The sequence below is a fragment of the Lampris incognitus genome, chromosome 4 (assembly GCF_029633865.1).
Source record: "Lampris incognitus isolate fLamInc1 chromosome 4, fLamInc1.hap2, whole genome shotgun sequence".
NCBI classification, from domain to species: Eukaryota; Metazoa; Chordata; class Actinopteri; order Lampriformes; family Lampridae; genus Lampris; species Lampris incognitus.
In genome coordinates this window covers 19719944-19864122 of record NC_079214.1, presented here as the reverse complement: position 1 = coordinate 19864122, position 144179 = coordinate 19719944, and the positions used below count along the sequence as shown (strand labels likewise).

Here is a 144179-nt window from a genome sequence, read left to right as displayed (position 1 = left end):
ATACCCATCTAACAGTGACTGGTTGATTTGGACTGCCCTTTAAAGGAACTCACACCAATTCCACTCACGTGGCATCTGTACACACACACACACACACACACACATACACAGACATACCTACATGCTGACAAACAGACACACATACACACACAAACTGTGTATATTCAGTGAGAATGTAGAAAGGATGCAAGTCTTTAGGCAGGCTTGTGTGCATGCACGTGGGTGTGTGTCCATGTGTTCTTTTATATGTGTGTGTCTTACCTCCTTTTCAGAAGTGAGTCACAATGCTAACGATTAAGTTTTCCAGTGGGAACCGTGTGAAGGGCAACAGCTATATTTGCCGAATCTTACTTCAATATATGAGATTAGTGCCATAAAGTATGTATGATGCAAAATATACCATGTTCTCCCCATATTAAGGAACGCAAATGATCAACTGATTATGTTAAAGCCTCATACTGTGTGTTTATGTAAATGTCCAGCAGTGCACAATGAGCTGGGCTAACACGGGGTAAAATAAATAAATTTAAACCAAATTCAAATCAGCTTATTTGAAAATGTGTTATATTGTCATTATGTCAACTACCATTGACGGCTATGAACTTTGAGAATAGCAGCGCCCTTTTGGTGGTTGGTATTGGTGATGGTAGTTATCAAATTAAAGTCAGTAGCTAAATAAAGGAGCTGGAAGTAAGCGGTGATGTATAATGAATGGAAAGGAAGCGACTGCTCGCCACACGGGCTGAGTGGCTGAGTTCAGAGGGGCCGAGCAGGCTGTAATGTTGTAATACACAGACGGCACCCTCAGTTTGTTAACGGGACAGCCTTCTGCTCATCTTTCTCCGTGCTGGCTAGTCATATGGGAGATGTCGCTACGTATTCTGAAAATATGTTTTTGTTTTGTGGCAACTTGTTCCTGTCGTTTTTTTAACGTGAAACCAATTTGTCCAAATCTCTCAACATGAAAGTTAAACTAGTTTAATGATTTGCTTCCACTTCCTATGAATATTTTAACACTCTTCCCCAAATATGTCCCTGTGTCCTCTCTTCCTCTCCCTCTTCCTCTCTCTCTTCTCCTCTCTCTCTCTCCTGTCCTCCCTCTCTTCCTCTCACTGTCTTCTCTCTCCCTCTTCTTCTCTCTCTCCTTCTCTGTTCCTCTCTCTTCTCCTCTCTCTCCCATCCTCTCCCTCTTCTTCTCTTTCCCTCTCTGTTCCTCTCTCTTCTCCTCTCTCCCATCCTCTCCCACTCTTCCTCTCTCTCTCTTCTCTCTCCCCCTCTGTTCCTCTCTCTTTCTCTCTCTGTTCCTCTCTCTCCCATCCTCCCCTCGCTCTCTTCTCTCTCTCTCTCTCTGCCTCCCTCTCTCTTTCTTCCTCTCTTTCTCTCTCTCTCTCTGACTGTCTCTTTCTCTCCTTCTCTCCCTCCTCAAATTGCTATCTCAGGGATGAGGTGACGAAGCTAAAGTTTGAAGCGAAGACATTCCATATATATGCAAATCAGAAGGAGGTGGGTATACATTATTGAAACTCTCCATTTTCTAGCCTTGGGAGCTCTGGAGTAAAAAAAAAAAAAGAATGTCGGCTTGTTTTATGCATGTGGAAACTGCTGCTGGAGAGATGGTGTAATCCATCCACCCTTGATAGAGAACCACGTGAGAAATGTGCGGATCAGATGTGTTTTAGCCCTTTCTTTTTGAAAGACAAAAGCTCTTTAGTACATAGTACTGAGTCCACAAACCTACTGACATTCTGATTCCTTAAGGGGAACATTTGCTGGTGCAAACAACTGCAAAATTTTTTTATATATATGCGTGTGTGTGTGTGTGTGTGTGTGTGTGTGTGTGTGTGTGTGTGTGTGTATATACATATACTATATATATATATATATATATATATATATATATATATATATATATATGAAGGTGCCAAAGTAGCTCATGCTTACTTCATTCGGATTGGACATCCAAAAGTAAAGAGAAATCATCAATCCCACAAGTTGCTTTTGCTGTTGAACAGAATATTCAGACGAGCTTGGTTAATTACGAATATGAAAGCTACTCTATGAGCCATGGCAGCACGGTAGCACAGTGGTTAGTGCGGTCACCTCACAGAAAGAAAGTCCTGGGTTCGAGCCCCAGGGTAGTCCAACCTTGGTGGGTTGTCCCAGGTCGTCCTCTGTGTGGAGTTTGCATGTCCTCTCTGTGTCTGTGTGGGTTTCCTCCGGGGGCTCCAGTTTCCTCCCACAGTCCAAAGACATGTAGGTCAGGTGAATTGGCCGTACTAAATTGTCCCTTGGAATGAATGTGTGTGTGTGTGTGTGGGCCCTGTGATGAGTCCAGGGTGTCTCCCTGCCTGCCGCCCAGTGACTGCTGGAATAGGCTCCAGCATCCCCGCGACCCTGAGAGCAGGGGAAGCGGTTAAGATAATGGATGGATGGATGGCTGTATGAGCCATTATAGACTCATCTGTTAAACTGGCATCACTTGTACTGGGAATATGTTGATGAAGGGGTGAAAAAGAGGGGGGGAAAAAGTCTTTTTAAAACTAAGATAAATGAATTTTACAAAAGAAGGTGCCACTCAATATGAAGGTGTTGTTGATATTCTGCACCCTAAATGTAACATATAAGTGCTATACCATGGTCCCGTTACAGGATAAGAAGATCATATTGACATACTTTGCACCTACACCCGAAGCCTGTAAGCATTTGTGGAAGTGTGGGGTTGAGAATCAGGCCTTCTACAAGTGAGTCGTCCAACTTCAAGCAGTGGTCTACATTTCAGTATTTTATGCATATGCAACACAGTGAGAAATTAAGGGCCCTGTTATTCTCTTTTACATGATATCTCTCTGTTCAACCATAGGTTGGAGAAGTCAAGTCAGGTTCGCACTGTGTCTAGTAGTAATCTCTTCTTCAAGGGTAGCCGCTTCAGATATAGGTACAGTATGTCTGTTGGGAGCTACTCACCAAATACATACATGAACATTCCTTGGCCATGTAAGCATGCATAAGGACTGCCCCCTCCCCATCCCCCTCCAAAAAAGTGTTGTTTTTTTTTTGTCACTGGGTTTTGGGTTCTGACGGGTCATGGAGACCCATCAGAAGAGCACTGATAAAAGTTAAAGGTACAATCCGAAATGGCATGTGCCACCACGGCTGTGGGGAGTACTGCAACAACACTAGTGCTCTACTGACAACAAGAAACATGACACTCCTCATCATTAGGTCAGTATTTTGTATTTGATTGAAAAATGGGAAATGGAGGGTGTCTGGGTAGCGTGGCGGTCTATTCCGTTGCCTACCAACACGGGGATCGCCGGTTCGAATCCCCGTGTTACCTCCGGCTTGGTCGGGCATCCCTACAGACACAACTGGCCGTGTCTGTGGGTGGGAAGCCGGATGTGGGTATGTGTCCTGGTCACTGCACTGGCGCCTCCTCTGGTTGGTCGGGGCACCTGTTCGGGGGAACTAGGGGGGAATAGCGTGATCCTTCCACCCGCTACGTCCCCTTGGCGAAACTCCTCACTGTCAGGTGAAAAGAAGCGGCTGGCGACTCCACATGTGTTGGAGGAGGCACGTGGTAGTCTGCAGCCCTCCTCGGATCGGCAGAGGGGGGTGGAGTAGCGACCTGGATGGCTCAGAAGAGTGGGGTAATTGGACGGGTACAATTTGGGAGAAAAAGGGGGGGGGAGGGACAACGGAGAGCTTCAGTAGGGATGAAGCGCTGCAGTGCTGGCCAGCTTTCTCATGATAAAGTGAAGGGCAGCAGCGGGGCGGCCGGCCGCTGTGCGCATCAGTTGCGGATTGTGCCTCTGACACACCCGAAAGAGTGCATTTGGGTCCTGAGCAGACATTACCGCTGTGACCGTGAAACCTGTGTAACAGTATTATGTATCGATAACCTTTTTGATGCTGTGTATAATTTTATTTGCTTGATCTGCTATCATCTTGCCCACACTATGACTTGAGATCCTTTTTTACAAAATTCCTCGTGCATTCTCCGTAGTTAGAGAATAAAAATGATCGCGCATGTTTTACCTTTCCTCACTGTTGATTTTGTTATGTTTGCTTTTTTTGTTTTGTTTTTTGTTGTTTTGTTTTGTTTTATTTCATTAAGTGGGCGAGTTGCAAAAGAAGTAATGGAACAAAGTGCCAAAATTAAACGAGACCCCCCTGAGATTCACAGGTTAGGCTTTTTGTAAAATCATGTTTGCAGTCAACTGCATTTTTTTTTGTTTTTTTTTTTGTTACGGTTTCAGTTGATACTGTTGTTAATCATTTATACATGCCTGTACGTGAGTGTATGTATTTGCTGTGATTTCATTTTTGCATATTTATATTTGTGTGTGTGCTTGTGATTTTGCGTTTGTGCATGGTCATATGAACACATATCTGTGTTAGTACACACGTGCGTATGGATGTGTATTGATGCGTGTGTTATGTGTGAGCAGGGCTGGCCTGGTGCCCAGTCGGAGCTGTCCATCCATCACCCACGGCCCTCGTTTAACCAGCGTGCCCAGGACCCGCCGGAGAGCAGTGCACATCTCCATCATGGAGGGTAAATCTAACACATGCAACTACACTCACACACACACACACACACACACATATTGGAACGTGCATGGATAAGTAGACACGTTAGCCCTTGGCCAACGGGTCGGACTGGTTAACGTTGTTGCCCGTGGTGCAGGAGATTCGGGTTCATGTCCCGGCTGTGGTGGTTCCCGGACTGCCCCCCCCCCCAATTCACTGCATTTGGACATGCTTCCCGAAGGAGGGGGGGTGGTAGTGTAACATGCAAGGATAAGTAGACACGTTAGCCCTTGGCTAATGGGTCGGACCCTTTAGTCGAGCGGTTAGCGATGTCGCCCACGGTGCGGGAGATACAGGTTCACGTCCCAGCTGTGATGGTTCCTGCGGTCGCCCCCCCCCCCCAATTCGCTACATTATATACACACATGGACAAACACACACGTTCATACAAGCATACAAACATGAGGAGTGGTGGGTGGTGGCCCAGTGAGTATGTGACCAGGAGGTTACTGCTCTAAATAGCAAGCGAACAACTCCTGTACTCATGTGTGCAATCCTCAGTCTTTTCTAGAACATAGTTGAATGGCCAAGTGATTAATAAGAGCCCGACGTTGCTCTTCTTCTGGGTCTTTCCATCATCCTCATTCATAGATGTGCAAATGGCCGCAAAAGCACATCTACAAGGACACACGCAGACATGGATTAACTCGTCTTCTACGTAGAAGTAACCTAAATACCTCCCCAGGCAAGTGGTGCCACCACACCTGTGTACACCAGTCAGACCGTCTCGATTCATAATCCATCTCTCTCGCTCTCTTTTATCACGTCACTTCTGTTTCTTTCTCTCCGTGTCTCCCTCACATGCGCTCACTCACACACACATGCATGGCGGCATTGCACACGGGCCTGAACGGCGTCCTCGAGTCTCATTATGACTGGAGAAATTCACCTTGTCAGTCTCTAAAAGGCATTATCTTTCCCTACAGCTCAATACATAATCTAATTTTAATTAGAGCTGTCTCCTCTTTCAATGCTATCTTTGGGAGTGAGAGTTCATTTTTAAATGACCGGCCAGGTTCATCTTTAGTGAATTGACATAGTGTAGAAAGAGATAAAAATGAATGAAGAATGCCTTATATACAGTATTCATTCGTCCCATAGAGAAAGAGGGTTTCTTAAACTGGCTCCCCGGTCATTGATTGCCAGGTTTTGGTATTGCACCCCACTGTTGCAATACTGACACAAACCCACTGTGAGTTGCTCTGCCTGTGCTGGTCTTTCCACTGGTAATACTATCCCAGGCTGAAAATAGACCCCGTTGTCTGGGCCGTAGCATGTATGTCATGACCTGCATTGGGGGGGGCTTTCAGCACAAGTGGACAACATTCCAGGACCTTATTCTTCCCTCTCTGTTACTCCGTCTCTCCTTTCATCGCTCTGTCAGCCAGCCTGTAGCTTAGCGGGTGCTGTGCAGCAAGCCACAATCTGGGACAGCGTAGCAGACCGGGGGCGGATAGAAGATAGGAGTTCGGTAGGGAAAATGAGCGAGCGGGTTTAAGACGAGACACAGGGGAAGCAGAAGGCGGTGAAGTCAGACCCGACGCACATCGTTGTGGTTGCCCTCCTCACGCCAATAGCATGGTTAAGTGTCTGATATGTATCAAAACCAAGGTGAACGTTCAACTGCGTATGATCAACCACTGCTACCGCGATGTGAAGGTGCGCGTGCTATCCCTGGGGCCAAGGCTTCTGGGCAAGGCTTTGGGGGTCTTGCCTCTCTTCCCTTCTCTCCCCGGGGCTTCATCTGGCTTGGGGTCAGGGTCGGGGGAAAGCTCCAGGGCCACTTCCAGGCTTGGCGTCCCATCCCAAGTCCACAGTGCTAAGTATGGCCACAGCCGACCAGCCAGCTCTGCAGGTAATGAACCAGGATTTTTTTTCTGTGCTTTCAGGTAGGCAGTATCAGCTGCAGTGGTCAGTAAATTTGAACGGAGCTGATCTGGAAGTCTTTAGGCTGAACAGGGTGGTCTGAGCGACGACGCTCATTAAGCATTAGTGGCTTAGCGTTGACGTTTGTATGGCTAACACCAGATAACTTAGCCATGGATTTCTCTTTCACGTGACTTTCTCATGCTATTTCTCAGGGCGGCACGGTGGCGCAGTGGTTAGAGCTGTCGCCTCACAGCAAGAAGGTCCTAGGTTCGAACCCCGGGGTTGTCCAACCTTGGGAGGTCATCCCAGGTCCTTTCTGTGTGGAGTTTGCATGTTCTCCCTGTGTCTGCATGGGTTTTCTCTGGGTGCTCCGGTTTCCCCCACCATCAAAAAGACATGTATGTTAGGGTTAATACTCCTGTCTGTGCCGGTCTGCATGGCAAGACGAACTGGAGTTGGTCCCCGGGCGCTGCACGGCAGCTGCCCGCTGCTCCTAGCTACACAGCTAGGATGGGTTAAATGCAGAGGAAGAATTTCCCCGCGCGGATCAGTAAAGTAATAAAATAAAAATAAAAGCTGCTACTCTGTGGGGAGTTTGTATTGATTATTATATTGATTATTAACAGTCTCAACTTAGTTTTGATGCCTCTCCATGGCCAACATAATCAAATGAGACCATCAGCGAGAAGATTATAGATATTGCTCTACAATGGTTTTGAATGCTTGACTCCGAGTTGGATTCCTCGCAAAATCTGACAAAATTGTATACAGCACACAGACGGGACACGTAGCCACAACTGGAAATACGTTACACCTGGTTTTCCAAAACACCACGTCATCGCTGACTCGACTCTTTGAAACAAAGACACGAGTCACCAGAAGGGTAATTTAGATCTTCACGACAATGAAGTTGTTCTGTGAAAGACTTAACACCTTTTCTCCACAGTGTCATGCAAAGTCAAAAAAAATCCAAAACTCTTTTAAATAGGGAAAAATTGGGGGGGGGGAATCCTACCCTTAGTTGACATGTAAAATTCATTGCAATGGTTGTCAAATTTGCCTTGGCTTTACTGTGCGACGGTCCAGCTTCCAGAGAACAGCTTTGAAAGCCATTAGTAAGATATGAGTGCTTAGTAATTGGTGGGTTCTTATGGGGAACACGTCTTATGTTGCACATTTACTTTGGAGAGGCTGGGGGGGTTGCAAGACGACACCAAAAGCCACTGGGAAGCATTTCTTTAGATGGGATCTGGATGTCAAGATGGAAGTCTAGAGTAAATATTATGACAGGCTAGTTATTGAAAACGTGACAGTGTTTCAAAAACTTCGTTTGCCTTCTGGCCACTTGAGGCTAACACATTTTGGCACAAACTTAACCAGAGCATCATGTTCAACTCTGACATAAGACAATATTAGCTTTAATAGCAGTCAAAGGGACAAAAACGAAATGAAATAAACGTAGCACTTAAGACGGTGGCTGACTCTTGGATCTTGCTGCTGCGTAGTATTTGTCTGGGATGCCAAATTTGTCAACTGCGTGCATGTATGTGTGTTGTAGTGTTTCAATATTTTCTTACAACATGCATGTAACATTTTCACCTGTCGGGCCAAGATGATGCAGCCTCTTGGGCCTTATTTCATCGCGGCTTTTGTTAGTATCCCTCAAAATAAGCATATTATCTGACCTGTGTAGATTTGTTTTTATCTAAAATGACAAGCTGTGGTAAAAAGAAATGTCTCCTCTGGAGTTTGACCTTAGGCCCAAGATTGTCCGGATTTCCCTGATTTCCATAATTGTAGAGCCACAATTAAAAACACAGCAAAACAGTAAAGGTGAAGCAGATTAGTAAGTAGTACTAGATCGTAAACCAGATAAAGTAGGTCTTTCTTTGTTCACAGGTCTGGAGTCCCTTCGAGACAGTGCCCACTCCACGCCTGTGCGCTCCGTCTCCCATGGAGACTCCTTCATGCCGCGCTCTCGCGGCCAGATGGTGGACGGCAGCGAGGCAGGCACATCAGCGATCATCTCTGACGAAGCCTACAGCCCCTCAGACAGCGTGCTGCCCACACCCGTGGCCGAACACGGCATGGAGATGGCAGTGGCGCGCCACCTCAATGGAGCTCCCCGCAGTATAGAGGAGGAGAAGGAGTTGGAGGCAGGGACAGCACCGGAAAGGCAGGCGGCAGAGTTCGGCCCTGGCAGAAAGGCATTACGGATGGGCAAAGGCCAGTCCTCTCCTCCTAGTGATGTGGAGGAGCTGAACAAGTTCATCCTGAGTGTGTTACGCCTGTTCCTGGTCACCATAGGACTGCTGTTTGTCTTGCTGCTGCTCCTCATCATACTGACTGAGTCGGATCTGGAAATAGCCTTCCTGAGGGACATCCGCAAAACACCCGAGTTTCAGCAGTTCCACTTTGAGTACTTCTGCCCTCTGCGGCGCTGGTTTGCCTGCAAGTTGCGCTGGATGGGGGGTCTACTCATCAGCAACTGAGTGTGAGGGAGAGATGAAGGTTGTAAGTGAGACAACGCTGGCCTCCTCGGAGGGAAAAAGGACACAAGTGATACAGTTAGATACAGCGGCTGATCATGGCGGCAGAGGGGAAAGAAGAATTCATTGTCAGCCCAATCTGAGCATTAACCCAACTTCTCCCAGGAACCACTTCCTGTCACAAGCCACGTACCCTGCTCCCTAAGAGCCTCGTTTTCCCGGTATTTTTGACCATCATTGCAAGAAAACTCAAATAACGCTTTAACATTTCCCTTTGGAAAGTCAGGTCATTCCAAGGTACTTTATTTTTTACACAGTCATGACAGGGTTTAATCAAAAGGGAAATGGCAGTGATTTAAGAGGGGAGGGGGAGAGGTCGTTCAACCAGAGACAGCAGTTGCCTTTATTTTTCTCAAGTTTATAAGTTTCAATATGAATTTAAGACTGGGACAGGATGGAGGACGCGGTGATGTGCATTGTTTGGCGGTGAACGACTGGTGAAGAAAAGCTTTGATGGAAGAAATAATACAGGTCTGCCCAGACTACACTATTCACTTCAAAGTAAATAGGGAATATTCTTAGAATTAAATATTTTATTATGGCTGCTGCGGTGAGACTAGTAACAGTACCTGGCGAGGCGAGGAAAGTGTAAGATGGAATAATAAATGAGACTTGCTGATTGTAGATGATACCTGAGTCTAATATTATGTAGGAGTAATTATTGTGGTTTGTCTCATTTATCCTCGGCGTGGCATTGAGATTTTAAATCAAGAACATCACAAAAAAGGGCGTGAAAGTCACAGTACAGTTTGCCATAGCTGAGAGATATAAACCTGGATGTTCCAGATGTGAAAAAGCAATGCATTCACCCGGCAACCCGTGTAATTTACCACAAACCTCAAGAATTACTTGCAACTGTTATTAGACCCATGTCTGACGTGAATTTTTTTTTTTGTGACAAGGCCCGAAAGATTATTTTTCTAATGACTGTGAAATGGTTTAAAGGCAGGCATTATACGTCCGTCTCCAATTTTCTCATACTCTTCTGTCAAGACGCTCATTAAAACTGTATGTTGTATAGCTGTAAAGTCCAACGACTAGAAATTAAGCCTTTGTAAAGATGTATGTGATGGAGGTGTTTAAATTTGCTGATTTCACAAAACAGCAGCCAAATAATATTAAATAACTACAATCAACATAAGGTGCAATTATCCGTTTTCAGTAATTACCTTTACAATATTACCAAGTTAGCAGTAGAGGTGAGTTAGTGATAGTAATAGAGGAGTGGCGTCCACACTCTTCCCTGTAAAAGGAGCTTAATTTGATGTGCAATAATGTTAATGTGAAAAAAGAAAAAAAAAGAGAAAAAAAAGCCAAGATAGTTTTTCGTACCGGGGAATTTTATGTTTTACCTCCGTAAGATTAAAAATATTAGTGATGTTTTTTTGCTTTAAAATTCATGACTAGTGTAAGTCCTTTAACACTGTTAAGCCCTGGTGTGTGCGCAATACATAATCTAGTTTACTTGTAAACGTCGATAACATTGAAATCCTGATGAACTTTTCGTACAAATTATCATCTCCTCGGTATGTTGAGATGTCCTCTTTAACAACTTTTAATGAAGTTAAAGCTTTATTTTTACCATTAGGCTCAGCGCCATGGATCAGATTAGCACGTGCTTACAAGAGATAGCCACGAGTAGAGATAAATTACATACACGTACTACCGCGACAAGTGGCGTTTTCTCGTTTCCTTGCATCACTATGTCTACCAAAGAAACGTCTTGTCTCTCGCATCAGAGATCTGCTTGGGTCAACAGATGGTATCTTCCATAGAGTGCAATCTCTCTCTAGCCTTACACTATGTAATTTCACTGGTCATTTACGAGTCTTTACAGCATGGGGGAAAGAAAAAAATAATACGAAATTGTCTTTAAATAAGGTCAGTGTGTGGCAGTTACGTCATTTGCCTCTACAAGCATGGTAGTTCAGGTGATGGGAGTGACGTGGAGGTGGGTACACTGACCTCAACATCCGCTTGTATGCTGATGGCCGTAAGGCTACTCAGTGGGCGTTTTACATTAGATGCAGATTAATGGATACACTCTGAATGCCAAAAGACATCTGCGGGTGGGTAGCGGGATGTGGGTATGTGTTCTGGTCGCTGCACTAGCGCCTCCTCTGGTCAGTCTGGGCACCTGTTCAGGGGGGAGGGGGAACAGGGGGGAATAGCGTGATCATCCCACGCGCTACGTCCGCCTGGTGAAACTCCTCACTGTCAGGTGAAGAGAAGTGGCTGGTGACTCAACATGTCGGAGGAGGCATGTGGTAGTCTGCAGCCCTCCCCAGATCGGCAGGTGGGCTGGAGCAGCGACTGGGACGACTCGGAAGAGTGGGATAATTTGCCAGACACAATTTGGGAGAAAAAGGCGGGGGGGGGGGGGGAGACAATGGTTGGACAGTTGAGATACAGTGATTGGTCAAATGCTTAGGAAGGTGTGAGCCAATTGGCCGCTTGTCCATGTGGCGCTAAGGAACGTTACATTCACACTCGCAGCTCTCACCCTGTGTAAATTACGTTTAATTACACATGTGAAGTTTTTATTCGGCAGTGGTTGGTTTTCAAAGTCGGTGTAGTAGCACAATAACGCACCCCAAAAAAATGGATTGGCAAAGAATATGGGCATTTTCTTTCAGAGCTGTATTTAAGTATGTATAATCTTCTTTTTTTTTGGTTGCTAAGCTCGGAAGGGACACAGTTAAGTTTGACCTAATGACTGTTTTAAGATTTAATCCCCTCATTTTATGGTTGCTTTTGGGAGTTAATAAACTAACTGATTTATTTGCTTTAATAGGTATTCAGAGGGTGCTAGGTGATTTCTCAGTTGATGTGTGAGATGATAAGTAACTGTGGTTGAAACTGTGGAAGTGGCCAGTCAAGGCAGAAAACTGACACTTTTCATACCTCTTAAGATTTATGTACCTTGATTTCTAATTTTCCATTATTGTGCATAAAAGGAACAATACAGCATAATTTGAGCAATAATTGTCACAATAGCCGATATTGAAATGAATATGAGCTACCCGAGAATGAAAAGTAATTTTGGATCTTTATTAATTGTGCTTAACTTGCGAAGTGTTTCGGTTGCTTCCAATTCTAGGAAGAGTAACAGATTCCTAAGGGGCACATGATCTTGTAGACACAGGTGTGATGGGAAGTTATGGGCTGCGTTGCGGACTACCCGCGTTCGTGTGGTAGTGTGACGAAGCTGATAAGATTTTGAAACCGTCTCGTGTCGCAACCCGTTAGTTAAAAATCCCGTCAGTTGTTGCCAACACAGCGATCAGACCTAGGAGTGCTTTCCCTCGTGTCTATATGAGCCAACACAGAAGAAACGCGCCCGTGGATGAGCTGAAACATCACAGCCCTGTTTTCACCGGACTCCGTGCGTTTGCAATGCTATGGCTTTGGGACAATTTGTATTTTTAAACAAATCTTAACAAATAAGTAGCATATTAAACTACCTGACAACCTGGATTTTACTTGCTCTGAAACTGCTGAATGCGAGTCCACCGTATGACGTACTGTATATTTTGAACCTCATTTCTTAAATCTGTTTCATAACCGATGTGATGGTTCAGTGAAAACAGAGGCCAGGGTTTCACTGACCGGAAACGCTTACTAACACTTCCCTTTGTAACAGACAGAGGAACATGGCAGTGTTCCCGCTGTGAGCTCCTTTACTGTGTCATGGCCATGGATGTCTCTGTAAGCATGTGTTCTGCATTTTTGTTACCTCTGTATAAGACTGCTTATTTCCAATCACAGGTTTAAGACTGGTGTAATAAATAAATTTATCAATAAATGATATATTCTTAAAATCCCGGTGTCTAAACTGGCTTTTGAGATTTAGGTTGAATTTAAACATGTTGGGCATCGGGTGACTTTTTTTTTCTTGAAACGGTGCCTTTCATTTACCCCTACTTAGATTTGTAATCAATTCAATCAGGAGCGATCAACCAAAAATAATTTGAAATCATATTAATTCACCCCGGATTGTCTCAGACTTGTAAACACACGTCACATTTCAATTACAATACTGCCATCTGACGTTGTCCCAGCGACATTACACTTCCCTTCCCCATTGACGATGATGAGCCTTTACCCCTGATTAACATTCACAATTAAGTGGTGAAAAATATTTTTATTCAACTTAAGATACAAAAAGAAAATTTAAAATAATACTTTAGTTCTTTATATAACTAATGAAAAATATCTAAACTTCTTATACTTTACTCTGTAACGTTAAACACAAAATTTCTTATATTTATACTTTACTCTGTAAACACAATTTTTTTTTAAAGTCACCTTTTATAATCCCAATAGTTGTATCTGAAATCTGTTTCGCTGTAGTTGTGGCTATCATCTCTACCGATCACCTCCAGATAGGGACCTAAGATACAAAACATTTAAAGCATTGTATAAAATCTCTTCGAAATTGAAGAGATGAGCAATCAGTCTCTACTGCATAGGACACTTGATTGCTCATCTCTTCAATTTCAAAGATATGAGCGAAAAGATAAGCGATTGCTCGAAACTGAACCTGCTGTCTCAAAAAATAAGCGATTGCCCGAAACTGAACCCGTTGTCTCAAAAGAAATAAGCGATTGCCCGAAACTGAACCCGTTGTCTCAAAGAAATAAGCGATTGCCCGAAACTGAACCCGTTGCCTCAAAGAAATAAGCGACTGCTCGAAACTGAACCTGTTGTCTAAAAGAAATAAGCAATGTCTCTACTGCATAGGAACTGTGTCTACAGTAGGGACTCCCCCAAAACAAAACTGTTCATTGCTGATTATTTTCTCTGAATTGTCAGCTGGATGCATTCTCCATGCATGGTTCAGACTTTCATTCAGCAAAGACATGTAGACGTCCTGAATTGTTTCCTCCAAGCAAGGCATTCCTTGTGGGGTGGAAGGCTGTGACAGACAGCACTGTACTAAGATGGTCCTGATTTCCAAAGGAATGCTGGAGCTGACCGCTCTCATGAAATACATCCACTCGCCGAGGCCTCGCCATGCTTCCCACCACGAAGCAATCCTCTCTTTTAGGATCCCACACAGCTGACAGTTTACTCAGCCAGCGGCCTGTGTGCATGTCATGTCTGAAAACAGAATATCAAAATATCAAATGAATGACAAATGGGAATACATCACTTCTGAAAACAGGGTGTTTTGCAAGAGTTCCTATATATCCTAACGGGGGGGGGGGAAATCACCCACTTCTAATAGTGACATTTCAATACTATTATTGCAAACGCCAATTCCAATGAAGTTGGGACGTTGTGTAAAACGTGAATAAAAACAGAATACAATGATTTGCAAATCCTTTTCGACGTATATTCAATTGAATACACTACAAAGACAAGATATTTAATGTTCAAACTGATAAACTTTATTGTTTTTTGCAAATATTCACTCATTTTGAATTTGATGCCTGCAACACGTTCCAAAAAAGCTGGGACAGGGGCAACGAAAGACTGGGAAAGTTGAGGAATACTCAAAAACCACCTGTTTGGAACATTCCACAGGTGAACAGGTTAATTGGAAACAGGTGACTGTCATGATTGGGTATAAAAGGAGCATCCCCAAAAGGCTCAGTCGTTCACAAGCAAGGATGGGGCGAGGTTCACCACTCTGTGAACAACTGCGTGAGCGAATAGTCCAACAGTTTAAGAACGTTTCTCGACGTACAATTGTAAGGAATTTAGGGATTTCATCTACAGTCCATAATATCATCAAAAGATTCAGAGACTCCGGAGAAATCTCTGCACATAAGCGCCAAGGCCGAAAACCAACACTGAATGCCTGTGACCTTCGATCCCTCAGGTGGCACTGCATTAAAAACCGACATCATTCTGTAAAGGATATTACCACGTGGGCTCAGGAAGAATTCGGAAAACCATCGTCAGTTAACACAGTTTGTCGCTACATCTACAAGTGCAAGTTAAAACTCTACCATGCAAAGCGAAAGCCATATATCAACAACACCCAGAAACGCCGCCGGCTTCTCTAGGCCCCGAGCTCATCTGAGTTTGCACTGATGCAAAGTGGAAAAGTGTGCTGTGGTCTGACGAGTCCACATTTCAAACTGTTTTTGGAAATCATGGACGTCGTGTCCTCTGGGCTAAAGAGGATAAGAACCATCCAGATTGCTATAAGCACAAAGTTCAAAAGCCAGCATCTGTGATGGTATGGGGTTGTGTTAGTGCCCATGGCATGGGTAACTTGCACATCTGTGATGGCACCATTAATGCTGAAAGGTATATACAGGTTTTGGAGCAACATATGCTGCCATCCAAGCGACGTCTTTTTCAGGGACGTCCCTGCTTATTTCAGCAAGACAAAGCCAAGCCACATTCTGCACGTGTTACAACAGCGTGGCTTCGTAGTAAAAGAGTGCGGGTACTAGACTGGCCTGCCTACAGTCCAGACCAGTCTCCCATTGAAAATGTGTGGCGCATTATGAAGCGCAAAATACGTCAACGGAGACCCCGGACTGTTGAGCAACTGAAGTCCTACATCAAACAAGAATGGGAAAGAATTCCACCTACAAAGCTTCAACAATTAGTGTCCTCAGTTTCCAAACGCTTATTGAGTGTTGTTAAAAGGAAAGGTGATGTAACACAGTGATGAACATGACCCTGTCCCAGCTTTTTTGGAACGTGTTGCAGGCATCAAATTCAAAATGAGTGAATATTGGCAAAAAAACAATAAAGTTTATCAGTTTGAACATTAAATATCTTGTCTTTATAGTGTATTCAATTGAATATAGGTCAAAAGGGATTTGCAAATCATTGTATTCTGCTTTTATTTACGTTTTACACAACGTCCCAACTTCATTGGAATTGGGGTTTGTATAAAAGAACATCAACTACTTTGGCTCTCTGTGAGACGACTTTAATCATTTAATGGCTTGACTGGGCTTTCCATTTCAGATTTTGCATGACCTAGTATTGTCACTGTGATATATCAGTTTATAGGTAAAACTGGTATAAAACCAAAAACAAATTCTGAGGGCTGAGAAACATTTTTTTTTTACATGACAACCTCTACTTGTGTTTTATGAAAATGAATTGCACATAACTGAACACTCATTGTACCATGCATAGCCAAGGACAGCTGCGCTTTCTGTGCGCCTCAGGTTACGAAAAAAGAATGAATGTTCGTGCTGTGGCGACCAGTTCAATGTACCTGATGGAGGTGAGCAATGGCACTTTGGTGGTCAGTGCAGAACTGTCATATATCCTAAAAAAATAAAAATAAAACACACACATGCATATTTAATTAGAGCTACAATAACCAAACATAGCCGAGTATGTTAAGTGATGGGTAATACATGGCGCTGCAATACTGCACCTGTCTTGTGGCGCTACCTTCTCCTCAGGAAGAGTTTAGAGTGCTGCATCAGTCTTACCTAATCGTGTTATCCATACAGCTGGTGAGAACTCTGTTTCCTGTGCTGGGGGAGAAGTAAGCGCTGGATATGCTCAAAGAGTGACCCAGCAACTGGGAGACTGCCTGGCTTTTGGTCTTCTTCAGACAGCGGCTATCGTAAATGCCCACTACCCTGTGGAGAGTTATTAGACATTGTTTGGCCGCTACTGAATCACTTGGGACACCTGAAAAGGCTTTAGCTGAACACTTGACACCATCTAGAGGTCAAGTTCATCACTAGTCTGGAAAAAATATAATTGGATCAAAGACGCTGTGAGTCATACCTGTTCTCTGCCACTGCAAAGTACTGCCTGTGTAGAGGGTGGACGTTGACACAGCGAATGGTTTTGGTGTCCATGGTGTGGAGGGACTCATAGGAGTTTCTGAATAGAAATAAAAAAATGTGCCACTCTTGTATGGACTTGGTGAAGCACTCATCACTAATGTCAGAAAACTACAAATAAACCTAAAAACAAATCCAGATACAGCAGACCTGTCAGTGGTATAAATTTTACATGCATGTTAATAACCTTTAATACCATTAATAACAACCCCGCAGTGAGAGGGGGTCTTTGCCCTTCCTTACTTTGCATTGAGAATCCACTCCAATGTTGCTTAATAACTCAAAAAGTTTGTAAACAGCTCTGCAGGGCATAACATTATAATTGATCAAAGGTAATGTTTGTAATTTTTAAAAATGTTCCCCCCTTCCAATTGTACTTTGCCAATTACCCCACTCTTCCAAACCATCCTGGTTGCTGCTCCACCCCTTCTGCTGATCCGGGGAGAGTTGCAGACTACCACATGCTTCCTCCAATACATGTGGCATCGCCAGCCGCTTCTTTTCACCTGACAGCGAGGAGTTTTGCCAGGGGGACGTAGCACATGGGAGGATCAAGCTATTCCCCCCAGTTCTCACTCCCCCCCCCAAACGGCCGCCCCGACTGACCAGAGGAGATGCTAGTGCAGCGACCAGGACACATATCCACATCCGGCTTCCCACCCAGACATGGCAAATTGTGTCTGTAGGGACGCCCGACCAAGCCGGAGGCAACACAGGGATTCGAACCAGCGATCCCCATGTTGGTAGGCAACGGGCAATAGACTGCCACGCCACCCAGATACCCGGTAACATTGTAATTTTGATAGTGGTAAGCAACATAATGCAGCAGGACACTAACACCAACTCTTCGACACCAGTGGATTTCAGTTCATTAACTGCACTGCTGCTGTCATTTACTTGTTTAAACTACTCCGCAAAGGTAGAGTCCGGACGATAATATGCGCTTTACTTTATAATAACAAAACACCAGTATTGATGATGATGAATTAATACAACAAGTAATGACAAAGGTTTATCGGGCTTCTGCTATTAGAGCCCCCACACTATGGAACTCTGCCTACTGAACTCAGAAACACTACATCTCCTGCTTCTTTCAGATCTCTTCTAAAATCCTCTCTCTTTATGAAAGCTTTTGGAAACGTTTGATTTGTTTTTATTTATACTGTTTTTATTACTATTTATTTGATCTTGTTCATTTTATGGTCTTGTCCCTAGGTGTGAATGTGTGTGTCGGCCCTGTGATGGACTGTCAGCCGGTCCGTCCAGGGTGTCTCCCCGCCTGCCGCCCAATGACTGCTGGGATAGGCTCCAGCTTCCCGCGAGCCTGAGTAGGATAAGCGGTTTGGATAATGGATGGATGGATATTATTATGCTCCGATACTGTAGCTACAGTGCATCCCAAAAAGTATTCACACCCCTTCACTTTCCCCACATTTTGTTATGTTACAGCTTTATTCCAAAATGGATTAAATTCCTTTTTTTTCTCATCAATCTACATACAATACCCCATAACGACAAAGCGAAAAAGGTTTTGTAGAAATTTTTGAAAATTCATTAAAAATTAAAAACTGAAATATTGCATGTACATAAGTATTCACACCCTTTACTCAGTACTTGGTTGAGGCACCCTTGGCAGTGATTACAGCCTCAAGTCTTCTTGGGTATGAAGCTACAAGCTTGGCACACCTATGTTTGGGGTATTTCTCCCATTCTTCTCTGCAGATCCTCTCGAGCTCTGTAAGGTTAGATGGTGAGCGTCGCTGCACAGCTATTTTCAGGTCTTTCCAGAGATGTTCAATGGGGTTCAAGTCTGGGCTATGGCTGGGCCACTTAAGGACATTCACAGACTTGTCCTGAAGCCACTCCTTCGTTGTCTAGGCTGTGTGCTTAGGGTCGTTGTTGTGTTGAAAGGTAAACCTTCGCCCCAGTCTGAGGTCCTGAGCGCTCTGGAGCAGGTTTTCATCAAGGATCTCTCTGTACTTTGCTCCATTCATCTTTCCCTTGATCCTGACTAGTCTCCCAGTTCCTACCGCTGAAAAACATCCCCACAGCATGATGCTGCCACCACCATGCTTCACTGTAGGGATGGTATTAGCAAGGTGATGAGAGGTGCCTGGTTTCCTCCAGACGTGACCTTTGGCATTCAGGCCAAAGAGTTCAATCTTGGTTTCATCAGACCAGAGAATCTTGTTTCTCATGGTCTGAGAGTCCTTTAGGTGCTTTCTGGCAAACTCCAAGCAGGCTGTCATGTGCCTTTTACTGAGCAGAGGCTTCCGTCTGGCCACTCTACCATAAAGGCCTGATTGGTGGAATCCTGCAGAGATGGTTGTCCTTCTGGAAGGTTCTCCCATCTCCACAGAGGAACGCTGGAGCTCTGTCAGAGTGACCATCGGGTTCTTGGTCACCTCCCTGACCAAGGTCCTTCTCCCCCGATTGCTCAGTTTGGCTGGGCGGCCAACTCTAGGAAGAGTCCTGGTGGATCCAAACTTCTTCCATTTACGAATGATGGAGACCACTGTGCTCTTCGGGACCTTCAAAGCTGTAGACATTTTTTTGTACACTTCCCCAGATCTGTGCCTCGATACAATCCTGTCTCGGAGGTCCACAGACAATTCCTTTGACTTCATGGCTTGGTTTCTGCTCTGACATGCACTGTCAACAGTGGGACCTTATATAGACAGGTGTGTGCCTTTCCAAATCATGTCCAATCAATTGAATTTACTACAGGTGGACTCCAATCAAGATGTAGAAACATCTCAAGGATGATCAGTGGAAACAGGATGAACCTGAGCTCAATTTTGAGTGTCATAGCAAAAGGTGTGAATACTTATGTACATGCAATATTTCAGTTTTTTATTTTTAATAAATTTGCAAACATTTCTACAAAACCTTTTCACTTTGTCATTATGGGGTATTGTGTGTAGATTGATGAGAAAAAAAAAGGAATTTAATCCATTTTGGAATAAGGCTGTAACATAACAAAATGTGGGGAAAGTGAAGGGGTGTGAATACTTTCCGGATGCACTGTACATGGAAATTTAACATCCTAATGAGGTCTTAATGGTATGCTTATCACAGACTTGCCAAATTCATGAGTTCTAGACACGCTCAAGCAATGCAGAGGAACCCATCTCTACCATCTTTCCGGGCCTGCACTAATTCATATGCATATAAGGTAGATTTAGCTCTCCTTCTGAATAACGATTGAAAATACAAAGTACGAAGAAAGACGGGAACAAAAAAGTAACACTATCTCACATTGAGAAAAGCTAGAACAAAAACACAACAAGAGTAAAAACAGTTTTTACAATTACAACAATGATAACTAATGAAAATGATAAAGTGCTAATAGCTTGGGAATAGAGTAGTAGTTTTGTTACCCTGGGGTCCGTCTGTCAACAATGGCAACCTGTCCGCACCAGTCTCCAATTACCAGTGTTGCACAGTCAGGTGTCAGGAAGTCAAAGCTTTTCAGGTCATTCTCAGAGACATAAACCTATCAGAAGGGAGAAGCATTAAGTCCAACAGGAAAAGATTTACCAGAGGCAATTTCACATCTTCGTATTCAATTCCATGTTATACCTTAGACATTGTGTATGAAATAAAAGGCTTAAAAAAGCTCAAAAACATGACACAGCAAATGTGTAATATACCGTTATGACAGCTTCTACGCTGTACTGCCAGCAAATATTTAAGGCTTTCCAAATGAAAAAGCACAGACATTAGGACAGAAAGCTTTTGTGCCACCAGGAATCAGGCTTTCCTTTTGCGAACTTACGTTTTGTTGCTGAGCAACTAAAAATAATCAGTCAATGACATTTCAAAGAAGTGATAAGGAAGTTTCTCCTGTCATCACAGTTTAAATATTGTCACTGGCCAATCTTTTTACTGCAAGGTTTACATTTGTTGCCAGATAACCTCAGCTGTAGCATTTGGTAATCCTGCGAGAAGGAAAAAGCTCATCTTACATCATCAAAGCAAGCCTTCTCTATATCCATGCATCGCAGAGATCCATCGTAGCTGAGGCTCAGCAGATGAGCAGGGTTAGTCCTGGAGAACGCCATGCAGCCCACTGGACGGGAGTGTGGCTCGAAGAGAAGCACACCATCATCACCCCAACCACCACCCTGAGGGAGCACAGCCACATCAATACCAACCTGCTTTGGATCTCTGATAACAGATTTTCTCTCTGGCCAACTTTAATCAATGGTGGCATGTTGCATCTAGGATTTTATGCTGGTTGAATTAAAATTTCCTTCCAGAAATCAATGCTGTCACCCTATCATTTTAACTTAATCTAATTAAAACTTCATTTGTGTTGCGTTTTTTTTTTACCCCCCCCCCCTCCCCTTTTTCTCCCCAATTGTATCCAGCCAATTACCCCAATCTTCCAAGCCGTCCCGGTTGCTGCTCCACCCCCTCTGCTGATCCGATACATGTGGAGTTGCCAGCCGCTTCTTTTCACCTGACATTCAAGAGTTTCGCCAGGGGGACATAGAGTGTGGGAGGATCACGCTATTCCCCCCAGTTCCCCCTCCTCCCCAAACAGGCACCCTGACCGACCAGAGGAGACGCTAGTGCAGCGACCAGGACACATACCCACATCCGGCTTCCCACCCGCAGACACGGCCAATTGTGACTGTAGGGCCGCCCAACCAAACTGGAGGTAAAACGGGGAGTCGAACCACCGATCACCGTGTTGGTAGGCAATGGAATTTTTTACCTGGTAGCTGGAGTTGTACCCATTTTTTTAACTTAAGGGCATAAGCATCCAAATTTGTTTGATTACTGAAGCTAAATAAAAAAACTCCTTATATCCAACATTGTTTTAAGCATGTATTTAACAGCATATAATGAGGCCAAAGCAACAAAACTCACAATGTTCCAGAGCCCCACGTGCCCCCACTTGTCTCCTGTAGCCATAAGCAGACTGCTGGTGCATGGATGGAAGGCAGCGGAAAAAATGCGATGCTTCACCACCTTTGCCACTCTACCCTCAGTTATCCTCATGTTCTTCAGGGCAGAGCGGTACCTGCACGTCAACAGTCAACATGTTATTCATAGTCCCTTATCCGGTTTTTTCACCTCACCTTTTCTCAATTGTAGCTCTGGAGTCCCCTCAAAATGCTACAGATTTTCCATAAAAGGACCCGTAGACCTTCGTACAGTAGACGACTCCTTATTGTTATGCAGTTTGTAAAGAGGCCTGGCACTGGATTGAATGAAAGTATGGAAAACTGGCACTTAGAAAAACTCACTCCTTAAGATTGAGTTCCACCTTTTCTTCTTTCACAGAGACCTGAAAAATGAATGAACCTTTCATATTTTGGTGAAGGATTCTAATTTTGGAATCAGACAGTGATAAGGAAATGCACATGAAGCTTAAGTTTTTATCAAACTGTAACCCTGAAAAATCACCAAAAAAAAAAAAACACAACAAAAAAAATACATCACATTTTTTTAAAAACATAATGGGATATTTATGACTCCTACCTCAGAACAGAGGTTAAGAAGCTCTGGGGGTAGCTTACTGCCCTCCTCCATGTTGGCTGGTTCCATTGGCAGAGGGCCTGAAGGCTTTTTACATGGCTGTGACTTAAAGGATGTGTAGGTGAATGAGTGAGAGAGAAGAGGGAGAAAAGACATGGCAAACTTATAAGCAGCAGCTGCATAGCATCTATAAAGTGATATCAGTATGTTCAGAATACTCTGGCATTTTCATCCAACAACCCTGAACGCAGCCTGTATCGTTTAGTAATGGGTTAAATAATGCAGAAATAGATCAAAGCTGCGCCTGTGTGTTGAACCTTTTTTTTTTTTTTTTTTACTTTGAGTCAGCAGTGGAAAAGTGGTATTGATGTAGTAAATATAAGTGAGTCTCTTACATAGTCATAGGTCAATACTCCTCGGGGTTCAGGTGGAAGGGAAGAGGTCTCAGGTATTTTATGTTGTAGACGGAGGGACCTACGAGAAGGCAGCACTTCACTCACTGCAGCCTTTGACCTGATGCAAAAAAATTGTGGCGTTACAATGTAACAGAAGACACTTGCCTTGATCAAAAATGTATGTGATCTACTGATCCAACATTTCCTGTGTATTCTTGTATTCCATACTCAAGAAAGTGCCATGGCAAAAAAAATTAAACATCTGAGGGACGGAACATAGCTGACTAAACAATAATATTGAGTTTCATTGGAGTGATGCATAAACAATATTTGCTCATATCATTTGAAATTTAGCATGGATAGCTTTCATCACTGAAATTTAATTCTTCTGTCCTAGGAGTATAGCTACTTGCTAGGTGATGGCCTTCTACATACCCTTATACATGTGTGTACAGTAAATGTAACTACTAATACTACTTTCAGCTGCTCCCGTTAGGGGTCACCACAGCGGATCATACGTTTCAATTTCTTCCTGTCTTCTGCATCTTCCTCTGCCACACCATCCACCTGCATGTCTTCCCTCACCACATCCATAAACCTCCTCTTTGGCCTTCCTCTTTTCCTCTTCCCTGGCAGCTCCATATTCTGCATCCTTCTCCCAATATACCCAGCATCTCTCCTCCACACATGTCCAAGCCATCTCAAACTTGCCTCTCTTGCTTTGTCTCCAAACCGTCCAACTTGAGCGGTCCCTCTAATATAATAATTCCTAATCCTGTCCTTCTTCGTCACTCCCAATGAAAATCTTAGCATCTTCAACTCTGCCACCTCCAGCTCCACCTCCTGTCTTTTCATCAGTGCCACTGTCTCCAAACCATATAACATAGCTGGTCTCACAACCATCTTGTAAACTTTCCCTTTAACTCTTGCTGGTACCCTTCTGTCACAAATCACTCCTGACACTCTTCTCCACCCACTCCACCCTGCCTGCACTCCCTTCTTCACCTCTCTTCTGTACACCCCATTACTTTGGACAGTTGACCCAAAGTATTTAAACTCATATGCCTTCGTCACCTCTACTCCTTGCATCCTCACTATTCCGCTGTCCTCCCACTCATTCACACATAGGTATTGTCTGTGAATGTTCTCATAGGCATTCTGTCTTGCTCCTACTGACTTTCATTCCTCTTCTCTCCAGTGCACAGCTCCACCTGTCCAGGCTCTCCTCAACCTGCACCCTACTCTCACTGCAGATCACAATGTCATCCGCAAACATCATCGTCCATGGAGACTCCTGCCTGATCTCATCTGTCAACCTGTCCATCACCATTGCAAACAAGAAAGAGCTCAGAGCCGATCCTTGATGTAATCTCACCTCCACTTTGAACCCATCTGTCATTCCAACCACACACCTCACCATTGTCACACTTCTGTCATACATATCCTGCACCACTCTTACATACTTCTCTGCAACTCCCGACTTCCTCATACGATACCACACCTCCTCCTCGGCACCCTGTCGTATGCTTTCTCTAAATCTACAAGGACACAATGTAACTCCTCATGGCCTTCTCTATACTTCTCAATCAACATTCTCAAAGCAAACATCGCATCTGTGGTGCTCTTTCGTGGCATTTCTTTCGTGTGCTTCCATGTGTACAGTAAATGTAAAAAAGCTGAATTCAAGTGCATGTAGAAGAAATATAAGGCAAGTTCTTCTTGGGAAATTTTAAGGAATATTTCAACTTTACATAAGTTATTAACCTGCTCTGATACACTTCATTGCTGTGGTAGAAATACCTCCATCACAAATGGCTTATGCCCCTTCAACTGATTTTATACAGTAATCACAGAAGCATCAAATTAAAGATATTTCCATTAGTTCCCAGTATAATATCACTTCAATTTACCTCGGAAGTCCCCTCTGAGATGGCTTTGACTGTTTCAGATCTTCAGCTGCCTTTAGACAGAAAAACAACATTAGCAGTGATTGTAACCATTTGTACAAAGTAAGTCTAACACCCGTTGGGTGTTGTCAAGCTTTATTTATATAGCACATTTCATACAGAGGGCAACACAACGTGCTTTACATAAAATGACAATACAATTGCAATTCAATTATAAAAGTGCAAATACAGAAAATAAATATGCATATCAACAGGTGTTAGTGCAGAATATACAAATGTCAAAATATACAAAACTAATACACACACACACACACACAAGTAATCCCTCTGAACTTTGTCTTTCATGGCCATATGAGTACCAGCTCAATAGGGTTCATTGTATCAGCCCTAATTTGGAGCTGTTTTTTTTAGGGGGGGGGGGGGGTCGCAGACATACCTGTTGATATCTGCATCTTTGTACCGAGAACTGAGGAAAACTAGCATATTTACCCTAACATTAACTCGCTTAAATCTAAACTCATCACTCACCCAATGCTGACAAGTAACCAAAAGTCTGATCTCCGACACTGACTTTTTGCAAGCAAAACCGTCCCAACCCTATCGGCCAACCTACCTGGAATATTTTCATAGAGGAGAGGAAAGCTTGGTTCTGCCTGATGTTTTCCAGGCGCTCAAGTTCATAAGCAGACAGCCCTCCAGAACCATCCTGCATTTAACAGAGCATCATTGAAGAGAACATCAGTGTCACATAAAAATTTCTGAAATTCTACTTGCAGGAGTTAAGAAACATGGGCCAACCTTTTAAGACAGCTATTGTTTTTTATGCATATTAGATGCATTCTATGGCCCAGTCATAAAATATTTGTACACTGAGGGTAATCAGTTAGCTACAGAAATAAATATTTGAAGTAAATAATTTTACTCAATGCAGACATACTATGAATGAAACAAAATAAGCTGAAATGCCTTGCTGGATTTATATCACAATTGTTCAGATGATCCCAGCCACTGGAGATGCACAAGTCTATGCATTCTTAGTGTCAGTCCCAAGCCTGGATAAATGGGGATGGCTGCATCAGGAAGGGCATTTGGCAAAACCTTTGCCAAATCAAATACGCAGATCATAAATCAGATTTCCACACCGGATCGGTCGAGGCCCGGGTTACCAGCAACCGCCACCGGTACTGTTGGCCAGCAGGGTGCCTGTGGAAACTATGCTACTGTTGGGCAAAGCAGAAGAAGAGGGAAAAGGCATGTCCAGAAGCAGTGGGAGGGAGAGAAGGAAGGGTAGGAGTGTGGGGATGAGAATTGGAATTTTGAATGTTGGCACTATGACTGGTAAAGGGAGAGCGCTTCCTCGTCACCTCTGTTCCCTTCACCAACATGCCCATTGAAGTAGGCCCAGTTACCACTCTCTCCTCTTGTGTCAAGGAGAGAAATGAGGAAGAACAGATGGTGGTGGATTTTCCAAAAAGGATGGAAATGGCTGTGGTGAATACATCTTTCAAGAAGAGGGAAGAACACAGAGTGACATATAAGAGTGGAGGAAAGTGCACACAGTCGGACTATATCTTATATAAGGCGCAATCTAAAAGGGATTGGAGACTGCAAGGTAGTGACAGGGGAGAATGTAGCTAGGCAGCATCAGATGTTGGTCTGTAGAATGACTTTGGAGACCAAGAAGAGGAAGAGTGAAGGCAGAGCCAAGGATCAAATGGTGGAAGCTGAAGAAGGAAGACTGTTGTGTGGCGTTCAGGGAGGAGTTAAAACAGGCACTCAGTGGTAGTGAAGAGTTGCCGGATGGCTGGGGAACCGCTGCAGAAATAGTGAGGGAGCCAGCTAGGAAGGTACTTGGTGTGTCATCAGGACAGAGGAAGGAAGTCAAGGAGACTTGGTGGTGGAATGAGGAAATACAGCCAAATATACAGAGGAAAAGGTTGGCAAAGAACAAGTGGGATAGTCAGAGAGATGAAGAAAGTAGACAGGAGTACAACGAGATGCAGCATAAAGCGAAGACGGAGGTGGCAAAGGCGTATGGTGAGTTGTATGAGAGGTTAAGACTAAGGAAGTAGAAAAGGACTTGTACCGATTGGACAGACAGATGGACCGAGCTGGGAAGGATGTGCAGTAGGTTAAGGCAATCAAGGATAGAGATTGAAATGTGCTGACAAATAAGGAGTGTGTGAAGAAGGTGGAAGGAGTACTTTGAGGGGATGATGAATGAAGAAAATGAGAGCGAGAGAAGGTTGGATGATGCGGGGATAGTGAATCAAGAAGTGCGGTGGATTAGCAAGGAGGAAGTGAGGGCAGCTATGAAGAAGATGAGTGGAAAGGCAGTTAGTCCTGATGACATACCTGTGGAGGCATGGAGAGGTTTAGGAGAGATGGCAGTGGAGTTTTTAACTAGATTGTTTAACACAATCTTGGAAAGTGAGAGGATGCCTGAGGAGTGGAGAAGAAGCATACTGGTACCAATTTTCAAGAATAAGGGCGATGTGCAGAATGGCAGCAAATACAAAGGTATAAAGTTGATCAGCCACATCATGAAGATATGGGAAAGAGTAATAGAAGCTAGGGTAAGAGAAGAGGTGACGATTAGCGAGCAGCAGTATGGTTTCATGCCACGAAAGAGCACTACAGATGTGATGTTTGCTTTGAGAATGTTGATTGAGAAGTATAGAGAAGAAGTTACACTGTGTATTTGTGGATTTATTTCATTTTAAGATATATTTTATTTGAACAATTAGTTCGTGCATGTACAGTGGTGCTTGAAAGTTTGTGAACCCTTTAGAATTCTATATTTCTGCATAAATATGACCTAAAACATCATCAGGTTGTCACACAAGTCCTAAAAGTAGATAAAGAGAACCCAATTAAACAAATAAGACAAAAATATTATCATTTATTCATTGAGGAAAATGATCCAATATTAGATATCTGTGAGTGGCAAAAGTATGTGAACCTTTGCTTTCAGTATCTGGTGTGACCCCCCCCCCCCCCCTTGTGCAGCAATAACTGCAAATAAACGTTTCTGGTAACTGTTGATCAGTCCTGCACCTGGTTGCTATGTTTTTATAGAGTCCCGCTGCCCAAAGGTTAGTGCCCAGAAACCCCCAGAACACAGCTAAACATGAAAAATAAAAAAATACAGCTAGGAAGGTACTTATGTCATCAGGACAGAGAAAGGAAGACAAGGAGACTTGGTGGTAGAATGAAGAAGTACAACAAAGTACACAGAGGAAGAGGTTGGAAAAGAAGAAGTGGGATAGTCTGAGAGATGAAGAAAGACAGGAGTACAAGGAGATGCAGCGTAAAGTGAAGAGAGAGGTGCCAAAGGAAAAGGGGAGAGCAGAACAGAGGTGATGACGAGAGTGCAGCCAGGGTGGAGCGGCGTGTCAGGGGTGATTTGCGACAGAATGGTACCAGCAAGAGCAAGAGAAAGCTTACAAGATGGTAGTGAGACCAGCTATGATGTACGGTTTGCAGACAGTGGCACTGACGAAAAAACAAGAGGCGGAGCTGGCGGTGGCAGAGTTGAAGATGCTAAGATTTTCATTGGGAGTGACGAATAAGGACAGGATTAGGAATGAGTACATTACAGGGACAGCTCAGGTTGGACAGTTTGGAGGAGAGATGCTGGGTATATTGGGAGAAGGATGCTGAATATGGAGCTGCCACAGAAGAGGAAAAGATGTCTGTGAATGTTCTCATTCATCCAGGTCATGGTTATCCAAAGGAGTTGAATCAAGTGCAACTGGACTTGGTATATATCCGTGAAGACGTTTCACCTCTCATCGAAGGGAAAGAGGAAGGCCAAAGAGGAGGTTTATGGATGTGGTGAGAGAGGACATGCAGGTGGCTAGTGTGACACAGGAAGATGCAGAGGACAGGAAGAAATGGAAATGGATGATCCACTGTGGCGACTCCTAACGGGAGCAGCCGAAAGTAGTAGTAGTAGTAGTAGTAGTAGTAGTAGTAGTCCTTTCCTGAATGAAGTGAGTGAGTTTGAAGAACCCATGGAAAACGGGTGTGCTGCATCATTTTGGGGCCAGGTGAGAGAAAAGTCTAGACAAAGAGCTCAGCTCTTTTGAGAACAAAGAAGGCAAGCTTGAGCATACATATTAAGCAGGAGTGTACATGGGTTTACAGGCGAGTTGGAACAGTGTCTTTAACTGCCCAGAAAGCCAGCAACAAGGTTTTGAACTTTACAGGGGCAGCAACCAGGAGCCAGTGTCACAATATCTAGGGGATATTCATGCACCCTGGCAGGTTACAGACCAAGAAAATAGCAGCCTTTTTTTTTTAAACAGCAGTTTGGGAGACCGGTCAGAAATGCATTTTAGCAGTTTAAGAGGTATGTGACTGGGGCCTGCCTGGACCAGCAACTGAGCAGCATGTTCTGATAAGTACAGTCAGATCATTCTTTACTTTGAAATTATTGTGACGAATTGGGCAAGGTTTTAAAACTTACTGATGCCAAGTCCGCGTCAACATAGTTCTGCTCTTGCTTGACGTTGCTTGAATTCTGGCTCTTCTCTTCATCACTTGTTTTCTCACGCACGTGTGTTGCCTGGGGGGGGGGGGTGAAAAACAGGTAACTAGACAATGTCTTTATGCATGCTCAATAATCCAGGTAATAAAAACAAAGTATACGATGTCGTTCGTTTCGGTCATTGTGCAACTGTATTGTTTATACAGAGTCAGTTTAGACTGAAGAGGTCACTTAGATGAGTGATGAAACGTTTCTCTCAGTAAACATTGTGTCCAGATGAACTGATTCAACTGTCTTTGAGTAACTACTAGACAATCTTCAAAACGACAAAGTTTAAGGGGAATATCCAAGGCGCCTCGTCAATAGCCTACCTTTCTCTTGGCAGCTGGTTCGGGACTTCTTCCTCCAGTTAAGTACTTGACGCGTTTTGGTGCCAGTATTCCCTCACTCCTTGGGCCAACTTTGGTCTTTTGGCTCGACTGACGAGCCGACCGTCGGGCCGCACGCTCCGTGTGGGGTTTCTCGGACACCGGCGGGGTCATCTCCTATGAGACATTAAGTCATGACGCAACTTAACATTACCCGTGTCAGGCTAAAGTAAAGACAGGATTCATTTGTGTACAGATACACGAGTTATTACATTTAGGGATTTAGTTACCCAGACATGTCCGGGCTTTTTGTTTGCTAACGGAACTTGCGACGCTTAGGTCTGCCATTTGCGTATTAGCTGATACTCGTCTTTCTGAAGTTAACTCGCTATGCTGATCAACACTGAATGGCACGTAAACCAATAGCAAAGCCCGGCAGACGGGCCACGCACATACCGAGAGAACCGCAGTTGCGTCCAGTGTTAACTGTCATTTCCGCTAGCTACCGAAAACGGTGTGACAGGCAAAAGCCTGCGCTTGGCTTGAAGTACCGCTACAAATGAAATGAAAACTTTGTGGAGTTAAAACGAAATTACAGCTAGACTGACCAATAATATTCAGCCAATTTTAGTACACGCTTGCGTGACAACCTCACCTCTGACAGTTGTATCTTCGGCGTGCCGTCACATGTAATCTCTTGTGCATCCACGGTTGTGTTTTCTGGCTCTTGGGAAGCAAGTTAGTCGGTGGTAACACGTTTAGGCAAACACTTTCCCTACCGCCGGGAATGCGGACCCCGGGGATGCCGCAGGAGAAAAATAAACCTTCCCGCCGCGAGGAAATGTTTTGTAACTTGCTCTTCCCAGTCCGTTGCGTAATAGAATTCTGAAAGCTGATTGGTTGACTGACACTGCGTCACATCTTCCAATCACGTGACACCCAAAGTCGCTTTTGTTTTTTTGTATTAATATTACAATTTGAGTTTTACAACTGCTTGCTGCAGCCCCAAATTTAAGACTTGGTGTAGCTCTTAATTGGCTGATGTTTTGATTTAACGGGTGTAAGATGTCTGGGGCCTTCCATATCAAAAAACACAAGAACCCACTCAGAGGTGGGCAACATGATCCAGGAAGGGCCGGTGTGGGTGAATAGAATCAGGTGTGTATAGAATCAGGAGTGTAACTGCTTGGTTAGAACAAAGACCTGCACCCACACCGGCCCTTCCTGGATCATGTTGCCCATCCCCGATAGATTAGATTAGATTAGATTATATAGATAGATAGATAGATAGATAGATAGATAGATAGATAGATAGATAGATAGATAGATTTTGGTATCCAATCATGATAATGCCTTGTCACAGCATTGGCAACACGCCATTCCTTAAGGGACTAGGGCAAATTCCCCTTGGGGATGAATAAAGTATTGTAACGTGCATGGATAAGTAGACACGTTGGTCCTTGACTAACGGATCGGACCCTTTAGTCGACTGGTTAACATTGTCGCTTGCGGTGCAGGAGATACGGGTTCGCGTCCCGGTTGTGGCGACGGTATCTCGGACTGCCCCCCGAATTCGCTACAGTATTCTAATCCATATGCAAGGTACTTAAGATAAATAGCTCCCACAGAACTGTTCAACAAAATGTTGTGAAACCGTGGTCATAATCATTGTGAAGCTGAAAAGGAACGTGTGCTTATCAAACTTTCCCTGAATGAAAAAAGAAAAACAGGGCAAAAAACTATTGCAGGAGCTGCTCCCTTGCATTCCACTGCCAAAATGCTTTTATTCAAGAAATGGATCTAGTAAAGCTTCCAAGCCAAACATAGAAGACTGGCTGTATCAAATAATACACAGAGCCAATGTATATTATGAAAATCAGACAGATTTTTATTAAAAAAAGACAAACTTTAAAATGTTTTTTTCATCATACTGCTGCAGACTATTATAAAACATTAAAATATTCAAACTGATGCACAAATTGTGATCCCAAATTAATTAAATGCTAATTGTGTTTCATAATTACATTTTATTTTACTTACTTTTTTCATTTTTGCATTCAAAACTTTAAAAGCATAAATTACAAAGTGAGGGTCAATGAAATACTATGTTGAAAAAGTTACTGAATCAAAAAGTCCAGTTTGATCAAACTTTCTAATCAAAAACAGTTTCCTACCGATTAAAACTAAAATTAGTCGGGGTCTGTGGCAATAGATCACAAGTCCTGTATGCTCATATCTTGGAGCAAAAAACTTTCAGACGTATGTTTATTAACATTTGATATACTACACGGCTCTAAATATTCTAATTTCTTCATGGTTAGATAAATCATTTAATGAAAAACAAAACAAAAACCTTCCAGAATTAGTCTCAGTAGGTATTGGGCTATGCCAATACTGAGAAGTATGAAGTATTATAAAAACACATACTCAACATTAAAACACTTAAATAAAAAAATTTAAAAAAACTGCTGAAAATACTGCCATTTCATTGTTGTGTCACACAGTTTTGTCTTCTATGAGGGCAAATCCAATCAAATAACTGTGATTGGTCAGTCTATTCCTCTGTAGTTTTCATGTTGTTACTCAAACCAAAGGCAGAGGGTAGGAGGAGCATGCAGCCAGTCCACACATGTTCTTTCCTCGCTCAATTAAAAAATATCTGGGAGAAGAAAATAGATCATGTTTAAACACACACACACACACACACACACACACACACCACATCATCATCATCATCGGCAGTCACTCGAAGCAAGTATGACTCTCCTCTCTACTGGGCTGTCTACTTGTGGGTCTTCAGATGGCTGTAGAGGCCGATACGTGATCCACATACTTTGGTGCAGTGTGGACAGGGGAAAGTGGTGGTGGTTTGTAGTGGTGGTTGAGGATTTTTCTCTTTCTCCTTGCAGTGCTGTTGCTTTTTTTTTTTTCATGATGCGCAGCTCCTTCCTGCATGGATTTCTTCCAGCAGAGCCTATCCAGTGCAATGTGTTCCTAGTTGCTCGATGTGATGTTGACTGTCTTCGGACTGGTCTTGATATTGTCCTTGAAACGTTTCTTTTGCCTGCCCGGAGCTCGCTGACCTTCCTTCAGCTGAGGGTACAGGACCTGTTTGGGGAGCTGTGTGTTGGACATGTGGATTACATGGCCTGTACATCAGAGTTGGTGCTGCATTATTGTTTTGGCGATGCTAGTCAAGTTGGCTTCTTCCAGAATGATGATGTTGGTGTGTCTGTCCTTTCAGCTGATCCTCAGGATCTTTTGTAAGGCTCTTTGGTAGTATTGTTCCAGGGCTCTCATGTGCCTGCTGTAGGTGGCCCATGACTCTGCTCCATACACCAGGGTGGGGAGAACAACATCTTTGTAGACCACGAGTTTTGTTTGGGCCTTTATGTGTCAGTCTTCAAAGACTCTTTTCCTGAGTCTGGCGTAAGCGCCACTGCTCAGAGTCTATGTCAGCTTTTGAGGAGAGAAGGCTGCCGAGGTAGGGGAAGTGATCAACATTTTCAAGAATGTTGTTACCCACTTTCATGGTGGGCTGGGTAGATGGCTGGTTGGGTGGAGGTTGATATAGGACCTGAGTCTTCTTGATGTTTAATGCTAGACCCAGGATATCTCTTCAGTTCTCTAGCAATGATCACGGTTCTCCTCTCCGGTCTGTTACTAGTTGCACTATCCATCAGTGTGCACACATTCCTGGCTCCAAAGTTCATGTTTCTGACCAGATTTGGTGATTCCTCTGGATGCGGTAATCCAGTCAGGAAGCTTGAGGCAGGCTATTTTTAGGGCACCTTTTCTAGCCCCTTCCCCAGGGGGGGTGAGCAGAGTGGATCCTAAAGAGGGTTGCTCAGTTATGGGTCCAGCTACCGAAGGGCTATTTCTACCTCGTTCCAAGAGCCCAGCGACTGAATCTAGCACCCACTGCCTGATGCGCTGGCTCATAACTAGGGGCTTCCAGATCTCACAATCCTGCCCCTTTCGCCACTTGCCAGTCACCATAGGACGTAATCCAGGATGTTAGGGAGGATTCCCTTTATGGAGGACACCTGTGCGTGACTTTGTTTAATTTGGGGAAACTGGTGCACAAACAGCCACCACACGGTCCTTGACAGATCTGGGTCAGGATCCAGTGACATGGAGTCCAAAATGACTGGCGGCCCATTTCTGCTGCAGCCTTCATTTACCTTCCCAGCCATTGTGACGCTTCCCTAAAGTCAGCCATCACCCTCCACCTGTTCTACCACTGAGGTCTTGGTTGGATTGCTGTTTGTCAGGGACCGCCCCATTGACCTTACTGCCATGGGTGATCCTACCAGGAGCATAGCTCCAGACAGCATTGCTCTCGTGATCTAAGGTCCATGCACGCTTCTACGCTTCTCCACCACGACAAGGTGACAATCCACAGAGAACACACACACACACACACAATGAAAAAAACCTTTTTTAAATATTTACCCATCCATTCCCCAGTCTGTGCCCCAAGAGTTTTTCACGATCCAGTATGGAATACCATTCCCTTCAACACCGTAGCCTACAGCAAGGACAGCATGGTTCACTGTTTCTGTAGTGTTCTTGCACTGGCCACTGAAGAGAGTTAAAAACATTGCAGATTTTTGTTCAATGTTGGGGATACATTTCTTTTTTTTCTTTCTTTCTTTGTTGTTTTTGTTTTTCAAATGCAACTGTTAAACAGCAGGTCTTCAAGAAATGGTGTTCAACACAGCTGTAAGACCAAACAAAATCCATGATAATATCTCAAAAAGTTCTGGCTGTTCAGGCCTCATGGTGAAGATAAACATGAGAGCAAGGTTAGAGAACTACCGATTAGGAGATTAAGACAATGATCCATCAGACCAGCGGAAGACAAATTAGCATTGATCTGAATAGTTCTTTATCAAGTTTAGAAATATTTCCCCTCACTACCCCGCACCACCTAACCCCCTTAGCAACTGATGTCCTAATACAAATTATAACTCAGTAAAAACATTTGCATGTTGCGCTTATATTTTTGTTCAGCATATTTTTATTCCTCAATTTTGCCCTATAATGCTGCACCAAGTTCCTTGCTAAATAACTTGTGCCTATATGCTAGTTCATTTGCATAATTTCCTGAATTTCTCCTTGCCAAATTTTCCAATTTGATGCAGAGATAACAACAACAAATCTCCCAAACTGCCATGAGGCCTAACTCAATCAGTGTCTCTGATTACATTTAATGGGTAGGCAACATTTAATCAGCAAAACTTAATTGATAAATGCCGCAGTCTCACCTAGTATAAACACCTCCTTTGTAGTGCACAAAATCATCTGTAACCTCATAGCCAAAGCTTACAGGGTTGAGCCTTGCCACAGCATCAACCATGCCCTTTTCATCATACTGTTGTTGAACAAAGAAACAGAAATCTCAATTAGTAAATTATTCATAAACTTCTGGGAAGAATATTGTTTTAGCTGAGGTACATTCACAATACCTAACACGTATAGTAATGTAACCAACTGCTCAAAACACTGAGATTATGTTCACATCCTTGGAAGAAAAACATTTTTTCAACTAACCTTAGCCCCAAGAAAAAGTAGAAATATTTTGTGTATATATATATATAGAGAGAGAGAGAGAGAGAGAGAGAGAGAGAGAGAGAGAGAGAGAGAGAGAGAGAGAGAGAGAGAGAGAGGTTTTTTTCCCAAAATCGTCAATGGTGTTATAAGTGCTCAACTAATAAGGAGCAGAATATCAACACAGATACAAGAAAAAAAAGTTTTAATGCGTTGCAGTAATGCATTAAAACTGCAATGCATTAAAACTTTTTTTCCTGTATCTGTGTTGATATACACTACCGTTCAAAAGTTTGGGATCACCCAAACAATTTTGTGTTTTCCATGAAAAGTCACACTTATTCACCACCATATGTTGTGAAATGAATAGAAAATAGAGTCAAGACATTGACAAGGTTAGAAATAATGATTTGTATTTGAAATAAGATTTTTTTTACATCAAACTTTGCTTTCGTCAAAGAATCCTCCATTTGCAGCAATTACAGCATTGCAGACCTTTGGCATTCTAGCTGTTAATTTGTTGAGGTAATCTGGAGAAATTGCACCCCACGCTTCCAGAAGCAGCTCCCACAAGTTGGATTGGTTGGATGGGCACTTCTTTGAGCAGATTGAGTTTCTGGAGCATCACATTTGTGGGGTCAATTAAACGCTCAAAATGGCCAGAAAAAGAGAACTTTCATCTGAAACTCGACAGTCTATTCTTGTTCTTAGAAATGAAGGCTATTCCATGCGAGAAATTGCTAAGAAATTGAAGATTTCCTACACCGGTGTGTACTACTCCCTTCAGAGGACAGCACAAACAGGCTCTAACCAGAGTAGAAAAAGAAGTGGGAGGCCGCGTTGCACAACTGAGCAAGAAGATAAGTACATTAGAGTCTCTAGTTTGAGAAACAGACGCCTCACAGGTCCCCAACTGGCATCTTCATTAAATAGTACCTGTTAGAGCCTGTTTGTGCTGTCCTCTGAAGGGAGTAGTACACACCGGTGTAGGAAATCTTCAATTTCTTAGCAATTTCTCGCATGGAATAGCCTTCATTTCTAAGAACAAGAATAGACTGTCGAGTTTCAGATGAAAGTTCTCTCTTTCTGGCCATTTTGAGCGTTTAATTGACCCCACAAATGTGATGCTCCAGAAACTCAATCTGCTCAAAGAAGTGCCCATCCAACCAATCCAACTTGTGGGAGCTGCTTCTGGAAGCGTGGGGTGCAATTTCTCCAGATTACCTCAACAAATTAACAGCTAGAATGCCAAAGGTCTGCAATGCTGTAATTGCTGCAAATGGAGGATTCTTTGACGAAAGCAAAGTTTGATGTAAAAAAAATCTTATTTCAAATACAAATCATTATTTCTAACCTTGTCAATGTCTTGACTCTATTTTCTATTCATTTCACAACATATGGTGGTGAATAAGTGTGACTTTTCATGGAAAACACAAAATTGTTTGGGTGATCCCAAACTTTTGAACGGTAGTGTACGTATATATATACACACACACACACACACACACACACACACACATTCTGAGCCCATCTAATGAAATCCATGGGTGCAAATAGTGCGATGAATGTCGTGGAATGCACAGACTGTTTGAGGAAGTCCAAACGTGATTAGCAAGATATTAGGATTTTTGTACAAAGCCAGAAGCTCAACTTGGAGGCCCTGTGAAGGAAAATGGAATCAATAAGCCCACTGCCGTATTTTGATTTGTTTTTGAGTTTTTCGTATTTTTTTTTTCATTCAATCTTTCTGCCTAAACCATAAAGGCGGAACTTAATTACTCAATTCAATTTAGAGTGATGACAAAAAAATAAAGAACCCCAAAAGTAGTTGTGTCCTGTGTGGTATCTATTTCCACGGGTTACACAATTTTGGTAATTTTGGTGTGTGTGTGTGTGTGTGTGTGTGTGAGATATGGTCCCCCATATTCATTTTAATGCCTAACACTGCAGAAGAAACAACAAAATATTTCTAGTTTTTCTTGGGGGCTGAGGTTAGGTGAAAATATTTATAAAACGTTTTTTCCTGTATCCGTGTTGATATTCCGCTCCTCATTAGGTGAGCATTTACAACACCATTGATGGTTTCAGAAAAAAACGCTATATATATATAAAATTTGTGTAATGTATATTATTACATATTTTTATCACGATTTGTTGTGTGACAAAGGATGATTATACACGTACACTTGTTATGTTGACAACATCTTTCACAAAAGCAGCTGCCAGCTCAGGCTTGAAATGGCAAGTGTCATCCTAAAACAGAGTGAGGAACAAAGGTTAATTTATCAGGAACCATATATATATATATATATGAACAAGATCATAGTCTCAAAAAAAAACCATACTTGGCCTTTGTAGGGGTAGTCATCCTCTGTCATCAGCCCATTGTTGTATTTGATGTACTCGAAAGCCTGGCTCGGTAGCCCACTGAAACGAAAGAGTTAACTTTAATTACTTTCACTGAGCAGTTATCAAAATTTGGATTTCTGCAATTCCTTGAAGACATAGACAGGAATGAAAACTGTACTATGAGTTTATTAATGTCACTTACCCCATGCATCCATGGTTGTTAAAGTCTTGGGCGCAGTCTATTAGTTGCTGCTCAGCCTGCAACAAAGAATTTTCAGTTGTACCATAAAGAAACAGCAACAACTTAATGTCTAATCATTAATAGATCAGTTACTGCTACCACAAGTAGCCCCGCAATCCACCAAGCAATCGTTTTTTTACTTATGTGAAAAAATTTTTGTCCATTGAATGATAGTCTACTGAGGTCCCTTTGCAGAGTACAGATCTCTGTGAACTGAAGCAGAGCCTGTAAGATCATCACTGTTGGTTTACTATTAAATAACAGATGGCGAGAGCTCACCAGAAGTAATAACTTCCCAGTGAAGATAGCAGTGACAGACTCTACACAGCCAGTGGTGGAGAAGGTCCAGCAGCTTCCACAGTGACCCTGCAGAACCGAAGGCAACACAACTGAAAACAAGTAGGCTACAGTGCCGTGACAAAGCAATTTTGAGGATATTTCTCTTTGGCATAATATAAGGGTTATTCGTACTCAAATGTATTAATATTCAAAAGTGGGTGTACGATAAAGATAGCTGGTCAAGTGAGCTCTTTCCTAATTACAAACAAATTTAGCATAATGTGCAAGCATGAAAATGATGTTCCCTCTATTCACCTGATAAAGGTATTTCAGAGCATTCCTGCCGAAAATCTGGTAAACCCATCAGACCTCTTAAGTGATGACATCAAATTAAGTCCTTCAGAGCACATCTGGATCAATATGGTTTTTCATCTAAAGAAAATTGAATGAGACTCTTGGATCCCATTTTCCAGTCGATTTACCCTTAAAATGTGTTGACTATGACAAATAGATGACACATGGTACAGCTGGCATATGCTATATCTAAGGAAAAAAGGAGCTACAGCTGTGGTGCATTGGTTTCTCCCTCTCGGACAGCCGGACCTGACCCAACCTATAATGCTGTTCACTAAGAAGGTCCATTTGTCTATCATACCCAGGTACATATGGTGTTCACTCTTCTTAATGCTTAATATCTTCATTTCTAAAAATAATTTAACGTCAGCATTTGATGCTATCATTGGCATGCAACACTGGTAAGAGGACACAAGTGGCAAGCATTTTTTTTTAGTAAAAAACTTAAATATACAGCTTTTTTTCCAATGAATGAGATCAGTCCTAGATACTTCTGCGCACGCATCCTCCCTGTATATCTAAAGGAGTTGAATCAAGTGCAACTGGACTTGGTATATATACCAAGTCCAGTTGCACTTGATTCAACTCCTTTGGATAACCATGACCTGGATGAATGAGAACATTCAGACATCCTCCCTGTAATATATCTGACAACACTGCACCCTGCTAGTTGAACTCTGTCATAGGCGTACAGTCCCAAATGCTTGCATGTCCAAGTACTTTTGTCCAGTCCAGAGACATCACAGATACATGAAAAAGCACATTCGTGTAACCAACCCCCCAAATCAGAGAGGAAGTCTGATCTCAACCAGCCACTCCCCGTCTTGTCTGAGCAAGACGAGAAAGGGGCAAAGTACAGCTGATACAGGGGTGGGGGGTGATGTTGCTTTTTAAATGATGCTACACTAGGTAAGGGTATCAAATTCTAACTTTTTTACTGCAACTTCTAATTCGAACAGAATTAATTTAAATAGTTTAGGAAATCCAGAATGGTGTCATAACCTAAAGCAAAATAGTATAACAATATCTCTGGACAGTTATGTCCAGTCAATTACATACAAAGACATAGAGGCAATGTTTTTACACCCCTATGCATTTTTCCATTGAGGTGAACTACAGGTGGATACAGAACCATCAAAATGGATTCAACACTGTTCGGCCTGTTGTCTTTGTACATTTAGTCATAGGTTACTACCTCTCTGATCATGCACCAGGGGTTTGGAGGCTCTATTAACATACCATACCTGGTTCTTCACAGGAGACACAAAGTTGCCCCTCTTTCTCCAGTCCACAGACTCTGGGTAAAGTCCATTTCTGCTCACATGATTACCTTTAGTAGCTGAGCAGTTCTATGAAATATCAAAACAGTATAATTAGAGGTGAATTAATCCCCATGAAAAATAAATGAAATTATATTTTGTTAGAATTTTCTTCTCTCTCTCCGGGCCCCAAGTTCATAGACATGTCACATTTCAGTTATTCTGCAATCAGAATTCACTCAGCTTCTATGAAATTTTACAATTACATTTATAATCAATTCAAAAGACTACATAGGCTATATACTGGATCAACCAGCGTATATAACAGAAAGTAGTAACATCCTACAACTCCTTATTTGTCTCAAGGTCTAAAGGACAACCCCATATTTGAAAGTGAAAACAACAGTGAAAGTTAAAAGTTATCACCCAAAATGTTCAATATTTTCAATGGTCAATCACGTTGCTGAGATACTTTCTGGTTCAACTTGCAGCAACGACCAGTCTATACTTACCATAGGTAGTAGTACTTATCAAACAAGACTTGGTCAAAACCTAGTATGTGGCTGGACTGTGTATGGTCAATGTTAGAAACTGTGCCAGATTTGTTACAGGGATAGTCAGTGGTAGTGTCTATAATATGAATTCCTGGATATTAAATGTTCATCTACAATTTTCTGTAGTGGTCCCAGTAATATTTGTTGTTAAAGTGTGCTGAAGTAGCATATCACATAAGGTGGTTAAGCTGCATTCGAGTAAAAAAAGGTTGTGTGCCTCTCTTGAGAATTTTTTTAAGGAATCAAAAAATTCAAGTTTATCAATACTGATTGGTTAGTTTTTATATCCCGTGGCTGCAGCATGCAAAATGGGGTGAGGCTTAGCTTGGTGCTTGAAAGTTTGTGAACCCTTTAGAATTTCCTATATTTCTGCATAAATATGACCTAAAACATCATCAGATTTTCACACAAGTCCTAAAAAAAGACAAAGAGAACCCAATTAAACAAATGACCAAGCATAATATTTTTGTCTCATTTGTTTATTGAGGAAAATGATCCAATATTACATATCTGTGAGTGACAAAAGTATGTGAACCTTTAGGATTAGCAGTTAATTTGAAGGTGAAATTAGAGTCAGGTGTTTTCAATCAATGGGATGAAATCAGGTGTGAGTGGGCGCCCTGTTTTATTTAAAGAACAGGGATTGATCAAAGTCTGATCTTCACAACACATGTTTGTGGAAGTGTATCATGGCAAGAACAAAGGAGGTTTCTGAGGACCTCAGAAAAAGTATTGCTGCTGCTCATCAGGCTGGAAAAGGTTACAAAACCATCTCTAGAGAGTTTGGACTCCACCAATCCACAGTCAGACAGATTGTGTACAAATGGAGGAAATTCAAGACCATTTTTACCCTCCCCAGGAGTGGTCAACCATCAAAGATCACTCCAAGAGCAAGGCGTGTTATAGTCGGCCAGGTCACAAAGGAACCCAGGGTAACTTCTAAGCAACTAAAGGTCTCTCTCAAATTGGCTAATGTTCATGAGTCCACCATCAGGAGAACACTGAACAACAATGGTGTGCATGGCAGTTTGCTAAAAATCACGTGGACAAGCCAGAAGGCTATTGGAAAAATAGAAGTTTTTGGTTTAGATGAGAGGTGTTATGTTTGGAGAAAGGAAAACACTGCATTCCAGCATAAGAACCTTATCCCATCTGTGAAACATGGTGGTAGTAGTATCATGGTTTGGGCCTGTTTTACTGCATCTGGGCCAGGATGGCTTGCCATCATTGATGGAACAATTAATTCTGAATTATACCAGCGAATTCTTAAGGAAAATGTCAGGACATCTGTCTGTGAACTGAATCTCAAGAAAATGTGGGTCATGCAGCAAGGGGGGGGGGTCACACCAGATACTGAAAGCAAAGGTTCACATACTTTTGCCACTCACAGATATGTAATATTGGATCATTTTCCTCAATGAATAAATAACCAAGTTTTATATTTTTGTCTCATTAGTTTAATTGTGTTCTCATTATCTTCTTTTAGGACTTGTGTGAAATCCTGATGATGTTTTCAGATTTATGCAGAAATAAAAAATTCTAAAGGGTTCACACACTTTCAAGCATCACTGTACGCAACCCTGAATGCAAGTACGTGCCCTAACAAGGCTCTTTTATTCAGATATTACACAGATGCGTTGGGGCCCTGTCGAAGTCATAAACTTTTAATCCCGAAGGGGCCTTCAAAGCCACTAATTTGGTAGGGTGGAGCACTGAGCGGAGTATTTAGAAATGGTTATCAAGGAGGAATGCTTGATTATTGTACATTCTCAATTGCCACCGCAAGATGAAAAAGAGAGGATGAGCAGTACATCCTTAAAATACACTGAGAATGCAAGATGGGGAATATGATCCTCTCATTTGGCCTATGAGTCACTTGGATGAAGAGAGGCATTTCCAGTACTTTTGGATGTCATCATCCAAATCAACAATCACCTTCATTGCATTGTCCCTCTCACTGCCCATCAGAGGAGCCACAACAGTCCAGTGGATGCTGCCAGCTTTGCCTGTTCCCGGAAACGGTTACTTCGATTGCGGGGCTTATGGAGTAGTATTTGTATTTAGTGCTTCTATGGGAAACGTAGAATTTCCCCATACATTTACGTCACATTACTAAATTTGGAGGCACACATTTGCTACGCAAGAACGTGAGAAACGTCCCTTTCGTTGATCTTTGGATCGTTGGGTGCATTGGTTTGCATAGCTATTATGTAAGGGGCCTAATTTAGTACTGTAAGTAACATTGGTCAACTAAATAGTTACACGTATTACACAGAGTAACATCTTGAGATTATCCAATTGATTTTTCTCTCCCCTAAAATTTTGGTGATGCCCTTGTCTAATCCAAGAAGCTGCCCCCGATGACTTTTACTCAATCATATGAAAACCTTGATTACAGTAACACCTTAGGTTACATAGGCTCATAAGTAACTGGTTGCTAGAGAAGTGAATAAATGCAATCATGATCACAATACAGTGAATTGTTATATGATATATGAGTAAATGAAAAGATATATTTAATCAAATCAATGATTTGTTTTGGTAACATTGACTAATACTAAGATAGTATGACAGCTGTTACCGTGGTCACTAAACATGCACACAATGCAAAATTATTATTATTCCATTGCATTTCAGTCAACCATCTGCTCAAATTAGAGCAGGGGCACTAAAATACTTATAGAAAAACTCAACTGTTACTTGATAACTGCTACATGATGGGTAAATATTGTTACATGACTAACTTATAACAGTTGATATTTAACTAAATGCAAAGCTTGCTTTCTCGCGGCTAAAATGTGCTTCTTTCTAAAGAAAGAACGGACCCTACTGCTCCTGCAGATTAGGTTCTTCTTTCAGCGCCTGTTACTCTTTCTCTGGTTTGGCCCCATGTAGCTCTTCAGAACGGAGGTCCTGAAGCGCAAATCACAATGACAAATAGGAAAACACAACAACAAATCAAAAAACACAACGACATAATGGAAATCACAACAGCAAATCCCAAAACACATTGGCAAATAGGAAAACACAACAACTCACAAAACAACGGTGAAAAGGAAAACACAATAGCAAATAAGAAAACACAACAACAACTCACAAAACAATGGCAAATAGGAATTAATGTCATTGTGGTTTCTGTTTTGCTGTTGTGATATCCAATTTGCCATTGTGTTTTCTGATTTGTCATTGTGTTTTCTTTTGGTAATTTGATTTGCTATGTGCCGTTGTGTTTTGTTATTTGCTGTTGTGGTTTCCTATTTGTGTTGTATTTTATGAGTTGTTGTGTTTTCCTATTTGCCATCTGTTGTGTTTTGCCGTTGTGTTTCCCTATTTGTTGTTGTGTTTTCCTATTTGCGCTGTGATCTGCACTTCAGGGCCACCGTAGTAAGGAGCCTAGTATAGCATAGAACAAATCAGGTTTCCGGTACACATTGGGCAATTACACCCCTCCTGGGCAGTGACCTGAATAGGGTCATTTGCTTGGTGAAAGGGAAAGAGACAAGCAGTCCGTTACTGATATTTTGACACTTATAAAAACAATTTAGTCTCTCTCATCTGCATTTTCTTTTAATGAAAGCTGTGGATTGACTATAATAACTTAGTTCACCAAGAGATCACTAATGTAATATTAGATGTTCCCAATATTGGACAGCAGTGTAGTATGTGTGAAGTAAACAGTACATTTCCCAATTTACACCAACGGGGCAGTTATGCTAAACAAATGGACATCTTAAAAACGAATGAGTGTTAAGACATACTGAGCTGAACATTTTGTGTTTTACTCACTGTAAATTAAGGTCCTGCAGCTATATTTGTACATTTAGCCCAAGAGCATTAAGTAAAAGCATAGCATGCAATGTAAAGTGTACTGTACCCAAGGTTCTATCAAAATGAAGGTGTACTATACCTGTGGCTGTCTCATAAGGTAGATATTCCTGAATTCCTCAAATGTCATGTCTGAGAAGTGGTTCAGCCCCTCTAGAAGAAATATGAAAACAAAAAGCCCTCATCAGAATAATCACTGGGGTTGTTTTAGGTAAATGTGCAATCCACCTTTCCGAAATTACATTAATATTACCAATGTGGGAGGTGGGCAGCATTTTGTGTATCAGAGATACACAAAATATATAGATGATATAGGCGATATGCATGATTGTATCAACAACGAGAGAAATAAAACTCACAAGGCATAACCTAGAGCCTACATGTGGTGAGCCTTGCACATGAGCAGCTGACTATATAACAAAGTCATTTCAATGTTAAGTACGTACGTGTGTAGGAGCGATTCCCAGCATTATGTTCATCAATCCTCCTTTTGTTCTCAACGAATATCTGCAGCCGTTGGTAGTACTCCGCCGGGCTGTAATCTCTGCTGTGCTGTAGACCAGAAAGTCAGGAGGGGGTGGGGGGGACAGCAACTTCAGATATTTAGAAAAGGGCACCACAGATATGATCAATACATTAATCCATAGCTGATACACACCTACCTCTGTCATCCATTCTTTAAACTGACGCTCCTCTGAAAGGACACAGAAAGCAGCTGGCGTCAGTCCATAGGTATGTAATGTATAACTATGTTTACATTTGTGTAGGCTACAATTCAGTCACCGAGATGTCGTTGTACCAGAAAAACAAAACAAAAACAAAAAACAAAACAACAACATATCGAATGACCGTTGTACGTTTCGCTGCCAAATTAGCCTACTTTGCTATTATCTTATTGTATTCACTCACACCGACCGCTGGCCTTGCACTGCCTGCGGACAACGGAGAAGACAGCACAAACACCAAGAAAGACCGGAATACTTTATAAGAAGTTTATCGTGATAGTCTCTGCTCTTTATCTTCGCCTTACCTTCGAGGGTAATTAAAGGGGCCAAGTTGACAACGCACAGCACGGTGGCAATAAAACACGAGACGGCAAAACGCTCCATACTGTAGCGTTGCGTTAAGTGCTCGTTCAGGCGCGGGTCGGGCGGTGGTCCTGTGAGGAGAAAGTCGTCCGGATGAAATTCATGTCGGAAATTTAAAAGAAAAAAATTAAAAATGAAACAAAAATTTAAAAGTTGTACAACGGCTGTTGTCAACGGCGAGTCATTTTCGGTACCTCCGGAGAGCCGCTAACAAATGGAGCGGAAGGACGCTGCTGGGTCGCGGGTATAAAGAGCTGACTGCGTCGTAGCTGTGAACGCAGAGGGTCGTACGAACGCGTTAGTTACATTTCTTCCGTCCACATTTTGTTCAGCGTGCCCACCTTCATCTTCATCATCATCATGTCATGTGGCGGTGCCTGCTGGGAAACCCGTTTATCCGACAACGCTCGGGCGCGCAGCGAGCTTAGTGTGCGTCATGTGATTCGCGGGTCTGTTCTGAATAACTTTTTTTTAAACGCCGAATTTAACGCCAAATTTTGCATCCCCAGAAGAATGTTGCCCATGTGTCCTTGACGACCCTTATATAAGATTGTCAAAACACGTTTTAACCACACGCTTGCTATACTACTTTGTCATAAAACAAATAGTAAACACACACAAAACCCAAAACAAAACTGTAAATATTGCTATTTTTCATTTCCTTGCGTGAAAGGGAATAATCAAAGTCCAGTGCCACAGATATTTCTTCTTTTGGCAATACAACATTTGGCAGTATCCCTCACCCTCCTTTATGTGCACAACACACGCAGAGCAATAGGTACTGTATGGCAGGCACTGCACGCATTTCATTGCCAGCAATACCTGCCCTGAAGTATAGTTGTGCATTTGACAAGTAAAACAACATGAACTTGAACTTATAAAATGAGCTTGTTTATACTGTAGCCAAACACTTGAACCTTCCCTGTGGGAGGACAACACCTACTTTGTCTCTCACAAAGTTTAAATGAACCAAATCATCGGCGACATTGCTGGTTAGTCTCAGACATTAACTTGGTACACTTGAAGACACTTTTCCCCCTGAGATAAAACAGATTTATTAACGAAGTAATCAGGAAATAATACAGCTTTCTGCAAAACTGGAAATATTTCTCAAGCTGTTGAAATAGAGTGAAAGATAATCCTCATACCATTGGGTATTACTCTCTGCAAACATTTGACGTCTCTGTTTATAGGATATTGATTCATGTGCATGGGTGAGAGTTAAATACTGTACACTTACTGTTGTAGATATAGATTTCATTTGAACACGTGAAAGTGGTACATGCCTGCCACTTAAGCCTTGGTTGTTTTTTCTATACAAAGCTTGTAAAAAATACATATAAATATTTCAAGAATAAGCACAATGTTACTATGGTAAAATCCGGCTAAAACATTGGAATAGACAAGATACAGAGAAGGTATAACAGAGGCGAACTATCATAAGCACAACACATTTCAAAATATATGCTTGTAACACACTACACATTGGGAAAGGCATCAGACTGCCTGTACACAGTATTGTAAACAGCAAACATTTCTGTTTCATTGGCAAAGTAGGTCACATAATGTTGTGATATCTATGCTAATCAATTTCATGATTAAGGCAAAAAATTATAATGCACTGGCCAACAAGGAAAAACCATGAACACAACGTTTTCTTTGTCTGAGTTTAAAGCTGGGAGTTGAACTTCCTGAAGTGGGTCAATATGGATTACATCTGCTACATACATTGCCCGGTGTTTATATACAAAGTCATGTTGCCCACCAGTGGAATAAGGAGACAGAAGCAACACATTAAACTCCATCATACTCCTGACTGAAAAGGTGGATGTCCTAACCATCAAAAATCAGCATGGACTGTGTGTCAGTGTTATTTCACACTCTTAGATTTGAGTGAAGTCTCGAGTGGCTACATAAAATACATCAGCGTGCATGGTACAAATCATAGCCGGCTCATTTTTCATCCAGTAAACATGCACTGTCCTTTTTCCTTTGCCCCTGAAGAGAATTGTTTCTGCTCTACTCATCAGGAAGTGTAACTCATGATCTGGTAACCATCTGATTAATATATGTGATACGTATTAAAATATGCCTCTCAGCTCCACTTTTGAAATCGATACTTGAGACAAAAAAAAGAAGAAGTCAGGAGGCAGAGATGGAGGTGGCAGAGTTGAAGATGCTAAGATTTCCATTGGGAGTGATGAAGAAGGACAGGATTAGGAACGAGTACATTAGAGGGACAGCTCGGGTTGGACGCTTTGGAGACAAAGCAAGAGAGGCAAGATTGAGATGGCTTAGACATGTGTGGAGGAGAGATGCTGGGGATATTGGGAGGATGCTGAATATGAAGCTGCCAGGGAAGAGGAGAAGAGGAAGGCCAAAGAGGAGGTTTATGGATGTGGTGAGAGAGGGCATGCAGGTGGCTGGAGTGACAGAGGAAGATGCAGAGGACAGGAAGAGATGGAAACGGATGATCCGCTATGGCGACCTCTAACGGGAGCAGCCGAAAGTAGTAGTAGTAGTAGTAGTAGATTTGAGAGACAAAAAGGAAGTGACAGTACTAATGCAGAATAGTTTTATCAATAGCAACTTGTTATAAAGACTAACTGCAGTCATCTATGGCGCCGTTACATATTAATAGAAAACCAGGACTTGGTCTTCATGCATGATGTGTCAAACTACCTTATGTACTTTTGTTAATGTCATCTCTTGTGAATGTAAATGAGTAACCACACTATACCTTCCCTTTAAACTGTGACTAAATATTTCATTTATATGTGCTGTACTCTGTTTATTCTGTTGTCGAAAGTAATTTCATCAATCAATTATCTTTAAGACAATAACCAATAAATAATCTGTAACTCTATAAATAAAACCTCTGTGGGCTTCTACTCAATCTCGAACAACTGTACACAACGAATCCATTGCGGGGCACATACTAGAAGGGCACAGCCTAATAATACATACTAATAGATAATACTAATAGAAATAGTACTTTATGTACATCATAGTTACTGTTCCCCCATGGGGCTGAGGGAGGGAGGGAGGGGGAGAGGGGAAGAGAGTGGTCCTCTTTGCGACGATGTTTTAGGTTCGATTCTCAGACGCTTCATAAAGGCTTCCCACTGAGTAAAATGTATACCTAAAATGAGGTATAAAGATCCAGAAAACTACAGTACTATACGTTTATTGACATTTTCACCATGAAAAAATATGTAAAAGAAAATTAATAATAAAAGATCAATATCAAGAAGATAAAATCCACTCTGTATTTACCAACCTATTTCAAGGAAACAGATAGTGCTGCATTCCCATGCTATTCATCCTGCCTCTAAAGTCCATGTAAAGGCCAGGGCATAGGTCCTCTTCAGAGCAAAGCGCCCTGAAAGCAAGTCCTCCCTCAGAAATAAAGTCCTTTTAGACCATTAGTCAATTATTCCTCTTGGGCGTAGTTCCATGTTGGTAATCCAACAGATCCTCCTCCAGGACTTCATTCCCACAGTCGAAGGAACTCTCTGATTCCTCTTTTGTAGTTTTCTTTATACTGCTCTATCTCACCCCCTCAACCTTTCACAAAGGTGAGGAACATCTCCCCATAATTTTCCCACACCTTGTTCAACAGGGCATCAGTTTTTTCCTGTCAACGGTCTGATGGCTATGTCCTAATAGGTTTTTCATCTCTCTCTACACTCTTACTCAACAATCACTTACTCAACTCAGACTATCATTAGCGGCTCCTGATGTAGTTCAGCAAGAAGGCAAAAGTGGGGGTGGGGTAGTGTTGGTAAGAAAATTTGAATTAAGGCTCTGGGCTACATGTACTAATACAAGCCATTATTTGTCTCCTCTGGGCGTACTTTAAATGCATTATACACTAAAGTGTTATACGAAAGCATGTATAGCACATCCAACTGCAAAACGGTCTAAAGCTAAACTAAAGCCAACTACAACAAAAGTTAGGCTGCACCGATCAAGAACAAAACACCTCATACGAAACGCCATATTGGATGTTCATCCATTATCCAAACCGCTTATCCTGCTCTCAGGGTCATGGGGATGCTGGAGCCTATCCCAGCAGTCATTGGGCGGCAGATGGGGAGACACCCTGGACAAGCCGCCAGGCAATCACAGGGCCTAAGTCTCAAAAAAACGAACGACCAAACAACAATCAGTTTCATATGCAAATATCAGTGACCATTAACTAGAGTTTCAATGGCAGTGTGTACTATTCACAGAGGATTTGGGAATGTTTGCAACCACAGCATTGTAAGATGGCGACAGATGTACTCTTACCTCCCCTCAGTTCAGGGATGGTCATTTCCTCTAGGTGGCCTCTTTGACTCCCCATTCAAACGAGTGTTCCTCCCCATGAAGGATGTGCACATCCTCATCCTTGAAAGAGTGGCCACTGGCCTGTAGATGGGTGTAGACTGTGGAGTCCTGGCCTGACGTGTTAGCTCTTCTGTGTTGTGTCATCCTCTTGGCCAGCATCTGTTTAGTTTCCCCAATGTACATGTCACAGCAATCCTTCTGGCACTTACCAGTGTTAACTATATTGCTCCTGATTGTGCCGGGGGACTTGATCCTTGGGGTGGACCAATTTCTGGCACAGCGTGTTTTGGGGTTTGAAAGCAACTGAGATGTGGTGTTTGGAAAATACGCGTCTCAACTGTTCTGACACTCCCGCCACATACGGAATCACCACTGGTTTACACTTAGGCAGCTGTCGTCCTTCTCCCCCTGTGATTACACTGTGTCCAGATGAACTGATTGAACTTTCTTTCATTTTCTTACCTGGATTATTCCGCATGCATACAGATACTGAGCGGAGTATTTCAAAAATGGTTACCCAGGAGGAATGTTTAATATTGTACATTCTCAATTGCCACCGAAAGATGAAAAATAGAGGACGGGCAGTACGTCCTTAAAATACATCAAGAATGCCAAGATGGGGAATATTATTCTCTCATTTGGCCTATGAGTCACTTGGATGAAGAGAGGCATTTCCAGTACTTTTGGATGTCATCATCCAACTTGACAATCACCCTCATTGCATTGTCCCTCTCACTGCCCATCAGAGGAGCCACAGCAGTCCGGTGGATGCTGCCAGCTTTGCCTGTTCCCGGAAACAGCTACTTTGATTGTGGTGCTTGTTGAGTATTTGCAATTAGTAGTTCTGCAGGAAATATGGAATTTCACCACGTTTACGTCACATTACAATTCAGAGGCACACCTTTGCTACGCGAGAACGTGAGGAACGCCCCTTTCATTATCTTTGCGTCATTGTGTACGTTGGTTTGCGTAGGGGATGTAAGGGGCCTAATTTCGTACTGTAAGTAAAACTGGTCAACTAAATAGTTACACATATTACACAGAGCAACATCTTGAGATTATTCAATTTAATTTTTTCTCTCCCAAAATTTTGGGGAGTCATTGCCTCCCCTGTCTAAGCCAAGAAGCCACCCCTGATGAGTATTACTCAATCATATCAAAACCTTGATTACAGTAACACAGGCTCATAAGGGACTGGTTGCTAGAGAAGTGAATAAATGGCAATCATGACTAAAATACAATGAGTTATGTGATATGATTAATTGAAAAAAATATATTTAAAATACAATCAACTCAATGATTTGTTTTGATTACACTGACTAATACTGAGACAATATGGCAGCTGTTACATTGGTCACTAAACATGCACACAATGCACAATTCTTAATCATTATTCCATTGCGTTTCAACCATTTGCAAGAAACTCAATCCCTGCTCACATTAGAGCAGGCGCACTAAAATTCTTATACAATAAATCAACTGTTACTTGATTACTGTTACATGATGGTAAATATTGTTACATGATTAACTTATAACAGCTAATATTTACCTAAATGCAAAGCTTGCTTTCTCTCTGCTAAAATATGTTTCTATCTAAATAAAGAACAAACCCTACTGCTCCTCCAGGTTAGGTTCTCCGTTCAGCGCCTGTTGCTCTTTCTCTGGTTTGGCCCCCTGTAGCTCTTCAGTAGAGGTCCTGAAGTGCAAATCACAATGACAAATAGGCAAACACAACGACAAATCAGAAAACACAATGGCATATAGAAAATCACAAGGATAAATAGGGAATCACAACGGCAAATCAGAAAACACAAAGACATTAACATGCAACTTCTCCCCCAGGTCTGAGCCTAACTCCACCCACTGCATAATTTTGAAAAATGCCAAAAAGTGGCCATGGAGCTGAGAGGGGGGCAAGGTGGCGGGGGACGTGTACGTGAGGCAGGAGTAGCTGAGAGATCCACGAGAAAGGCCTGCCACACATCACCGTGGTCCCCTCCACCGGCCCACCTTCCAGCATGGCGCAAACAAGTGAAGGAGTTGGATCGCCCGCCTCTGATCAGAGGGCGTTAAAAACATTTTTAAAAATTTTCTTGGTTATTTCATGATGTAGATAAGTCCTAATTAGTTGACTCTCAAGTCAGCATTGGCCCTGCAAGGGTCAGGGCTGATTTAAAACAGTAGCTGGCCGTATTGAGACTTTTCCAAACCATGAAATGCCGATTTTTATAAATTTGGTAAGAAATATCAATATTAACACCAGCATCGATGTGTTTCATCGCCGTAGAGTCATATCATTTAGTTTACAGCTCAAAAAATATATTTAAGTGTTTAGTATCTCTTTAAACTCCGAACGGAAGAGGTGGGTGCCTATCAACAAAGATCGTCGCTGACTGGTCGCACTGTCCATCTCTTTAAGAGGAATAAAAGTATCTTTCACGTTGCCACACAAAGGAGAACACCAAAGGAACCAGGACAGGGAAATAAAAATATGAAGCTGTATTGCCCTCATTGTGACAAAGAATGGTATGCCTCACATCAGCTAGTTAGTAGTTCTTTCTTCCATATAACCGTGCACCTTTTAAACGTGTCTCCAGAGTGCACATACTCATAGGGATGTTGTGAAAAGTTGACAGCATAATCAAGTATCACCTCATATGTATGCCCTGCATCATTGCGTTCCTATTTCTCGTTGTGATTTGCACTTCGGGGCCACCGTAGTACGGAGCCTTGTATTGAAGTCCCCGGACCCGTAGAATTTGCTGCCCTCTCCTGGGCAGTGACCTGAACAGGGTCATTTGCTTGGTCAAACTGAAACAGACAAGCAGTCTGTACCCCCTCTTGTGACACTTTTAAAAACATTTTAGTATCTCTGATCTGTATTTTCCTTTCCTCACAGCTCTGGATTGACAATAATAACTTAGTTCACCAAGAGATCACTAATGTAATAGATGTTCTTAATATTGTACAGTAGTGTAGTATGTGTGAAGTAAGCAATACATCAGATTTCGTGAGTGGTATATGTAAGTACTAGAAGCTGCTGTAAACCGGAGTCAAATTCCTCATATGCATGTGCACACTTGGCCAATACAGTTGATTCTGACATTTCCCAATTTACAGCAATGGGGCAGTTACACCAGTCAAATGTTCAAACGAATGAGTGTTGAGGCATGTTGAGATGAACATTTTATCTTGCACTCACTGCAAATTAATCTACTGCAGCTACAGTTGTACATTCAGCCTAAGAGGTAAATGCATACCATGTAATGCAACGTGTACTGTAGGGATGGGTATTGCTAAGATTTTAACGCTACTACTACGCTTACCGATACTGCTTATCAATCAGGTACTTTAACGATACTCTTATCGATTCTTTTTGTTCATTTTTAAAGAAAAAAAACTAAGGTCAGACCTGGTGGCCTGCCGCCCAATGACTGCTGGGATAGGTAGGCTCCAGCATCCCCGCAACCCTGAGAGCAGGATAAGTGGTTTGGATAATCGATGGGGGATAAACGTTTCTTTTTTTTTTTCTATGTCTGGGCAGAGCATTATTTTTAATCATTAACCCATGTTTGTATAATTTACATAACTCCGTGTGGGTTCCAGGCTGCTAGCATACATAACATACCTGAAATGGATGGGGCAATGAGAAATGAATGACGAGCTAGGCAGTCGAAAACTGTCCGTTTCTCCGCCTGTATTTGATGCACTTTCGCTAGATGTTTCTAAAGATTGCTTGTGTTTCCGCCTTTACATGCAAAAGACTTGTTGCACCTGTGGTAACGAGCATTGTCAGCATCGACTCCAGTGAAGCATAACCAGACTTTTGACCATTTAGTTCTCTCCGCCATTGTCACTAACAGCAGGCTGCTCTGTATGTGCGTGTCTGAGAGAGAGGCAGAGAGAGCTTGCCCGGCCCCTCAGCTCGCACACACATCAAGGTCTGGACTGTTAATAGTGAAAATGCATCATCGACGAATATCTTCATTTTATTGTAAATTAGAAATGGAGTGGTAAGGCAAAAGGTGCAAGATAACGTTTATGTAGTCTAAATAAATAGGACATTTATTTTCTCTATTAATGTCGGTGCTTATCTATACTACAATCTTTAGCACCGGTGCCCATTTAATACCGGGTTTCGGTACCCACTGTTAGCGTACTGTACCCAAGGTTCTATCAAAATGAGGGTGTACTATACCTGTGGCTCTGTCATAAGGTAGCACCTCTTGAATTCCTCAAATGTCATGTCTGAGAACTGGTTCAGCCCCTCTAGGAAAAGTTTGAAAACAAAAAGACCTCATTAGAATAATCACTGGGGTTTGTTTTAGATAAATGTGCAATCCACCTTTCGGGTATTATATTAAGCTATCAATGTGGCAGGTGGAGAGCATTTTGTATATCAAAGATACACAAAATATATATAGATGATATAGGTGATATAACATGGAGAGAAATAAAACTCACAAGGCATAACCTAGAGCCTAAATGTGGGGAGCTTTGCACATGAGCAGCCGACTATAAAACAAAGTCACTTAAGTACGTACGTGTGTAGGAGTGATTCCCAGCATTATGTTCATCAATGCTCCTTTTGTTCTCAACGAATATCTGCAGTCGTCGGTGGTACTCCGCTGAGCTGTAAACTTTGCCGTGCTGTAGATCAGAAAGTCAGCAAGAAAAGAAAAAAAACTATCAACTTAAAATATTTAGAAAAGGGCACTACAGATATGATCAATACATTAATGTCTGTGAATGTTCTCATTCATCCAGGTCATAGTTATCCTTTGGATCAATATATTAATCCATAGCTGATACACGCGTACCTCTGTCATCCATTCTTTAAACTGATGCTCCTCTGAAAGGACACAGAAAGCAGTGGCATCAGTCCACTGGTATGTAATGTGTAATTATCGTTTACATGTTTGTAGGCTACGATTCAGTCACTGGGATGTCGTTGTACAAGAAAAACGAAAAACATTACGTTTTAAATGACCGTTTGACGTTTAGCTGTCAACTATTGTTTTTGTTTGTTTGTTTATTTATTTATGTATTCTTACACACCTGCCTTGCACTGCCTTGACATATCGGGCAACAACGCAGTACAAACGCAAAGAAAGATCGAGATACTTTATAAAAATATCGTTATATTTTATGCTGTTTTTTTCCTCTTACCTTGGAGGGCAATCGAGGGTGACAAATTGCCAACAGCATGACGCTCCATACTTTCCATACTTTCACTTTCAAACGCAGGCCCGGAAGTAGTCCTCTGACAGGAGGAAATCATTCGGAAGTAATTAACATCAGAAGTTAAAAAAAAAAAACTAAAAAAAACAAAAAAACAAAAACGTGAAAGTTGTAAAACGGCTATTGTGCGTGTCATTTCTCTTAACAAATACCTTCAGAGAGCTGCTACCACAAATATAGCAGAAGGACGTTGCTGGATTGCATTATATATATATATATTTAATATATTGTGGCGGACACTAGCGGCTATGCCTCTCACCCAGCAGGACTGTGAGCTGGGGGCGTGGTTTACGTTCCCGGCCTCGCCGGTGCAGGGTTGTTCCTGCTGCAGTTGGTTTTTGGAGTTGAGGAATAAACATCAAACTCGCCTTGGTCTCCTGTGTTTTTCCTCATTCCTGCCACAATATATATATATATATATATGACTCTGCGTGTAACATTTGTAGCTGTAAATTCAAACGGAGGTAGAATTATCGCATTAGTTAAAAAAGTCAGTCATCTGTATTTGTTAGTATAGACTATTGTAAACTACTAGCCGAGCGGTTAGTGATGTCGCCTTGTGGTGCAGTACACCTCGTATCGAATCCCGCACCGGGCAAGAAAATAACCGGTTACACTAGGTATTTCCTTCGCATTCCTGTCCTTTCCTCTTCCCGGGGCTGGCATAGACGTTGGGTCACTCCTCGGCGCTGTGACCTCACCAATCTCATCTATCCCACTCTCTCCACTCACGTTGAGCAAGTGGTGACGGGAGGGCTCTGAAATTGCCAGTCTGCGGTGCCGAAAGCTGAGTTTATCTCAGGCTACGCATCCTTGCTCTCCCTCAACGTTCTTGCTCTAACTGAGACCTGGATCATGCCAGAAAACACTACCACACCCGCAGCTCTGTCTGATGTGTACTCTTTTTCTCACACTCCCAGAGCTGGGAGGCGGGGTGGTGGTACTGGCCTGCTGATCTCCCTGAAATGGAAATACTCTCTTGTTTCCATTCCACAATTTTCTCCGCCCTCTTTTGAATTTCATGCTGTTACTGTCTCTTATCCAGTCAAACTCACCATCGTGGTTGTGTACCGCCCACCAGGCCCCCTTGGTGAGTTTCTGGAGGAGATTGACACACTTGTCTAGCACTTCCCTGTTGATGACTCTGCACTTATCCTTCTCGGTGACTTCAACATCCACAGTAACAAGCTAGATCCTCTTCTCTCTTTCCTCTCCTCCTTTGACCTTGACCTCTCACCCTCTCCTCCTACCCACAAGGCTGGCAACCAGTTGGACCTTATCTTTACTAGACACTGTCCTATTTCCAATCTCTCTGTTACTCCCGTGCAGCTCTCTGACCACTATTTCATGTCCTACTCTCTCTCCCTCTCTTCACCCCCCTCAGCCCCTTCCCCTACCCACACGGTTTCCACCCATAGACACCTCTGCTCTCTCTCCACCACTGATCTTTCTTCCTCTGTTACCTCTATCCTCCCTCTACCTGAATCTTTCTCTCTCCTACCCCCTGACACTGCTACTGATCTTCTTCTCTCTACCCTCTCCTCTTCTCTGGACAATCTCTGTCCCCTCACCTCCAGGCCTGCACGCCCAACTCCACCTGCCCCTTGGCTGACCGACTCAGTACGTACTGACAGACGGAGCCTGAGAGTGGCAGAGCGCAAATGGAGAAAAGGCAAACTCCCAGAGGACCTTCTCAACTTCCAGTCTATTCTTTCCACTTTCTCCTCCTCCCTTTCTGCTGCTAAGGCTGCCTTCTATTGCCCTAAAATCCTATCCTCTGCCTCTAATCCTAAGAAAATCTTTGAAACCTTTTCTAGACTTCTTCAACCCCCACCTCCTCCTCCTCCTCCTACTTCCTCCCTTCTCCCTGATGACTTCGCTAACTTCTTTAACAAGAAGGTAAATGGCATCAGATCCTCCTTTTCTCACCACCTGGTTAGTGCTGCTTGCACTATCCCACCCTCTGCACCCTCCTTCACCTCACCACGTCCCACCCCATCCCACCTTGCTCCCCTTTCCCCTCACAAGGTTCTAAACCTCATCACATCCAGTCGCCCCACCACATGCTCCCTTGACCCAGTCCCCTCCCCTGTTCTTCAGTCTATAGCACCTGAGCTTCTTCCCTATCTAACCCACCTCATCAACACCTCCCTCCAGGCAGGATGCTTTCCATCTGCCTTCAAGACTGCTAGAGTCACCCCCCTTCTCAAGAAACCATCACTTAACCCCTCTGATGTCAAAAACTACAGACCAGTTTCCCTTCTACCCTTTCTATCCAAAACTTTCAAACGTGCTGTCTTTAACCAACTTTCTTTGTACCTCCACCAGAACAACCTCCTGGATCCCAACCAGTCTGGGTTCAGGGTGGGTCACTCGACAGAGACGGCCCTCCTTGCAGTGACAGAATTGCTGCACTCTGCAAGAGCAAACTCTCTCCTCTGCCCTGATACTCCTGGACCTATCAGCTGCGTTCGACACAGTGAACCACCAGTTCCTCCTCTCTACCCTCGAGGGGCTGGGTGTCACAGGCTCTGCACTCTCAATGTTTGCAACCTACCTGACAGGTTGCTCCTACCGGGTGACATGGAGGGGATCTGTGTCAGAGCCTCGCAGACTGACTACAGGCGTTCCACAGGGTTCGGTTCTGGGTCCTCTCCTTTTCTCCCTGTACACACATCCCTGGGTTCTGTTATTCGCTCACATGACTTCTCTTACCATTGTTATGCCGATGACACCCAGCTGATCTTGTCCTTTCCTCCTTCTGACACACAAGTAGAGACACGCATTGCTGCATGCTTGACTGACATCTCGGAGTGCATGGCGACACACCACCTGAAGCTCCATCTGGACAAGACAGCGCTGATGTTCCTCCTGGGGAAAGGTTGCCCACACCAAGACCTGGCCATCACCATTGACAACACCGTGGTGACGCCAAATCGGGCTGTGAGGAATCTGGGTGTGATCCTGGACGACCAACTGTCGTTTGCTGAAAACGTTGCATCGGTTGCTCGCTCCTGCAGATTTCTCCTCTATAACATCAGGAGGATTCGCCCATTCCTCACCGACGAGATAGCACAGGTGTTCATCCAGGCTCTGGTCATCTCCCGGCTGGACTACGGCAACTTCCTCCTTGCTGGCACCCCGGCATCGGCCATCAAACCTCTGGAGCTTGTTCAGAAAGCTGCAGCTCGTCTGGTGTTCAACCGCCCTAAGTTTTCCCACACAATTCCCCTTCTCATGTCCCTACACTGGCTCCCAGTAGCTGCTCGCATCCAGTTTAAGACTCTGGTGCTAGCCTACAGGGCAGTGAAAGGAACAGCACCTTCCTATCTCCAGGCCATGGTCAAGCCCTATACCCCCGCCAAACCACTTCGCTCTGCTGCCTCGGGACGCCTGATTGCCCTGTCGCTCAGAGGCCCTTGCTGCCGATCGACCCGGTCATGACTCTTTTCTGTCCTGGCCCCACAGTGGTGGAATGAACTCCCCACTGATGTCATGACAGCGGAGTCGCTGCCCATCTTTCGGCGCAGGTTGAAAACTCACCTCTTTAAGAACTACTACCCTGTTACTTGTTCTTAGCATTTATTGTATTCACTCATGAAAAAAAAAACTCTTTCTTGCACTTTTACTTTAGCACTGGTTTTGCTCTTAGATGCTTGTTTAGATGCACTTATGACCTCTGATGACTAGTAGTTCTGATTTCCTACGTTAAATACACTTATTGTAAGTCGCTTTGGATAAAAGCGTCGGCTAAATGACTGTAATGTAATGTCATGTAATGTCATGTCATGAAACAAATAGTACATATGCACAAAACAACAACATTGTACATATTGCTATTTTTCATTTCCTTGCGTGAAAGGGAATAATCAAAGTCCAATGCCACAGATATTCCTTCTTTTAGCAATACAACATTTGGCAGTATCCCCACCCTCCTTTATATGCACAACATATGCACAGCAATACTGCATGCCAGGCATTTCATTGCCAGCAATACCTGCCATGTAGTATTGCTGTGCATTTGACAAATAAAACAACATGAACTTGAACTTCTAAAATGAGCTTGTTTATACTGTAGCAGAACGAGTGAACCTAAGATGTGGTTAAAAAAAAAACAAACAAAAAAAACAACAACCCCTACTTTGTCTCTCACAAAGTTTAAATGAAACAAATCATCGGCGGCATTGCTGGTTAGTCTCAGACATTAACTTGGTACACTTGAAGACACTTTTCCCCCTGAGAAAGAATAGATTTATTAACGAGGTAATCAGGAAAGAATACAGCTTTATACAAAACTGGAAATACTTCTCAAGCTGTTGAAATAGAGTGAAAGATAATCCTCATACCACTGGGTATTGCTCACTGCAAACATTTGACGTCTCTGTTTATAGGATATAGATTCATGTGCATGGGTGGGAGTTAAATACTGTACACTTACTGTTCTAGATATAGATTTCATTTGAACACGTGAAAGTGGTACATGCCTGCCACTTAAGCCTTGGTTGTTTTTCTATACAAAGCTTGTAAAAAATACATATAAATATTTCAAGAATAAGCACAAAGTTACTACTGTAAAATCCTGCTAAAACATTGGAATAGACAGGATACAGTATGTGTTACACTTATAAGTTGTTTTCAACATTTGTGTTATATTATCATACACAGAAAAGGTATAACAGAGTTGAACAATCATAAGCATAACACATTTCAAGAGATATACTTGTAACACTACACATCGGGAAATGCATCAGACTGCCTGTACACAGTATTGTACACAGCAAACATTTCTGTTTCATTGGCAAAGTGTAGGACAAAGTAGTTCACATAATTTTGTGATATCGATGCTAATCAATTTCATGATTAAGGCAAAAAATATAATGCACTGGCCAACAAGGAAAAACCATGAAAACAATTGCCTCTAGTGGGATTAATAAAGTTGTTTGTATTGTGTTGTATTGTATTGTATTGTATTGTATCGTATCTGTGTCTGAGTTTAAAGGCTGGGAGTTGAACTTCCTGAAGTGGGTCAATATTGATTACATCTGCTACATACATTGCCCGGTGTTTATATACAAAGTCATGTTGCCCACCAGCGGAATAAGGAGACAGAAGCAAAGCATTAAACTCCATTATACTCCTGACTGAAAAGGTGGATGTCCTAACCATCAAAAATCAGCATGGACTGCGTCAGTTTTACCTCAACACTCTTAAATTTGAGTGACGTCTCGAGTGGCTACATAAAATACATCAGAGTGCATGATACAAATCATAGCCAGCTCATTTTTCATCCGGTAAACATTCATCCATCCATCCATTATCCCAGCCACTCATCCTAATTAGGGTCGCAGGATGCTAGAGCCTATCCCAGCAGTCATTGGGCAGCAGGCGGAGAGACACTCTGGACAGGCTGCCAGTCCATCACAGGGCCAACACACACACACACACACACACACACACACACACACACACACACACACACACACACACACACACACACACACACACACACACACACACACACACACACACACACACACACTTAGGGACAATTTAGTACGGCCAATTCATCTGACCTACATGTCTTTGGACTGTGGGAGGAAACTGGAGCCCCCGAAGGAAACCCATGCAGACACGGGGAGAACATACAAACTCCACACAGAGGACGACCCGGGATGACCTCCAAGGTTGGACAACCCCGGGGTTCGAACCCGGGACCTTCTTGCTGTGAGGCGACCACACTAACCACTGCGCCACCGTGCCACCTAGTAAACATGCACTGCACTTTTCCTTTGCACCTGAAGAGAATTGCTTAGATGTTGTTTCTGCTCCTCAAGATATGTAACACGTTATCTGGTAACCATCTGATTAATAGATGTCATACATATTAAAATATGCCTCTCAGCTCCACTTTTGAAATCAATATTTGAGACAAAAAGGAAGCGACAGTACTAATGCAGGATAGTTTTATCAATAGCAACTTGTTGTAAAGACTAATCGCAGTCATCTGTGGCGCTGTTACATATTAACAGAAAATCAGGACTCGGTCATCACACATGATGTGACAAACTACCTTGTGTACTTTTGTTAATGTCATCTCTCGCGAATGTAAATGAGTAACCACACTACACCTTCCCTTTAAACTGTGACTAAATATTTTATCTTTATATGCCATCTTCTGTTTATTCTGTTATTGAAAGTAAATTCATCATACAATGATCTTTAAGACAACTAATAACCAATAAATAATCTGTAACTCTATAAATAAAACCTCTTTGGGCTTCTACTCAATCTCTAATAACAATTGTACACAACGAATCCATTGGGGAGCACATACTGGAAGGGCACAGCCTAATAATACATGTGTCTAATAGAAATAGTACTTTATGTACATTATAATGTATAGTTACTGTACACTCCGTGGGGCTGGGAGGGGGGGGGGGCAGGAGGGGAAGAGCAGTCCTCTTCACGACGATGTTTTGGGTTCGATTCTCAGAGACGCATCATAGAGGCTCTCTTCATCCAGCACTGAACCACTATCCAGCAAATACTGTGTTGCCTGAGCAAAAAGGTACACGGTCAAAACAATCAGCCCACGACTTCACTGTCAGCGCATGCGCATTAGGATTACAATTGACCCATAGAACCAGGTCTTAAAATTAACAACTTCTCATCGCCGAACCTTGTAATATTCTTCCTGGGGCTGCTAAGTCTGGCAATCGTACTAGCTACCTTGTCAGGTAAGCAACCATGAAACAAGCTAATATGTTAGTACGTGTTTGAGGATGACAAATTCAAATTTGGGTCTTGTAAACAAAACAAACCTATCATCACTATTGTTTTTCATGAACAATGAATTACAGGAATGTATAAATATATTTTGTCACTATACTTAAGTAGTTTGATAGATTAAGGAAAAGTTAATGTACTAAGTGTAGCCCTGATTAAGAGGCTATTCACAGACAATTACAGGTTTGTCTTCAACAGATGGAACTTGTTAATCAGTACTTCCAAGTCTGCTCTCATGCATTTATCCTCACTAGCTTGACTGAGGTCTTATTTTTGAAAGTGTCAGATATTGGACTAAGTTGAGTTGCATTAGCGTTCCGGAAACATACACACCACTGGAGTAAATAGACACATAATGGAGACAGGATCAGTCACTTTACTCAATTTATATATATATATATATATATATATATATATATATATATATATGCGTATATTCTTTTTTTTATATATATACGGCTGTTGGCATCATATCATTACAATATTTGTGCCTAATATCCGGCAACAGTATAGAATTATAGCAACTCCAACTAATTATACAGTCTTATTACAGACTCAAAATCATCTCACCTTTGGCTGATAATCAATCTTGTAAGCTGTTTGCTGAAACTGGCGAATCTCTCTGATTATGTGGGATATCTGGACACAAATAAGAACGATCAGTTTTCTGCACTACTTTGATGGCACAAATACAGTACATAATAAAATAAAGCAGAATTATAGAATAGAAATTGACATTAAACCTAGATAGGGGGTTGAATTTGAAAGCATGCACTTAAACAATGAAAACATGCCCCCCCTCTCTCTCCTCTCTCTTTCTCTCTGAGTATTCTCTACCATTCTCATCTTGGAAAAGTTGACAAGGTTGTCCTCAGTGTAGTTGGGTGTGCCCTCCTCTATGAAGGCCAGGTCTGTCAAGTACATTCCCAGATATGGGACACACGGCGGGTCACAGCTGATGGGTGCATCAGAGCAAACAGGCAGGTCAGCGCAAGACAGAAATAACCTCATTCTCTAAATAACGTACACATATAGGTACACAAGCACATAGACAGTCAATTACATACATGCACACACACACACACACACAAATCAGTGGTTCTCAAACTTCTTCAGTCAGGCAGCCCTTGGGTATATGGAAATAGTCTGAGGGCCCTGCTGCACCCTGCTCCCCACCAAGATTGGTGGAATGAATTAAAATCAATACATTTGGGGGGGGAAATTACATTTCTGTCTAAGAATGATAATGCAACTGTAGTTCAACTATAGTTCATATTGAACATGCAAAAAAATACAATTATTGAATTGGAAAACTACTGATAATATTTATGTGCTTCTGTTTATGTGAGATGTGTACTAGAAAAGCATGAATTTTTAATACATTTGGTTCTGCTTGAACACAGTTCCCCCTAAGGGCTCAAGGGGGGCACCCCATAGTTTGGGAACCACCGCATTATATGTACATGCAGTCAATCTTTGACACACTCGCTCATACATACACAAACTCTAATCCCGTTAATCTTAGCTCACACAGGCATTCAGACAATACTGTACATGCCAGTATATACACTGGTGAGCCAAAACATTATGACCACTCACAGGCGAACTGAATAACGTGGATCATCTCCAAACAAGGGCACATGTCAAGGTCTGGGTAGATTAGATGGTAAACGAACAATCAGTTCTTGTAGTCAACGTGTTGGATGCAGGAGAAATGGACAGGAGTAAAGACCTGAGGGACTTTGACAAGGGCCAAATTGTTATGGCCAGATGACTGGTTCAGAGTATCTCTGAAACGGCAAGGCTTGTGGGGCGCTCCTGGCAGCAGTGGTGAGTACCTACCAACAGTGGTCAGAGGAGGGACAAACCACAAACCAGCACCCAAGACTCATCGATGCGGGAGGGCAACAAAGGCTATCCCATCTGGTTCGAACCAACAGAAGGTCTACTTTGGCATAAGTCACAGAACATTTTAATGACAGTTACGGGAGGGATGTCGCACCCTGCTGCGTATGGGGCTATGTAGCCGCAGACCGATCAGAGTGCCCATGATGAACCTTGTCCAACGTCGAAAGCACCTACAATGGGCACATGAGTGTCAGAACTGGACCTTCAAGCAGTGGAAGAAGCTCGCCTGGTGATGAGTCCCATTTTCTTTTAGATCATGTGCATGGCCGTGTATGTGTGTGCCGTTTACCGGGGTAAGTAATGGCACAAGGATGCACTGTGGGGAGACGACAAGCCGGTGGAGGGAGTGTGATGCTCTAGGCAATGTTCTGCTGGAAAACCCTGGGTCTGGCCATTCATGTAGACGTCAGTTTGACCTACCTACCTAACATCATTGCAGACCAGGCACACCACTTCATGGCAATGGTATTTCCTGATGGCAGTGGCCTCTTTCAGCAGGATAATGCACCCTGGCACACTGCACACATTGTTCAGGAATGATTTGAGGAACATGATGAAGTATTCAAGGTATCACACTGCCCTCCAAATTCTCCAGCTCTGAATCCGATTGAACATCTGTGGGATGTGCTGGACTGACAAGTCTGATCCATGGTGGCTCTAGCTTGTAACTTACAGGACTTGAAGAATCTGCTGCTAATGTTTTGGTGCCAGATACCACAGGACACCTTCAGAGGTCTTATAGAGTCCATGCCTCGGCGGGTCTGTGCTGTTTCGGTGGCACACAGAGGACCAACAGCATATTAGGCACATGGTCATAATGTTTTGGTTCATCAGTGTTCATCCAACTATACTACATTTTGCAGCGACTTTCATATTAGACCAATTATAGGATACAGAAAAATGAAAATGGCTTTGATTACTCACTTCTTCAGAGCCTCTCTCAGGTTCTTGAATCTTCCCTCAGAAGACACCAGCTTCTGTAATTTGTCAATCACTGTCTTGGTCTAAACGAAAAAAAAACAAAACATTTATCTTTGCCAGTGGTCAATTTGTTCAAAATTAACAAATGGAATAGTAAGGGAGCTAATGCAGTTACAGGTTTTTCCTCATTATGCTTTTCCTCTTGTTGTAGATGATTACTAAAAGATATGCTACATGGCCAAAAGTTTGTGGACACCCTAACTGTGTACAAATATTGGCCGTAGAATGGGTCATACTGAAGAGCTCAGTGACTTTCAACATGGTACTGTCATAGGATGCCACCTTTCCAAAAAGTCAGTTGGTCAAATTTCTGCCCTGCTAGGTCTTCCCCCGGTCAACTGCTGTGCTGATATTGTGAAGTGGAAAAGTCTTGGAGCAAGAGGGAGTTGAGTGCTGGAGCATGTAAAAATCATCTGTCCAGGTATCTGGGTAGCGTAGTGGTCTATTCCATTGCCTACCGACACGAGGATCACTGGTTCAAATCCCCGTGTTACCTCCAGCTTGGTCAAGCTGGGGTACCTGTTCGGGGGATGGGGGGAATAGCGCGATCCTCCCACGCGCTACGTACCCCCGATGAAACTCCTCACTGTCAGGTGAAAAGAAGCAGCTGGTGACTTCATGTGTATCGCAGGAGGCATGCGGTAGTCTGCAGCCCTCCTCGGATTGGCAGAGGGGGTGGGGCAGTGACTGGGATGGCTCAGAAGAGTGGGGTAATTGTCTGGATGCAATTGGGGAGAAAAAAAGGGGGGGAATCATCGGTCCTCGGTTGCATCACTCACTACCAAGTTCTAAACTGCCTCTGGAAGCAACATCAGCACAGGAACTGTTCATCAGGAGCATCATGAATTGGGTTTTCATGGTTGAGCAGCCACACAGAAGCCTAAGATCACTAAGCGTCGGCTAGATTGTTGTAAGCATACCACCATTTGGACTCTGTAGCAGTGGAAATGCGTTCTCTGGAGTGATGTATCTCACTTCACTATCTGGCAATCTGATAGACCAATCTGGGTTTGGCGGCTGTCAGGAGAACATTGTCTGCCCGAAAACACAGTGCCAACTGTAAAGTTTGATGGAGGAGAAATAATGGTCTGGGACTGTTTTTCATGGTTTGGGCTTGGCCCCTTAATTCCAGTGAAGGAAAATCTTAATGCTACAGCATACAATAACACTCTAGATAATTGTGTGTTTCCAGCTTTGTGGCAATAGTTTAGGGAAGGCCCTTTCCTAATACAGCATGACAATGCCCCCATGTACAAAGCGAGGTCCATAAAGACATGGTTTGCTGAGTTTGGTGTGGAAGAACTTGACTGACTTGCATAAAACCTTGACCTCACCCCCATCCAACACCATTGGGATGAACTGGTGCACTGACTGCGAAGCAGGCCTTCTTTCCCAACATCAGCGCCTGACCTCACTAATGCTCTTGTGGCCAAATGGGAGGGAATCCCTGCAGCCATGTTCCAAAATGTAGTGGAAAGCCTTCACAGAAGAGTGGAGGCTGTTATAGCAGCAAAAGGGGGACCAGCTCCATATTAGTGCCCATGGTTTTGGAATGAGATGTTCAACAAGCACATAAGGATGTGATTTTCAAGTTTCCACATACTTGTGGCCATGTAGCATAGCTTACGGTACTATCTACTACTACACTACTTTCGGCTGCTCCCGTTAGGGGTCGCCACAGCGGATCATCCGTTTCCATTTCTTCCTGTCTTCTGCATCTTCCTCTGTCACACCAGCCACCTGCATGTCTTCCCTCACCACATCCATAAACCTCCTCTTTGGCCTTCCTCTTCTCCTCTTCCCTGGCAGCTCCATATTTAGCATCCTTCTCCCAATATACTCAGCATCTCTCCTCCACACATGTCCAAGCCATCTCAATCTTGCCTCTCTTGCTTTGTCTCCAAACCGTCCAACCTGAGCGGTCCCTCTAATATAATCGCTCCTAATCCTGTCCTTCTTCATTACTCCCAGTGAAAATCTTAGCATCTTCAACTCTGCCACCTCCAGCTCCGCCTCCTGTCTTTTCGTCAGTGCCACTGTCTCCAAACCATATAACATAGCTGGTCTCACAACCATCTTGTAAACTTTCCCTTTAACTCTTGCTGGTACCCTTCTGTCGCAAATCACTCCTGACACACTTTTCCACCCACTCCAACCTGCCTGCACTCTCTTTTTCACCTCTCTACTGCACTCCCCGTTACTTTGGACAGTTGACCCCAAGTATTTAAACTCAAATGCCTTTGTCACCTCCACTCCTTGCATCCTGACCATTCCACTGTCCTCTCTCTCATTCACGCATAGGTATTCCGTCTTGCTCCTACTGACTTTCATTCCTCTTCTCTCCAGTGCATACCTCCACCTCTCCAGGCTCTCCTCAACCTGCACCCTACTCTCGCTACAGATCACAATGTCATCCGCGAACATCATCGTCCATGGAGACTCCTGCCTGATCTTGTCCGTCAACCTGTCCATCACCATTGCAAACAAGAAAGGGCTCAGAGCCGATCCTTGATGTAATCCCACCTCCACCTTGAACCCATCTGTCATTCCAACCGCACACCTCACCACTGTCACACTTCCCTCATACGTATCCTGCACCACTCCTACATACTTCTCTGCAACTCCTGACTTCCTCATACAATACCACACCTCTTCTCTCGGCACTCTGTCATAAGCTTTCTCTAAATCTACAAAGACACAATGCAACTCTTTCTGGCCTTCTCTATACTTCTCAATCAACATTCTCAAAGCAAACATCGCATCTGTGGTGCTCTTTCATGGCATGAACCCATACTGCTGCTCGCTGATCATCACCTCTCCTCTTAACCTAGCTTCTATTACTCTTTCCCAAATCTTCATGCTGTGGCTGATCAACTTTATACCTCTGTAGTTGTTACAGTTCTGCACATCGCCCTTGTTCTTGAAAATCGGTACCAGTATGCTTCTTCTCCACTCCTCAGGCATCCTCTCACTTTCCAGGATTGTGTTAAACAATCTAGTTAAAAACTCCACTGCCATCTCTCCTAAACATCTCCATGCCTCCACAGGTATGTCATCAGGACCAACTGCCTTTCCACTCTTCATCCTCTTCATAGCTGCCCTCACTTCCTCCTTGCTAATCCGCTGAACTTCCTGATTCCCTATCCCTACATCATCCAACCTTCTCTCGCTCTCATTTTCTTCATTCATCAGCCCCTCAAAGTATTCCTTCCACCTTCTTAGCACACTCTCCTCGCTTGTCAGCACATTTCCATCTCTATCCTGGATCGCCCTAACTTGCTGCACATCCTTTGCAGCTTGGTCCCTCTGTCTAGCCAATCGGTACAAGTCCTTTTCTCCTTCCTTAGTGTCTAATCTGTCATACAACTCACCATACGCCTTTTCCTTTGCCTTTGCAACCTCTCTCTTTGCTTTGCGCTGCATCTCCTTGTACTCCTGTCTACTTTCTTCATCTCTCTTACTATCCCACTTCTTCTTTGCCAACCTTTTCCTCTGTATAATTTGCTGTACTTCCTCATTCCACCACCAAGTCTCCTTGTCTTCCTTCCTCTGTCCTGATGACACACCAAGTACCTTCCTAGCTGTCTCCCTCACTATTTCTGCAGTGGTTGTCCAGCCATCTGGCAACTCTTCACTACCACCCAGTGCCTGTCTTAACGCCTGCCTGAACTCCACACAACAGTCTTCCTTCTTCAACTTCCACCATTTGATCTTCGGCTGTGTCTTCACTCGCTTCCTCTTCTTGGTCTCCAAAGTCATCCTACAGACCACCATCCGATGCTGCCTAGCTACGTTCTCCCCTGTCACCACCTTGCAGTCTCCAATCCCTTTTAGATGGCGCCTTCTACATAAGATATAGTCCACCTGTGTGCACTTTCCTCCACTCTTGTATGTCACCCTGTGTTCCTCCCTCTTCTTGAAATATGTATTCACCACAGCCATTTCCATCCTTTTCGCAAAATCGACCACCATCTGTCCTTCCACATTTCTCTTCTTGACTCCATACCTTCCCATCACCTCCTCATCACCTCTGTTCCCTTCCCCAACATGTCCATTGAAGTCCGCTCCAATCACCACTCTCTCCTCCTTGGGTACCCTCTCCACCATGTCGTCCAACTCACTCCAGAATTCTTCTTTTAGCTTACGGTAGCTTGCTTACGGTACTATGAGTGCTTAAAAAAAATCACACTCAGTCACCCACGGGGAACTACTCTTGCAACTAGTCATTTATCTCTATACAAAGACTAGATAGTTTAGAAAAAGTGATATAATACAACCAGGGAAAAGTTGACTCAGGTAATCTTGTTTCATTCGAGATTTGAGTACGAGATTGGATTTTTGGAGAGTAATTTTTTTTCTCTTTACAACTATCATAATGGCTCAAAAACAGTTTGGGTGTTGTTAGTGAGGGTGGATTTGCTTGTCAGTTCACCTTGGAGGTTGACCACCAGTGAAATCCTGCAGAGCGGTGTAAACAAGATTCTGAAAATGCTTCACTCAAGCGCCATGTCAACTCATGTCAACAAGATATAAGAGACCTATACCTGCTTGGAGACTTTGAGCCAGGTCTTCTTGAGGCGAAAGACGGAGCTGCGGTTGAGAGAAGAGGTAATCTCCAGCACGGCGTTGTAGTTGTGAAGACAGCGGCAGATGTCAGCCACTGCCACCCACTTTTCTATCACCACCACCCGAATGTTTACGTCGTAACATCGGAGGATCTCAGTTGCGATCAAGTTGCTGATCTGATACCAGAGGGAAAAGTGATGGTAATAATAATGGGAAAAAAGCCAGGAAAAATATTTTCATCTATCTATCTATCTATCTATCTATCTATCTATCTATCTATCTATCTATCTATCTATCTATCTATCTATCTATCTATCTATCTATCTATCTATCTATCTATCTATCTATCTATCTATCTATCTATCTATCTATCTATCTATCTATCTATCTATCTATCTATCTATCTATAGAATACATATCTATCTATGTCTTGCTAGCTTCCTTTCAGTCCTATGTACCTAGTAACAGTCTACATCAGTTTTCTTTATTCTGCAATGCCAGAAAGAACACATACGTCATTGAAATGCTTGGTTGTTTTCATAATATACGGAGTTCTCTCATTCTTGTCATTCTTCATCCAGCCTTGACCAAAGAACTCCCTGCAGAAAACGTGAACATTGAAAAAAAAAATAGCACAGAAAAAATAAAAAACACAATCATATGTATGTATGTGTATATACACGAGTGTTTTTCTCTTTTCTTCCCATCCACCTGAATAAGATTACCTTGAAGACCAAGTTCTCTTGTCTGTGTGTGTGGACACTCACTCATATGGGATGACCTTGAAGACAAGGTGGTCCAGCAGAGTGAGCTGCTCAGCTATCTCCAAGGCAGAGTGGTTCTCAAAAGGCTCCGTCTTGCAGCCATCTGTAGCCTGACATACACAAACAACACGTGCACACACAACCACATACACACACACAGAGATAATGAAGATGCACTGTTGAAACCAAAATACAATATTTTCTCAATATGACAATTTCAGGTTGAAATCCGTTTCATTTGTGTTAGGAGGAGAAATAGGGTGGTGTTAGTGAAAAAGCCTCTGTAATAATTTCCTTACCATCTGTATGACCTCTTCCAGGGTGATCTGGTTATCCCCAGGGTCCTCTTGGGTCAGAGTCCTCCATAGAAGAAGTACATGTATGGTTATGGCTAAACATTCGTGCTTGGAACCAACAGGACATGAGTGAACATGAGAAGACCCCAATGAACCCAACCGCCTCAAAACTGGCAGGGCGGATTTTCTCACTTAAACATTCAATTTTTGGTTGACTTGAAAAATGCTTAATCTGGAGTTTGGCTCAGACCAGACATGCTGTTTTTTAAACTGTAGATTAAAAAGACTGATATTAAACTGGTACCAATGCAGATCTTTGAATGTCACTTTTGGTTTCTTGTCTTTTTTGTGATCGGTACTTGGCATTTTGCTATCATGCTATCAAAACTATCATACAAAAATAGCATCAATTGTACCTGATGATATTGGCAGCTGCTTTCCTTTCCTGTGTCAAGAGTTCTGGGTCGTGCATCACCTCCTCCAGGAAGCCAATTACCCTCATCTTTAACTCCAAGTTCAATTCAAAGTCCTAATGGAGACCAGCAAACAAGAATGCGCTGCTTGGTGTGTGTAGATAGATAGATATCAATAGACAGATAGACATAGATATCCTTGATTATTTGTGTCTTGTTTGTTTCTTATGCATTTTGTGATGTTTCATGTTTTCTGGGACTGTTTTGTTAATCTCTGCTGGCCCATTTATCGACAATTAGCACCTATTCTATATAGAAACAAAGGAAAAATTTTAACTATACCTGGGAGTGTTTGGAGACCCAGTGACGCAATACATTGAGGACCCTGTTGGTAGCAGCCCTTCTAATGACAAACTCTTTGTCACCATTCCTCTGGTCTGTGGGGAAACCTGAGATCAAGGTTCAGACAGTTATACTAAGGATCTGATTGCCTATTGAGTACTGACACCAGCACAGAAAATTGCAAGGATAAGTAAAAAAATACGGTAACACTTTAGTATGGGGAACATAAAAAAACTTAATTACTAGTGAATTAGTAATGATCAAGATGTCACTTTAGTATGGGGAACATATTCTAAGTAACAAAAACTTAATTTACAGTAATTTAACACTATTAACACTTGTAGTTTTGTGTTTTGTTATGTAAGAACAGACCATATTCATTAAGTGTTAGTAAGGGAGAATAACTCTTCTTGTGGTACTACCACCTTATAAAGTCCATACTAAGCAAAGCATATTGAGATGGTAATACTAATAAGCAATAATTCTGAGGTTATAGAGGGAAAACTCATAGTTAATGGCTTACTGGTTGTATAATAAGGCCATGCAGAATGATGACCAATTAAGAGCCAACATGTTGCTAATTTGCATGCTAATAAGCACCTAATTAATGGTGACTACGTTCCCCATACTAAAGTGTTACCAAAAATACATATTTACCAATAGAGAGGATATGTTGTGACAACCCCTTGTTGCAAGCACTCACATAAAATCACCCAACCCATACATAAGACTGGGTACTAACATTACCAAAGAACCAGCATTGAAAGTACTACTGAAAATTGTCAATATGCTGGTGCTGTCTGTCTGTCTGTCAATGCTGGTAGGTGTGCTGGCACACCTAAATCAAACAGACAAATTATCAATATTATTAGCTGCAGCTGTGTTTATCCTGCTATGCTAACATCACAGAGTACCAAGACCAGCCTGGCATGCTTTTAACCTTCACATGGTTTTCAACCTGGAGATGTCAGCAAACTCACTAAAATGGTCTAGAGTTTAATTAGTCTTTAAGACTATGGATTGATGTGTTATTATCTCTCGTTATCATAGACAACAACTAGTGTCAGTAATTATTTCCTAATAAATAAGATTATGCTACTCCATCTAAAAAAAATTACAGTCTAAATGCATTTTCCCTTTAAACAGATTTCTATTCAATTCAGCAAGTAGTCACAAAGGCATCTGTGGCTGTTTTTGTGTGATTTTGTGATAAATTAGTCAATTACACAATGTCTACTTTACATAATGAATCTAAAATGGGTTATTAAAAAAAAAGAAAAAAAGAAAAAGTGAATGATGTGACAACAAGTCACATCTGGTAGGTATCTTACAGACTGCCTTCAACCATGCTATCTACAGCTCACTGTCCCTGTCACCACCCACAGTAACTGACCTGTGCTGGCAAGGGACATGCGCCGGTACTTCTCCTTGGTGGGCGTGCCTTCATTGGCACCGGCAGTAGCGATGGCGAAGGCCGAGGCAGCAGAGAGGGCACTGCGGTTATTGTCCAGCTCTCGGCAGGATGATACCACCATGCCATTGTTGAAGGAAAACAGAGAGAATTCTGGATGGGGGGAAAACAAAGAAGAAAGGAGTAAAAAAAATATATATATATACTGTGCTGGCGAATGAAGTCTGAATGTCAAATGCTATCTTACACTTGTAAACAAAATAAAGAGTTGGAATTTATGAGTATTGAAGTGCGCATGATAAAAATGAATATGTATGTATGTGTTATAAAATGGTAACTTTTCTAAATGAAAAAAAAACCCTCCTGCAATGTTTTAAAGTGAAATATGAAATATATAGAAAAGAAATCAACAGGCTCCAATCCAAATCAAATTTTAATTGAGCTACTTTTTCACATTTGTCTCAACAGGTAGAGCACAGCATTAACACTGGCAGAGTAAGGGGTTCATTGTGCATTTGTGTCAGATATGCACCCCTACAGATGTATAGATGTATGAATAGATGTACATACATACATACAGACAGACAGACAGACAGACAGACAGACAGATATCACTTTAGGGCATATTGTGCTATGCTATAACCAGTAGAGGACAGCAGAGAGATGAGAAAGAAACCATTTCCCTACCATCTGTATTACCCAGCTCTCCATTTCAAAGATTACTAAAAATATGTTTAGAGCATTAATGATGCTCCAAATAGTTTAGCTAAACCTTGGCAATTATTTTTATCTTTGCAGTTTAGATTTTGGGGAAAACCTAGAGACAAAAATCATCAACTTATATGTAGAGTGCAATTTTCACATATCAGATCTGAGTTTTACATGAACGTATTTGTGACCACATGAGTGACCACAGCACAGCGTGGAACCAGTGCCCCTGATACTTTGGCAAAGGCAGCCGCTGGTCATCATGGTACATCAATATCTTTGCCTTTTGGTTGCAAGAATGACTTTTACCACAAGGCCGCACTGCCCTCCCAGCACAGTACACATGATGTTTATCATTAAAACTATCTCCTTCTTTTCAGCAGTGTGTAGCGAAATAGTGATGTTCCTCTCTCCAAAACGGCGAAGACAGCTTGTCCTTTTCTTGTCTCCAAATCTACCATAGCAGGAGTGGGTGTGAGCTGAGGAGGAGTCCACACAGGCATGTCACTGCTAACATTGGAGAGGAACGGTGTCTGTGCATGTTAGTGTGTTTGTTTGTTTATGTGTGTGCTTGTTTGTTGCAGTGCCTTTGTGTGAGTGCATGTAAGGATTGCTTATAACGTCACTGAACTCTGTGAACCTTGAGAAGGCGGGTCCCCCACCTCATGACTGCGCTCTCTTGTGCCCCCCACCCTCTCTTCCTTCCCTCCATCCTTCCGATGTTCAACCGGGGGCGGCAGAGAGGAACACGCACATGGTTGCTAAGGTACAAGGTTTCCTTCCACCTACTCAAATGAGGCACTGGCATCCCTTGTATCCAACACCGTGGGAAGAGAGCACACTGGGGATGAATTGTGCTTGACTACCTACGGGTTGGATCCTCCTTCTGTGTGCACATTGAGGAGGGTGGGAGGTGGGGAGGTGTGTATTGGTAGATTTTGTGGTTTCACTTGTACCTTGAGTGGGGTTTCTCAGATTTGGCCATAACAACTTGACTGAGTTCACAATTTTGGGCATCAAGACATGGCCCGAACGTGTCCTTCACACATCTAGTGTGGCTGCATTCGTTGGGTCTGTATTGGATTTAACTTTACCACCCCCACTTTACCACACAAACACTAATAGCCTTTGATATTATCCACCCATCCATTAGCTAGACCTGCTTATCCTGGTCAGGGTCACAGGGGGGGTGCTGGAGCCCATACCTGCATGCTTTGGACACAAGGCAAGATCAACCCCTGGACAGGGTGCCAGTCCATTGCAGGCCTTCAACCAATCAATCATCAATCAAGTTGCATTTTATATAGCACTTTTCTAACTGCAACAGCCACTCAAAATCATGATATACTACAAAATGATAGCTGAAAACCTCACACTGAATATATTGTTTCTTTTTCTGTTGATTCATAGCGGTTTCAGATGCTTCAGTACCAAGTCAAACTATGAAAGGTCCACTCTTAGTTTTCAAACATGGGAGTTTATGGAAAACTTTCTTGATGGCAGAAGATTTAACTTTCCACAGAGCGAAAGGCATCTTTGGGACACTAGCGATATGTGCGATGCATAAATGAAGCTAGGTCATTTTATCCATGAACGGACACTTTGGGTTAAAATTCAGTCTGCCTATTATGGATATTCACAGTATTTGAATTTCTGACTTTTTAACAGAGTAGCTGTTCAGTACTTGCATGGGCACCCTGTGGCTTATTGGTAAGCCCTGTCACCTCACAGCAAGAGAGGCATGAATTCAAGCCAGTCTGTGTGGAGTTTGCATATTCCCTGTGTGTTAAGTTTCTTCCGGGTATACTGGTTTCTTCCCTCAGTCCATAGGCATGTAAGTTAGGTGAACTGGTGCATATGGTCCATATTACCAGTGTGTGCAGGCCCTGCAATGGTCTGGCCACCTGTCCAGTGTGTCTGCCTGCCCAGTTTCTATTGTATAGGCTCTCAAATCAGATTGTGCACTCATGGACACTGAATGAACTAATGGATGGATGAATACTTTCATGGCATATCAAAGCTAAAACATAACGCCATGTAAATATGTTTACAGTTACTGTCACATTTTTTCTCTATCAGATCTCATTAGTCCTCATTTTAACAGCCGACGTTATATTTCAGAGCCACTAAATTTTCTCACTCCATTAAAGCCCTATGTAAACAAACCCAGTTGAAGAATGGCGTTTCAACAAAAGCTGTCAATTGTAATCTGTTGTGGTAAGCAACCTGTGTACTTGACCAGGATACTTCACTCTCATTAGCTCAACAGTGTCTGTCCTGTCTTTTATACGGTGCTGCTGAAAATGCTGAAAAGAGGGAGAAAATGATTTACCTAGCTGATGCCGAACTTTGTACATGTCCACTATTACTGGGAGAGGTTCAAACTCACAAATGCCATATGAAGAACTGGTAGAAATGCTGCAGTATTACATTTTAACAACACGTATAAACAAACAACAGTCACACCTGAGTTTTTGGACTTGACGTTTTTGGGTGTAGTTGGTGATTTAGGAGGGGACATTTCCGCTTCTGCTTCATCACTCTGACTGGGATCTTCATCACACTCTTCTCTCACTGACATGTCTGGACAGAAAAAAAATTGACAGATATACTTGACTTGACAATTACAAATTCTTAAAGGCCCTGTTGTCCATGTTGACATCCACTCCTTCGTCAATATTACATCGGAAATCTCTACCGCCTCACTGTTGATCAACCCCAAAGATGATTGTTTGACCCCCACCCATGCTTTGGAGGAGGCAGCTATCTGTTTAAGATGTAATATGAACTCTATATACATTCATTATACTCACTCAGTACTAATTTCTAACATTTGAAACTGACTAGGCTGCAAAGGCTTCTATAGCGATTGTAGAAGTGTAATACAATGGTCACCATTGTACATTTAACCCGTAAAATATTTAGAAAACCTCTCCGGCAGTGAGTCTGACCTTGCTTGTTAAGGGCAGACTCTTCAGATTTGTTTTCTGCTTTGGGCTCGCCCTCATCTGGGATTTTGGTGGCCATGGTGCTGGACACATAGAGCTTGTTGATGTCAAGGGTGGTCTTGCTGAAGGGTGACATAGTGGAGTGCATGCCCGAATAGCCGTTGGGAGAACAGCTAAGTGCAGCCAGGTCCAGGGCCTTGCCCCCCGTGATGATGGGGATGTTGAGCGAAAGCTTGCGGCGGCGGTTGGGGGAGGAGTTCTTGGTAATTGAGAGGGGTGGAGGGGAGGAGAACTTGCGGCTGGCACGTGGTGACTTGGGTGGCTCGCCATACAGGAGTTTGTTGTTCTGGCTACTGGCAAAGAATAGCTCCAGAGAACTACAGACAGGACAGAGAAAGTAGAAAGGAGAGGGAGAGGGAAAAAGGTGGAGGAAAAAGGTGAGGAGAAAAAGGAGAAGAGGAGAAGGGGAAAACAGCTTGGTGAACAACAACATTAATGGCAAGTATCAGGTCTAAGGCAGGCGCAAAACATGGCCAAAAAGGAGAAAATAAAGGGATTTTTTTGCTTTTTGGATTAATTGTAATTGTGACCCAAATCGGAGTGAGTGGGAAGGGGCAGTGATGGGGGTGCATGGTACACTTGGTGTTTGAACAGAGAGGACGAGGGAATGCATTTATCATGTGGACTGTTTGGGAGCTCCTGCAGCTTTTATTTAAGCTACATTGTTTAAAACAGTCTCCTCCTCACATTGAGAGCCACCCCCTCTGAAACACCTATAAATAGCATGTCAAGTGACAGTGTGGGAGGCACGGGTGCTGCCAACAGCAACCAGCCCAGGGGAGGCCCACAGAGACATTGGGAGAAAGAGAGGAGGAAAGAGAGAAGGAGGGAGAGAGAAGGAAAGAGAGAGGAGGAGAGAAAGGGGAGAGAGAGGGGTGAGAGAGAAGGAGGGGGGGGCACAGAGAAAGATGTAATAGAAAAAGAAAATGAGTGGGAGGAAGACACCGAGACCAGGAATGAGAAAGAGCAAGCAGGGGAGACAGGGAGAGAAAGGGGTAGTGATGGAGAATGATGGTGTAACATAAAGAGAGAGAGAGAGAGAGAGAGAGAGAGAGAGAGAGAGAGAGAGAGAGAGAGAGAGAGAGAGAGAGAGAGAGAGAGAGAGAGAGAGAGAGAGAGAGAGAGAGAGAGAGAGAGAGAGAGAGAGAGAGAGGATATGGATTCCACCACAGTAGGGGCGGCTGGCTGGGAGTGGGCGAGTGGGGAGCCTCCAGCTCTGCATGGTGCAAGCAGCTTCTGCCATGTTTTGTCTCCTCACCTAAATCAAAAAAGAGGGGAAGGGGAGGGGGTAGGAGAGCACAGATAGGCAGATAGGAAAGAAGGAGAGGAGAAGTTAAGAGGAGAAAGGGAATCAAAAAGATGACTGGAGAGAAGACGAGAAGCGCTGGGGGGAAGGAAAGAGGGCAAAAGAAGAAGAAAGTGGTGAAAAGAACAAAATTGAGTGAGAGAGGTGAAAGTTGATATAGGTAAAGAACAAAACCACAGAAAGAAATTGAGATAATTAAGCAGTAGAGAGAAGAGAAGAAAAGAGACAGGAAGATGAGAGGTGAGGGGAAAAGAGGAAAGGTAGGGGAGAAAATAAGATGGGGAGGAGAGCAGAACAGAGCAGGGTCTGGGTGCAAAGCAGCACCATCAATATTTAATACCGTAGAGCTGCTGCAGTTGATGGGAGAAAGGGGGGGGGGCAAAGAAGGATAGAAGGAGAGGGTGGGGTCCTGCAGCAGAGTGAAGGGTTGCCATGGTGACAGCGCAGCGGAGAAAGGGATGGTCAGACTAGGGAAAGGAAAATGAGAATAAGAGAGAGAAGAGAAAAGGGGAATGAGAGGAAGGTAGAAAAGAGGTGGAGAGAAGGAGAGGTTGCAGGTGGACAATAGAGGCAGGAGTGAACATGCCGTATGACCTCTATCGCTCTGTCTCTTCTCTGAGCTCTCTTTTACCCGCCCCACCCCAGTCCCCCCTCACCTGGATGGGATATGATGCTATAGCAGAGACAAAAGTACATTAAGGGGTGTAGCCAGTGTACAAGTCCTACTTTTTACAGCACTTCTACCATTCCTTCCTCCTCAGAGTAGGAGAGACTGAAATGCCAAATTTAGCTTCTTTTTTTCATCCCTCTTGAACGTGCAATCTAAATCAACTTTTATTAATTTTTTTTTGGAGTAACAACTAACCACTTAGCGCTGCAAGAGATTCAACTGAGTGCTAAATCAATACAGTATTGCTGTACTAACACATGATATTAGTAGGCTTGGGGGCAATGATGAGTATCACTTATGTAATTATCCAAAGGTATGGAACCAGAAGAATACATGAATATACAACAGAAAACCTTTGTGGCCTGTTTAACACCTATGCACATTTCCTTAAGAACGACCAAGGCCGTTATTTTGATGGTTTTGGATTTTCAAAGTTTAATAACTTTGCGGAAAACAAAGATACAGACCTGTCGCTCCATGACTGCTCCTAAAATCGCACATATTTGTATTAAAATCAATTGCAAAAACAAAAAAAAGTTATGCTAAGATCTACCAAAAACGACCATGGGCCGTCAAAAGACCGCTCGTAATTTGCGCGTGATCGTGCGCGTCATGTCAGTATTTACTACGTGCGTTGGTCGCATCATTTCCTTCACGAAGTTCATTGCTCTGTCCTAGAAACACACAAGCGTTCTCCATCCACCCATCGATCCATTATCCAAACCGCTTATCCTGCTCTCAGGGTCCCGGTGATGCTGGAGCCTATCCCAACAGCAATTTTAAATTGTTTGAAAAATAGCATTAAAGTTGTTAATTTTGGTGTCAGTCGTTTCTTAACAGAAATACTAACATATTGCAACGTGCATGGATAAGTAGACACGTTAGCCCTTGGCTAACGGATCAGACCCTTTAGTCGACTGGTTAACGTTGTCGCCCGTGGTACAGGAGCCACGGGTTCGCGTCGCGGCTGTCAGTGGCGGTACCCTCCATCGGATGCGCTTCCCGAAGGAGGGAGGTAGTGCAACGTACACGGATAAATAGGCTCGCTAGCCCTTGATTAACGAGTCGGACCCTTTAGTCAAGCGGTTAGCGATGTGTGCCACAGTGTGGGAGGTACGGGTTCGAGACCCAGCTGCGGATGTTCCTGTGGTTGCCCCCCGAATTCGCTGCAACATGCAATGCATTTATATTTAAATTGGGTATTTATCTTGACAACCATGATCTTGACAAAACGTGAGCCGGTCGTTGTTTGGGACTGTTCCAACAGTAATTTTCAGTCCTTTTTTTATATTTCATGTTTTATAGGCCTTGTTACGTTTGTTAGATTAGCAATATGTTTTTCCGTTTCGTTTTTCAGGTAACAGTTTCACTTTTTCAATTTTGCTATTCAAGTTCGACCATGTCTCTCTGAAGTTTAAATTGTTTAAAAATAGTATTATAGTCGTTAAAATGTTAATTTTGATGTCAGTCGTTTCCTAATAGACATACTAACACATGCAATGCATTATTAATATCTCAATTGGGTATTTATCTTGACAGAATATTGTAGCGGACTTTATGGACATAATTCCCTATAATCGAGTCTGGTCGCTTTAAGAAAGTGTTTCCGGGTTAACAGGGGGAGTTACGACGATGACTGGTTGGGGCAGCGCCATGTTGCTGGGGCTAATGGTTTTGGAGGGAGAAACAAGACACAGGTGTTCGTGTAGTCAGTGAGAGAAATCGTCCGTCTCTTCTTTCCTGCAATTTCCACAATATAGAGTTTAAAAAACCGGACGGCCCATGGTCGTTTTAGGTAGGCGTGAAATCCCGGTTGTTCTAGTGAAAAAAGATTTAAGCAAACTCCAGCTGGTACAGAATAAGGCGGCACGCCTTGCTCGACAATGTCCACACAATACGAACATCAACAGCATGCACTTCTATCTACAATGGTTAAAAGTTGAGGACAAAATGAATGCTGCACTTCTATCTTCAATATGGAAGGTTTTACAATACAAAACTCCATGATATCAGTACAATCAATTAAAACACAATTCAGAATCATATACATATGCCACTAGACAGGCAACAAACACTAATTTTCTGAAGCGTACAGTAGAATATAGATCAATGAAAGCATGGAATTCCTTACCACTGCCAATTACTAAATTGACACAGAAATCAATATTTAAAAAGCAAACAAAGAAACACCTTGGAATGTTATGTTTGTAGGATGCAAAATACATGGTCATACATACACATATTACACACACACACGCGCGACATGGTAAGGTGTGAATTCTATAGCCCGGATGGTTTCAACAGTTTGTACATTGGAATGATTTATGTAGTATGTCTCTTTGCTGTTGGATGATGACTTATGTGTACTGTAAAGTTTAATGTAGGTTTTTGCTATTTTTGTTTGTTTTGTTTTTGTTTTTCTCTGTCTTGTTTTTAAATGTATGTATTAAATGTATTGTTTTATGTGGACCCCAGTAAGACTAGCAGTGCTTTAGGGCACAGCTAATGGGGATCCCGATAAATATACATAAACATAAACATAAATACACACACAAAAATCTCCCACCGGGTCTTTGTTGAAGACACACTCAGAACCAGAGGCAAAACCTAAAGATGCTGAACAGCAAAAAATCGAGTAATAAACATTCTAAATGTGTTTCTACTGAACACAAAACGAAATTTACAAGCGGTGCGAATGAAGTGGGCGAAATGAGTGTTCGCTTTAAAAAAGTCCAGTGGGACTTTCAAGCTCTGTCGCTGATCCATGCTCATGAGATAAGATCGCAAGATAACTTATGACTTACTTTTTAGTAGTGATGTGTTGGTGGCAAACGAGTCGGTTCTATGAGTTGGCTCCTTTAATGGACCTTGCTTTGTGCACTGGGGCACAGTCATGCTGGAACAGAAAAGGGCCCTCCCCAAAGTTGGAAGCACAGAATTGTCCAAAATGTCTTGGTATGCTGAAGCATTAAGATTTCCCTTCACTGGAACTAAGGGGCCTAGCCCAACCCCTGAAAAACAACCCCATACCATTATCCCTCCTCCACCAAACTTTACAGTTGGCACAATGCAGTCAGGCAGGTAACATTCTCCTGGCATCCGCCAAACCCAGACTCGTCCATCAGACTGCCAGACAGAGAAGTGTGATTCATCACTCCACAGAACATGTTGCCACTGCTCCAGAGTCCAGTGGCAGCGTGCTTTACACCACTCCATCCGATGCTTGGCATTGTGATTGATGCTTGGCATGTAAGGCTTGTATGCAGCTGCTCAGCCATGGAAACCCATTCCATGAAGCTCCCGGCGCACAGTTTTTGTGCTGATGTTAATGCCAGAGGAAGTTTGGAACTCTGCAGTTATTGAGTCAAAGGAGCGTTGGCGACTTTTATGCACTATGCGCCTCAGCACTCATTTACGTGGTCAGCCACTTTGTGGCTGAGTTGCTGTTGTTCCCAAACACTTCCACTTTTCAATAATACCACTTACAGCTGACCGTGGAATATCTAGCAGGGAAGAAATTTCACGAACTGACTTATTGCAAAGGTGGCATCCTATGACAGTACCATGCTTGAATTCACTGAGGTATTCAGAATGACGCATTCTTTCACAAATGTTTGTAAATGCAGACTGCATGGCTAGCTAGCTGCTTGATTTTATACACCTGTGGCAATGGGTCTGAATGAAACAACTGAATTCAATGATTAAGAGGTGTGTCCCAATACTTTTTCCATATAGTGTATCTGTGTGTGACTTGCTTCCCACTCACATTAAAAGCAAAGAAGAAGGGAGTGATAGTGGTGTGCCACTGTCTAGGTTGAGCCATGTCGGGATGCCATGAAGGGGAGAAGGTGGACAGTAATTCTCTGTTTGACTTTTGAAGTGGAATTACCGGAAAGCGTGTACACATATACTCATGGTATGTGTGTTACAGGGTGAGGCCATATGAGAGAGCTCCTCTCAGATGTTTTTGTTGTCAAGAATATGGATATGTTGGGGCAGTATGTAGTGGAGTCAGAAGATGTGGGAAGGACAACTACAATGCTGAAGACTGTGAAGTTGAGAAAGCGCAAGCAAAGTGCCTGCACTGCAAGGGATATCATGATACGGGAACAGCACAGTGTCCAAAAAGAATTAAGGAAAATAAAGTGAAGAAGATTATAGCAGAAATGGAATTGTCATATGCTGAAGCTGCTAAAAGAATGGAGAGAAATAAATAGATGGTAGTAGCACAAAAAAGATCCGGGGTTGAAAAGGAATGGAGCTGACCAGAATATCTGCATGGACGAGAAATGCTATTTGGCATTCATTGCCATGGTCATACATTGCACTGCTGAAATAAAAGGGAAGTCAGAAAGAATCAAGATGGTGCTGGACCAGGAGATTAGTTGAATGTTTTTGACATATTTGGAGAAGATCTAGATGTTACACTGCAGGAAGGATTTGCATCAACTCAGACTCGGTCTGGGTTATACTAGAATGGGCAATGTCATGAATGGGACCACTTTGGGTATACAATGTAAATAATTAGTACTGTGAAGTTCTTACATTTCAATAGGTAGCTGTAATGCAACATTTCGGATGCCAACTGCCAATAAAAAACCAACAACATGAAGAAGGTGAAAGACCTGTCAATCAAGGGTAGACGCGCCTCAACATGCCACGTTTTTAAACCCAAATATCTCAATAACAGAACGACTGTCAGACTTGAAATGAGCAATTGAGACCCCGGGTATTTGTAGAAAAAAAAATACTGACTTCGTATTTGAAGGTAAAAGTCGGGAATTCTCTCACTGACTTACACTTGACCTAGAAGTTTTTTGGAGCCGGCCATCTAGTGACCTGGTCGGAACTGCAGTGTAAGGGGAGCGTGCCAAGATGGCTGAGTGAGCACACGCTTTCTGCCAAGATCTGCAAACTTAAGTTGTAAAAACGTGAACATTTTACTTGCGAAATACCTGATTCTTTTCCCCGAATACCATATATAGCAAATTTAAAAGAGAAGGGAAAACATGCCAAACCTACACGACAGAAAAAGAGCTTCCGAAGAGGCTCACTTTAAGCTAACACTAAACAAAGCCAACTCAGCTAGTGCTGGCAATGTACTAATTGACAACTGTCATGACTACGCTGTCACCCTGACCCCTCCCTAGGAGGAGACGATATGGACGAATTTCCACCACTACCTGTTACTCCGAGTAACCCCCAGCTTCAAAGAAGGTGATGTATGCACACAGCATTTCCGGGCAAGCCAACTCAAATGACAGAATTGCCTCTCTGTCTGCGCTGATAAACGCAAGGTCTGACAGCATCGAGAGCACGGTCAGAGCAAATGCTCTGAAAATTGAGGGGCTAAAAAAGACAGTTGATTTTTCATGTGCAGAAATTAATGACATGAAAGGAAAAGTGCGTTTGCTTGAGAAAATAGTTGCAAAGGAGGAGGAGCGAGTGGACACATGTCAACAGAGGATCCGAGTTAGAAAGGTACTCCAGGAGAATGAACCTGAGGCTGTACGGAGTTGAAGAGTCGGAGAAGGAAGATGTATGACGGAAGGCTACCGGATTTGTCAAGCTGTCATGCCAGAGCAAAAAAAAAAAACAGGCTCGCTGGTACCACCGATACCGTACATCGCCTCGGTCCCAAACGGCAAAATGACATCAAGCCCAGGGGCATCATCCTTGTTTACCTCATGTGTCTGCAGAGATGCTATTTGGGAAGCTGCAAAGACATCCCCCTTCTTGCGGGACAACAACCTATGATTCGCGGAGGACCTTTCGAAAGAGGACAGGGAACGCAGGAACAAGCTGTGGCCATTGATAGAGAAGGCTCGAAAGGAAGGTAAGCAGCCTACTTTGTCGGAGGTAGGATATTCATTAAAGGCTCCGAAGTCTCCCTCCCTTCCTGATGACTTTTCTGCTCACGGATAAAAGTTGACATAAGTTGATTGGTTTCGTTTTTCATTTGTTGAAATGACTTTATAGCATATTTTTGGTATTGGGTTTTTCTGTATTATACAAAGATTCATTAGAGGGATTTTATTTATGTTGTTCGTTAACTTACACAATCAATCCTAATGCCTCTTCTCCATAAGCTATTGTTGGCCCTTTTTAAAGGCTGGAACGGCAGGTTATGAATGCTGTACTTTCTGTTGGTTTATTATATTGGTGCACTAAATTTACTGATACATTATTTCAATGTTGCAGAACTTGGTTCCCCTTTCTGGTGATATACTTCTAGTGAAGTGATTAGTAACCACCACTTAATCTTTTCCATTATTCATTTATAACCTTGTCTTTATCTATAGTTTCTCTTGACGCCAGGGGTTTAAGACAGCATTATTTTTATTTATTTATTTTATTAATTTATTGATCCCTGTGGGGAAATTCTTCCTCTGCATTAAACCCATCCTAGCTGTGTAGCTAGGAGCAGTGGGCAGCTGCCGTGCAGCACCCGGGGACCAACTCCAGTTCGTCTTGCCATGCCTCGGTCAAGGGCACAGACAGCAGTATTAACCCTAACATGCATGTCTTTTTGATGGTGGGGGAAACCGCAACACCCGGAGACAACCCACGCAGACACGGGGAGAACATGCAAACTCCACAGAAAGGACCTTGGATGACCCCCCCAAGGTTGGACAACCCCGGGGTTCGAACCTAGGACCTTCTTGCTGTGAGGCGACAGTACTAACTGTGCCATCGTGCTGCCCATAAAGGTAAAGCTTTATTTTTATTTGCCTAGCAATTTAAGACTAACTTTTGTTTCTTTCAAGAATCTCACTCTACATCTGTAGATGCCAACTTTTGGAGATCACAATGGGGTGACGAAATATGGTTTTCTCATGGCTCTTGAGCGCTCTGCTGGAGTCACTAAGAATACTTTCAATGGAGATGTCTTACATTCAGAATGTGACTCTTTAGGGCACTATGTTTGTCTTGTGATTAGGTATAATAATATGACTATCATTGCTGCTAACATCTATGGCTATAACACCAAAACTGAGAACGATAAATTATTTGAATCCATAGAAAACAAAATTATCTTTTGGCTTTCCAAATACCCTAACTCTTCTCTTTTAATAGGTGGGGATTTTAATAAAACTCTAGATAATACTTTTGACAGATGGCCTCCGGGGCAGCCCTCTTTTAACACAAGCTTGAAACTATTTATAGAGAAATTTGATCTTGTTGATTGAATATAAAAAAGGTGAACTGCTAGCGATAAATGATTGTGCTATACATACCATTTGCAATATCCCTGTGAAAAAGGCGGTTACATATTTTGGCCTCTTTATTTCTAAAGACCAAAAATTAAGATGTTCTTCTAACTTTGCCCCTATTATTCAAAAAACCCAAAAGAAACTAGTGGCTGCAAAGAGATCTATCCCTGAAAGGTAGAGTCCTGATTACTAAAGCTGAGGGAATGTCTAGGATCACATATGCAGCTCGCTCCTTACATCTTGACAGTACAATCAGTAAGGCTATTGATCATATGCTCTTTAACTATATCTGGAAAAATCGAACACATTATATATATAAAAAAAGTGTTGTTATGAATAATTATGAATCAGGAGGCCTTAATTTCCTGGATTTCACTACCCTAAATAACACATTTAAAATTAACTGGGTGAAGCATTTTCTATAACAACAACAAAAAAAAACCCACATCAGTCTGAAATTTTATTCCCCACAACATTCTCTCTTGTTTTGCTGGCCTGAGCTTTGTTATAAGTCGTAATTATAATATATACAGACTCCCTGTAAAATTATTTGAATTTCATAAGCAGCTCCCTCTAGCTTGGTCCCTGATATATAAGCACAACTTTTCACCACATACTTATATTATTTGGAACAATAGAGACATGTTGTTTAAGAACAAATCACTCTTCTTAGAAAAATGGGTTCAAAACCAGATTCTGACAGTGGGTCAGCTGTTCAGTAGAGAGGGGCTTTTACTCTCTTACAAAGAATTTTTATCTACATATAATTTCCCAGTAACCCCCAAGGAATTTGCGGTAGTTTTTGATGCCATTCCAGCTGGCACCCTAATGCTTTTCAGAAATTTAGCTAATCCTGCACCCAGATACCCTTCTCTCCCTGATCCAGCTGACTCTCCAGTAGGTAAGATTTGCTTTTCATCGCATCCCCAAAATAATAACAGAGCCATACGTGCCCTATTTCAGAGAGATGTTGCCTCTATCCCATATGTCACGGCAGATTGGAACTGGTTTGTAAATGACATGCACTGAAAGGTCTGGATGCTTCCACATAAGTACCGAATCACAAACGAGATTAATGAGGTGTCCTTTAAAATCATTCATAAATATTATCCCGCCAATCACTACATGCAGAAATGTAAAAGAGTTGTAAACACGAGCTGTTCTTTCTGTGATGAACATCCAGAAAGAGTGTTACACCTGTTTTGGCACTGTTCTCACACCAAGAAATTCTGTCATTGATCATCTTTTCAAAGACTTTGTTTTATTATGGGAGAATGTAGTATTTGGTTTCCATAAACACCCAAAAAAGGTGACATATTTTTTTCATTATAAATCTGTTAATAGTATGGGCAAAAAAACAAAAAAACAATTCACAAAAGCAAATTCACAAACAAAAAACCTTTTTTTTGTTTTCTTGAAAGAAATTGAACAATATGTAGAACTCATTTCTTCCTCTATGAACAAAAAGACTGTCAAAACTTTTAATTTATGTATGTCTTTTAATATATTTATGTAATGGAATGGAATGTACCCCTGGCTCCTTTGTTATGTATGCTCATTTCGTATACCGTCCTCTGTATACTAAATCCGTTGCTTTAATAAAGATTTGTTTAAAAAAAACTGCAGTTTAAGCCAATGCTAAGCCACTTCCGCATTGGCTTCAACTTCCATCGCTGCTTGGCTTAACCCCAAACTTAACCATTACCTCACTATAACATGAAACTTGACCACTGTAACAGTAGCTGCCTGTTTGAAAACAGACTTTAGCATATGCATTGCACAACATTTTCAATTCATGTTATCTGTACACCACTCAATGAGAATGTGAGTCAGCAGTCCTTACCATTCGCATGGTTTCCAAGACACAGACTTCACTAAATACAGACAAAAGAAAGCAGTTTGTGGCAGAAAAGGGGGTGGACAAGGGGGAAATTGGCTGGGTCTTTAAAGATTTTTTGCAGCACAGATGTTTAAGTGCTGTCTTCATACGGGGCCACTGTACTTGATCACTAATTTTCAGACGAATCATTTTCTGAAACCCCTAACTGAGCTACAGAGCACATCATCCTGGTAAGGACCCATTGACTCACTCGGACAGGGATCACTCACCGTGCTGGAATGGCACTGATGGGCTTCTTATAGATGGTGATGAGCTTGTCCAGCACCACGTCAGCACTGGTGAAGACACGGTAGGAATGGAGGAAGGTGTTAAGGAAGTCAATGGACAGGAAGCGCAAGTCAGTCAGCCTCTCCAACAGACGCTCCACGCTGGCATAGCGGATCTGCAGAACCTTGCAGGAGTTCATCATCTTGCTAAAGCGGATGTCAACATCATCGCAGTACAGGCTGGTGTCTGACCTGTTGCAAAGAAGTAGGAATGATTACTCGCAGACATTTTCCCTGCTTACTTTCATGGGGCCCGCCGATGTATTTTACAGTCATTTGTTGCTAATTGAGTAAGCACTTATGTACATGAAGTGGTTTTCTTAGTGGAGAACAAACGCCTCTTTAAATACTGTATGCATTAATACAAAGTACTTGTTGCAAGATGTCCTTTAATAAAGACAGTGCTTTAAGTGATTCAAGGTAGGACAGTGCAGCTGGACCGATGAATTGGGAGTGGGAGCGTCATCCAAACAAATGCTACAAAAATGTTGTTTACACATTTTGTAAAGTATGATAATAATTGAGAAGTTAATAAGATGTATGTATTCTCTCTTAAGAACTAGGGGCATTGGTTATTTTTCATGTTAGCAAGAGGACACTATCTACTGTCACCCCCGTAAATAAAAGGTTTGCACTGAGTTAGACCCATATACAGCTACTATATGTACACACATAGACATGCACACAAATATAGCATGTCTCTGCATATAAGGGCACTAAATGAGCATCCGTACACCTATGCCTATTTTTTTGTTCATGTGAAATATGCATGCGACGTCTCATTCTCACTTAATCATCTGTGGCACGCTGACTTTACTATTCTCCTCGAAGGCGTTCATCATCAAACCATTGCAGCGGATGTTGTCGATGCACTGTAAAGCAGACATATGGAGAAAGGGCTCATTGGAAGCAGGATAGTGAATTCACAAACCGCTCTATAACATGAGTCCCTTCCCCCACAACGGATTCACGATGGCAACAAAACACAGCCTGGCTTTACTGCGATTACCCTTTTAATGGTGAGACATCGCCCTAGCATGACAAGACTTGGAGCTACAGTAACATGCAGAGGAAAAGGTTGAAAGGACTATTTGAGAGAGCTATTTCAATTAATTGGAATCCATATTAGCTACACATTCATGTTCCATTGATGTTGCTGGGTAGAAATAATTTCTGTGCCAGATGAACATTAAATTGTTGGACCATGAGAAACATATTTGACATAGATTTATTTTAAAAATATATTTTCCTAATCCCACAAAGGAGAATTTTTATTTTCAGCTGTCTGGTTTCGGAGAAAAACCTTGCTTACCAGTAGGCCATTAGACACAAAAGAAATACAATTTACAATACAGAGTTTAGCATTGAAATGATTAGTAACCGCCACAATTGCTCCTGTCCTCTCAGTTATCACTGGTTGGTAACTTTAAAGGTCCAATCTGTGATTTATTCTACCATATGAAATTGAGTTATATTTATATACATAATGGAAGGGTTTGAGTTATAGATTGAAAACAAGCGTTTTGTGTCTTTCTCAACTGATCGTACTTGCTAATGTGGGCACATTTTACGACAATGTTTACAGGCATTACCGATGTAAGCAAACATTTTACAGCATCATCGAACATTTCAGATTTGGTTGTTTAGTGTTAGCTGGCCCTTAACTTACGAGACATGTCAATCAATTTGGGAGTGATAATGGGTTCCAATCCTGTGTTCCATGTTTTGGTAGAGGTGCAAACCTTTTTTTTTTTACATTTGAATTAAGGGTGGTTTATATGATATATAGAACATTAATATAGCAGCAAACAGCTATTTTCTATGTAAAGAGATAGTGGAGTAATGGCGTCCTGAACAGAGAATGAAGTCACATTCCCTCTGTGTGTGTTGTAATCTGAGTTTCTCTGTGGTTTGTTTTGGAAGCCGGTCTGGCTGCGCGAGCATGATAGTGCGTGTGAGGTAGCTAGCAAGCAGCAGGTGGCGTGAGGTAGGTAGCAGTATAGCTAGCAAGCTAGTAATGACGTTACATAGATTTAGGTCACTCGGCAGATCGAAGAAATAGCTCCATACCAAGCTGAATACATTACTAATGTTAATAAAATAACTATACTGTAAAAATCAATATTCCAACCAACGAAATAATAGCCAAGAACGTGAAGGGAGGCAGGAGGGTGGAGGAATACAAAGGGAGGCGGGAGGTTTGTTTTGTTTTGGGCTGAGATGCTGGTGTGGAATGTTAAGGATTGTTCCATTAAATGATTCAAGGACAGGTAATATGGACAATGTTGACCCTGCGGGATAATGTTATGTCAAAATTGTCAGCTTTTTATAACCATAGTAGAGGAAAGGGAAGCAAAATGGACCAAAAATCTACCTGTTGAAGCTCCTACTTTAGTGTTAATTTTATTCAAATTATAAAACGAAGCCATTTAGCTTTATCCATCAGAACTGGGATTTGATTCCATTTCTTTTTTTAGATTTTACTATGTGTAGAAACTCATATTCAATCAGTACCTCACAAAGGCAGGATGTAAAAGCTGCATTTCGTCACTGTACTGCTGATTTATTTATTTCATTTTTTAAGTTATTCATTCATCTTTGTCACTTTGCAAAGGCATGCTTAGCACACGTGCCTGGCTAATGTCACTGGTCCAGGCTGACTTCTCCTGTCGGGACGAGGCCACCAAGATGACGGTATAGGACTGGCTGTCTTTAGGCTCCACCATCACTTTAAAGTCTAGATGCTCCGTGTCCTGACCACTCTTCTCTACTTTGGCTGCTAGGGACAAATTCAGTGATCCGTTAGTAAGTGCAATGAAACAGAACAAGGACACAGAAAGAAAAAAAGAACAACGAAGGAAGGAAGGAAAAAAGACAAAGTACCAGAAAAGGCTAGTACAGGTGAATTTTATGAATTTATAATTTCATATACAGTATGTGAATCCAGTACCTGAAAGCAAATTGGTCAGTATAATCTAGTATAATCTGTTGCTATGTTCTCCTCCAGTCAGGAACAAGAGAGATTAGAATTTGCCCTTACCCTTTATCTAATACACAGAATAAGTGTTTTTAGGAAATGTCTGAAGTGACATGTTTCCAACCAAGATGGTTTTTGAGGAATAACAGCCGGGCTTAAATGTCTCCTGAAAACTAATTTTCTTATCCTTCATATTTGTAAGAGTTTTTTTTTTTCACTCCAATTTGATTTTTTCCCCCTTATTGTTGTTGGGTTTTCTTTTCAAGTTTCTTTATTATAGTGATGAGTTTGTTTTGCTCTGACTTATTTTCATTTCTACTTTTGGAAACGACAGAACTGTTGCAAGATAATTTTGGATGTAAAATTTCGGCAAACTTTGTAAATGTGCACAAGGTCAGTCATACTGTCTAGCTCCAGAAGAGCAAATACTGGCAGGGCTCCCTCAGAAGACGTTTTTTGTCGTTTTGTATATTCCATAAATTATGCATAATATTTGTTTGATTTTGTCAGTATGGCAACATGTACATCTCTGAACTGAGCATAGGGGGTAAATTTTCCACCCGTCTTTTGACAAGATTTTAATTTTAATTTCACCAAAAAGTACTCTGTAACATGTTTATCCTTGAAGTTCCTTAAGTCCTACAGTTCTTAAGTTTGGACTTAAGTCCAAAGTCCTTAAATTCTACAGTCTTGGTGAGGATATTTTGGCATACATGTCACCGTCAGGGAAGAGCTAGTTAATAATTTTAAGTATAACTTATCATTTTGGTCTCCCCAGAGATCTGATTTTTTGAGACTGTAAAACTAATAAATACCAGCCCTTCATCAGTATTACAAAAAAAAAGAAAAAAAACTAGTTTAGACCAATCACTCCTTTTTCACCTTGTTAATTCCTCACATACACAGTAACATGTTTTCTCAAAAATTCTCGTTTTATTTTTCACTGTTCACTATATTTTACCAAAGTATCAATATTATAGTACAAAAAGTAATGCAAATTGAACAAGGGAGGAAAAAAACTATACAATTTTGATAGAAGAAATAACAAAAATAACAAAGAAAACAAAAACACTAAATGTTAGTTCAGGTCATCATCCATAGCTTTAGATAAATAAGGAAGCATTCGACATTTGTAAAAATGTGACTTACATTCATCATCTGTCCCCTCGGGCTCCTCCATCAGTGTGCAGTCTATGAGAGAGACCACTCCATTCTGTGAATTGTTTCAAAAGATAAGACACAGTACATTACCAAGTGGTACTTTGAGTGTCAAAAATATACAATTACACCTCAGTCAAAAATGTGCAATGTTTACAATGTTAATGAAAGTTAGATTTTGGCCTGACATTATCAGTTTCTGTCTTTTTTTTCAATGGGTGTCTGTGGATGAGATGTTTTTATATTGGTTCCTCTGCTATCTGAGAGAAAATTCATTCACGGAAACCAGTAAATAATTCTATATAAAAAGAAACGAAGGTTCTATTAATATTCACCTTATTGTAGCTTAATGATACATATAAGCCATTATCCCCTTAATTTGAGGAAGGAGAACACAATGCTGGAAAATGTGTAATGGACAAGTGTCCTGCTATGTCCAGACTGGTGACAAATTAAAGGAAAAACCAACATAGTGTCTTAGTAAGGCGCTGGGTCACCACGAGCCTCCAGAACAGCTTCAATGCTCCTTGTCATATATTCTACAAGTCTCTGGACTCTACTGGACGGATGGAGCACCATTCTTCCAAAAGATATTCCCTCATTTGGTGTTTTGATTTTATTTCCTTTTTTTTATTTTGATCCCCGTGGGGAAATTCTTGTCTGCATTTAACCCATCCTAGCTGTGTAGCTAGGAGCAGTGGGCAGCCACCGTGCAGGACCAGGGGAGCAACTCCAGTACTTCTTTCCATTACCTTGGTCAGGGGCACAGACATATTAATCTTAACATGCATGTCTTTTTGATGGTGGGGGAAACCAGAACACCCGGAGAAAACCCACCACAGATACGGGGAGAACATGCAAACTCCACACAGAGGACGACCTGGGATGATCAGGTCATTGATGATGGTGGTGGAGAGCACTGTCTAACACGTCTGTCCAGAATCTCCCATAGGTGTTCAATTGAGTTGAGATCTGGTGACTGTGAAGGCCATAGCATATGATTTACATCATTTTCATACTCATTAAACTATTCAGTGACCCCTCGTGCCCTGTGGATGGGGGCATTGTCATCCTGGAAGAGACCTCTCCAATCAGGATAGACATGTTTCATCATAGAATAAAGTTGATCACTCAGAATAATTTTGTATTGATTTGCAGTGACCCTTCCCTCTAAGGGGACAAGTGGACCCAAATTATGGCAGGAAAATGACCCCCACAGCATAACAGAGCCCCTGGACCCCCCCACTGTAGAGGTCAAGGATTCAGGATTTTCCTTTAATTTGTCACCCATCTGTATATAGTAGGAGAAATTGAGTGGCATCCCAAGCTCCAGGCCTACTGGTTAGAGCAGCACCTTGGTAATGTGAAGTTTCCCTCCAGAGCCTCTCGTGCAGATGATGAGATGTTTGGAGAACAGGAAACATTGTCTCTCCCCTTCCCTCTTCAGCGATAAGGAACCCAATCTTCCTCTTGTGATCTTTCCTTTCTCGCTCATTGGCACCTGGATCAGGGAACCTGTAGAGCATCAGCATCACAACACAAACACACACACACACAATGTAAATTGTATGTACAAAAAACTTGCATAAATAGACAGCTATATGGGACTATAAAACCAAAATTGATTTGTATCGCTGTTGTCATTTTATCATAGAAATGATTATGATACCTGTAATGTACATACTGTGCGAGACCATTCACCTTCCATTCAGTCCATTACGAAAGAGGTCATTTTTGACGAATTACTTGAAATATGTTAAATTCATTTATTAGGTAGAAACATTTAATAAACACAATCAGTCAGTCACCGTTAGCCTGTGTACAGTATGGGAGAAAGCAAAGAAAAAGTAAAATTGAATCAAACTGAATTTGGCAGAGCATGGCCCTGTGGGTCATGAATGGGAGGGTCAGATTTAGATATTATTTTATCCTACCCCCTCTACAGAGGCGGTCTGCAAGAGTTGCCAAACATCCATGGAAGTTTTCAATACTGTAATGTCAGTCTTGCTTTGCCCACAGAAAGAATACCAGTATTCCAGATGGTTAGTCTGTCTTATACATACAAAATACAAAATAGAACATAAAAAACGGGTGTATGTGTGTACACTATTTTTGTTTTTTCCGACCTTGCCATTGAGGGACTCCGTATGGTAGCATGCTCAGTCACCTCAGCCACAATTGAAACTTTGAATTAGGTGAACTGAAAGTGCTTCCACCCCGATATCCTTTTCAGTTTTCCTACCTTGTCTAACAAAGGTCTGGCTGGTGTCCAACAGCACCTCACAGCCTTCAACGATCATCCGCTCAATAGCCAGGTTCTTCCTGATGTTCTCCGTCTCGCTCACCTCATCGTGCATGATCCTGGAAAGCAGGGAACATGCTCAGGAATTTAACTGACTTCATTTTGTTGAGCGTTTTTGCAACTGCAATCGACTTACTAATGAGAGAGTGTGCAGTTGTTGCAAATTATACTCATCTTTAAGTGCATTTAGCAATAGTTTTTAAGATTAATCTAGTTGTATAGTATAATTCCTTTTGATAATGACACCCTGATCCCTCAAGAAAGTGCTATGTACTATAGATAGACACTCATCAATAGATGAACACATAAATCTAGATTTTCCAATCTGGTAAATAATCAGTGTACACTAAGATCAGGGTGAAGCTCTGCCAGGCCTAGTGTCATGTTAAAAATGGTTAACTGGTCCTTGCGAGTTACCTTGAAAGTTCCTCGAGTTTTGACTTGGCGTAATCCAAACTGTTTCTCTCAACGTGTTCATGGGGTGTGTGTGCCAGTAGTTCATGCAGGGTCAGGATGTATCGGGGAATCTAAGAGAGAGAGAGCTTTTACTGCTTGGATCAAGTGTTAATCGTTTCATGTGTTATCCTCTGATGACATTTATATTTATTACAATTTACAATTTCATTTAGCAGACGCTTTTATCCAAAGCCATGTACATCTGAGAGTTAATACAACACAAGCAAGGACCTAGCCAGGAGACAACAATGCACGTAAGTGCCAAAAAAACTAGGTTCAAGTCTGATAGGACATATAGGTGTCAACAGGCAATGCACAAAGGCAATGCATAGGGTGCATAGAAGCAATTTTTTTAATACCATCAGGTGTGGAGGTGTTCGAGAAAGAGCTGGGTCTTTAGGATCTTCTTAAAGATGAAGGGGGACTCAGCGGATCGAATGGGTTTGGTAACTCGTTCCACCACTGGGGAACTACAGAAGAGAGGAGTCTGGCTAGTGACTGAGGGCCCCGCTGTGGCAGAAGTGCCAGGTGCCTTTCATTGGAAGAGTGTAGTGAGCAGGACTGAGTGTAGACCTGAATGAGGGCGTTCAGGTAGGCGAGAGCCGTTTTAGTTGCTGTTTTGAATTTGATGCGTGCAGCAACTGGGAGCCAGTGGAGGGATATGAACAGCGGAGTGACAAGTGCTGTTTTGGGTTGGTTGAAGACCAGATGCACCACCACATTCTGGATCATTTGCAGAGGTTTGAAAGTGCATGCAGAGAGACCTGCCAGTTAGGCGTTGCAGTAGTCAATGCGTGATATTACAACAGCCTGTACCAGGAGTTGTGCTGCAAGCTCAGACAGGTAGGGTCTAATTTTCCTGATGTTGTACGGGGCAAATCGGCATGACCGAGCAATAGAGGCCACGTGAACCTTAAAGGTTAGTTGGTTAATTTATTTAGCTTTTTCTTTGCAACATATATTTTAGCTTACTTTTTTTTTTAAAAAGTTAAGAGCAATTGCATATGTTAGCATACTCAGATAGATGAAAGCAGTTTTGGAACTCCAACGATGTCCCCCCTTGTCTCTGTCGACCTTAAACAGGTCGTTGTTTTATAAAGACAGTTTTCTTGGCTTACCACTGCCCAAGGGTTCATCTATGAATTGATCAAAATTTCCCCTTTATCTTCATGCAGACTGCTAAACTATCAGCACAACAACAACTGTGTGGTTGTACTTGTAATACGGACTGCTGCACAGTTGTCAATATCACAGCAACTAGTTTGACATGGTGTGTTCTGTTCCCCTCCAAGGAGATACAATAACCTTCTCTCCAAGTATTACATTGCTGATAACATCGGACACAACCACTGATATGTTTTCACTTCATGATGTGGTAGTGTCATCACCATTGTTCTGTTAATAATATCGCTGTGAGAACCCACTGTACGCCCTCTCTTCACCACAAAGTATTCAGTGACAGCACCACCACCTAACTCAACTCTGCAACCAGTAAGTGGAGGCCTAGACAACATAATTATCTCACTGTGGGTACTCATTGGGTTTGGGATCAAGTCTCCTACTTTACACTGGGTTGAGTCCAGTGGTTTTATTGAAAGCACACGGAAAACAAGAACAGCAAAGAGAGAGCAACCCACAAGAATAAAGGTCCTTAGCTCATTCAAGTATGTACTTCAACAGGCTTAGCATAACCTTCTAGGTGAGCAATAATACATGAGAGATGGTTGTTTTGAGTGCAGTTCCAGGAATGGCAGTGACACATCCTCACTGGGCGTTTTTTGAACCACCAAAATAAAAAAAGAAACACCTAATGTATATATGAGGTCTTATAAAATGGATGCTTGTGTAGTGCCTGGAACTTTATTTCAAAGTTGGAAAGATGTTGGTTGGGCAGGTTAGCATAGTTACTCATATACGCATACAGAGGTACTACTGTATGTGTGTTTTTAGGTTCATTCAGATTCATACAGGGCTACTGAACCACTCAGTTTACTTTATGAAACCATGCGTTATCTTAGTTTTTTTTATTATTTTTTTCAGGGACTGTATTGTCAGTAACTCTTGCACCACTCACTTGGAACATAGGGTAGGTGAGGAAGGTCTCCAGTGTCCTCTCCTCACAGTCAGGCTTGGCCTCATACTGCTTCAGTAGCTTATCAAAGTCCCGGTTCTGCTTGCAGTGGGCCAGGATCTGAAGGCTATACTGGTGGTTCCTCACAAACTCCTGGTAGATATTCAGCATGGGCAGCAAGATGTCAAACAGGTCAGCTGTGGAGAAGAGACGAATTTGCCTCAAATTTATGTTACCCTTTTATTTTCATCTTATTTTATTCTAAGAATAATTTGTAATTTTTTTTGCCTCACAAATAAAGATGAAGGCTTGAAAAAAGGCCACTATTTTTTGACTGAAAACATGGTTGGAAAGTTTTTGGTGATTAAAGGCATGCACTGTGTGATTTTAGCCCATCTGGTGTCAAGTTTTCAAGCAGCGGACAAATATGCTGTGTCGTGGCCAAAATCCTAGGGTATGCATGTCTTTGGCATATCATGATTCTTACGATGTGACAAGGGTCTACGTCTGCAGATGGGGTGCAGTCGCCAATGTCAGAAATGTTCTGTCTCAATTATCTAGTGTGGCTCTACTCATGCCGACCTGAGTGCTTGATCAATGGGAATATTCCTGCAAAGGGCGTGATGCTGGCCCTGTGATGGACTGGCAGCCTGTCCAGGGTGTTTCCCTGCCTGCCACCCAATGACTGCTGGGATAGGCTCCAGCATCCTGTGACCCTGATTAGGATAAGCGGCTTGGATAATGGTTGGATGGAGGGTGTGATGCTTCCACATAGGATGTGTATTCAAACACATTAATGGAGACAGTAAGCTCTGGCGACAGGCATGGGCGCAAGTCCATGAATAGTGGGATGGCATCCAGCGCTTTAATGGTTGTGTCAGGAAGGGCATCCGACATAAAATGTTGCCAAATCATTATGTGGAATGACAAGACCATACCGGATCAGTTGAGCCTCCATACAGGATCAGTTGAGAGCCGGGTTAACAATGGCTGCAATTGGTGATATGCCCTCACAGGGTACCAATGGAAACTGTAAAATCCATTGTGGTGACCCCTGAGAAACAGGGAACAAGCCAAAAGAAGAAGAAGAGTGGAGATGGATGCAATCATGTCTTCATAGAGGAAGTGTTCTCTGGAAAAAATAAATCACGGAAGACCTGTGGAACTGTGGAAACAGCACAAGGCTCTCCATCGTGTCTCATGTCCAGAATATCATGACAGGCCAAAAAAGGAAGAAAAAAAAAAAACCCTTCTTTGAAGACATGATTGGAGCCCATACTGTCCTCTTCTACCAAGCCCCGAATCGAGTCCACATCCTCTTTCTTTAATTTTTCTTTGGATTCCCCCCGAAAATACCACTGCTTGCTTCAAAACAACAGCTTGTTCCTTGGTACCGTCGGCTGACGTAGCCTCACAAGCCAATCACAGAGTGTGTCATCATAAGTTATGTACCATCACACGACGTAGCCAGGCTGATGTCAAGATTTTCAAGAATGCGTCAAAAGGAAATGGGTGGCAGTGGCTCAGGAGGTAGAGCAGGTCGTCCAGTAACTGGAGGGTTGCTGGTTCAATCCTCAGCACCTCCTTCCAAAAATGTTGTGGTGTCCCTGAGCAAGACACTGCTCCCGATGAGCTGGTTGTGACCTTGCATGGTTGACACCTTCTGTGTATGTGTGTGTCTGCGTGGATGAATGTGAGGCATTAGTTAATTGTAAAGTGCTTTGAGTGGCTGTTGCAGCTAGAAAAGCGCTGTAAGAAATCCAGTATATTTACAGTGTAATACGTAATAAACATACAAGGCACATTCTGTGGTGCGGTGTGAGCAAGATTTAGGAGGGCATGAGTGTTCTCGTCTGTCTCTTACCCAGCACTAGCGTTGGCCAGCTAGCTATTCTGGCCTTGAGGCCCTGGTAGAAAATCTGGTGAAGAAACATGATGGTCTCACTGTAAAACAAGCAAGTGAAGATGGCAGTCATGGGTTATTCGCTTTTTCACTCTCTTGTTGTTTATTATTGTCTGGTTACCACTGTACCAAATTATACCACCGCTATCACAATCCCAACATCGGTGCACCACTTACCTGTTGAGGAAGATACTGCTGACGTCATCATGGGTGATGGGCGGCTTCTTGGAGCTGGCAGCCATGCGGAGCGGCCTCAGGAAGTTGTTGACGAGGATGTGGAGCTGCTGGACGTACTCCGCCTCAGCCTCAAGCATGCTAAACACCACCTGGTTCCTCTTCCTCATACTCTCCGCATGTGGCGAGCGAATATAGTCCTGGATGATGGTTTTCCACTTCCTGCGGCAAATCCAGCCACGTAGAAAACTTTGAACCTAGTTTGAGAATAGGGTGGAGCAAGAGAGGTAAGGCGGTGTGTGTGTGTGTGTGTGTGTGTGTGTGTGTGTGTGTGTGTGTGTGTGTGTGTGTGTGTGTGTGTGTGTGTGTGTGTGTGTGTGTGTGTGTGTGTGTGTGAGTCAGCACTCACCTTTTTGATTTTCTTAATCTCAGTGTCGTCATCACTGGGTGGGACCTCTGGACTAGACTGGATCTTCTCATTGTCCTTGAGCAATCCAGCGATCTGATTTACATCAGAAAGAAACATCTTACTCGTCTTTAACCTTCCGACAACAAGACTTGAGTGTTTTGTTGGTTCAAGGCACACGACACATAGAGTTGGAATTGTAACTGTGGTCACAACCTGCCCCCCCTCCAAACTAGTCCTTTTCACCATATAAAAAACATATACTATGTCGCCATTTCATTCAGTTTTTGGCTTGATTTATGCTTGTTTCATTTCCTGTTTTCATTTAATCTTGATTATTTTTTCCTCTTGGGTATTTTTTTCTATTTAGTATTCAATTGCTGCTTCCCAATGGTGTGTATGAGATCAGCAGTCTGATGAGAATAGCAACCCCCCCCCAAAAAAATAGCAGCGGCATCAAATTTCACTCTTATATTTAATCTGTGCTTATTTTTGTTTTACTACTTCCATTTTTTTTCCAGTCTCACGGTTTGTCTTTTATTTACTACCCATTAGCCACTTCCAAGGTGGCTTTATCAGAGCACTGGCCTCCTATTACAAAGATACATTATGAGAATTGACATGACAAAAACGTCTGTGATAAAGACCCCAAAATTAATACTAAATGCTGCAAAAAACTACTCCACACCCCACAGAAAGTTGAATCAGTTCATCTGGACCCAACGTTTATTGAGAGAGAAACGTTTCATCACTCATCTAAGTGACCTCTTCAGTCTCAACTGACTGCAGGTATCCCCACCCTTATAAACTACACAGTGGCATAACGAAACGGTGGCATAACAACTTAGTCACTGAGATGAGAGACGAAATGTTTCTCTCAATAAACGCTGTGTCCAGATGAAGTGATTCAACTCTGTGATTTCCTCACCTGGATTATCGAGCATGCATAAAGACATATTACATACCCCATGTTTCAGTCAAAGGAGTGAGAGAAAGGATTGTCATTTGGGTGATGTAAGCAGCGGACGCAGATGAAAGTTGATTCATGCATATTAAGAACACGGATTCAAATGGACCTGTCAATTAGCACATTAAAAGGAGATGTTTTTTGATGTGGTTGGGACTGAATAATGAGGACATATAGTGCTCGACGCTATCACCAGGCCGATCGGGTGCGAGTCGTGTACTTGTGTTTTCGAATTTGTGTCACGAGCTCTACCTCGTGTCCTATCTCTACTTGTCGTGACCTCTCTTGTTACGTTCCCTCTATTGCATTGACATAGATTTAAGTGTGGACATTGGGAACAAGTCCTCACCAACTTTGGAGGTCGGCTAAAATGTCCCCAATCGACATTTTAGGAATCTCAAAAAGCTTCTCTGTGTGAATGTTAGCTAATAAATAACTGCTGATTAATGTCTGTGTTACGTCTGCAAATAATGTAAAGTACATAGACCAACAAATAGGCCTACAAACAAATTTGTAAGTAGAGGTATAATCATGTCATGTGAGTAGATAGGTAGACTAAACCTCCACCCATGCTCTGTTGTCTACTATCCAGTGGAGAAAACACACCCACATACACACACATAGATATTAGTAGCATGAAATTACAAGACAAGTTACCTCCAATTTTAGTCGCTCTACCTCGATTTCCCCATCCTCTATCTGTTGTCGGAGTTGCTTGGCAACCATTTTCTCTGTCTCCACTATTTGGAGTAGATGCAAATACTTCTGCATGAGGGTCTCATGCTCGGTAGCCAGGTTTCTGTAACTATACAGCCACCGCGCACACACACACAGATAGACACACACACACACATACACACACACACACACACACACACACACACACACACACACACATGGGCCTCATTAGCATGCATTTTCCATGGGGGTCATAAAGGGATTATCAAAGCAAAGGCAGACCTCTTATAACATCGTGTTTGGTCCCATAGACCTTCCATCAGCATAGAGCAAAAGCACTTATGTGACCAATTCTTCAAATACTAGCAGGCTTAGCCAATCATGTGTAAAAGCTGCTTCTGCATGAGCGGTAAATCTGCACTACCCACTTCATCACTTGTGCGCATGTTATTGGGGCCTGCACTGAACAGCAAATCTACCCCACTGGTCCAGTGTACAAAAGCAAACACTACTTAGAGTCCCTCCTGTTGGTCTCCCCTTGAGGTCACTTCAGTCCAGCAACCCTAAATAAGAGCTGATAAGCAGTTATATCTGACTCTGAGTTGATTTTGTTGATTTGAGGGTGACAAGAACTGAAATCCAATAAAACTAAAGGTCGCTTGTAAAAATATAAAATCCTCACCTTGAAGGGCTCCAAAAAAGGGGTTGAGTGAATTAAAAAGAATGTGATTTTCAAGGCGTTTATCTTGTCTTTTTGTCTTTACACCTGTGCATGGCCCACGTTTACAGTTACTCGTTGACTGTTTGGCTTTCATGACCCCTCTTTAAACTGGTTCTTTAAGGGGGATTTCACCAATTATTTACCTTAGAGCTCTTATGCCCTAAATCTAAGGTTAACTGATTAACAATTAGCAATTTTAACTATAGCTGGTATTATGAATTTGGTCATAATGTATTGTTTTGATCTAAAATCTTAAAAACAAAAAAAACAAAAATTTGCCCCAACATGAAACAACTATGCTGGTTGTTGTTTCCCCCTAAAACAATCTTTGCATATTTTAATTTCTCATGTAAAACTTCAATTCAATATTCAAGAACTGTATCGTCATTGTGCAAGCGCAACGAAATTGCGGTTGTGTCAACCTCAAAATGTGCATACAAAGAATAAATAAGACATAAAAGAGATAATATAAACTATCAGCAATAAAAAGTAGAGTGTAAAAAAAATTACAAAACATGTGCAGTATAAGGTATAAAATACAATACAGTTAACGATAAAATACAACTTCCATCCATCCATTAGCTGGATGCTGGAGCCTATCCCAGCAGTCATTGGGCGGCAGGCAGGGAGACACCCTGGACCGGCCGCCAGTCCATCACAGGGCCGACACATTCACACTTAGGGACAATTTAGTATGGCCGATTCACCTGACCTACATGTCTTTGGACTGTGGGAGGAAACTGGAGCACCTGGAGGACATGCAAACTCCACAAGAGGATGACCTGGGATGACCCCCATGGTTGGACAACCCCGGGGTTCGAACCCAGGACCTTCTTGCCATCAAGCGACCACGCTACCCACTGCATCCCCATGCCACAAAAAAATACAACTTATGGGGTGCAAAAACATCATCAGCAAAAATGCAGTGAAGATGTGGTAGACAGATTGAAGTGGCTTAAAGTGACATGTGAGTAAATATTGCACGTGCCCAGTGGTGGCAGCACATCAATCTCATCGGACTGAGATGTTTTAGTTCATTTTTCAATGTAAATAATGCAAGAAAATTTATTGTGGTATTACTTGATGGATGTGATGTGCACTCAGTTAGACAGAGGATGTATCTGTTGCTTTATGATTCATCCTCACAGAACAGAGATGCAGGGAAGTGTAAACCTCCCTTGACTTAGTTTGCCCCATATCACAAGCCAAACAGACTTTATTCACCTATCCTCAAAGCTGGTCTACATGTGCATATGATATATATAATGATTTCTTTGTTTACATTATATTGGGCAGTATCAAACTGAAATCGGATTGAATCCCAACAATTTCTTTACTAAAGATGGTTCATTTCTCCTCAATAGCCTTAGCTTAGGGGTTAAATATGAGTGATGAGAGGTCATTAAAGGTACCTACCTCGCTTGAGTGATTGCGGCCACCCACTCGTCACAGTCCTTTACATCCTCTGTGCGTAGCTCCAGAGCCTTCTGGTTGTCATGGTTGAAAGTGACAGTGAAGTAATACTGGAAAACAATAAGATGCAGGAAAAAAAAGCAAAGTTTATAATATTTTTGAAGTGCTTGGTGAAGTGTGCTTTCGTAATCTGGATTTCTCACCCAAAGGGCCCTTATCATTTAAAAGTCCTTCCTATAAAGTTTTTTTTTCTTTCTTAGTCGACCCCCCTTAGTGGAGAAATCTTTCTCAAACAGCATCAACAACCAAGGGTGTCCGGGTAGCGTGGCGGTCTATTTCTTTGCCTACCAACACAGGGATCGCTGGTTCGAATCCCTGTGTTACCTCTGGCTTGGTCGGGCGTCCCTACAGACACAATTGGCCGTGTCTGCAGGTGGGAAGCCGGATGTGGGTATGTATCCTGGTCGCTGCACTAGCGCCTCCTCTGGTTGGTCAGGGCGCCTGTTCGGGGGGAGGGGGAACTGGGGGGAATAGCGTGATCCTCCCACCTGCTACTTCCTCTGGCGAAACTCCTCACTGTCAGGTGAAAAGAAGCGGCTGGTGACTCCACATGTATCGGAGGAGGCATGTGGTAGTCTGTAGCCCTCCCCGGATCGGCAGAGGGGTCGGAGCAGCGACCGGGACGGCTTGGAAAGAGTGGGGTAATTGGCTGGGATACAATTTGGGAGAAAAAAAAGAGGGGGGGAATCAACAGCCAAAAAAAAAAGAGCATCAACAGTCAGTTGATCTAGTTTATCTGGGATCCCTACTGATGCAGATAAGGAGAACTTCACATCGCTGCTCTGTCTCTCCATGTATGTGTGCGTTTGAGAAAAAGAGAGCATGACAGAACGAGACAGAGATCCTACAGGAGACATTCTTGGTGATTCATTATGTAGCACATTCTGTACATTCTGCCTGTAACCTGGCAACTCACATCTGAATTGGTGGAGGCCTCTCCAGTGACTCCATGTCTCTTTCTCTGCTAGTGATTCGGTTGTAGTTTAGAAACACAAACACCTTTTCTTCCCCGTGTTATCTTGCGCTCTTGCTTGCTACGCTACCGTTGCATTAGTCTCACACGTTTAATAATGGCGTTCATGGTCAAGGTGTGTGGCCGTCATTCCGAACAGAGCTTATCAAATCCCCAAATCGTCAGAGTGGTGGTCATTGCAATAATAGCACATTCAGCCTATTTGTGGTGGGAATGCATCAAATTATATAACACTGATGCATTGTAAATAGACCCCAACAAATCCAATATATTGGATTTTTATCCCTTTCAAATGCCAAAAGCAAATCATCTGTGAAGAGGAGTAATGTTCCATATTTCCTGATGAGCGGCAGAATGGGCCTCTGTCAATAATGTGCTTCCCAGCTCCGCTTCCTGTGAGCTGGTGTGTCAAGCCTTTTAGGCGGCTATATTTAGCACACCGTCACTACATTTTTTTTTTTTGCCACAGAGACATTATCTGTCAGTGACTTCGACAACATAGCCCATCAAGCGTTTCCACCGCTCTGATTTCCAGAAACCAAATGTATCATCCTGTAGTCGACTCCGTCTCCAGCCCTCCCTTTCAGCCCCCTCCTCAACCAGACGCACTTCATGTGAGCAAACTTGCAGTATTTGCTAAGCGAAGCACAATGCCGAGCCATGTTGTTGCACATTTTGTTGGCCCTTCAAACATTTTTTTTTCAGATTCAAATAGGGGTTGCCATAGTAACAGTGGGCTTAAATGTCGCTCTCCTTCTAAATGGGGAATAAGAACATTTTAAAAGTGGAACACTCCAAAGAATACAATGAAAAATGAGAGAGAGAGAGAGAGAGAGAGAGAGAGAGAGAGAGAGAGAGAGAGAGAGAGAGAGAGAGAGAGAGAGAGAGAGAGAGAGAGAGAGAGAGAGAGAGAGAGAGAGAGCAGGGGGGAGATAGGCTGAAAATGGGGGGGGGGGCAGCGATATAGAGACTGAGAGAATGAGAAAAAGATCCTTTTGGGAGGTGAGGCTATAAAAAGCACTGTAGCCCTGCAAGGTGGCAGGAGCTATAGCGGTTGGCAGTTGGCTTGGCATCTATTCTCTGCATTGTTCCTCTCCTCTGTCTCACACACACGCACACGCACACACACACACACACAGATAAGATCCAGCACTCACACAGCCATTCCTCCACAGTGTCTCTGACGCACACACACGCACACATGCATGCATGCATGTACATACAGAAACACATATGAAGGCACACACACAACCAAAAAAGTTAACTTCAATAAATTCTACTGTAATCCACATATGTGCATTGTCTAACATTAAAAATATCAATTTAGGGTTGCCTCAAATGGATCAAGGAAAAGCAAAAGGGACATCTGTGTACAATCAAACAACTATACCATAATTGGTTACCTTTTCTGTCCTCATTTCACCTTTCCACAGTGCTGCTTGGTTAGCTCGCTGACACTGATATATGCAGGAGGACACAATGTAACAACGCAGTCACACACTCATACAGACACAACACACAATGAAGTCTACACACATGCAGATATACACTCATACACTTTTTACATGCAGACACGGAGCAAACCCACATAACAGTGAGACATGTGCCATGTGCACAAGTACAATTTGCTTGCACACGCTCACACATGCACAAGCACGCCACACAACCGACACAAGTTATGCTTCCATAATACTGTGTAAAGGGACGCATGCTAAACAGAAGACTGTGTTATGGTGATTATAGGCAGCCAAATTCAATGGATTCACTGTTGAAATAAATTTGCTGGGGCAGCCTGTATGAACAGCTGTCATCTTAGATGTCACTCTCCTCCTCATTTCACATCCAGATTAGAACATGCCTCTTGTTCTGTAAGAGTTTCGGGATTCTAGGCAGGAAACGGGCTTAACGGGGCAGAAATTCAGCATCAAATCCAAGCACCATGCAAGTTACGGGTAACTATGTAATTACAAGCAACAAAGCATCTCTCCCCTGACTCAATCTTGCATCTAGCTAGCTAGCTATCTTGATTTGTTTGTTTGTGTTTTATTTTCATAGATGACTTACACCAACCACCCCAACCATTTTTGTTGGCTGATCTCACAAACCTTATCCACTTTTGCTTGGCTACTAAACCAGTGGCCTGCAGTTTTTGTTTTTCCCATCTTACCTTGCATTGCAGGCACTCAAAATGGCTTTCACTTAATAACCTTGGCAGCATCTTTGGAAATTAATTTTTCCATATTGAGATTAGACCAATTTCATTCTTGTTACTCATCTTTGGTTCCCAAGCCATTGTCTGAAAAACACTTTTAAGCATTATGCGTGAGTGTCTGAGCACTTTGCAGGATGAAATGAGGTAATTTGGCCAGCCAATTTTTATATAGACATTTGGTTGATACAGTACACCAGAATGAAAAATGCTTCTTTTTCTATGCCCAAGAGTCTAATTAAGTTTACACTAGGTTGTGGAGAAAGTAACTTGTCACATGGTGAGGGGGTTGAGAACCTCCAATCAAAAGTGTAAGGACTTGGAAAGTGAACTGAAGTTGGCGTTTCCCTTCTTTTTCCATGAGCAAATAGAGACCCACATTAAAAATCATTAGTTTACTGTGACAGTATTTGAGCTTTAATTCTCCACTGGCTGTGGACTGTGGACTGCAGCTGGCAGAGCAGATTTTGGAAGGTGACTGTAGTCATAAAGCTCTCGGCCGCTTGACCACTTTTGAGCCCGAAAGTGTATTTCTTTCAATAGCAATCCTGAACAGCACGAAGGCAACTATTTGGCTATACACAACTACCATATTTACCGGACTACAAGTTGCGCCGGAGTATAAATCACACTCAGCAAAAATGCATTGTTGTGAAAAAAAACCAACTATATATTGTGGAAATTGCAGGAGAGTAGAGATGGAAAATTTCTCTCATTGACTACACGAACGTGTGTATCTTTCATTTTTTCTACAAACCAACAGCCCGAGCAACATGGCGCTGCTCCAACCAATCATCACCGTAGCTCACCCTGTCAACCCGGAAACACTTTTTCTTAAAGCGACCAGAACCTATTATGGTGAATTATGTCCATAGAGTCCGCTACATACGTCGCCCTAGAATTCTCAATAATAGAAAAAGCCAACGTGGAGGGGGGTGGATTGCCCGGCCGCAACAGCTTCACTGAACGGGTGCGGAAGCCGGGGGGCCCACAGGAGAGGCCTTAGGGACTCTGCGTCGGCGTGGGGGGTGGAGAAATCTTTGGGGCCTTGTTGGGGGGTGGGGGCAGGGTAGGAGGGTGCCCCCGCCGTGGGGGCTGGGCAAGTCCAACAGGTTGGTCCAAGTCCAGGTGAGCCGGTTTGAGGCAATCCACTGAAATACGCTCTGGCTTGTTGCTGACTTGTACGACAAAGTGCTTGTTCCCGGTCTCCAGGACGTGGAATGGCCCATCATAGGGAGGCTGCAGGGGTCCACGGTGGGCGTCAAGGCCAAAGAAAACATATTCCGCCGACTGCAGACTTGTGGGGATGTGAGACTGTGGGAGGCCGTGCTGCGAAGTGGGGACCAGGGCGAAAGCTCTGGCATTATCTAGGAGCGTGGTCCGTTGATGGGCTGCAGATCAGGGAACCGTGGTGTTCGGGACGAAATCCCCTTGGACCCGCAAGCAGCTGTCCGTAAACCAGTTCAGCGGACGAGGACTGGAGGTCCTCCTTAGGGGCGGTCCTGATGCCCCACATATCCCAGGGGAGCCTGTTGACCCAGCTGCTATCGTTGAGGCTGGCCCAAAGAGCAGCCTTCATAGAGCGATGAAACCAATGACGGTGGGACAGCTTCTGGCCATCGAGTGGTCCTGTCCATCATGGAGAAGGGGTAAGTAAAACTGTGGGAGGGGGTACAGGGGGCCCACTAGGTCCACATTTACATGGCTGAACCTCCATTCAGGCACTGGGAACTGTGCCAGGGAGGCTCTGGTGTGGCGGTGCACTTTAGAGCGCTGACACTCCACGCAGGTGTCAGCCCAGTCTCTCACGTCTTTTTTTGAGCCCGTGCCAGATTATCTTGGCTGCCACTAGTCTTTGAGATGGCTTTTTGCCAGGGTGGGAGAGGCCATGGACAGCGTCGAAAACACACCGCCTCCAGCCAGTGGGAATGACGGGCAGGGGCTGACTCATGGAGATGTCGCACAGGAGCGTGGTGCCAGCGTTGTCGAAAGCCACATCCTCTAACTGCAGCCCTGTTACAGCCATCCTGAAAGCCTGCACGTTCGGGTCAGTGGCCTGGTCAGCTGCCATGCAGGCATAGTCAAGACCCAAGTGGACGGCTCCCGCAATGGCCCGGGAGAGGCAGTTGGCGATGACCTTTGTTTTGCCAACAACATGCTGTACATCCATGGTGAACTCCAAGATGTAGGAGAATTGTCGTTGTTGGTGTGCGGACCATGGCTCAGCCACCTTGGCCATGGCAAATGTCAGTGGATTGTGGTCCACAAATGCCGTGAACTGGCGGGCCTCCAGCAGGGAACGGAAGTGTCGAAAGGCGAGGTAGAGAGCGAGGAGCTCCCGATCAAAGGTGCTATACTTCTGTTCGCTGGGGCATAACTGTCTGCTGAAGAAAACAAGCGGCTGCCAAGCGCCATTCACCCACTGCTCATGCACTGCTCATGCACTGCCCCGACTGCGTAGTCCGAAGCGTCTGTGGTAATGGCGATCGGAGCCTTGGGTGATGGGTGCATCAGCATTGTTACATCAGCCAGAGCAGTCTTAGCATCCACAAATGCCTTGTCACTCTCTGCGGACCAGTCCACAGGGTGTTTGGTGGCCTTGCTTTCAGTGCCTCACACAGTAGTCGCATGAGTTCAGCAGCCTGGGGGATAAAGCGATGGTAAAGTTCACCACGCCAAGGAACTCCTGTAGGGACTTGACGGTGAGCAGTCACGTGAAGTTCTCAACGGCGTCCACCTTTGACGGGAGGGGTACCGCCCCGTCTTTGGTGACTTGGTATCCGAGGAAGTCGATGGTGGTGAGCCCGAACTGGCACTTGGCTGGATTGATGATCAGCCCATGCTGGCTGAGCCGCTCGAAAAGAGTCTGGAGGTGGGACAGGTGTATCGTTTTGGAGTTGCTGGCATCGAGGATGTCGTCTAGATAGACGAAAACGAAAGGCAGGTCTTGTAGCACCGAATCCACGAGGCACTGGAATGTCTGTGCGGCATTCTTGAGACCGAACGGCATGCGCAGGAACTCGAATGGTCCAAATGGGGTGATCCCCGCCATTTTGGGGACATCCAGCGGGTGGACTGGCACCTAATGGTATCCACGGACAAGTCCACTTTGGAAAAGATGACTTTTCCAGCCAGGTGGGCGGAAATATCCTGGATGTGTGGGACTGGGTAGCGGTCCGATGTCATTGTTTTGTTGAGTCGGCGGTAATCACCGCACATGCGCCACCCGCCGCCAGGCTTCAGGACGATGTGGAGGGGTGAAGCCCACGGACTGTTGGAGCGGCGAATAATGCCAAGACGCTCCATATTCTCAAACTCCTCCCTGGTGGTGGTGACCTTGGCCGGGTCGAGGCACCGAGCCCGAGCATAGACTGGTGGGCCAGTGGTGGTGATGTGGTGCTCCACTCCATGCTTGGCAGTGGAAGACGAGAAGGTGGACTGCGTAAGGACCGGGAAATCAGCGAGAAGCCGGACAAAATCGTCTACGGCGGGAGAATGCTAGACAGTCTGGTGGAGTCCGCGCCGCTGAGAGTACACCCATACGAGCAGAAAGTGATAGCGTCGATTAAGCGGCGGTTTTTGACATCCACCAGCAAGCAGTTCATAGGCGCATAGGAAATCCGCATCGAGGAGGGGGACGGCCACTTTTGCCGTCACAAAGTTCCAACCAAACCGCTGTCCTCCGAAACACGGCTCCATGTACCTAGTGCCATAAGTGCGGATGGGGCTGCCGGTAGCGGCTTCCATGGGGGGGGGGGGGCATATCCACAGCACAGGATGTCTACTCTCGATGCGGGCAGGATGCTCCTGTGCGCATCCGTGTCGCACAGGAACCGCCGTCCAGATTTTGTCTCTGATGAAGAGCAGCCTGCCAGTTCGGCCGACGCACATCGCCACTACTGAGCGCCGACCCCGGCGTTTCCTGCCGCGCTGAAATTGCACGGAGATCGGCACCGCTTGGCCTTGGGTACAAACTCTGCGTGGTAAAAACACCGGCCGTGGTCCTGAGGAGCTGCTGCTGCGGCGGCGACTTTTGTGTCTCCAGGCAGTGATGAAAATGTTTTAGCAGGAAAAAACGCGGCCACGCAATGCTGTTGATCAGCCAGGAAACATTTATCAGCCTCCTCGGCCGGAGCACGACAGTCAGTGCTGGCTAAAGCAGCCCGTACCTGAGAAGGCAACTGTCGCAGAAACAGTTGGATGAAGAGGAAGTCGAGCTTGTGCTCTCCCAGGAGATCCAGCATCCTGTCCATAAATTCAGACGGCTTACTGTCACCGAGGCCTTGTAGAGAGAAAAGCCAACTGGCCCGCTCAGCGTCAGAAAATTCCTAAGTTTTCAACAGGTGGCCTTCAGTGTCTCGTATTTATCCTGCTGCGGAGGATTTTTGAGGAGGTTCACCACTCTGGTAGTTGTTGAACTGCCGAGAGCCGACACCGCACAATGGTATTTTATGGCGTCCGCGGTGATTTCCCGCAATGCGAACTTCGCTTCTGTCTGGGGCGAACCAAGCCGATGCCGACGACTCACAGAACTCCGGCAGCTTGAGAGAAACGGCTTTAGTCGTCATGTTCTTAAAGAGTTGTCTCTGGAAACGTCCAACAGACAAACGTGGAAATTGCAGAAAAGTAGAGACGGAAAACTTCTCTCATTGACTACACGAATGCGTGTGTCTTTTGTTTTTTTCCTACAAACCAACAGCCCGAAAAACATGGCGCTGCTCCAACCAATCATCGCCGTAGCTCACCATGTCAACCCGGAAACACTTTTTCTTAAAACGAGTAGAACCTATTATGATGAATAATGTTCATAGAGTCCGCTATATATATATATATATATATATATATATATATATATATATATATATATATATATATATATGTCAATTTATATGGTGGTGCCATAGAATTAGAATGAGTAGAACAGACATTCCCATTCAAATCAACATAGCAGGATAGTCAGAGCGGCGGCCATTTTTATTTGAACCGCCGCACCGCAAAGAACCGCGACCGTTGTAGCGGGCTAACCTCTGTTTAAACCGACTTGCGGCAAGTCACAGATTCTTTTTTTCCCCCCAAGTCGCGGACTCCCTGAAGTGAGGTTTTACAGTAACGACCAAACGAGCAGTGAAGCAGTACGAACATTTACGGCCCCACTGACGTGTGTTGTCACCGGAGCAACTAACAACAATCGCCATTTTCGTCTGAACTTTTTTTCCCTGAACTACTCGAATCACCACGTCACAGTTGAGTGTCCGTTCTACTCTCGTTCCATTTCTATGGGTGGTACAGTATTTTCAATTGAGTCACAAGATTAAACAGTGCCATCTAGCGGCCGTAGTTGAAATGCAGCGTATTTGTCCGGCAAAATTATATAAATCGTTTCGGAAGGTAAGTGGCATGGACCAGCCAGACGAGTAAAAACAGTGATTTATATTCTGGGAAATACGGTAAATGTTTTGTCGCCATTAATGTTGACTTTATGTCACAATGCTGCTAAGGACGGTGCCACAGGTTATTATTAGCTGTCACGTGTTTTTTTGTACTTTTTTTCCCTTACTCAGTGACAAAACGACAAGAGGAATCGAGTAAAAAGGATCTATTTGATAATAGCAGAATGCCGGGGTCATAATTTGGTTTTCATTCCTGATTTGGCGTTAACAAGGCCATTATGATGGGAGATAATGGGAGGGCTATCAAACGCAGCAAGCCGCTATAAAGCGGGGAGACGCAGTTGCCAAGGTAGGATGCTATTAATATCAACACGAGGAATTAAATCAATACGTCAAAGGGGGAAGGGGCAGTGCTCCTCCGGAAAGATGGCAGCCTGCAAAGTTTGTGCAGTCTACAGTTCCCAAGTTTTATACTTCAAATATTGTGCCCTGGACGTTTCGGAAGAATAACGACATATCTATGAAGACTCACACAAACCCATCAAAATACTGAGACCACCATGACAAGTGAGCTGGGCACGGGCACGGAGAAAAGTAAAGTTTCCGTGTTTACACATTTCGCAAAGAGCATTAGATTTTACGAGCAGACCCTTTCCAAACCAAAGTTTATTTTTTTATTCAAATGACAATTTGGCTTTGTGCCACACTGCGGGGTATTTCGGCGTAAAATCGATGTAATCAATCAGTTAGGGTAATGCCATTACGTAACTCTGGACGTCAAGCCAACTATAAGGCAAGACCACCTCTGATGGAGCTATTGTTCACCTGATTACTGGGGGAGCAAGGATCAATTAGGAGCTACCGTTTGCATTTTGTTTTGTGTTTTCCAAATAAACTCCTCGGTGTCGCCTTTAGTGTAAACCCAGCTCGATAAATCCAATCAGCTATGCAGTTTTCCTTCAGCCAATGTCACACCTGCTCTCATCTCTGAACTTGACATTGCTGGACTTGGGGGAAACTCCGTGTGGGATCAATATCTTACCTGCTTTTCCAAGCATTCCTTCGCTGACAGCGATGGCTTGGGTGACGGCGCCCTATCACAAACACATCCCTCCAACAGGTACAGTCCGGAGGGGCGTGAGCTGGAGTCGTTCTCGAAATAAAACAGCATATTCTGCAACAAAGCGAACCACTTCGCGTGCCATTTCGTGTTGTCGGAGCTTTTTTTGCTCAGGCAACCTCTCCTCGTGCCGTCCTTCTTCGCCAAAAGAGCCAGATAGGTGATGTGTCCATCATTGAGTCTCATCCCTTTCTGCATTTCGGCTGTGGAGCCCCCCCCCCCCAAAAAAAAGCTAGGGGGGAACCTTGCGGATTTCTTACATGTCCGTCTTAGCACCTCGGCTCATGTAGAGTCCGACTTGGTGGACAGCTACTCACTCCTGTGTGTCCTTCCACGCTAATGTTTGCAACCGTGGGGGGGAAAGAAGAACAAAAAAAAAGAAAAGAGAAAAAAGAGTGCCAAAGCTCCGCGCGGCGGTGCAATTCAGTTGCACAAAATCCACGCGCAAGGCATGATCTCGCGAGCCAGACGTGTAGATAAAGCTTTTCTCATGAGCTGAATTGCTCATTATGAAGACTGGAGCCCCCCCTCCCTCCTCACACACACACACACACACACTCTCTCTCTCGCTCTCTCTCTCACACACACACACACACACAAATACACGCGCGCGGCATCTTTGCTCACGCAGAGGGATGAAGCGCAGTCACGTGACGTAGCCCTGAACACAGACTTCAGCACCTTGGACAGATTCTCCGGACTCCACACGATGAAGACGATGAGGAGACACGTCGCTGCATTCAGCAGGCTTTTGATTTTAAATTCTGTTTGCCAATAACGGGAAGGATTTTACTTTCTCTCTCTCTCTCGTTGTTTTGTTATCAGACATCCGCCCTGCCGACTCCGGCGTTTCCTAGCGTTAACTCGGCATCACGCCGACACCGGCACACTGTGCCTTGGAGGCTGACGGGCCCATGGGTGAAAAGTAAAACAGTCTAACTATGGCTGCGGCCTCATGTCATCCATGCACGGTGTCGTGGAAACGGGTCATGGGGTTATGAGAAGGGGGTTGGCTTCGTTGCCCCATGTAGCCATAATTCCTGTTTTCGTTTTAGGATAGAGTGTGTTGGATTTGACTCCCCGCAGAGCTCTGGTGTGTCTCATAATTAGGAAACAGACCTCTGATGCCTCATACTACACGTGTCTGACCCAATAGTCCGCTTCATAAGGTCGAACTCTGAACCATTAGTAGTAATATGAAATGAAAGCCACTTCATTGGACATTGTATTCTTACATGAATTTGTCTTCTGCATGTAACCCATCTTACTGTATAGGAGCAGTGGGCAGCTGCAGCACCTGGGGACCAACTCCAGTTCTTTCCACTGCCTTGCTCAAGGGCACAGACAGGAGTATTAACCCTAACATGCATGTCTTTTTGATGGTGGGAGGAAACCCATGCAGACACGAGAAGAACATGCAGACTCCACACAAAAAGGACCTGGGATGGCCTGGGGTTCGAACCCAGGACCTTCTTGCTGTGAGGCAAAAGTGCTAACCACTGGGACACCGTGCCGCCAACTGAATATTGATGCATGATTAACTTTTTCGGTTAGTTTGCAATTGCCCTCCCCCCCATAAAAAAGTAATTATGTAGCTATTGTCACGTTTTCATTGGAATAACTATTTGAGGATAGATAGATAGATAGATAGATAGATAGATAGATAGATAGATACCATTTCAACAAACCATCGTTGAACCAAATGATTGCAAACTTGGGTTCGAGCTCTCCATCCGGGGTTGGAAGCGGTTTGTGATTGGCAGTTAAAACCAGGAAATGATCAGTTGAGGTTTGTCACGACACCGACTAAATCTGGGTTTTAATTGCTCGTTCTGATAAATTGTTTTCACTGAAGTAAGTCGTTGTCCCGCGTGTTTTGTGACGATACTCATTGAAGCCATCCTCTGCCAAATAAAGTGGAATGGTTCAATTATAAATATCAATGGTCGGTAAATTTACGAGGCTGATTTGGTAACCCTGTTGCACCTACACCTCAGACAACGTTTTAAGGAGGTGTTGGTTCAAAATTGTGAACCCACCCTTTTAAGTGGATTGGAATACGTTATTCTCAGGGCCAAAGAGGTCAATAGTCAGTTATTGTGTAGCATTTGGTTGATGATAGGGACCTTTAAAAAAAACTGGGTTGATTGGTCCGTGTCTCTATCAGGCTATCAATTTTGCTTTATAAATATGCGACTGTCACCCAAGGCAGAACATTTCTCTTAAAGCCTTGCTATACTGACTACAATTCCAGTTACGCTTCTCATTTAAGTTTAAATGTGTTGACTGCTGATTGTAGAATACAGCTGTAGCAATCCCTTCATAATTACTTGAATATTGGCGAGTATGTCCAGTATCGGCATAGTTTCCTCTTTTCTAGTATTCAGTATAGCTGAAGAGAGAATATCTCCACCGAAATCCTCTCATTTAATGTTTATGGATGTGAGGAGATGAAGCATTAACAGAGAAAGTGGCTCACTGTATTATCAGAGCACACACTTATGCTTTCTGCCCATGTTTGCACTTCCTGTGTAATTAATAGGCTGAAATATTATTCAGAAGCCTTGCTCTCGAGGAGACAGGTAATCCTCCCTGAGACTAAACTGTCCTTGTGCAAAACCCAACAAGGCACATACGCATGTACCTACTGCATGGTAAATATATGAAGATATTCTCAGCAACATTATATAATTAAGTAATTGTGTTCTTGGAGGGTTCCAACCAAAAATTATCTTAGTCTCAGTACATTTCTCACCTTAATCAAAGCCAGCTCCCAGCGGTATCCCTAAGCTCGTCATGGACTCATATAGAGTAAGCTATTCCGTTTTCATCCTTGCCACAGAAAGACAAGACATTGATTCAACCCAACCATTTATTGATCCTAAAGTAGTGCATAACCTCAGGTATACCATTAAATAGAAAATACAAATCTGCAATCCTTATTTCTATTCATCTTTTGTAATCTTTTATTTGCCATTTCATAATGAAACAATGTTACCTGCACCATGAAAAGTAGGTAAGAAACATCAGGTAAAGTGAGAGTAAGGGAGACACGTATTGCTGTAGCATTACAATCTCTCTTTTATGCCCTTTCCGCGATATTATCACTTTTCCTTGTTCTTTCCTTCTTTCCTACTCAAGACCTGAACCTATGCTTGTGTGTAGTCCGTGTAATGCTTATCAGTTAATTTTTCTATATTTAAAAAAAATGGAAAAAACTGAAAATTGGGAAATTGAATTCCATCCATCCGTCCATTATCCAAACTGCTTATCCTGCTGTCGGGGTCGCGGGGATGCTGGAGCCTAACCCAGCTGTCACTGGGCGGCAATTGTATTTTTCATTCGTCATATCCACGTATGATTAAGATTTTGGCGCCGTTTTTCTAATTTCTATTCGTGGAAAGTTGGAAAATTTGAAAATTGAAAAATACAAAATGGAAAAGTTTCTGTTTGTATTTGCGTCTTGGGGCCACTTTTCGCACCCATCGCCACGCCTGCATTCAATTATTACATCCGGTCATGGCGACGTACTGATCCAGCTGTTGTAGGTTAGTCTCCTTGGTTTCCTCCCCTAAATGCATATTTGGCAGAGGCGCCAACTCTTGCGGGAGAATCTGTGTTTATGTAAATATACAGCATATAGTTTGAGAGCCATATATAATGATTTTTTTTCCTTGTTGCCCAGGACGGAAAAGGAACATACTGCAGCAAATTCAGGGGGGCAGCCCGGAAACCGTCGCCACAGCCGGGACGCGAACCCATATGTCCCGCACCATGGGCGACAACGTTAACCAGTCAACTAAAGGGTCCGACCCGTTAGCCAAATGCTAAGCGAGCCTATTCATCTGTGATCGTTACAATACACTAGCCTATGGCGCTAACGTTAGCCTTACAACTGTAACGAATTCAGGGGGCAGCCGGGAGTCGCCGCAGCCAGGACGCGAATCCGGGTCTCCCGCACCACGGGCGACTACGTTAACCAGTCGACTAAATGGTCCGACCCATTAGCCAAGGGCTAGCGAGTCTAGTCATCCGTGGTCGTTACACTAACCCCCCTCCTTCGGGAAGCGCGTCAGCATACCAGCTCCCTCATGTCTCTGGGCGCACGCGCTTCCGATCATAAACATATGTATATACGCTTCCGATGGCCTCACGGTCTCACCATCCCACTTCTGACACCAATGTAGCGAATTCGGGGCGCAGCCGGGCATTGAACTTGGGTCCCCGTCCCCCCACTACAGGTGACTGCGCTAACCAGTCAACTAAAGGGGGCTGACCCGTTAGCCAAGGGCTAGCCAGTCTAGTAATCCGTGGTTGTAACACAACTTTTAGTTTAGTTTGAATTGAAGATTGAAATAAAAATTAAAAAAACAAAGTCAGATTGTAGAAATTAGACTATCACTGTTGATTAGCTAAGATTCTATGTTCCAGCAGTTTAGTACGGAGCCCCTTAAGGGTCCTGCATAGCAGGGGGAAAAAAATGAAAAAAATCTGCGGTTAAAAACAATATCTGTGGGGTGCAAAAAAACTACAAGTAAAAAAAAAACTGCTCTATTTAGACGTGATGACATGTAGAGGACATGTAGCTAGCGACTAGCCAGCTGACTAACGTGAATATTGTCAGTCCTAAAAGGATGGAGGAAGACCTTTTGGAGTTCCTACGGATGAGGAAAGTCCCAGAAGAGGACATACTATAGAAAATATGGACTCTAATATCCTGGCTGGCATTCCCTTCATGGAGTAGAATGATGTCTCTAGCCGACCAGCAAAACGCCAGGTGTCTGGGAGGACATGTATCGGTATGGCTCCTGTCACACACCCATGGACAGGCATGCTGTTCGACGGGCACATGTCCTACGAGCCCGAGCCAGAACCACAGTGTGGCCTGGCGAATATATAGAGCTTGCCTTGAGCTTCCTACTGAGCTCCACGATGTCAATGGTGAACTGGCTGTGGAACCACACGTGGGGACACTACATGGAGTAGACACTGCCCCCCTGCAGGTCTGCTCCATCCTTGTTGGCTAGTGTATCAGGGAAGATTCGTGTTCCCAATCTCACAAATGAACCTCAGTAGGTGAAAAAATGACCATGTATGCCATGTTTGCACAACCTTTGTCCCCAAGTCCTACGACAATTCAAAGACGCCCCCGCTCCACCAAGATCTGCACCCTTCACCAGAGAAATTAGGCTAGACCCAGACAATATTATGCCATCTGACATAAGGAACAAATTTCAGCTACTGCACAAACACTTTGACGAGGTCTTTGACCCACACTTCAAGGGGTACAATGGCGCCATCGGTCCGTTCCATGCAAAAGTGAATATGGGTCCTGTTCAACCACCACAGCACAAGGGCAGAGTTCCCCAGTACTCAAAAGGCCAGCTGCAAGAGCTCCAGGCCCAGTTTGACACACTGGAACAGATGGGCATCTTTAAGCGGCCTGAGGATGCTGATGTGTGTGTGGAGTATGTCAACTAATCATTCCTTGTAAAAAAAAAAACAAACAAATGGGGGTTTTCACCTTGTCACCGCCTTTGCAAGACGTGGGCAGGTATAGTAAGCCCCAATCTTCTCTCATGCCGAATGTTGACTCCACCCTGAGGATGATAGCCCAATGGAAATGCATTGTTGCAACTGACCTCACCAAGGCATTCTACCAAATACCATTATCCAAAAACTAAAACACCTGAAATCTCAGCTTAAAAATGTTCAACTTGAGAAATGGAACTGCTCCCTCTCAAAGACAGTTGGGGATCGACACACAGTTGGAGGTCCCGTTTGGCTCCATTCACTTTGAGAATGTTTGCTTGCCACTGTTTTGCCAACTAAGACTAACTCATATATATCAAGATGCGTTTTTGACAAGTTCCAAATTCTGTTCACATGTTCCACTTTGGCATACTGCAAGATTTTGGCTACCCTTTAGATGCATATCTTAATCAACCATATCAAACCTATATCTGAAAATAACCCTCTCCAATATAATGCCAAAACTTATTTTTAACTTAATACTTAAATTTAACTGTACACAACTGCCATATCCTGGCCAAAATATCATGTTTTACGGGCAGGGTTACATAATCTGAAAGGTCGCAAATTTTGGTGCAACACCAGCCACTCTACAAATTGATGCATAAAACATAATTGGACATTATTGGTTAAGCGGTACATAGATCAAAGAGGCCACATTTGTATTAATTCATTCAAATGGGGCTTGTATAAGCAAAGAGTCTATGAATATTCCTAAATGACTGATAAAAGTGATAACAATTGGTATTAATTTTTCTACTTAATCAACATCTATTTTTTCATGAAATAAAAAGCATTGCATGACTTTTTTGAGGTAAGTCTAAGCAGTCTAACAACTGATGTTTACATGTGCAGGTATGTGCAGGTACATGCTTGTGCATAGAAAAAAAATGTACAACTCATTCTAGTTGCCTGACCAAAGTTGGCAACCCTGATGTTGGCTTTGAGCTTTACATTTGATTTACCAGACGATGATAAGCAATGTTTCTACTAAGAACTAGAAAGTGGTGTAAAGTTTGAACTAGACTATATACTTCACTGGATTCAAGTGTATTTTTCTATACCAACTGGAAGTCCTGTTAAAGAGTTTGACATGTTTTTTTTTAATCTTTCTCAGTTTTAAGTGAGGATACTACAGAATCCATCTAAATTTTGCATGAGTTGCTAACTTCGTCCATTGTTTAACTATCACCTCTTTAGTCCTTGTTAAAAATTGAGGGATAGTTATACCAGATTCTTTGTATTTAATAAACATTGGTAGGGTAAGACTATTATGAGTTATAATAAGTCTTAGAATATGTTATAGACCTATTCTGAGATACTTTATTGATCCCAATGGGCAAATTATGCTCGGCATTTAACCCATCCTAGCTGTGTAGCTAGGAGCAGTGGTCAGCCCCCGTGCAGCACTCAAGGACCAACTCCAGTTCGTCTTGCCATGCCTCGGACAGGAGTATAAACCTTAACATGCATGTCTTTTTTTTTTGATGGTGGGGGAAACGGCGCACCCGGAGAAAACCCACCACAGACACGGGGAGAACATGCAAACTCCACACAGAGGACGACCTGGGACAACCCCCAAGGTTGGACAATCCCGGGGTTCGAACCCAGGACCTTCTTGCTGTGAGGCGACAGCGCTAACCACTGTGCCACCAACTCCAAATTTACAACTGCTGATTTCCCCATGCAGATATCATACATGTCTAGTAGATTGTTATTGATGTACACATGAGGTCCACATAAAAAAAAAAACTTCTCCCAGGTGATTGCTGGAGGGAACTATGATGTGGACTCTCTTGTCTCGGATCCACTGAACAACATCCTGTATCAGGAGAGGAAAAAGCATTACAACAGCTTCTCTCACACTGTAACCATGAAAGGAGTCTGCTTTAGTCATTAATTCTCCTCCTTTTCACACAAAAATTGTGTACCTGGACTTCCGGGCTGGTGATGAGCAACCCTTACTACCAGACATGAACAGAGCCACAGCGCTACCTAAACTAAGTCCAAGGTAATAATAATTTTATTTATATAGCACTTTTCTAAAGCAACGTTAGAAAGTGCTTCACAAAAAAATAAAACCAGACAAGGCAAAAATAAGAGTAAAAATAAACAGTATAAATAAAAACCAAATAGACGTTTGTAAAAGCTTTCATCAAAAAAAAGTTTTAAGATGCGATTTAGAAGGTACTCAGTCTACAACTGCCTCTTTGATGCCCTTTTAAGCAAGTTAACCACTTAATGTACTGAAATCCCTACAGGGCCAAGATTGCAGGTTCCACTTTGCGGCTCTTAAATGTGTGTGTTAAGATGAATGATTATGAAACGGGACAATACTGGGGGGGAAAAACAAATCATGCTCAGCCAGCCAACCCTTGTCAACAACGGTTGGTTGGGGAAACTATATATACACATGAAAGGCCCTCAAACACAGTTTAAGACCACTAAAGTGAAGTGGGGCATCACAGTGGTTGGTTCATTAGTTCTGCTGCTTCACAATAAAAGGGCTCTGGCTTCAATCCCAGCTCTAATATATGATTGCTTCAGACTAAACTCCTTATATGCGTGAATGCATATAAGGACAGTAAAATTGATAAACAAGTGATTTTTTTTTTTTGACAGAAATGGTTACTGTTTATATTAATTCCAGTAGGTGGAGCCAAACGGAATCAAATCTCACAAACCACTGAAGTTTAAAAGGTTTTGTTTTTTGGCGGACATTTGCAGACAGTGTTGACATGTCAAGTCAGGTTAAATTTACTGGCTGTGGCACACTTAAGCCATTGTGTCTCAAGCCCAGATGAATGGGGAGGGTTGCATCAGTAAGGGCATCCGGCGTAAAATCTTTGCCAAATTAAATATGCAGCTCATGAATCTGATTTCCATACCGGATCGGTTGAGTCTCGGGTTACCAATGACTGCCACTGGTATTGTTGGCCAGCAGGGTACCAGTGGAAACTATGCTACTGTTGGGCGAAGGAGAGGGGGAAGGCATGTCCAGAGGCAGCGGGTAGGAGTGTGGAGGTGAGAGTCGGAACTTTGAATGTTGGCATTAGGACTGGTAAAGGGAGAGAGCTGGTTGATATGATGGTGGTATACTGTCTGTGCAAGAGACCAGGTGGAAGGGGAGTAAGGCCAGGAGCATCGGAGGAGGGTTCAAACTCTCCTACCATGGTGTGGATGGGAGGAGAAATGGGGGTAGGGCTAATTCTGAAGGAAGAGTATGTGAAGAGAGTGCTGGACAGAGTGATGAGTATGAAGCTGGAAATCGAAGGTGTGTTGAGTGTTGATGTATGTTATCAGTGCGTATGCACTGAAAGTTGGGTGGGAGAAGAAAAGAGAATTCTGGAGTGAGTTGGATGAAGTGGTGATTGGAGCGGACTTCAATGGGCATGTAAGTAAAGGGAATGGAGGTATTGGGTAGGTATGGTGTCAAGGAGAGGAATGTGGAAGGACAGAGGGTGGTGGATTTTGCAAAAAGGATGGAAATGGTTGTGGTGAATACATATTTCAAGAAGAGAGAGGAACACAGGGTGACAGAAGAGTGGAGGAAAGTGCACACAGGTGGACTATATCTTATGTAGGAGGCACGGTCTGAAAGGGATTGGAGACTGCAAGGTGGTGACAGGAGAGAACGTAGCTAGGCAGCATCAGATGGTGGTCTGTAGGATGACTTTGGAGACCAAGAAGAGGAAGAGAGTGAAGGCAGAGCCAAGGATAAAATGGTGGAAGTTGAAGAAGGAAGACCGTTTTGTGGAGTTCAGGCAGGAGTTAAGACAGGCACTGGGTGGTAGTGAAGAGCTGCCGGATGGCTGGGCAACCACTGCAGAAATAGTGAGGGAGACAGCTAGGAAGGTACTTGGTGTCTCATCAGGACAGAGGAAGGAAGACAAGGAGACTTGGTGGTGGAATGAGGAAGTACAGCAAAGTATAGAGGAGGAGGTTAGAAAAGAAGTGGGGATAGTCAGAGATGAAGAAAGTAGACAGGAGTACAAGGAGATGCAGCGTAAAGTGAAGAGAGGTGGCAAAGGAAAAGGGGAGTGCAGAAGAGCAGTGGCAGTGCAGGCAGGGTGGAGTGGGTGGAGAAGAGTGTCAGGAGTGATTTGCGACAGAAGGGTACCAGCAAGAGTTAAATGGAAGGTTTACAAGATGGCTGTGAGACCAGCTATGATGTATGGTTTGGAGACAGTGGCACTGATGAAAAAACAGGAGGCGGAGCTGGAGATGGCAGAGTTGAAGATGTTAAGATTTACATTGGGAGTGACGAAGGACAGGATTAGAAACGAGTATATTAGAAGAACAGCTCAGGCTGGACAGTTTGGAGACAAAGCAAGAGAGGCAAGATTGAGATGGTTTGGACATGTGCGAAGGAGAGATACTGGGTATATTGGGAGAAGGATGCTGAATATGGAGCTGCCAGGGAAGAGGAAAAGAGGGAGGCCAAAGATGAGGCTTATGGATGTGGTGAGGGACGACATGCAGATGGCTGGTGTGACAGAGGAAGATGGAGAGGACAGGAAGAGATTAAAACGGATGTTCTGCTGTGGCGACCCCTAACGGGAGCTACCGAAAGTAGTAAAGACTATATAAGTGTTTATAGTGTCACGCCACTAGGCGGCACCATGGATGTATTATAGTAGAACTGGATACCACGCCTCCACTCAGCCTTGCAGCCAATTTTTCCAGTGTTCACTCGCGGTATTACAGCGAAAAATCCCCTGCGGCCCAAAAAGCATTTTCCCCATAGACTACCATTGTAAAAGAGACGCCTGTAAAACTGTTGACAGGACACCTGCAGCTATAATCATGGTCAATTGTTACTCTTTGTATTGTATTATTTTTAAGCCATGGGGTGCTAATATTTTTACAATTTTTCCAAAGCCCAGAAAATCTTTTTTTTTTCTGCATGACGGCACGGCTGTGTACGAGCCGTTCTCACAGCCTAGAGGCACGATGGGAGCAACACTACTGCGCATATTCAGTGGGCCCCATGTACCCGGAAGTAACCCGGAAGCCAGAAACTTTTTCGGCGTATGTGCCAGGCGAGCAATGCGCTCTTTGCACAATCCTTTCCGCATTCTATCGAATACTACTTTTGTGTTTCCGGTCTATCAATGGCGCTGTTTTACACGCATTCTTTGCAGGCGCTCCCAAAGCTCAAAGTCACAGATGTCCACAGAATTTGCCAGCAAACAACACCAACACCAACCAGCAAACTGGACAAGGGCTTTAGGTTGTATGCTGCATCCTACATTCACAATTACGAAGGTAAGAAGACAACTATTAATGAGTGAGTGACCACTGCCTGTGTGACCACTTCATTCATCTTGGCAGCTGATTTGGCTCTTGAGACCCTGACCATTTTATAAATGGAAGGCTCAATCAAAAACCAAAACGCCATCCGGTAGTCGTAGCTTGCAAATCTATTCACAAAAGACATACATCAGGCCATTACTTAACACTCAATAAAATCATGTACAGTCACTGAAATCATGTTAATTGTAACAAGTATCCTGTCATCTCATATGTTACCCAAATCAACATTCGGATAGGGTGTCTGTATGTATAGACTATTTTAACCACCGATGCATCAGCGCTCACACAGTATAACTCGTGGATGGAGCACATGATTCCCAATGACAAAAGTAAACAAACATTAGGCTACACTGACGACAGGATTTTTATAATTCAATTTATGTCCAATGTTAATGGTTGATGTCAAACAGTTAGCTAATGTTAGACTAACATTTACATACAACTTGGACCTAAAGTTACCTGGTACAGAATCGGATGTCGGCGTCGGAGCTTGCAAACCACTGTAACCCAAACTCTCACTGGACAGGCAACTCCTGCAATTTCTTTCTCAGCTCTTCAAATTCTTCATTTGACAAGGAAATGTCCAGTGCAGACGGTTCAGGGACAGACCAGTAGTCGTGATCCCTTGTGCTAGCCTGTTGCTCCTCAGGAGGGACTGGATCAACAGGCCGTTTTGCTCTCTCCCACACACTGCGCCGTGGTGTCTCAACAGTGTAGCCATTCCATTCAGAGAGCGTTGGTACAGCACCTTTAACAAGCCTTCTTCGACCATCAAGGGTTGTTAGCTCTATGAGCTGGTCAGTGGAGAAGTGTCTGCTACAGACCTTAGTGTGAGAGGTGATGGTGCAATGATCCCGGCGTATGTTTACCAACCACTGTCTTCTCAGGTCAGGATGGATTGGAAAGCCACGGAAACTTAGTATGCCGTTAAACTTGGAGCTAGCCGAACAAAGTGGGACACAGCGATATTCAGAGTATTTATTTTGTTGTTTTTGAAAATGTTCAGTCTTGAACTTTTTTCTGGGTAGACTCATGATGATGAGCAAACTGCCATGCTAGCTAGCTAGCACAGCGTCAGCGCGATGTAAACAAAAGGAGCGGAAACGTACAAGCAGTACTATTTCCAAGTGGAACTATGTCACATAGCCTAGTGCATGTAGCGCATTCTCATAGGAATGAACAGGTGCCATTTTTAGATCCGGTATCCAGTTCTTCTATAATACATCCATGGGCAGCACTTGCAAAACATGCAAAATCTACCTTTTCACCCTCCTCTTGGGTTGTAAAGCCAATCTGTATAAAACTATAAAGCATCTAATAAGGACCTTCACAATTAAAATTTATTGAAAGAATTTTGATAGCCCACAAAATGCAAAAGTTATTACTTATAAGGGCCTCATTACCTATTAATGAACACTTATTACATCCACTTAATGTAAAGTGCTCTAAATTAAAGTCGTTAATAGCCAACAGCATGCCTGCCTTAATTTTCAACATGTTGACTGTTCTCTGGTAACAAGCACTCAGCATTTTGCAGATTAATCACACTTATTTTTTGCAAAATGCTTTAAAGTACTATTCAATTCCACCAGTTTGTTTAATCAAATCTGTCAATGAAGTGAACTGTGCACATACAGTTCACTCACTAGATGAATCAGTGCTAGCTACTGGTTCATAATGTTGATCACTCACAAAGCAAACTGCTAAAAAGGTCTTACTCAAAACATATAGCTAAGTTGTGACAAGTGCTGCTTAGTCTGCAATTGTGGAGGAGTAGGCTGTGAACCAGCTGTACTGACTTGGCTTCATAACTTTGGGCAGATTTAAATGCATCCGCAATCACACAAAAGAGGAACCAGAGATGGGGAGAGAATTAAACGAGGAGACGTGGAATTGCTTCTTTCTCCAAATACTGACTCTATAAACTCCCCATTTTAACTTGATGTTTTTAGTCATGTTTTAATAAATGGGCTGTTGAACCCTCAGCTGCCATCTTTGTCTGTGTCTCTGTGCTAGAGAAGCCCGCCTGTGGCAAAGTCTTGCCATGGTCATATTCGATTCATTCATCAGACGAGTGGCAGTTAGGGGTGGTCTGGGGGCCATGAAATGATCATTTTTAAATGTGAATTAAATGAACTGATTCAGAATCGACTTTCTATTCTCAGACAATCTGAAAGAAACGAGTCTGTTAACACTAGAACGACCGGGACACTAACACTAGAACAACTGGAAGTTGGACTTCTCACAACTACGTCCACAGATGGTAAATTAACATATGTGAGTGAGAGGGACACACCTCTTAACCACAATTAAAAGTGGAATCTGTTATGTCAGGAATTGGCAACCGCTATGCTAACTTTTGAATTTAGCTATATGTTACTATCGTGTTTATTTTTGTAGCGGGGTGTAGCCTCCAGGTGGTGCCACACCTATCTAATCCCCGATCCACCACCTCAGATACTGCGATAGGACACTTGCTGGAAATGACAAAAGGTCATGAACTTACACAGTAGAGCATGGTTGGCATCACTGCTCAGTCCTTTTTCCAATTTTAGAGCTCTCTATCTTTCGAATACATGGCTTAAAATAATTTGATGGTGAGAGCAGTCATGGTCAGAGGTGGCAAAACCAAGTCCAGGGAGTAAACGTCTGAACTGTTTATTTTCTTTACCCATGTACTAAATCATCCATCCATTACCGCTTATCCTGCTCTCAGGGTCACGGGGATGCTGGAGCCTATTCCAGCAGTCATTGGGCGGCAGGCGGGGAGACACCCTGGACAGGCCGCCAGGCCATCACATCACTAATAAGTTGATTTTATACCCGACCAAACTGTTGATTAGAATCAGATGGTGTAGTACATGGGTGGAGCAAATACATGGTTAGGACTTTTACGTTCTAGACCTGGTTTTGCCACCTCTGGTCGAGGCCTCACTTGTGCCAAACTTTGTCACAGTTTGACTCAAATAAAAAGTGAATAGAAAGAGGAGATATGGTGCAACAAGCTGCTGTTTTGCCCCAAGACACTCAAAATCAGGGAAATGGTTGCTGGCTAGAGCTGAAAACTGTTCAACTTGAGAAACAATTTGCTTGCAATGAACAATTCCGAACCGCCCCAGGGACTGAGGGTCTCAGTTGGAGGTCCCATTTCATTTCATTCACTTGAGAATGTTGGCTTGCCACTGTTTTGCCAACTATAATAGATCAATACACAACGATATGTGTATCTTGGGGTGAAATAGTGGCTTGTTGTGCCATATTGCCTCTTTCCATTCAACTTCAATGATTCACTTTGTGCCAAAGTTTGGCACTGCATTTTGTGTAAGCGCACCATAAGCGTGGGTGCTTTTGTGACTCCACAATGACAGAGTTTGTCCCTCACAGCTCATATTCTTTCACAGACTATCACGACCCCTCCCTTCCCCCCATCTCAAAACCAACCCGCACAACAAACCAAAACAAAACAGTGGGGCAGAATTGTATGGAGGTTGTTAATTCCTCACATTACAGATTCTTCTCTTAATGGCAGATTGGGGGAGAGGTTACCAACAGTAGTTTGGTCTTCTTTTTTTTTTTTTTAATAATTGGGTGGTCACTATAGGGTCATAGCATGGCAAGGTAATTTGTAGGAGGACTTCACTGTAGGATCACAAAGCATTGTTAGAGTAGACACGAGTTTGATTAAACAAGATATGATCCTTCTCATTGCAGGTAGTAAGGGATGCAACAGAGTTGCATGAGCCTACAATTCAAATCCATGCGGCCATTAGCTGATTGAGGCACCAGAGTACCCCAGGCACAACCCTGTTGCTATGCTCTCTCCATCACATAATCAACATCACAGACGGGGTGGTAATGAGGTGGTGATTTCCTGCTCTGACTGGGGGTGATTGTAAAAATTATTTTATGGCTTGTTATTATGGTTGAAATGGGTTGGAGAGAAATAGGATATATGTGTGTGTGTGTGTGTGTGTGTGTGTGTGTGTGTGTGTGTGTGTGTGTGTGTGTGTGTGTGTGTGTGTGTGTGTGTGTGTGTTTGGGGGGGGGGTTATATTTGCCAAAAAAATATGAATGGGAGTCAAACCCACCATAACATGTCCAGATAGAAAATGTGCAATAAGATGCTCTAGTGACCATGATCCTGGCAATGTACATCTTGATGGGGGTGGGGTTGTCTATCCAGCGACACTACACATGGCCAAGTTGGGACAGTAGAGATTTGAAGGCTAGAGCCATCTTTTCAGTACAGTTGGGTGTTTCTTTGCTCAAAGACAAGGGTTGATTCAAGTGTTGATTCACAATTACTGCATATGGACCTCAGCTTTTCATTGGCTGGTGCTGGGCTGCAAGGAGGTTCAACATGACCCAAATTTCATTGTTTTCTGATTAATTTTCTATTAAATAAAATGTCTATTAAATTTCTGATTAAATAAAGCAACACCGAAGCCTAGAAAGTAAGAATGTAGGGGCTAATTTTAGCGCAATATTCTATGGTACTTATGTGACGGTGAAGTTGTTTGTACCATGTTATTTAAAAAATGAACCTGAAAAAGACTTGATGAACATACACCCAATCTCAACTGTGATGATCAGAGCTCAAGTGTGGGTGTTTAGTTAAGCCATGCTTAAATATGCTTTTGATATCAAAATTAATTGAAGTGGGTTTGTATGACATAAACTTGCCCCAAGACACAAAGATCCAGGCTGACTGTTTAAAGTGGTTTAATTGCTGGTAACTTTAAACAAAGTTATTCTTGTTTTCTTGGTTTTCACTATTGTTTGTGCAGTCCTGTTAATGAAGGCCACATGAACGGTTGTGTATAATCAGATGTTTGAATTTTATTTTTCATGATTTGTAGTAATCGCAGAATACTGGCAGAATTGCGATATTGAAACATTTCATTTAGAAAATCAAGGCATTGATAAAGGATGTCAGTGCTGCATTACATTATATCTTTTTTTCTCCAGATCATCAAGAGCAGTAATCTTTCAGTTATTTAGTACATCAATTTCAATTAAAATGGCTAGGGAAATAACTTATTCAGCTATCATTGCATGTATGGCCCAGTTGCAAAAGATCTAGCAGTCAAGTTCTTCCATATGAACACTGAAGTTGACTTTAAAGTGCTAGTCGTTGGCTGACAATTACTTTTTGTCCCAGCTAGGTAGAAAAAGTTTGTACTTAATTAAAAACGAAGGAGAAATTCTCATCTCTGGTCAGTCGATCAATGCAGCACCACAGAAGCAGGTGGGTCTTAAATATCTGACTACTTTGATATGTATAATCACAAAGGTGATCAAATGCAGGCTCTTCAGTTATATGATGACCTCCATGACCACCAGATGCAGATTCTGGAGCTCCCAGACAGTTGTCTCCCACTGGTTTTGAAAACGTGTTAGCCATGATTTTCCCCAGAGCGGTGCATCATCGACCAGGCTGATGTCCAGTCACATCCCATTAGGAGGCCTGAAAGTCTTCAAGGGACCCACCGGTAATGCAAAAAACATGAGGATAGAGAAGCAGTTTTGTTGAAACTCAGACGTTTTCAATAGATATCAATTTACAGTAGCAGCCACATAGGTGACACTGCTACAATTACCAGTGTGTGTACACCTAGCCAGCAATAATCGCACAGCTTCTGCTGCAAGTGGTATTTAAAAGGATGAATTATCATTTCCTGGCATCTGATTGTTTTGGTCATATGTTCCTGAATTAAAGAAACGGCTGCGATTAATCATTTGAAGTATTACTGTGCTGTCTTGTCAAGCCTTGGCCTGCTCATATGGCACATTGCAATAGTTGTAGATCTGCCTGGAGAAAGGGACCAGGCATGGTGAATATAATTGTTTTTACACACACACACACACACACACACACACACACACACACACACACACACACACACACACACATCCCATTATGTTATGTTGACACCCACCTATTGTGGCATACGTTTATGAAAACACACACACAGCTATGATGTCACAGCAGGCAGTGGCATTCTATTTTTGGGAGATGACAGTCTTTCTCAAATGCAGTTTGAGAAAGAAGCAGTGAGTGCAGATTTTTCTTTTTTTAATAAAAGGTCCACACAATTCAGATCAAATCACTTGAAATTGAATAAAACCCACCTTTATTTGGAAAGAGTACTTTCTCACGCGATTTAGTCTTACAGGCTAATGGCCAAAATTTAAGCAAAATTGAAATCTAATGTGATGAAAGGGAACAAAAATAAAAACATAGCAAAGGGTGACTTCTTAAAGCTGGGTTTTCAGGTGAAAAGTATTATTTGGTTAAGCAAACAAGGAATGTCAACAGGAAATAAGTTATTGCAAGAAGAATGTTAATGTGCTAATTTTTTAACAGTTTACTAAATACTGTGTACTATGTCATCTTATAAGTTTTCCTATAAGCAAACGTTATATCTAAACGCCACTTCAAATCTCTGCCTAAAAAATCTCTTAAAACAAAGAGGAAAAAAAATCCTCAAGACAAAAATCTTGGTTTTGATTCCTTGTTATTCCAGACAGTCCAGACCTTGTGTCCAGTGTTCCTGGGTGGTGGCTCTGAGATTTGGCCATTGCTATGGGTATTACACCACGTATCAGGCAGTACATGCAGGGTCACCACCTGGCTGCAGCATCCGCAGCCCAAACAGTGCTACAAATACAAAAAGGACCTGAGCCTTAGACAGGCCTGAACACATAAACACCCTGCCCACGCTTTACCTCAGCCGTCCCAACAAACACCAAACCAGAGGGTAGAAGTAAACTGGCCAAATAATGACTCAGACCTTTACTCTGGAATACAAACTGAGCTGAAACTGTCACTCTTTTAAGAGGATGTTTGAAGCGGTTTTATTCCATCCTTTTTTTTTCAACCTGTGATAATCCAAATTAGGGTTCCAACATTTAAGGTTCTGCAGTTCCCCCATTTTGCAGGGCAGAGAAAAGTGATTTTTCTATTTCAGAGAAAACAACAAAATTGCTTTGACGGGAAAAAAAAGTTTCCTGAGCCTCCTTCATTCCCCCCCCTTTTCTCCCAAATTGTACTTGGCCAATTACCCCACTCTTCTGAGCCGTCCCGGACGCGGCTCCACCCCCTCTGCCGATCCGAGGAGGGCTGCAGACCACCACGTCTCCCCCGATACATGAAGTCTCCAGACAGCTGCTTCCTTTCACCTGACAGGAGTTTCACCAGGGGGACGTAGCACGTGGGAAGATCACACCATTACCCCAGTCCACCCCCCCCCCAAACAGGCGCCCCGACCGACCAGAGGAGGCGCTAGTGCAGCGACCAGGACACACACCCACATCCGGCTTCCCTCACGTAGACATGTCTAATTGTGTCTGTAGAGATGCCCGACCAAGCCGCAGGTAACACAGGGGTTCGAACCGGCGGTCCTCATAATGGTAGGCAACAGAATAGACCGCTTCGGTACCCGGACACCCCCACTTGTTCATTTTTTGTCCCTTCACATGTGTCTTTGTTTTTACAATGAGTCATTATCTGTGATGGCACCATATGATGGCACTAAGTGGAGGCATCATGGCAATGGGATAGAGAGATGTGCAGACACAAAGTTAAAAAAAAAAGTTCTTTTAACCAGACTTCATCCAGGCTTCATTTGAAGGAAGGAAGTTGTAAGAAAACAGTACCCTCCCCCCAGTAGGCAGACGGCTAGGAAGATGCTGAGTTGATTGGGGGCCCTATAGCATTAATATTATCAGCGCAACTGTTAGCTAACTATCAATGTGATAAGACAGTTAAACGCTTTACGGGTAAATTTTACATGACTACAGCCAGAAACAATCTACTGTAACAGGGCTTTTTATAAGAACTGGTGAGGAAGACGTTATGCACTTTATTGTAATTAATGTACTGCCCACCATTTTGTTTTTCTTCCTGCAGTTTTCTCTCGAATCACATCGATTTTTCTACTACCTGGTCGAGCAGAGCTTTATGGTAACAGCTATAAAGAATATTCAGTCCACTTTTTACACAAATACTATGCTAATTATTGCACATAACTTTGATTCCTTAAACTTGTCACGTCGAGGGCAGGAATGGAGGACCCAAATGCACAACTCAGACGGACTGGGCTAGAACAATGCTTTAATAAAACAAAAGAACTTGGACAGCAGGAACAGACAGTAGGGAAAGCTCAAAACAGGTCGTGGCGCATCCGGCAACCACGAGTCTATATATATGTGTGTGCGTGCGTGCGCGCGTGTGTGACGATCCAACAAGGAGCCAGGGCAACATACGTAGGCCAGCCAATCAGGGAGATTGGGCGCAGGGACAGAACAAGCAATCAGAGAAAGGGGAACAGGTGAGATCAGGTAAATGGGTCAATCAGGGTTACTCAGGCAAATGGGGCGCAGATGAACTGAAACGCCGATCAGGGGATGGGGACCAGGTGAGCCTTGAAGGCCCAGACCACACGACAATGAAAGCACCCCCCCTCCCCACCCCAAGGGACGGATTCCAGACATCCTAAACAAACAAACCAGGAGCACCAAGCAGGATGGACGGAGGGGGTTCTTGGGGTTGATGAATGGGGGCAGGGATCTCAGGCAGCTGGCCTGAGGGCTGGACTGATAGATGCATCCGATCTGGAGGGCGACCAGGATGGATGCAGGACTTAAGGGCAGAGCAGCTCTGGCGGACGGGCAGGTGGATGACCTGGAGGCCAGCGACGTGGACGGGTCAGCCACTCGGGAGGCCAGCGACGTAGACAGGACCGAGGCGGTGGGACCGCCGCTTGGGGCACAGGCCTCGGAGGTGGCGGGACCACCGCTTGGGGCACAGGCATCGGAGGCGGTGCGACCACTCAAAGAACAGACTGGGCATCGGCAAAGGCGGCCGACGGCTCGGGAACAAACTGGGCATCGGCAAAGGCGGCTGACGGTTTGGGAACGGCTCGGGAGCCAACACTCTGGGACGCTCGGGAGCCGTGACGTTGTGGTGCTGGGCAGTAAAGACGTTGGGGAAACATGGGAGGCCAAGATGCCGGGCTTGGGAGGATCAGGGACCGGGTCACTAAAGTACCGCCACCTGAAAAAGGCTGTTTCCTGGGCAAACTCAGGGTCCCTCTTCTAGATGGCAGTGAGGAGCTTAAGGAAGCCCAGCTCCTCGTTCTGGAAGGTGTCTCTCAACACACCGAAATCCTCTCAAGTAAACGGCAAGCTGAGCAAATCTGCCGGCCGAGAAGCAGTCGCTACGGTCAGAGCTGGCAGGGCGAGCTGGACCCAGAGCTGCTGCAACTGACTGGCAAGAGCACTCACCTGGCCAGTCAGCGAGGTCTGAAGCACTGCTTGAAGAGCGTAGATCTCCCGGAGGCCGTGACAGATAGAGTTCAGCTGTTCCTCATACTGAGTGAGGCGCCCACCTTGCCTTGAGCACAGAGCGGCTTCTAGCGTGGCAGAGTCAGCTGGGTTTATAGTTTTGGTCGGATCATACTGTCACGCCGAGGGCAGGAAGGGACGACTCAAATGGACGACTCAAGAGATAGACTGGACTAGAACAATGCTTTAATAAAACAAAAGAACTTACAGACAGCAGCTAAACAGCAGGGAAGGCTCGAAACAGGACCTGGCGCATCGGGCGACCAAGAGTCCATATGTGTGTATGTGTATCTGTGTGACGATCCAACAAAGAGCCAGGGCAACCGGGGGAATATAGACGTAGGTGAGCCAATCAGGGAGATTGGGCGCAGGTGCGCAGGAATAGAACAGCCAATCGGAGTAAGGTTGAACAGGTGAGTGAAGCAGGAGCAATCAGGTAAATGCGGCAATCAGGGTTACTCAGGCGAATGGGGTGCAGGTGAACCAAAACACCAATTAGGGGATGGGGAACAGGTGAGCCTTGCTGGCCCAGACCACACAACCATGACAAAACTAAACTTCAGTTCTCTGAACCTTTAAAAGTAACATATCACTCATCTCTTAAAACCGCACCTGGTTGAAACTGTTACTAAACACTGTGATAAAAATATTCTCTGTGTTATTTTGTTGAGGGAAAGACCATGACATTGTCAAAAAAGGGCTGACATGAGGCTATTGGGGGGAGGGGAAACTGGGGGGGGGGTAGCGTGATCCTTCCACGCGCTACGTCCCCCTGGTGAAACTCCTCACTGTCAGGTAAAAAGGAGCGGCTGGCAACTCCACATGTATCAGAGGAGGCATGTGGTGGTCTGCAGCCCTCCCCGGATCGGCAGAGGGGGTGGACGGCTCAGAAGAGTGGGGTAATCGGCCAAGTACAATTGGGGAGAAATATAAGGGTTTCCAAGGTGCTAATAAGAGCATAGGATTATGATTTGGCAACAAAGTCAGTAAAACATGCATAAAAAACAGACCTTTGTGTGGTTTTCTTTGGCACTCCAAATTCTGCATTTAGTTTCAGTCCACATAACGTATTGTTGTAAGCCTTTGCTTGCTGTATCTGTCTTTGAGTCCCAGGCATTATCAAAATTCAATCAAATGTATTTTCTGAATATTCAGATGTACTGTGGCAGATGTGGTTTCACACAAGAAATATACTTGAAAAAATAAAAGGGAACCTAAATGCAAAGATGAGAATGTAAATCTGGACGTAAACAAATGAAGGGCTTCCAAAGAGCTGGATATCTCCTTGGCCTCACCCTTGTCCCCTGGTAGGGACACTTACACCTGCACCATATCTACACCCCACCAAGTGCCTTCATCTCTTTAATCAGCAACTGCCATTAGTAATCACAGAGTTTACTACAGCTTAGCAGCATCTGAAGGTAGGCATCACAGCAGGGACAACAAGTTACCATTTAGTTTTGAGCCATTGCAATGCATGCTATTGTTATGTTATCAAAGCTGGTTGTAGGTGGGAAGAAGGTGAAGGAAGGATCTCCTCCTCCTGCCCATTAAGTATGTATTTATGAATATGGATGGTGTGATCACTTTGTTTGCTACAACATCTTGTACCAAAAGGCTGCTTTGGGGCAAACAACGCATTGTACCAAAAGGCTGCTGTGGGGCAAGAGGTCCAGGCTACCAGACAAGTTAAAGTTGTGGTTTTCACAATTTTGGCTGTTTCCTCAGCTATTGTGTGGCCCTTGAAAATACTATTAAGTACCCATACCAAAAGTTGAGAAATTTATAGAGGTTGCTTTGCTTAAATGTTAAGAAATCGCAGCCAAGTGTCTCACAGTCTCTCAGTTGCCTGGCTTTGGCTAGAAAGGGGATTTTGGAACTACCTATTTCTAGCCCAACAAAAGATGTCAAGTGTGAAAAAAGCAAGATTAAACATGACTTCGTGACTGAGTCTAAAAATATCACAATGGGGAGGCCAGTGCCTGCTGTACCGGCAGTGTGGAAATCAAATGCAGGAGAGGCAGACGGGCACACAGTCGGCATGCATCGGGATACTGTATGGCAGGCGAAGTGGAGGCTTGGCATAGGTTGACTGTTATGGAGCAGGGCAACTTGGTCAAGGAAAAGAGCCATTATTACGGTTCAAGTTACAGACCACCACACATGCACTCATGGATTACTCAAGTCAGGGTTTGTATCCAGAGGAGTTAGCTCAAACCCTACCCCACCTTCTTACCTGAACCAGCATTATCCTGCCAAACCATTCATTGCCTGTCAGCACATTTTCTCTTCTGGTACCATAGAGGTGTGTTTGTGATGTTCAAGTGAATGTTGAGCAAATGCAGGTTAGACATTGGGTAGATGTTTGGGGTGTTAGGGTGATGTTCTTGAGATGTTAAAGAAAGGGAGGGAAGGGTGCATGACAGTTGATGGCAGTTGTGGCGCAACTTTGAGTCCTCTGAGAGCAGGTACAGAGTGTTGGAGAGAGGTATAGGCAGCTTATTCCAGAAAGCTGGAATGCAATGAAGAGTCTCCTTGAAACATTTATGAAGGAAGATGCCAACTTTATTACCTCGATGGCATGCTTGCACTCTCACACCCTGTGCTGTATCAGTGAGATTAGGTCGTTAAGTGAATGACATGCCTGTAAGATGTAGATTTGCCGGCAGCCATACCAACATGCTAGTACTTGGATGGGAAGCCTCCTGGGAAAACTGAGTTGCTGCTGGAAGTGGTGTCGGTGGGCCAGTAGAGGACAGCCTTCCTTCTGGTCCTAATAAAAACAACAAATATCAAATCCCAATGCCCCAGTGCAGTGACGGGGACACTGTGCTATAGGAGATGCCGTCCTTCAGATGAGACGTTAACCCAAGGTCCTGACTCACTGTGGTCATTAAAGATCCCATGTAACTTACTGCAAAGAGTAGGGTGGTCCCCGGTGTCCTGGCAAAATTCCCAACCTGGCTCTCTCCATCTGGCCACCTTATCATCCCCCCATGTAATTGGCTCAATAATTCCTCCCTCTCCACCTCAAGCTGATGTTTGGTGAGCGTTCTGGTGCAAAATGGCTGCCGTGCATCACCCAGGTGGTGCTACACATTGGTGGTGGTTGAAGTGAGTTTCCCCCTTCAATGTGAAGTGCTTTGGGTATCTAAGAAAAGCGCTATATCCATGTAGTAATTATTATCATATTATAATTATTTATGATGCCATAGACTGAGAACAAACTTTTGTTGGTTAGTGCACTAGTTTTCTACCTGTGTGAGAGCTCATCATGGAGTATGGCACAATGGATGGTTACAGCACATCCCTTGTATTGGTAAATGAGCCAGGGATCTCTGAATAACATTAATTAATGCATTTATACCCTTTCTATATATTATTAATATCTAACACAATTTCACCTCAGAACCCCAAGCGGGAAAGATTTTGTTTTTAGGTTAGGAGATAACAAGAAAAAAAGAAGAAAAAGAAGAGTCTAAAAACAGCAACTCACCTATTTTACTGAGCCATAAAAGGAAATTTTATTATCATTTTGAATTATATGATTTTGACTTGAACACATTGGTAATCTTAGAAAATGACATGGCTCCTGTCTCAAAGACCATTCTTAGGAACCACTGCAATGGGGATGCACCAAACCTAAGGTTATTGACTTTGTCACCAAACGCCTCCGAAGCTGTCTGTGTGCAATCTCCCTGTCTCTCTCTCTCCATTGCCGTTTGCACGCTCCCACCCAAATCCCCACTAGCATCCTGCCAAAGCAGCATCTGTCCCCCTGTCTAACAGGTGTCATTTCCACAAGCTGCACAAACTGCACCGACAAATGGCTGGCCTTTAGATATATGCTAATGCCATGCAAATATCATATAGCAGAGCTGGATGTCAGGCATATTAATGAAAGGCGAAGTGTCATAGTCAGCTAGAGAAGTGCACTGTCCTTGACAACCGGGCCACTGCATCTTCAAGTGTTACCGAGGGTCACTGGGCAGCACGTCACTGGAGACTGCGGAGGGTATAGTCAACATCTGCTGCGACATATGGGCACACGTACATATGCTCACATACACATGCACGTGCAAAACCACGGGCACACACACGCATGCATGCATGCAGTCGTGCATGTGGGATGAGGAAGGCTGACTCAGGGAAGCAAGTGTTCATTATCATAATAGTCAGTGTGGGAGAGTCTTCAGCTGACACAGATAATCGTACTTTTGATCAGATTGGTTTCCTCGATAAAGTGGTATTGGGTGGTAGATTTTTACCCCTTTCAATGCTGTGAACTTGCCCCCCCCCCCCCCAGAAAGTTCAGTATGTTCACCACTCATCCAGGTGACTCAGGCGTGTGTTGGCCACAGACCCGTTCCACATAGGGAGAGGAGAAATTACCCAAATCGAGCTGCCTTTGGGTATAAAGAAATTTACCCCACACAATTTTGCGTGCAGCTAGGTCAGTGTGAAGTATGTCAAATAGTGATGTTTTTATTGCCCATTGTTTCAATGCCAGTGAGTCATCTGACCTCACAGAAAACGTCACCAAAACAACCTCATGAAAGCAAGAGAAGTCACCTGAACGCACAAACAAGTGTTCACTTTTGGTACCAAAACAAACACAAACATATACTATGGACACACAGACAAACAAGTAAAGGCATCTCTTACACACACACAGACACACACACACAAGACATATATATTCCAACAGAAAAACCTCCGTCCAGGTTGTTCCTTTCATTGTTCCTTTTACAGAAAATGTTTTGTTTGGGTGGCCAGGCCCAAAAATGCCATCCTACATGCTCTCTCCGCCGGAGCCCTTCATTTTTAGAAAATCTATTTGTGGCAGTGTCTCTCCACAGTTGCCTTTGCCATGCCCTGAGGAGAGAGACGGGGACTAATAAACCTTCCAGAGTCTGCCTCGCTTAGACTCAAAACGGCAGGAGATCTGGCACTCTCTACTTGCACTGCACAACAACGCACACACACACACACACACACACACACACACACACACACACACACACACACACACACACACACACACACTGATAGGTCACAGAGCTGGGTGTCTCGGTATCTATTGAACCATGCACATACACCGTGTTCAAGACATCAGAGACACATGCTCTCTCTTTGAAATGGACTGAGCTGATGAAAGCTATCGTGCCCATTTGATAAATCCTCTTCCATGTCTTTAGGTCAAGGTGGGGGGGGGCAGGTTCTTCAAGGATTCTTAAGGCTTGAAACAGAATATTGAGTATGTTTTGAGGGAAATTTTCCTACATTAAATGCACTTATTGTGAGTCACTTTGGATAAAAGCGTCGGCTAAATGACTGTAATGCAATGTAATGGAAATTGCATGGAACAAATATCAGATACCAGGTATACTTGTTTAAATTTATCAAGAATTACAATGCTGCTGGGTCCATCGGTAGCATCATCCCATGTCTATTCAGAATGGCCCATCATCCAAAGGACATCCAGTCAAGGGTACATCAGCGATTGAAAATGTCTCTGACAAAAGAGGCCAAAGGAGGTTAACACGTAATGTGTAAAGCAACAGAAGGTCTTCAGTCATGTGGCACACCGGTACAATATAGGCCCAAAGACCCACAAAAGAACACACAATTCACCTTACCGTGATACAAATGGGGTATGGCAGCCACTGCCAACCATGGTTACACATTTTGTGTCCAAAAATCCGCAGTTGCAGTTGTCCAAAGAAACCAAACATTGGACCTTTGAGAGCAGGAAAAACATTATTTGGTCTGACAAATCCTAGTCCCTGATGTTTGCAGACTGGTATGGAATAGTATGGTTGTGATAGCTGTGGGTTTGTTTTCATCGCACACTTTGGGCTCCTTGAAAAAAGTGTAGCAACGTTTGAATGCTAGCATGTAGCATTCAAACGGAACCTTATTGTCACTAAGCTGCATGTATGTCACTTAATGTCAGTAGTGTATCCATCTGCAAATGGATGCTATCCAGCAGTGCAATGCCCCATTATATAAGACTAAGACAGTCCATACCAGGAGAGACGAACATGATAGTGATTCCAGTCTTGTGGCCTGCTCAGTCGCCGGATCTCAGCTGATCTCAACATGGATTGGTTAAGATTGCTTGAACTATGCAGATAAGAGATTCACCACCAGCTGACTCAACAAATCCGTAGTGAGCAGGGGGGAAAGCATACGCCAGCATCCTTGGGAAATGCTTGTAACACCTGGCTGAGTCCCTGCTGTGGCAGTATGAGGCGGTTCTGAGAGCTGAAGAGGGCTGCAGCGAAACATAACATCCCTAATGATTCGTACACTTACCGCACATACACGTGGAAAGGCTGATTGGGAGCGGCACGCTTTCCCCGCATCCTAACCCCATACTCCCGCAGTACCCCCCCTCCCCCCTCCCCCCACACAGTGCTCCGGGGTACACAGTTGTAAGCCTTCTCCAAGTCCACAAAACACATGTAGACTAGCTGGTCAAACTCCCATGCCCCCCTCAGCACTTCCGCAAGGGTAACAAGTTGGTCCGTTGTTCAGCGGCCAGGATGGAATCCACATTGCTCCTCCTGGATCCAAGGTTCAACAATCGGTCAGAGCCTCCGTGCCAGCACCCTAGAGTAGACTTTCCCAGGGAGGCTGAGCAGTGTGATGCCCCGATAATTAGAGCACACCCTCCGGTGTCCATATCAAACAACAGCACACTTTAATTTACCTGCAAAGGATTTATCAAATATTTGCCAGGCTTCTGTAGCAGTAGTAGTAGTAGTAGTAGTAGTAGTAGAGGTCAGAGTAATACTGTTTGGTTATAACATGGCACCTTTTTCACATTGCACTTATAGTATTTTTTAAATGTTATTGACAGAATTTATAACAGACACCCACCATCTGTCTGCGTTAGAACCTCCATTCATTTTGTCATCTGAGCAAGCTTTGGAGAAAATATTTTGATAAAAACCAACGTGAGGCTCAAACTACTATCTCTGTGTGGTACTTTATATTTCGACGAAGAAATCATTTTAATTTGTGGTTGACAACGGTGACCTGACATGTTAACAAATATTGCCATGCAAAATTAATGCCTCGCTTTTTTTTTCCGAGCAGTTAAAAGATATTCTTAAGCCGTTGCAGTTTCATCAGTGTATGAGGTGATTAATTTGGGTTTATAATTAGATTATTTCTGAGGGCATGCTGAAATTAATCTTTCATGTCATTTTCTTCTTCCTTTGGGTCATTTCCCATTGTAAGACTGAATTAAAACACAATATGGAGCAGTGCGTGTATAATGAGACATTATTCTCACTGTAGTGAAGGGGGAAAAACAATTAATTCACTGTAAAGAAGCAGCAAAGGCTTATTTTTGGGTGGGGGGGGGGTTTGTTTTTAGGTAGTGTTAAGTTTTTGTGGTATATTCTGTCTCAACTCAACCTCATTACTCACACAGCATTCCCTGTTTTACATTTCGTTGAGTGTTTGTAGTATTTAACTCCCACTGTGCATGATTCTCCCGTCAGATAAAAAAAAACCCTTCTCAGGACTAATTTTAAATCCCACACTTTTTATATTCTCCATTCACCGTCGTGCCTTCTGAAATCTATCGAAAACATTACCATCAATATGTAATAATCACTCACTTCTCACTTATGGGCGGCGGGGCAGTGCAGGGAGCAAGGCGACAGGCCTTCATCCAGACGATTTGGAGTCATGTCTCGTAGTTAACACAACACTCGGCAGAAGAGATTTTCCCAGCTAGGATCAATACATGTACAGCCATCCATTATCCCAGCCGCTTATCCCAATTGGGGTCGCGGGATGCTGGAGCCTATCTCAGCCATCATTGGGCGGCAGGCGGGGAGACGTCCTGGGCAGGGCGCCAGTCCATCACAGGGCCAACACATTCACACCTAGGGGCAATTTAGTATGGCCGATTCATCTGGCCCACATGTCTTTGGACTGTGGGAGGGAGCACCCGGAGGAAACCCAATCAGACACGGGGAGAACATGCAAACTCCACACAGAGGACGACCCGGGGTGATCCCCAAGGTTGGACAACCCCGTGGTTTGAAACCCAGGACCTTCTTGCTGTGAGGCACAGTGGTGCAGTGGTTAGTGCGTATCAGTGAATGTCTGTGATATAAATATTTTCATGACAAATGCATGGAAGATGGCATCGCCTTGGTTTGACATCATTACGTGTTTTCTACCTGCCCCATAGTTTCAAATTATCCGAACATCGACAAACGTTTGTTGCCAGGTCTGAAGTCAATGCGCACATTTCACTACTGAATGGGCGTCAGTAATTATACAGCCATTTTTTTTAATCAATGAACCCTAGAGAACAACAGTCTCCATCAAGGATTTCTAGGTAGCTTTAAGCATCGGCCGGTCTACTATTTCCTTTTCTCTCTTTTTTTTTTGGAGGGTGGGGGGGCAATTGCCCCTCCTGGCGCCCCCGTGTTCTAAAAAATGCTGCAAAAGCTTCCTCTTGGATGCCCCTATGGTAGATAAAACTTAATAAATTGCCCTCTAGGGGGGGGCAATGTGCAAGACAACGCCCTCTAGGGTGCCTTCCAGTGGAGAAAACATGACCCACTGCATTAATGTGTGCTCTCCTAGTGGACCATAAATTATCACGACTTTTTCTTCCCGCCCCCAAAATGGGTTCCCCCGTTTTCTCCCCGATTGTACCCGGTCGATTGTCCCACTCTTCTAAGCTGTCCCGGTCATTGCTCCACCCCCTCTGCTGATTCAGGGAGGGCTGCAGACTACCACATGCCTCCTCCGATACATGTGGAGTTACCAGCCGCTTCTTTTCACCTGACAGTGAGGAGTTTCACCAGGGGGACGTAGCGCGTGGGAGGATCACACTATACCCACATCCAGCTTCCCACCCGCAGACACAGCTGGTTGTGTCTGTAGGGACGCCCGACCAAGCCGGAGGTAACGCGGGGATTCGAACCGGCGATCCCCGAGTTGGTAGACAACGGACTAAACCGCTACGCTACCCGGACGCCCCCAGCAGCACGACTTTCTGAGCTGGTGCCCCACCACTTACAGATGGTGCCCTTTTTATTTATTTATTTATTTATTTATTTATTTATTGCCCCCTGCCTCTCAAACAGCCCGAGCCCGCCACCAGGTTACTTTACCTCATCTTTCCTGCGGTTTGAGCCAGATTCAAATCCACAACCTCACAGGAACATTTATGTGTCAGCTGCAGCAGTGACATCAATCTGCAGCTGTGGGTCCAGTTGACTGAGAGCAGAACTGTCGGTGTCCTGCACAACAATTTGCATTTCCACAGTTTTTAAAGACAAAAATCAAGCTTCCACAGCTTTGCCAGTGTTTGGAAAGTTTACCACGGGTGTAGCTGGGGCGGAGGCCGGATGGGTCACGCAGTTTAAGTCAAAAAGGCAACAAAAAAAAGTTGCCCCCAGTAAACCTTGGAATAGAATATCATCATAGACACAACCAGAATACTATGTGTAACCTACAAAAAGAGTCACTGGCTGATCGCCAGGTGCCAGTGACTCTTTTTGTAGGTTTCATAGTATGTTTTTAAGTCTGAAATATCCATTATTGGGTGATCCTTCCAGTAAATATTGGAAGGATGTGGAATAGTGGAAAGTTGCATGTTAGGGTATGTGCTCCTGACCAAGGCAATGGGGAAGAAGAAGCGGAGGTGGCCCCCGGGTGCAGCAGGAAGCACGGCAGCCCACCACTCCCAGCTACACAGCTCACAGCTGGGATGAGCTAACCTACTGAATTTAATAAAGGAAACTTAAAAAACTTAAATTACAAGTTTTAGTGTAGTTTTAGTACACTAGAAAGTATAGCATATTCATAACCTTAGTGGTTCAAAGGTCAGCTTGCATGAGGTATCCTTTGCTCACAATATAAAAGTCCACTTTTGGGGGGGGGGGAATTACCCCCCCTCACCACCACCACCACCATTTTAGACTACAACCCCGTTTACCACGTAATTTGCCTTGACCCCTGGCTCAGGACAGTTCCCCCTCGTACAGAGGACAAGGTGTTCCTGCTCCGTGAGGAGTCGAGGTTTCTGCAGGGCGCCGACACCGTGAAAGTAAATGCAAACTGCGCCCTCTAGTGTTCACGTGCTGACAGTGAGAGGAAGAACGTTGCATCGCCATCTCAAGCTCTGAGTCCTGATGTGTGCTGGCAGCCCTCCATAATCACGTTTCACCCTTCAGTGGACAACCAGGGTGCAGCGCACGGCAGCACACCGACAACATCAGCTCCTCTCCTGGGGGCCTCTCAGCTGTTTCTCAGCTGTGAGGCACCAGGGTCTCGAACCTTTCTTTCAAGGTGCATTCAGCAACGTTTGGATTCCTTTGCCTGCAAGGTTCATGTCTTGCTGTAAAACAGGAATCTGAAAACTCTTCTTCGTCCGGGATAGGCTCAAAAATATAAGTTAAAGAGCATTAATTCATCGTCAGTATAAGTCAACATGTTTATGTCCAGAATTCTCACTCGACGCCCTTTCTCACTTGAAACACATTTTTTTGCATGACCCAGTCTGTTGTTGTATCTGGGATGTGATCAGTGTGTGTGTGTTTTTCCCCATGTGCTGAAATGGATCATTGTTTTGTGATGAGATCACAAATTAGATTACGATGTTATTTATGGCCCCGCTCGCATTCATTCATTTGGGCGCGCGCGGTTATCACTTCCCTCCGCCTGCTGCGAGTGTACACGGTGTACAGACAGTATGCCACTGAACCAGTGCGCCCACAAGTGGGGGAGTTATGCAACGTACAGTACAGCGTCACAGAGACAGGTAAACAGTAAGAACATGTGCACACACGCAGAGGGGCTCGTGCACCAGTACGCACCAAAACCACCAACCAGTACATGGTAGTGCGCGCTTACGCTCTAGTCTCATCTTTTACCTCGCGCACGCACACGCACGCGCACGCGCGCACACCCCACATGATGCGGGGGGGGGTCTACAATCTTGCAATAATAATCAGACGTGTTTCAGTTGATTTTCCCATCTGAAGCATGGGGTGAATGAGGCTCTTGCCCTCAGCTCCAGGACCGCATGTTGAAATTAGACGTTTACTTTAGCCACAGCACACACTACTGATTTGATTTTTACACTTTTATGTCTGAATGGAAGAGAAAACGAGACACGGATGACACAGAAATGATTAATTTGTTTCACAACAGTTTGTGTGGAAAAATGAACTTCCCTTTCACTATAAAGCCCTGGGCAGAAGGTTTTAACTCAAGCAGGTGGAATGTGTGTTAACATGAGCACCGTGCGTGTGTGCGCGTGTGTGTGTGTGTGCGTGTGTGTGTGTGTGTATTCTTGTTCAGATATATTTGGGAGGACCGATTTGATTTTTTTAGAAGGGAGGACATTTTTGCGAAGTGAGGAGATTTTGATTTTGATGGGTCCTCACTTTTTCAAGGGTCTATTTTAGGGTTGAGGACAGAAAAAGGGTTAAATGAAAGTTAGGGTAATGGATAAAGCTAAGCATGTAGTTCTGATGGTTAGGGTTAGGGGCTAGGGCATTCAGTGAGGGTTTGCACAAGTGTAGAAAAAAACAGTTTGTGTGTGTATGTGCGCATGTATGTGTGTACGTATACTATGAATGTGCATGTGTGTGTGTGTGTGTGTGTGTGTGTGTGTGGTTGTGTGTGTTTTAACCTGAACCTTAAACCTCTCTATCATAATGAAAACCACGGTCTCTGAGGAGTTGTGTTGTTTTCGAGCGGAAACCTGATGTAAGACCAGCTAATAACTCTCCACCATTGCCTTTAAATTACCATCACCCGTACATGTCACATAGCTGCTGAGCTTCTCCCTCCTCGGAGAAAGAGAAACATGAGCTAGCCTCAGTGGATCCACTTTGGTCTCACCTTTTTTGTTGTTTTGGACACTTTCAGAAAGAAAAAGATAACACTGCTGACCCTTTAGTGAGGT

General features: G+C 43.4%; 4 protein-coding genes across 6 annotated transcripts in view; 1 reads left to right on the top strand and 3 right to left on the bottom strand.

Annotated features, from left to right (window-relative positions):
- Positions 1-8951, top strand: part of frmd5b (FERM domain containing 5b) — a 140378-nt gene extending 131427 nt beyond the window's left edge. The window contains exons 9-14 of the mRNA XM_056278876.1: positions 1440-1503; positions 2650-2741; positions 2861-2935; positions 4115-4183; positions 4449-4555; positions 8359-8951. Coding sequence (XP_056134851.1) covers positions 1440-1503; positions 2650-2741; positions 2861-2935; positions 4115-4183; positions 4449-4555; positions 8359-8951 — 1000 coding nt within the window. The remainder of the gene's footprint in view (positions 1-1439; positions 1504-2649; positions 2742-2860; positions 2936-4114; positions 4184-4448; positions 4556-8358) is intronic.
- Positions 8952-13154: 4203 nt separating this feature from the next.
- Positions 13155-25290, bottom strand: wdr76 (WD repeat domain 76). The gene is made up of 12 exons (XM_056279292.1): positions 25192-25290; positions 24582-24631; positions 22672-22789; positions 22280-22381; positions 22045-22085; positions 21665-21818; positions 20755-20913; positions 20167-20282; positions 16728-16826; positions 16424-16576; positions 16201-16254; positions 13155-14111 (listed from the first exon to the last, which is right to left on the bottom strand). The coding sequence occupies exons 1-12, from the start codon at positions 25288-25290 to the stop codon at positions 13856-13858; spliced, it is 1401 nt and encodes a 466-aa protein (XP_056135267.1). The 3' UTR covers positions 13155-13855.
- Positions 25291-31314: 6024 nt separating this feature from the next.
- On the bottom strand, positions 31315-54509 carry LOC130111488 (pro-cathepsin H-like). 2 transcript variants are annotated; one of them, XM_056278701.1, is made up of 13 exons: positions 45135-45368; positions 44883-45011; positions 44515-44546; positions 44299-44404; positions 43935-44005; positions 39459-39563; positions 37861-37947; positions 37543-37598; positions 37337-37418; positions 37176-37244; positions 34709-34815; positions 33894-34022; positions 31315-32097 (listed from the first exon to the last, which is right to left on the bottom strand). In XM_056278701.1, exons 2-13 carry the CDS (start codon positions 44959-44961, stop codon positions 32022-32024), a joined length of 999 nt encoding a protein of 332 aa, XP_056134676.1. In that variant the 5' UTR covers positions 44962-45011; positions 45135-45368; the 3' UTR covers positions 31315-32021. The 2 variants fall into 2 exon arrangements, with proteins under 2 accessions (XP_056134676.1, XP_056134677.1); XM_056278702.1 differs by lacking the exons at positions 43935-44005; positions 44299-44404; positions 44515-44546; positions 44883-45011; positions 45135-45368 and adding exons at positions 53471-53541; positions 53817-53922; positions 54093-54124; positions 54442-54509.
- Positions 54510-60976: 6467 nt separating this feature from the next.
- On the bottom strand, positions 60977-112228 carry LOC130111535 (ras-specific guanine nucleotide-releasing factor 1-like). 2 transcript variants are annotated; one of them, XM_056278758.1, is made up of 27 exons: positions 111953-112228; positions 102282-102388; positions 100124-100271; positions 98503-98595; positions 98097-98350; positions 97881-97960; positions 96020-96213; positions 93907-94016; positions 93430-93548; positions 92542-92702; positions 91179-91242; positions 89686-89828; positions 87842-87924; positions 86996-87244; positions 75640-76013; positions 75155-75271; positions 71963-72133; positions 70570-70676; positions 70231-70343; positions 69818-69878; positions 69522-69628; positions 69269-69353; positions 68733-68930; positions 64132-64211; positions 62137-62254; positions 61870-61938; positions 60977-61069 (listed from the first exon to the last, which is right to left on the bottom strand). In XM_056278758.1, the coding sequence occupies exons 1-27, from the start codon at positions 112226-112228 to the stop codon at positions 60977-60979; spliced, it is 3774 nt and encodes a 1257-aa protein (XP_056134733.1). The 2 variants fall into 2 exon arrangements, with proteins under 2 accessions (XP_056134733.1, XP_056134734.1); XM_056278759.1 differs by having other exon boundaries at positions 89686-89822.
- Between the last annotated feature and the right edge of the window lie 31951 nt (positions 112229-144179).

Excerpts from the sequence above, each read along its gene's own strand:
- LOC130111535 (XM_056278758.1), bottom strand. The coding sequence starts at position 112,228 with ATGCAGAAAGGGATGAGACTCAATGATGGACACATCACCTATCTGGCT. Across the intron at positions 69,629-69,817 it reads TGGAAGAGGTCATACAGATG|GCTACAGATGGCTGCAAGAC; the intron begins GTAAGGAAATTA and ends TGTGTATGTCAG. Across the intron at positions 61,070-61,869 it reads AGATTGATTATCAGCCAAAG|GCAACACAGTATTTGCTGGA; the intron begins GTGAGATGATTT and ends CTTTTTGCTCAG.
- LOC130111488 (XM_056278701.1), bottom strand. The coding sequence starts at position 44,961 with ATGGAGCGTTTTGCCGTCTCGTGTTTTATTGCCACCGTGCTGTGCGTT. Across the intron at positions 44,405-44,514 it reads TTAAAGAATGGATGACAGAG|CACAGCAGAGATTACAGCCC; the intron begins GTAGGTGTGTAT and ends TCTGGTCTACAG. Across the intron at positions 39,564-43,934 it reads ACCTTATGAGACAGCCACAG|AACTGCTCAGCTACTAAAGG; the intron begins GTATAGTACACC and ends GATATTTCATAG.
- wdr76 (XM_056279292.1), bottom strand. The coding sequence starts at position 25,290 with ATGCAGGATGGTTCTGGAGGGCTGTCTGCTTATGAACTTGAGCGCCTG. Across the intron at positions 20,283-20,754 it reads AGAAGGCTTGCTTTGATGAT|GTTTATGTCTCTGAGAATGA; the intron begins GTAAGATGAGCT and ends CCCTTCTGATAG. Across the intron at positions 16,827-20,166 it reads GTTGACAGACGGACCCCAGG|AAACTCCTATGAGTCCCTCC; the intron begins GTAACAAAACTA and ends ATTTCTATTCAG.